Below are 144,179 nucleotides of genomic sequence, written 5' to 3'. Positions count from 1 at the left end.
CGAGCGTTCCGACTGGACATGTCTCCATCGCGACACCAATGGCATGATCACGCGTAGGAGAGAACGGAAACAAACGAATGCCTAAAACGTAGGCTCTGATTCGTTTCCACGTGTTAAGGGGCGGCAGGGTGGCGAAATGTGAACTACCTCACCTGGTATGCAGGAGGTCATGGGTTCAATGCCGACCCTGACACCTGCTGTATATTTCGAGTTTGCATGTCTCTCTCACCGTGTTCGCGTGGATTTTTCTCCGGGTCCTCCGGTTTTTCCTTCCGCATTTAGAATCAACTTGTGTTTAGATGTATTTAGCTGCTCTAAATTTCCACACGATGATAAGCCGCTTGGTTGAGCTATCATTTGTGATAGCCAGGTCGCTTATGAAAACAACAACTAGAAAGCTCAGTAGGCCTTGTCTGGTAAAAACAAAATAAAGTTTAATTCTAATCGGTTTAGTTTACATTGCTGAGAGCAATTACTGAACAAAAATCTCACAGCCCATGGAGAGAAACGTCAGACATTGTGCCAAACAATATGATCCATAAGTTAGATTCCATACGAGTTAGATTCCAAAAATGAGATGGGGATGTCATACTTCTAGGGTTGCCACCGCCTCTGGGTTTAACCCGAGTTTGACCTGGGCAGGCCAGGAACCGTCATCTGTGTTCAGCGTGGCAGTCGTTGTTTTGTGCAGAGATCTGGTACCGGTGTCGCTGTGTTGAACTTTATTCCAGTTTACTACACAATTTTGATTGAAAGACCTTGCCGAACTGAGACAAACATCCGCGTTTGGTCAACCGTGGAAAAAGGTGGCGATGACCGCAACACAACGCGGCAACGAGCACAAAAACCTACGCGGCGGTGGCCGCGGCAGTCTCGCGTTTACCTCGTTGCGTTGAGCGCCGTGTCGTCTGCGTCGCTGTCGGCAGGAGGAGCGGAGGACCCGTTCGGGGGCGTGCGCAAGATGGGCCTGCTGCTCAAGCGACGACGCATGAAGACGTGGAAGGAGTACTTCTGCGAGCTGACCGCGTCCGAGCTACGCCTCTACCTCCCGGACGGCCGAGCCGCCGACAACCCCGCGCCGCCGCCTTCGCCGGTCGACCCCGCCGCCCCCGCGGGAGAGGCGGCGCGACCTTTCGACGGCGCTCCGGGCGAGAGGTCCGGCCACGGAGCGGTGGCGGTGTCGCTGAACGACGGCTACGTCCTGCACAAGGCGTACTCGCTGCGGCTGTGCCAGAGCGTCGCCCTGCTGGGCCTGACCAAGCTGTCGGTGTACGCCGCGCCGGCCGACTGCCTCGAGCTGTGCTTCGCCGGACAAAAGCTCTTCTTCCAGGCGGGCTCCGCCGACGATGCCGAGGACTGGGTGGAGAGGCTGCGGGAGGTCCTGCACGAGATGGGGCACCGCGCCGTGGATGAGTGACGGCGGCGGCAGCTCTGGGTCTGTGCCCTGAGACGCTGCAGGCGAGCCTTTCGACGCTTCGGTCTGGCCTCATAGTGCACCTGGCCTGGCACACGCGCCATAGTGATGTCAATGCCGGTTCGTGGCAAATGGCGGTTGTTGTAGGTGGTGCTGGTGGTGATGTTGATGATGATGTTGGGTGGTGGTGTTTGTTGTTGTGATGGTGGTAATGGTGATGATGGTTGAGGTTGTGGTCATTGCGGTGGTGGTGGTGGTGTTTGTGACAGTGGTACATGCAAAACAAGCAGAACCCTCTTGGGACAAAAATAGACTCAGTGACGTTTCACTGGGTGCACATGCACATGCACGGCAGCCTTCTGCCAACCCACTGCTGGACGAGGGCCTCCTCACGTCGCGGCTTTTCGAAGGCAATAAGCGTAGACTTGGCAGCACAGAAGTTCACTACTTGACAACAATGGATTTTGCTGCACGGCCCATTGCTGCCCGCAACGGGGGCTACCTGTGGGATTGTATCCAACACACAGTTGCTGTTTGCGCCGGGTGTGCTCGTGGTGGTGCTGGTGGTGGTGGTCGTGGTGGTGGTTGTGGTCGTGGTGGTGGTGGTGGTGGTGGTGGTCGTGGTAGCTCATGCAAGGGTCGTCACGAGCATCGGACTTTGAACATGCAAGGATAGGAGGTGGCCAGGAGATGGCAGTGGAGCAAGTATGAAGATCACCTTCTACCTGTAACATAGACAAAGATCCCCCGAGTAGCCTTAACAGACTTGTTGGGGCAAGTGTCGTTAGCACCCACGAAGGCCGGCACGGCTCGCAAGGGGGTGGGTGGACAGCACCACACCCGGCCGCCTTTGTCTCCCTAGTGGCGATGGTTGCACAACTCACCAGGTACTCATTTGAGGCTGACTCGACCTAGGGGAGACCCAGGACCAGGTCAGATAATCGTCACTGGTGTTGGCCTTGAGCTGGAATAGAACTATGGTTGGCAGGTTTGTAGCGCAGCGTGCTAACCGCTATAACTACCGCTGCCCATCTGCTATCTACGGATACGCACACAGACACGTTGCTAAGAGTTATACTCAAGGTATACTGGAGGTTGGGGAAAAGGTTGTCAGACGCTACAGATTCCTCCCACTCATGAAAATATAAATCAAGGAAGTGGTCGAATTTCCCAAACGGGACACTCGTAAGAGGGCATCTTGAGACTCGGCGAAGCCTCACCTGGGTAAAGCCTCACCTGGGTAAATCAACGACTAGGGGACTCAAAGACGACGGTGATCATGATGTGGTTGGTTTCGTGTATGATCTCTTTATTTAGCATCCCTCCCAGCAGTGACATCACACAGTTGTTGTACGAGTGCCCACGTCATGATACAGGCAGCGCTCCGTTGAGAACTGTCACGACTCACTCTGCACCACCCTGTGTGGATGTCCGCGAGCGATTACGTCACGCGAATGGCACACCTTTCGTACGGCCTGCACGACAATCAAATCCACATTTTCAAACGTCAGATTTGGAATATTGCTAATTCAATAAAGAAACGCTACATTTATATTCGTGGTTCTATCGGTAACGTCACGTAGAAGGGAAACAATACAATAATACAAAATATAACAAATATTTTTTTATTACTTTTTTATTATTTTATTGTTTCCTTCTACGTGACTTTACCGAAAGAACCGAGAATATGAATCCCTGCAGTCACGAAAGCTTTAAATCAAAAAACTACATTTGTTCCAGTGTTATATTTTTTGGGGTGCAGTCATTCATTGATGGCCAAGGTGAGACCATCAACTCGAGACTCTTGAAGGCATCGGTGGCCTCGATTAAACGTGGCTGAAACCTGGATTCAAACCCAGACTCTCAGCGGTGCTGGCACAATGTTATCCCCGTGCGCCACCTTGCCACCCTAAATGGATGACCAATCTCACACATACACGCACAATCTTAGACACACACGTGCACGCATAGGGCACGTGTGTATGTAGATGTCCTTGTTCAAAGATGGGGTTTGTGCAAAAGCTTAGAAGAGTTAAAAGGTCAGATTGATAGGAATTTCCCAATTGTCTTAATTGCAAAACCCACCGACCAGAACTGTTTTATATCTCCCTCTCAACCTCGATACTTCCTGAAGGTCAGATGTCCCTTTCAAATAAACACGTTGTTACTTTTAAACAGCCTGGTAATTTGTGTGTATGCTCACTGAAGCAATAAATGTGACAAGTCACGTTCATTCCAAGTCCTTCTGCGTGTGCTGGTTATGCTCTTCTACTGGTACTATACATAGCTATGTGTATGTTTATCTAATCACTGCAGGACATCTCAGTGGGGCACCACGGTGGCTAGGAGATGTTAACTACATCGCCTGGTATACAGGAGGTCGTGGGTCCGATCCCGACCCTGACGCCTGTTGCTTATTTTGAGTTTGCGTGTTCTGTCCGTGGTCAGGTGGATTTGCCACGTGACAAGCCACTCCCTTTCGCTGTTATTTGTGGCCAGGTCGCTTCTGACAAAAGAGTTACATGGCTCAATCGACCTCACCTGGTGAAATAGAAATTGTAGTAGGGTACACTGAGCTGCTTTGGCAACCCTTGTCCCTTCCCCTCGCTACGACTTCCTTATCTTCCGTCTACAAATGCAGCCCACTAATGACGCTGCTCAACGCGGGATTAGCGAGGACCCGACTCCACCGTAATTGTGCCATTAATCCCGAGCAAAGAGGGCACTCGCCAAATGGCAGAGCCCTCAAATTAAACGATCGCTTGGCCAAACCCACGACCGCGAGCCCAGAGCCCCAACGCTCGCAGCCGTCACCATAGCTGGGTTGCAACCCTTGACGATGGGCGCCTTTAATTTTCAACTGTAGATGAAAAACCGGGACATGTTTTACAAATTAGCCGGGGTCTTGTTACCGAAACTGTCAAGGGTAATTATGAAGAAAAGTTCGGCTCAAATGCCCGCCAGAGCTCAGCAGCGGATTAATTCTTGCCGCCGAAGCACAAACGCCAGACAATTCGCGGGGCTGTCCGGCTCAGACCACTACAGGTGGGCAACCCAAATAACGTCGTGGGATTGGTTCGTATTTTATCTATTTCTCGAATGCCCCCCGTGAGATGGAACGCCTCTCATTTGCAAGGGGTTTCCTGGGTGCCGAGTGACCCATCCATGGCAAGCACGTGACGACACGCGTACACACTTTTGAAATCTGCATGATAATTGTCTACTCGACGGTCTCGTTTTAGTTAACATCGCTTCAAAATGACGGTGGTAAAGATTCCACCCTCCCCCAAAACCCTTCTCCACCTTCACCCATAATTCAATAACTTATCACGATAACTACGTCACGACTTTCGTCGAGAATTCCAACTCTTTGTTTAACTTTGCGGTGCATCGCGGCTGCACGGATCACACGAACTAATAACGCACAATATATACACACGTGTAGATACACGTATATTAACCGCACGCACGCATCGATGCATGTGTCGTGAGCGTATGCATCGAGTCTACTTCTTGCATGGTAACGCCCCTATCAGAAACAATCTTAAATTGTTCGTAAAAAACGTCTCGCTAGGCAATGCTAAGCACTCTTGTGCGTGGATGGTGCTGGGTTTGGCGAGGATACGCTATCATCAGATGGTAGCACAGCAACACTCAATATCGTCCGTGCGCCCCTCCCTTCATCAACCCACACGAACCAGCGCGGTGAAGAATGGTCAGAGGAACCTCGCGACCTGTACGAGCTTGGTGGGGAGAGGCTTTCAGATCGACTTCGGCGCACATTTAAATAATCTAGATTGAGAACTCAATTCTTTAAAACTGCTTTTTGTGCTTAGTTTGTTGTCTCCGATTGCCGCACCTCCGGTCAGCACGGTTGGCTACGTACGGTGCGAAAGAAGTTCAACTTATCTACCTCCAACAGTAGCCTGACAAAGGGGCGGTGTACGTGTGCGCACGCGTACATATTTCACACAGATTGGTTACAATTTTGGCAGACGGTGAATATGATGTTGATGGGGCCCACCGACATAAACGTCGACGCCAGAGGAAAGGCCAACGGTGATGTTTACAGCGACGCAACCGGTACTCGTTTAAGGCTGAGCTGACCCAGAGGAGGCTCAGTTAAAGTATCACACGCCACTGGTGTTAGCCGGGGTTCATAGCGCTTGGGTGCCAACTCGCTCGGCTTGCGCAGACAGACGCGCAATCCCACACATGTCGCAGCATGTTTGTAAAACATTCTCCCAGAGCCGTGTGTGTTAGGCATGTGTCTCGCGTGTGCGTATCCGTGGCAGGTCACCCTGCCCTGCCTCTCAGCTGATGAGGGGTCTCAACCCACAATTTGTATCCATTCCTTAAGGTCGTTAATCACGTAATTATTTTGGCATATGTAATCTGTATTGGGGTTTTTCCTGCAGTAAACAACGACTCTAATTAGAGTCGTGTTTTTTTTTCTGATGGCCTGGTTTGTGTGAGCGTGCATGTGTGAGAGCACGTGCTCGCTAACACCACTAGCACCAACAGTCGATTCAGGCTACAAAGATGATGTTTTTTTGTGCAAGTGGGCAGGGGTGGTGTCGCGTTTAGTGCACTGCGCTACGAACCCGGCGACCTGGGTTGGATTCCCGCTCACGGCCACCGGCACCGATGACGATTTTCTCGAACCGGTTCTGGGCCTCCCCTAGGTCGGCTCAGCCTCGAATGAGTACCTAGTGCGGATACGGAAGCATCGCCACTGGGGAGACAAAGGCGGTCGGACGTGGTGCTGTGTAGGTGAATGTGCGTGGGGGTAAATGTGTGTGGGGGAGCGAGAGTGTAGCGGTTAACACACCACACTTCAAAATCAGTGGCCCGAGTTCGATTCCCGCTCGCAGCCAACATCGGTAATGAATACCTAAACCGGTCCTGGGCCTCCCCTAGGTCGGCTCAGCCTCAAATGAGTACCTGGTGCAGTGCTTAAATATCAGCACTGGGGAAACAAAGGTGGCCCTGTGCGATGCTGGTCACCCACACCTCTGTGCACCGTGCCAACATTAATAGGTGCTCGGTAACAGCACTTGCCCCAAGTCTGTTAAGGCTATACGGGGGATCTTTGTCTTTGTACATGTGTGAGCATGCTTGTGTGTGTGTGCGAGCATGTGCATATATGCACGTGTCAGTGTGTGTGCGTGCATGTGCTTGTTTTGGCTTTTACAACGATGCCTTAGTAACCACACAGAGGTGCACACACTGCCCAGAGCACCGCTGATAGTGGAACTGAATTATAGACAAAGCACAGAGAGAGAGAGTCCATTGCCTGAGAAAAGCTTCAGCAAGAGCCAGGATTGCCAATCCATGTAAAGTACACACGGGAACAATTTTTTTTATTGATATTACAAAGCCGATCGTGAGTGGTGTCAGTAGTTGGCATTTGCTTTTCACCCCACTTTGTAGATTGTCTCGGCTTTTGCATGGAGTGTAGGATTTGCTTAGAGCCCTTTCTCAACCCATGGGGGCTGTTTGACCATACTTCAGCACGCAGGTCAATGCGGGTTGGTAAAGAGTGGGCTCAGGACCTGTAAATATATGTTTTTAATGTTGAACTTCTTTTGCACCGTACGTAGCCAACCGTACAGCCAATCGGTGGTGCGGTGCAAGGACAACCAAGCAAAAAAAAAGACGTAACTCGCCACTAACGTTAGCCGCGGCCGGGGATTAAACTCGAGGGTCTGGGTTAAAAGGGCAATGCGTTAACCATTGCGCCACCACTCGAAACCCCTTGGTATTTTAATCTTTGATTTGAAAGACTTTTGTTTGAGTCGCGTTGGTCGTGGTAGTTGTCTGAGCCTACCATGTACACAGCCCTGTTCAATATTGACTTCCGTTGCTGTGTAGTCGAGGTGCTGTGGTTTTTTTTACCCCCCCGCCCCCCAGAGATTCCATTGACTGTCCCAACTCGAGGCTGTGAATTGATGCAGCAATAATTACAATTCGAACATGTCTAGAGTTTGGTTTAACACATAGGCGGCTTTCTCGACCAATATCATCCGTAATGCAGCTTTTTGTTGGGTTAGATCGCGTAAATATATAAATGTGTCGTTAAACCCGCCACCACCCGACACAGCCAACTAGTAAGGGTTGTCACGTAAACAGAACATGCCAATGCGTTACTAGTACAGCATTAGTGTATAGTAGTGTAGTGTATAGTGTAGTGTACTAGTACAGCACGAACCGGTGTGTTGGAGAGCAAAGCCACAACATTCACAATCCGAGTACATTCACAACTTCTTGGTTATTTCGGTAAAGTCACGTAGAAGGGAAATAATAAAATAATACAATGTATACGTACTAAAATAAAATTATCACGACGTTTTGGTCACAACACAAGCAGCCGTTGTGTTGTGGCCGAAACGTCGGGAGAATTTTATTTTATAATGTTTTATTTTGATTATTTTATTATTTCCCTTCTACGTGACTTTACCGAAATAACCAAGACGATGAATCCCTGCAGTCACGAAAGCTTTAAATCGAAATTTACAAAGTCTTGAGTTTGCCGTCTTATTTGCGTTGTCTCTATATTCCGTGATCACCATCATACATTTCGATTTAAAGCTTTTTATTTTATTATGTTTTATTTTTATTATTTTATTATTTCCCTTCTACGTGACTTTACCGAAAGAACCAAGAACACAATCATACAGTCCTGTCACACGGTTTTGAAACTGAGGTGCCCAGAGAAAAGCCACGTCGGGCAGGGAGATAGCTATGTTTAAAGGTCCACACGGGCTGATGCACAGACACATCTGCTGTCCTACCATCTCCTGGCTGCCTCTCACAGCCCAGCAGGTTTGGGATGTTCAAGAATCTTCCTGTAATCAACCAACCCCGCACGAGCCCACGGATGTGCCTGTTTTAATAGCACGTGGGTATCATCAAATAGCAGCATCCGGTGAAGTCGTCATGCATGCTGTTGCGTTTCCCTCTGCTGTACCCTCCCTAAGCCATGGGGGCTATTTGACCATACTTCAGGTCAGTGCCGGTTGATGAAGCTTCCACGTCCATGACTGCACAAGCACGGGAGCACGCTACTCTTCTTCTTGGTTCTTTCGGTAAAGTCACGTAGAAGGGAAATAATAAAATAATAATACAAATTTTACATACTAAAATACAATTCTCACGACGTTTCGGCCACAATGCAAGCAGCCGTCCTCAAGTGAAGAACAGGTCTGTCGGAAAGACAGCGTCCGAATGAGCACCACCAATCTTGGCAGCGTATATTAAAGCTGGGTTGGAAGGGGAAGGGCGCCTTGACAAAGGAATTTGCATATCAAGAGAAATTTAGCATATTTATGGGAAATGCAGATATGGGATTAGAAGATGAATCCCTGCAGTCACGAAAGCTTTAAATCGAAATTTAACCGCCTGTTTTAATAGCACGTGGGTATCATCAAATACCAGCATCCGGTGAAGTCGTCATGCATGCTGCTGCGTTCCCTCTGCTGTACCCTCCCTAAGCCATGGGGGCTATTTGACCATACCTCACCGCGCTGGTAAGTGCCGGTTGATGAAGCTTCCACGTCCATGACTGCAGAAGCACGGGAGCACGGTACTCTGTAGGACAGGGCTCGGAAACCCGCGGATCCGGAACCATATGCCGTTCTTGAAGGACTCCTGCTTCGTGACGTGTTTATTAAGGGACCGCCACCGTCTCGTATTCACCACCACCACAGGTGCATTGTGGCTCTTGAAATATTGAGGGGTTTTTGTTACCGAATTCGAAATAAATGTCTCTTGTTGTTGTTGTTGGTTGCCGACCCGTGGTGCAGTACACAGGGCTGGAGATGGGAACATATTAATGGAGGGGCTCATAAATGACCCCCACCCTCACTCCCACGAGATCTGAGGAGGAGGAGTGGGAGGCGCTTCACTCCGTGTCTGTGGGTCTCTATGCGTGTCTGTGGGTCTCTATGCGTGTCTGTGGGTCTCTATGTCTGTCTGTGGGTCTCTATGTGTGTCTGTGGGTCTCTATGTGTGTTTGTGGGTCTCTATGCGTGTCTGTGGGTCTCTACGTGTGTCTGTGGGTCTCTATGTGTGTCTGTGGGTCTCTATGTGTGTCTGTGGGTCTCTATGTGTGTCTGTGGGTCTCTATGTGTGTCTGTGGGTCTGTATGTGTGTCTGTGGGTCTCTATGTGTGTCTGTGGGTCTCTATGTGTGTCTGTGGGTCTCTATGTGTGTCTGTGGGTCTCCATGCGTGTCTGTGGGTCTCTATGTGTCTGTGGGTCTCTATGTGTGTCTGTGGGTCTCTATGTGTGTCTGTGGGTCTCTATGCGTGTTTGTGGGTCTCTATGCGTGTCTGTGGGTCTCTATGCAAGTCGTCAAGTAAATAAAATAAAGATGCCACCTTGATCCCTTGCGGAAAGCAGTCGGGTTCCAACGTTCACTCCCAACCACGGCGTTCCTGCCCATTCCCGCGACTGAATTAGTACAACAACGACGACCTCCGCTGTGCTGCCCACGGACTGCCCCATTGCTGCCCACGGCTGTCCCGCCACGATGAGTTTGTGTGCGAGTGGCGCGGTCGCCCAGGGCTGCGAGATTACCAGGCTAGAAACCCGCTTAGCTTCCGAAATGTGACGAGATCGGGCGAACTCCGGGTGATTTGCTCACAGCCGAGGCGCCTATTTAAATGTCTCTTAAAACGCGCACGAGCTTGTAAGCACAGGCAAAATGTTCCAATCCCTCGTTCGCCTCTAACGATCCCATTCATCAAGGTAACTCGGCAGGGCTCAGAGCTAAATTGCCCCGTGGCGACCGGCCCTCTATCTATTGTGTTCGAGATAAGGGGGCGTAGAGGGTGGGTGGGGGGGTAGACGTATCTACATCACGGGGTAAAAGCCACGGCCGTGTCGGTGGAGATTGTGTGAGGGCAGACGTCGCAACTCCAAAGTCCTCAGAACCAGGTGCGGCCATTAGCGATAATTTGCGCGGATTGCAGTGGAGAGTAATTTGGCCATTAGCGCCGGCGGTCGCACCTGCGCGCCTCGGCTGCACCGCTGCCTCATTTACCGCTACCGCTGCCGCTGCTGCTGCATCGTTCTCTCTTTCTTCTTCAGCTCCACCACCCATCCCTTCCATCCCCCCCCAGCCGGTCAGCGGCGAAAGTGGCTGAACTCAACAAACAAACAAAATAATATATGCGAATGAGTCAAAACAAATTAATGTTGTGAGATGCATGCATCTCCTAAGTCTCGATTTCAAGCTGTCGTGACTGCAGGGATTCATCTTCTTGGTTCTTTCGGTAATAATAAAGTAATAAAATAAAAAAAAAAAAATTATTATGTTTTATTTTTATTATTTTATTATTTCCCTTCTACGTGACTTTACCGAAAGAACCAAGGAGATGAATCTCCTAACTCGTCACGTGGGGCATAAATCCCAAATTGGTCGGTGTCCTCATCCAAAAAACAAACAAACAAACAACCTCAGCCAGCCAGAGTCCGAATCCCACAACAGCCACAGTCACGACTCGTTCGACAACACAGTTGTGATTTTTAGCATTTAGCTGCTGCTGTTGTTGTTGTTGTTGCTAAACGTCGCATCTTCGTCACAACCACGACTCGTGCCCACTCACTCATCCCTGCCTGCTGCCACGCACGAGGAGTCCCCTTTGAAGCGGAACGTTTTGTTGACGTCGCTCCAAATATCGTGGGGTGACCCTTCTGAGCAATTCTGACCTCCCCCTCACCCCCACCCCCCCAACCAGGGTGGGCGTCACAAGCGACAAGCAGAGTGCAGACTGAAGGGCACTGGGACATCGTTGCCATCAGAAGAAGAATAAGCACATCCTATTCTTTGGTTATTTCGGTAAAGTCACGTAGATAGAAAATACAAAATAAATGTAAAATTAAATACAATAAAAAATGTAAGTAAAATTTTAAAGCAAAAAAAAGGCAAAAAACCCACGACGTTTCGATCGCAACACAAGCGGTCTTCATCAGGATTTTATTTTATTTTTTTATTTTATTTTAATTTCTATCTACGTGACTATGAATTTCAAAAATATGAATTCCTGCAGTCACGAAAGTTTGAAGTCAAAATTTAAGAAGCACATCACTTGCGGATCAGAAACATGGACATTGACGAAGAAAATGCAACAAAAGAGTCAAAGTGTGCCAAGAGGTGCATGCTCTCATACAGCGAGCGGTTCTTCTTAACCGGGAGTGCGAGATACCCTTTCTGAGGCTGCAGTAAAGGTGAAGAACCACTGCTCTATCACCATACAAGCAGCCACTGTGTGACCTATTTACTTGTGTTCTGGCAACTCCTCCGAGACCACTCCAATGAATGAGAGATTTTAGAAATGTGAAAGCCCGTGATAGGTCGTGTTCACGGTGTTGAAATTAAAACAACTTTTACCTTTGACCCAATATCATCTTGCTGCATACAGCTTTCTGCTCCGGGGTTGCTTATCCACTATACTATTTGCAATAACCCGGTGCATGGCATGTTTTTAAATCCTACAACAGATAGGCATAACCTGTCACGTTGAACCTTGGGGAGGCTTCCGGCGAATATTTCATTGAATCCAGGGTTTCATTTCGGCCAGTTCTGTCGTGTTCAGTGACCAGGAAGATATTTCGACACCCAGTTCACCGCATCCAGTATCGTCACGTGTAACCCACCGTGAGATATTCATCCCCCGAAAATTGTAGCAGTGCGGTAGTGACGTTGTGGGGGACTCCCACCTCTTCCGAGACATCTGGCCAGAGTGGAAGCGTAGGCCAAAGTCCCCCGGATGAGGGGCTCTCTGGAGCTCCCTCTTTTCTCACGCCAACAATAGCGACGCGATGAAGTGAGCGCAGGGTCTGCAGCCCCCTTTGCCCTCCAGCGCGAAAGGGTGGCGAGATGTTCGGCATCTCCGAGTGGCTCTCGATCGAGCGAGCGCAGTGGGGCAAAGCTCTTTCTGGAAACAACGCGCCCGCCACGGACTTCAGCCTCGCTGTAACCCCCCCACTCACCCACCCCCTTGCCCACCTCTGTGTGTGACCTATTTCGAGGACGCGTCCATGCAGCAGCAGCAGCATGTGCCACCCTCGTCCGCTCGCTCGCTCGCTCGCCCACGCACGCGCGTGCCGACATCCACGCCATCACAGTGCTGCTCCTTTAGATAACAAAGACAAAGATCCCCCGTATAGCCTTAACATACTGGAGGGGCAAGTGCTGTTAGCGAGCACCTATGAAGACCGGAACGGTACACGAGGGGGTGGGTGGCCAGCACCACGCCCGACCGCCGAGTCGCGATGTTTACACACCGCACCGGGTACTCATTTGAGGCTGAGTCTACCTAGGAGAGGCCAGATAATCGTCACTGGGTGTTGACCGTGAGCGGCAATCGAACCCGGGTCGCCGGGTCCATAGCGCAGCGCGCTAACCGCTACACCACCGCTCCCCACTTCAGACAACACACACTTAAACACGCGCAAACAATCCAACAAACACACACAAAGGTCTCCCCACTTTAGCACGACACGTGTTGTTGGCGAGCTCCTGCTAATGCCGGCAGGGCGGGTGAGGCCAATGCCGCGCACATGGCGGGGTAGATATGAGGTGCGCAGGCGGTGCAACTGCACCGTGGGCCGCAGACACCGGCGGGCTACGAAGAGGAAGGCGGTTGAACGGAGAGGTCACCAGTTGATTCCGTGCGTCAGGGAGCATGCAAGGGTGTCCACCTCTTCCGCTCTGTACTAAAACCGGAATTGTTTTCCAGTCAGCCTGCCACCATCACCACTGTGTCGTAAACTTTAATAAAGTCCAATACCACCAGAGCTCGGGGCAACGCGCTTCTTATCACCCGAACACAGATGGTAAATTCTCACACGGAGGCCCATAGACTCACACAGAGATCCACAGATTTACAAATAGACCCATGGGCCGGTGGTATCGCTATGGAGTGTGCAGGCAGCGCATCGGCACTAGGGCGCGTGAATTTGCCCTGTACCACTGCACCGGAGATTCGCTTTAGGTTAAGTTAACATAATTGCCCCCCCCCACCACCACCCCCCACCACCCCCACCACCCCCACCACCACCCACCCACCACCAGCCACCACCCACGACCACCACCACCCCCCACCAGGTGTTTTTCAGACAAAGATGGCCCGTATAGCCTGATTAGAAGTTTGGGCAAATGCTGTAAGCGAGCACCTACGAAGGCCGACACGGCACAGGAATGGGTTGGCTGGCCAGCACCACGCCCGGCCGCCTTTGTCTCCCCAGTGGCGATGTTTACACACCGCACCAGGTACTCATTTGAGGCTGAGTCGACCTAGGGGAGAGCCCAGGACCGATTTAGATAATCGTCACTGGTGTTGGCCGTGAGCGGGAATAGAACTATGGTTGGCAGGTTTGTAGCACAGCGTGCTAACCGCTATGACTACCGCTGCCCATCTGCTATCTACGGATACGCACACAGACACGTTGTTAAGAGTTATACTCAAGGTATACTGGAGGTTGGGGGAAAGGTTGTCATGCGCTACAGATTCCTCCCACTCATGAAAATATAACTCAAGGAAGTGGTCGAATTTCCCAAGCGGGACACTCGTAAGAGGGCATCTTGAGACTTGGCGAAGCCTCACCTGGGTAAATCAACGACTACGGGACTCAAAGACGACGGTGACCATGATGGGGTTTGGCTTCGTGGATGATCTTGAATTCGGGTCTCCGAGATCCCAGCTGCGGCGGAGCGCTGTTCCGTACGCTACCGCTTCCCCAAAGGCGCATTGGGACAGGGACACAATCAACAGTGATAACGCTGCAAGCATTGATAGTGGGGGGGGATTTTTTTTAATGTGCAGCTATGGAAAAATAAATAATTTACAGTATTAACATTCGCCTGATTGATGTGCAAGCAAAGCAGCAAGGGTGTGCGTTCATGGGGAACGGTGGCACAGTGATTAACGCACTGCACTGTGAGCTCGGCTAACCGACTTGGATTCCCGCTCACAGCCAACATCGGCGAGGCATATCTGAACCCGTCCTGTACCACCCATACATTTACTCAGCCTTAAATGGGTATCTGTTGCAGTGTGTAAAACATCAGCGTTGGGGAGACAAAGGCGGCCGGGCATGGTTCTGACCACCCTCACAAACACAGCACTTGCTCCGACAGCCAGTGCAGGCTATACGGGGGGGGGTCTTTGAATTTGTATTTGGTATGCCAAGCGACACAGTCGCTTTATACGTTCACTTGGAACGCGCCCGATCTCGTGAGAACTCAGATGCTGAGTGGTGTTTGTACGGGCGACCATCGCGCGCAGAACAGGTGTTATAGGCTACGGTTGTGGGCAGCAGAGGGGCAGTGCGGCAAAACCCCATTGGTGTAATGAACTTCTATGCGCCCACGTCTTCATCACCCCACACTGACCGGCGTGGTCTCTTCTTCTTCTTCTCCTTTCTTCGTGTGATTGATGATGTAGAATTGTAGATGCACAGAGCAACAACTGCAACTTCAAGCCAGATAATCGGTGTTGGCCGTGAGCGGGAATCGAACCCGGGTCGCCAGGTTCGGAGCGCAAGCGCGCCAACCGCTTCCCCGCTACTCGCAGCAACCACCAACAACTACCAACAACAACAACCACCACCAACTACCAACAACAACAACCACCACCAACTACCAACAACCACAACCAACTACCAATAACAACCACCACCAACTACCAACAACAACAACCACCACCAACTACCAACAACAGCAACCACCACCAACTACCAATAACAACAGCAACCACCACCAACTACCAACAACAACAACCACCACCAACTACCAACAACAACAACAACAACCACCACCAACTACCAACAACAACAACAGCAACCACCACCAACTACCAACAACAACAACAACGGTGGCCAAGTTGTCAATGTGCATTTCAAAAACACGACCGTGCACCCACGAGCACATGCGAGTCACAGTCTGAAGCCACGCACACACCCGGACAGACGCGCAGAAAATAAATAAACTACCGCGAGACTGAGAAGAACGCGGACTGCAAGGAGCTCAGGGCCAGTGGTTTGTTTGCACAAGAGATACCGTCCCGGCCTCTATTTGCCCACTGTGGGGGTGGATGTTGAACGTTGAACACGGGTTAGGGAGTGGGGGTCTGGGGCTGGTTTGGAGAGAGGGGTGGGGGACGCGGCGAGTGTTGAACATTGAACTCGTGAGCGGTTGGGGTGGCACATAGCAGTGCAGTGCGGGCTAAGCTCGCAGCTCACGTGAGCAGAGCCCCGGCTTGCTGCGTCTCTGACAAGGTCACGGGATCACCAGCCACCACCACCAGCTGCTGCTGCTGCTGCTATTGCTGGGGGTGGAGGCTGTACCCTGACAATTCACGTGACGGTCCCCAAAAACGTCAAAGTCCCGTGAGCAGGACACAACAGGTCTCTCTGTCGGACGTCCCAATACTGAAACATTTGCCAGTGACACGGCATATCACGTCGTCCACTGTGACCTCTCGATTTGGCTGCGGCTGCCGGTTGCCACGGTGGCCATGAGATGCCAACTACATCGCCTGGTGTACAGGAGTGCGTGGGTTCGATCCCGACCCTGACGCCTGCTGTGTATTTGGAATTTGCGTGTCTCTCTCCCCGTGGTCGCGTCGATTTTTCTCCGGGTCTTCAGGTTTTTCCCTCCACATGTAGAAACACGCGTCTAGAGCCTTTGGCCGCTAGACATTTCCACGTGATAAGCCAACTCGTTGAGCGGCGGTCATTTGTGGCCAGGTCACTTCTGAAAAAGAGCTACATAGCTCAGTGGGCCTTACCTGGCAAAATAAAAAATAAAAATTTGTCTAACATCAACCCAGTAAATGTTCACTAGGAAATTAAGCCCCTACGTATTTACTCGTACCCACGTGTGATTAGGAAACGTGGCTGGATTTTTAATAGGTAGTAGTAATATTTTCTTCCCATCACATTCACCCCGAATCAGATGTGCAAAGAATTTGAAAACAAAAAATGTAATTGTGCCACGTGGCATAACATTGTGCCACGTGGCATGGAAAACTCACACGCCACTCTCCTAGCACTCAGACGGTAAACACGCTTTCTCCCACTCACCGCCGAACTCAGTCGCTATCTCACTCGTCCACTCACTCTCTTACTCACTTTCTCATAATCTATCTTTCTCTCGCTGCTCACTCGCACTCACTTTCTCAATTCTCCTACTGCCTATGTTGCTCACTCACGAAACACTCAAACTCACCCACTCTCAGCTCACTCTTTCTCACTCGTTCACTCTCCCGCTCACTCTCCCGCCCACCGGCTCATTCAACTCCCATCAGAGTACAGAGTTCACGAGTTCTTGAGCCAATAGCGAACATGAACAGCGGGGGTGGAACCCAGGATAACAAACAAACAGCCGTACTCGATAGCAGGTCAAGAGTTGATTCTTTTTTCAATGTCGATGCCTCGACCCGCTCGTTCAAATTGAAGCTCGAGAACGATGGATCGATTGATTGGAAGAGCGCCCAACGACTGGGATTGAAAAACAATACAAGTTTGGACATGGGCCCTGATATTCAATTGAATGTGTCCTTACTTCTGTGAATTCTCCTCCGTTATGTCCAAGAATACATCATCGCAATCGTAAACATTGTCTTTATCATCGCGATCATCGTTGTTGTTTTCAGCATCATCATCACCATCGTTGTCATTATGACCAACATCTGCTTCATCGTAGTCGCATTCAGAATCAAAATAAGTATTTAGAGTGAAGGAATCTGATGAGCCCTGAAGCTCTTTTTCACCGAGGTCCAGTAGGGGCAGATCGGCGAGGTACAACAACAAACAATACAAACAAACACAATAGGAGTGCACAATAGAGAAAAGGTAAGCAAGTCACGAAAAATAAATACATTTTTAAAAACTTCGTAAAAGTACAAATTGCAATAGGAGATACATTCCTGCTGACTTTTAGACACCAACTGCAAGCTTGGGCAAGGCAGCAAAACAACAACAACAACAGTCCCAGACCGCACCAAGACAATACAATAACACATCACAATCGAACAATCGATACGCGGGCAAAACTATCGATACATTCACCAAAGCAAAAACAACGCTGCACCATGATACGTCTCGCATCAACGCATTAATCACACCTCCCTCCCCTCCAACCACCCACCCACCGCCTCCAAAAGAAATACAAAAAATCCTCAAGTAGCGAACAACGTTGCTAACGAGACGGCTAATGGCCTGGGGCTGCCGCTCGTCTCAACGGAAATCGATCAGCGACAACAAAAGGATGAAGAGAAGCGGGCGATGGATTCCGTGGCCGCATCGCCGAGAACCGACGGCACACACACAACATAAAATAATAAATCAGGTGAGGCTTCAGCCCGAGATGATTGAATTGGCTGCAGCCTGGCCCACGCCACTAACAACAGGGATCCACAGCCCGCTGTTGATATCGGTAAGTTTAACACGTATTAGAAGGCTTTCGCGGCCAATATCATCCATAATACACGGTCTTTTTGTGGGGGGTTAGATGGCGTAATTATGTGTGTCGTTAAACCCGCCACCACCCGACACAAACAATTAGTAAGAGTAAATGCTGTGGCTTTCTCTCCAACACACAACCGGTGTGCTGTACTAGTGACGAATTGGCACGTTCTGTTTACGTGACAACCCTTACTCGTTGGCTGTGTCGGGTGGTGGCGGGTTGAACGACACATTTATATATTTACGCAAGCCAACAGAGGTCGTCCCCACCCCCGCCGCAGGAATGAGAAATTTCCACCACTGGCTGATGGGCTTTAAAGAGGAGGAGGTTGTCCTGTGGAGATACTCATCCTGGCCATAGGAATGTCGAATTTCCACCACTGGCTCGAGGTCGTCGACAGGAGACCAATACAACATCATGGCTCGTTTGAGCAGGAAACGAGTTCGGCTTGATGCGGTAAACTTCGAACATGACCCATGATTCGTCGAAATTAGTGGAGCTGTCGAGGAGGAGTTCTCCACATGAACATACAGGTTAGACGTCTAGTATGCAGATTGTTATTATTGTTGTTGTTGAGTAGTGGCGCGATGTTCACTACCTCGCCTGGTATGCAGGAAGTCGTGGGTTCGAACCCGACCCTGGCGCCTGCTGCTGTATATTTGGAGTTTGCGTGTCACTCTCTCTCATCATCACGGTGGCTAGAAGATGTTAACTACCTCGCCTGGTATACAGGAGGTCGTGGGTTCGATCTCGACCCTGACGCCTGCTGCTGTATATTTGGAGTTTGCGTGTCTCTCTCTCATCATCATCATCACGGTGGCTAGGAGATGTTAACTACCTCGCCTGGTATACAGGAGGTCCTGGGTTCGATCTCGACCCTGACGCCTGCTGCTGTATATTTGGAATTTGCGTGTCTCTCTCTCATCATCATCAACACGGTGGCTAGGAGATGTTCACTACCTCGCCTGGTATGCAGGAGGTCGTGGGTTCAAACCCGACCCTAGCGCCTGCTGCTGTATATTTGGAGGTTGCGTGTTTCTCGCTCGGTGGTCGCCTAGATTCTTCTCCGGGTCCTTCGCTGTATCCCTCGACATTTATAAAAATGCGTTTAGAGTATTTGGCTGCTATACATCTCCACCCGACGACGAGCCACTTCGTTGAGTTATCACTTGTGGCCAGGTCGCTTCTAAAAAAAAGAGCTAAGTAGTTCAGTGGGCCTTACCTGGTAAAAATAAAAAATAAAATGATTTAGTTTAGTTATGAATTTTGATGTAAAGCTTTCGTGACTGTAGGGATTCATCTTCTTGGTTCTTTCGGTAAAGCCACGTAGAAGGGAAGTGATAAAATAATACAAATAAAACATAATAAAATAATTCTCACGACGTTTCGGCCACAACGCAAGCAGCCAACCTGAGAACGGCTGCTTGCATTGTGGCCCAAACGTCGTGAGAATAATTTTATTATGTTTTATTTGTATTATTTTATCACTTCCCTTCTACGTGGCTTTACCGAAAGAACCAAGAAGATTGTTATACATTGTTTTTCTCCGGACTGGCTTTCAAATTTTTGGCTCGAGACGATGGCCTCACTCGCAGCAGCAGCAACACCGAAGCGTTCGTGACGACGCCGCATTGCGACGTTCCGTGACCAAACGATAACAATCACAACAATAAACGACGACAATAACAACAACAATAACAGCGCCCGCCGAAGACGCAACGTCGCGGGTTTCGTGTCGGTCGCAGGTTCCCCGCACCCCACTGGGACCGCGGGCTCCGTGCGTGCGAGCTCCGTGCGAGCTCCGTGCGTGCGAGCTCCGTGCGTGCGTGCTCCGTGCGAGCTCCGTGCGAGCTCCGTGCGTGCGAGCTCCGTGCGTGCTCCGTGCGTGCGAGCTCCGTGCGTGCTCCGTGCGTGCGAGCTCCGTGCGAGCTCCGTGCGAGCTCCGTGCGAGCTCCGTGCGTGCGAGCTCCGTGCGTGCTCCGTGCGTGCGAGCTCCGTGCGTGCTCCGTGCGTGCGAGCTCCGTGCGAGCTCCGTGCGAGCTCCGTGCGTGCGAGCTCCGTGCGTGCTTCGTGCGAGCTCCGTGCGAGCTCCGTGCGAGCTCCGTGCGAGCTCCGTGCGTGCGAGCTCCGTGCGTGCTCCGTGCGTGCGAGCTCCGTGCGTGCTCCGTGCGTGCGAGCTCCGTGCGAGCTCCGTGCGAGCTCCGTGCGTGCGAGCTCCGTGCGTGCTCCGTGCGTGCGAGCTCCGTGCGAGCTCCGTGCGTGCGAGCTCCGTGCGTGCTCCGTGCGTGCGAGCTCCGTGCGAGCTCCGTGCGTGCGAGCTCCGTGCGAGCTCCGTGCGTGCGAGCTCCGTGCGAGTCGCCGTGACGCGACACGGGACGAACAAAGCGACCCCGGAACGCGGCGATGGGGAGCGATTAAAGTTGGCAGAGTCACGCCGCGACTCCGCTCTCAAACGCGGACAGCGCGGCGTTGAAAGTCGCGTTTTTCTTATCTACCCAGTCTGCTGTGCAGTAGCTAAACGTGAACAGTTCCTATGACCACTGTTTCATTGCTTTTATGGCTTTATTTTGGTGATTTTCGATAAGTTTTTTGGTTTGGCCATGTTTGTTTGTTGTAGTACAGAGTTAGACTGATGGCCTTAATCTAAGTTGTCTTGTGGTTGTTGTTGTTGTTTGACTTGCATCCCACTGGGATTTTTGCACATTATTGTGTACGGTGCTTTTTCTGCAATATTTTACTGTCTTTTCTTGGATTTTCTGTTTGCACTCAGTCACATATTCACTTTAAGATGTTTTTGTTCATGTTTTAGTTTTTTGTTTGTTGCGGTTGCACCCGATTCAAGAGCCGAATGGCTCACAGGGCTATACCTAATAAATGAACTTGAACTTGAATATACATTGTCGGTATCCTGCCCAAGTCTACTTACTTAAGATGTCTCTGACTTGCGTTTGTTCTCTGATCCATGTGTTCCTCTGGCTGTCTCTCAAGAGTCATTCCATGCGTGCGTCTGCTCCGTGCTTCTGCGCACACTTTTCAGCTCATATCTCCATCGCGATGCGCAGCCCTTTGTCAATCTGCTACAGGATAAAGGTCTCGGACACGCTGTGACGGCGGTGGGGGAATGTTGGACCGTACTTCACAGCGCAGCTTGGTGCAGCTTTGGCGAAGAGCGTTTCAGAAATCGTTTCAGAAATCTCTCGCCACTGATGTTTTGCCGTGGCCAGGAATCCAACATCAGGTCACCGACTCCAAAGTGCAGTGCGCTAACCACTGTGCCACCGCTCCAATCTACTGATTCAACATCTCAAATATTATTTTTTTTCGTTTTCTTATAGTAAGGTTTAAGTAAATATTGTTGATCAGCAGTGGGGTTTTTTTTCAATATTGTTTCAGAGCCTGTCTGTGGTATCACAATGTCATTTTATTTATGAGTACAGTTTTACAGGAAGGCCCCACTGAGTCCGAACAATCTTTTTCAGGAGGGCCGTGCTACATCGTGCTGATCATTTTGCTGCTATCAATGTGCGCGTGAAGCCACTTTCTTTGCCCTATCATTTGCGGCCAGGTCGTTTCTGAAAGGGAAGCTAATAGCTCAGTGGGCTTTACCGGGAAAAATGAAACATAGTTTAGTTTTATTGGTATATGTTTAGTGATATTATTACCTGTATTAAACTTTGCACTCCTATCGTGTTTTTGTACTGATTGTTGTAATGTACTGACCCGCCCCTACTGGACAGCTTTATAGTTCATCGGATTCCTCCAGTATAAATACAGATTCTAATTCTGACATCGTCATGTTGGGCGTTATTCTGGATAAGCGTTTGGCGTGAGGGAGAACGCCAGAGCACCCGGGGAAACCTAATGGGTGTTATGGGAGCAAAGCACTTAAAACTCCGTACTCATAGATTCAATAATCCTTAGCTGTACTGCCACCTATAACACCTGGTATTCCCAGGTAGTCTACCATCCAAGCACTAACCAGACTCAGATCCGGCTTAGCTTCCGAGATTCGATGATGGGAAAAAAATGCCACATTCAGGGAGGTTTGTACGAAGATATAAAATGTGTACAAAATATATACTGTTTTAGTTTTCTTTCAAAATGATTGGGGAAAAAAAACATTGTTAATATGTACGCTTGTAGACCCGCCTGGGTGTAGACATGATTCATGCAGTGGAAATGCATTATGATATTTACATGCCTCGTTGGCAGACGTCTGTAACGCGGTGTGAGATTGCGGTCATGAGTCTGCACAGGTGACAAATGCGTGCCCACCCAACTAGAGGAATAACGATCACAATCTAACAAGAAACTGAAACAGACCCGATCGGATAGAATACTGCAACACGATGGTGGGCGCTCGTAACATCAGATTGTGTCTTTCCAAGACCACAAGTGGCCCATGGCAAGGAGGCCAGACTAAATGTTCTTCCTGTGATAACAACATATTGAAATGCCAGTTTATTGGGGGAATATTTCAAGCCAGCTTATCCGTGGTACCGGCCAGAGCGACTGTGCAATGCAATGCCTGGGCGTGAGAGACGAGCTGTTTTAAAAACACAAGCCAATAGGAGCAGAAACGAGTAATGTGTTTGCGTCATTTTGACGCACCGTTTGTAACATGGTCAAACAACCCCTATGATCGGCACGACATGGGGGAGGCCTTCATCCAGCAGTGGATTGACAAATAAAAAAAAACGCGCTGTATTGAATGAAAACATGACGAGAGAGTCGAATGATATTTTTCTTAATTAATCTCACCACTGTAAATTGTTGTTCATTCGATTGTTAATTGTTTATGAAAAGGAATTGATTATGATTCAAGGGTCATCCGATGGGTTTCCGGGGTCGTACCGCGTGTTGATCGGCACGATTGTCCGACGTTTCCCTCCGCGTTCCTAAATCAGCGGGCAGCACGTGAAAAACGGTCTCACATGCATAATGAGTAGGGTCATTAGGAGACGATGCTTCCAAAAGAACAAACTAAACCACCGATCCTGATTGGGTCAATTTCACCAGGACCCATTCAGATAACGCATCTCCCTTTGCGAGAGTCACCAAGGTCAAGTAACAGCAGCAATTCAAAGCTAAATTACACACACACACACACAGCCATCAGATGTACAAGAGATACTCAGTCGCTAATCAGCCAGAGTGAGATCCATAACCACACCGCAATCATTCGCTTCGCAGTGGAAGCATGTGAGCCGCAAGAAAGACAGAACGCACGCGCGCACGCACACGCATTGTCGATGTCCGCAAGGAGACACGGGGCTGTGAAAACGCAGTGGAACGGAGGTGCCCGTCGCGTTACGAAAGCGATTGCCGCTGACAAGGACACGGCACGATGAACTGGATCCGGTGCGGTACAATATATATTTCGATCAATGTCGTTCATAATAACGTTGTCCGTTTTTTTTTGTTAGATCGCATGAGTATAAGCGTGTCGTGAAACCCGCCACCACCCGACACAGCCAATTAGTAAGGTTTGTCACGTAAACAGAACGTGGCAATTCGTTTAACTACCTCAGCCCATCCGTGTGTTGCAGAGTAAAAAGTAATATTTTAAAAAACACTTATTTTTAAACACGCTTTTATGAAATGTGCTAGTAATGGAAGAACTCCACGACTCCAGGAAGTGGCCCCGAAGCTTGCCATAACGTAAGGGGCCGTGGCCAATTACAGCCAACGTGAGTTGACCGTGAACAATTAGATCCAAGCCGAAACATAACATATACAAATAATGCTTAAAAATATATATTTTTATGATAGAATACAGTATTGTCATCAGTACGACATAAGTATACCAAGTTTGCAGTCGATACCACATTGGGAAGTGGGTTAAAATTGAGTTACAAGATTTGAGAATATAACAACAACAAACAGAGTGAGTTAAATGAAAGCGTGTAAAAGTCCAGAATTCTGGCATCATTTCCCGATGTTGCTGCATGCAATTACCAGCGAAACGTCGTGCCACTCACATTGTAAATGTGTTGTGGATGTACTCTCCAAAACACTAATTGTCACCTTTTGTTTACGTAACAAACCTTACTAATTGGTCGGGTGGTGAGGGGTTCACGACACATTTATATTTACGCGATCTAACCCAACAAAAACACCTTTATCATGAATATTTGTGTTTAAACATGCACCGTACGACAACACCAAATCGTCGCTATCACGATTATCATCCCCACTCATAAGTGTCTCGTGATGGCAGCGCTCTCGTCCCCATCGCGCGCGTCTCCCTTTCACCATCAGATCCTTCTCTCTCGTGACGTCCCGTGAGGCCCCGTCTCTGTCAAGCTCAGCGGGGCCACTCCTCGGTGCCGTCGCAGGTCACATCTGGCCCGAGCCGTCACCCAGCTCAGGTTCAAGTTCATTTATTCGGTGTAGCCCTGTGAGCCATTCGGCTCTTGACTCGGGTGCAACCGCAACAAAGAAAAAACAAACGCTTGAACAAAAAACATCTTAAAGTGAATATGTGACTAAGTGCAAACAGAAAATCCAAGAAAAGACAGCAAAATATTGCAGAAGAAACACCGTTACACCGCTACACGCCAGAGGAGCGGATGGCATCAGTTCGGGATGGGCACGTGGCGCCCTCGTCAGAGGTGGTCGCACTCAGAGAGGACACGGAGGCACGCGAGGATGATGTTGTGTGTGTGGGGGGGTAGTCATGGGGTCTGTGAAAGAGAGGTGCTTGAGAAGAGTATTGCATTAGCAGAGCAGGGTATTGATGGACTGCGTAAAACCACTTTGCAAGGGGACAGAAGCCACCTTTAGTGGTGAGACACGTGGTGTATTTGGGGCAGGAGTAGTGTATTTGTTGTTATTTTATGGGACGGAGAGTGGAGGCTAAGCGACTAGAAAATAAACAATCTGAAAAGATAGCGATATTGGGAATGTCCATGGAAGGACAGGGTGAGCGACGTGAAAGTGTGGAATGGGACATGGCGAGAAAGTGACGTAGATGTGACCAGGAGGAGGTTTGTGATGGGTGGAGGAGGGCAGGTGACTGAGACATGCACTGCAGTGGCACCCAGGTGCCATTCACCCGCACCTCCGATTAGCACGGTTGGCTACGTACGGTGCTAAAGAAGTTCAACACACATATATAGAGGGGTCGGCCATCAAGGGGAAGACGTAGAGCCAGGCGGATGGAGACCGTAAGAGCAGTCATTGAGGGTTAGGAGCCAATTTTTAAAAGAAGGGATCGAGCGTAAAGAATTAAGCGCAAGTGGGGCATGTTGGAATCACCAGCCCCGGTCATGATGACCTCCTGACCTTGACGTGTAGTTACTCTTACTATCACCATCAATCCTCCTGACAGGTTCTCGTGTGTATATATACACACACACACATAAAGTGCATGCTGCCCGGTAGCCAAATGCGTTTACGAACTGTGCAATACAAAATCTGGCAAATGTTAAAATAGCCCCCTGCTAATGGACTCGCTAAATGTGGCGCGTTTCAAGGCCACAGTCAAAACCATTTTGTTGTTCGTTCATCGATCTGTCAATCTGTTTGTCCATTCTTCTGTCTGTTCATCCATCCATCTTTCCGTCTGTCTGTCTGTTCGGTCGTCCGTCTAAGGTGCCACAGTGGCGAGATGTTAACAACCTCACCTGGTATACAGGAGGGCGCGGGTTCGATACCGACCCTGACACCTGTATATTTGGAGTTTGCGTGTTCTCCCCATGGTCGCGTGGATTTCTCTTCGGGCCCTCCGTTTGTCAACTTCACGTTTAGAAACAATATGCGTTTAGAGCATTTTGGCTGCTGTAAATGTCCACATGATAAGTCACTTTGTTGAGCAATCATTTGTGGCCAGGTCGCTTCTGAAAAAGAGTTTTTTTTGCTCAGTGGGCCTTACCTGATAAAATGAAAACAGTTCAATAGTTTAGTTAGATAACTGATAAAAGTGGAATTGTTCTCGATGATACACGGTGGGACTTGCACATTTAATCGTACGAAACCCTGTCCCTAAACCTGCGTAGGTCTTCGCAGCTGAGCTACACAGCTGCGCTCTCTGGCTGTGCCGCCACGCGTTGCGCCGCACTACGTCTGACGTTTCGCTCCACGCGCAGGCACCGTCCTCGTGGAACCTTTCGCTCCCGGCACGGTGGCGCGAAACGTCGGACTACGTGCCACACAACAACACGGTGGCAGGCACAATGAGCAAGCGCATCGGCGATAGCGACCGCCGTGTCCCTTGCACCGCTCCACGCTGGCGCTCGCTCGCTCGCCCTCTCGATCACCAACCCACAGCGACAACAACAACACCAACGCTCGCGGCGCGTCTCTCATCCCCCCGTCTCCCCCCGCCGCCCCCACCGTCTCTCCCCACTCCTGTGCCTGCGCTTCCTTCGCTTCTTTATGCTGCACTTCAGATCCATTTGTAACCACGGCAATGAGCCAGCGGAGAGAGAGAGCGAGAGCGAGCGACAGAAAGAAAAAAATAATGCAAGTTACAACTTTTTTTTCCTGCCATGGTTGTTTTTCAGATCTTTTATGCCCGAATTGTTATAATTGGGGCAGTTGCTTTCATGCTGCTATTGTTCGCCTGCAGTATCCACCGTCGATACGTTTAAAAACACACGACAACATCGCGAGAATTACGCGAATTATTTCAGCGGAGCAGTGCCAACTTATTTGACTTGATGATGATCTGCTGTACGAGCATGACAAAGATCTCCCGTATAGCCTTGAACAGGCTGTTGGGGAAAGTGCTGTTGGCGAGCACCTATGAAAGCCGTCACTGCGCACGAGGGGGTGGGTGTCCAGCACCATGCCCGGCCGCCTTTGTCTCCCTAAGTGCTGATGTTTACACAGCGCACCAAAGTAGGATATTCATTTCAGGTTTAATCGGCATGGGCATTACGCACACGCGCGCACACGCACACCCACCCACACAAGCACGCTATTAAACACAACGTGGCGGTCGTGCGAACCAAATTGTGGCATGCGTCATGCGAGTGAAAATGTGCTTTAATTCTCGCTCGACCCGCCAAGATTCACGTTGAGCCGTGCAGCGCGATGACACAACAACGCAATGGGTCGTGAGCAGTTCAACACGGTCACATCCGCTGCGGTTCGAGCAAACTGGTCTCTGCTGGGCGAGCAAACCCAGAGGGCTATGCGGGCGATTGAATATTCAAGAGGTGGGTGACTTGAGCGTTCGCAGGCGCGCTACGGGTATCGCAAGAACGAGAGTGACGATCCCTGCCCACAGTCTCGTGGCGTGTGATCGTGCGAGACGGTCGGTGGCGTTCCCGAGTAATCCTCGCCGATGATTTTGTTTTTGCTTGACACGTCGGCGTAGTTATAGAGTGCGCAGTCGGTGCAACTGCACAGGGGCCCCACACCCGCGGTGACCCATCCATGTACTAAGCGGGCTCCAACCGGCTTAGTGTTTAAGATGTGAACACGCAGACCAGGCACATGCAGGTTAAATTTGGTCATACACCACAATCTGTAGAGATAGACATTTGTTTTGCAGAGGGGGCATCCCAAGTGCCATATTTTCTTAAAACGTTTGTTTTTTGGTTCGCAGATAAATCAATGAATGTTAGAAACCATTCGAGAGGGCAGTGGATCCCCATAACCACGACACCCCACGCATCCCCACGCATCTCTCTCCACCACCAAAAACGTGTGACGAGTGAAATTGCCTATTCATTTGGACGTGCACATAACGGGGAAGCGTTGTGGTGCTTGCACGAGGCGATGGGTTTCTCTGGGCACTCCTCGCCACGCACATCAGTTACAGTGACAATTATCTGAACTCATGTGTGGGCTTTACCGATAGGCCGTGAGTCGTTACTGCATTTGGAGAATGTTCCTTTCACTAACGATGCTTCACCAGCCTGGAACAATATCGTTCTCTATTTTATTGTATTAGACAAGAGCCCGATAAAAGGCACGAACTTTATTAAGGAAGGGGGGGGGGGAGTGCAGAAACTCCACGTACGAACGAAGTCCGACATCGGTGCTCCTGGGTTCTGGGAAGGGGAGAAGATCGAGGCTCACTGCCCCACTCACGCAGTAGGCACCGCTAGCGACGGGGACGCAGGGATTCATGCGGGGAAGGGAAGAGGAACACAATTCAAGGGAAAAGTGTGTGGGGGTAGAGGGGATCGTTGTCTATTTTGGATTTCCGGCGGTCAGGGAGCTGAGCGGTAGAGCGAGCGGCTCGCGGTCGAGACGGTTGCGAGGATCAAATTCTGCTTGGGGGTTGACTCTGCTCATCATTTTGATTTAAAGCTTCCGTGACTGCAGGGATTCATATTATTCGTTCTTTCGGTAAAGTCACGTAGAAGGGAAATAATAAAATAATAATAATAAACATAATAAAAAAAGTATTATGTCTTCTTTTTATTATTTTATTATTTCCCTTCTACGTGACTTTACCGAAAAAACCAAGAATATCAGGAGGTCGATTAAAAATACGTATCGCTATGTGCGGTTATCCTTTTGATATACTCGCCCCTGACATAGGAATGTGGAATGTCCGCCGCTGGCCCAGGGCTGTAAAGCGAAGGATGACCACTGCATCATTGCTCGTATGACCAGGAGGGGGGTCGGGGTGGGGGGTCACGTCGCTTGGGCCAGCCACTCACCCAAACCCGTCCGACCGGCGCGTTCACCTTTGACCTGGAGCCCCGTCGATGGGAAACGCGCGCGCGGGGTGTGCACCCGTAACGAAGAACCTTGAGCCGTTTTAATGGGCACAATGCACATCGCGATCTTTAATCATCGCGAGCCGATGCCGTGCCACGATACTCCGTCTAATGGAATGCGCACGCATTGTGCGCCCGATGTTGACTCGCTTGCTGCTCCCTCCCATCTCTTTTCTCTCGCTCCCTCTCGCTCGCACCCTTTGACGAGTGATTTGTTTAGAACTTTAGAAGCAAAACGTTCGGGAGGGGGGGTCAGTGGGTGGGTGGGTGGGTGGGGGGGAGATTACGGGACCGGTGTGGCGGTCGGCGGTGGTGTCACGCCATCGCGTGAACGCGGCAGCCGTCGCTGATCGTAGAGATGTCCCCGGTCCGTAAAGTGTCAAATCTCGCGACGCACGCTTTGCTTGCCTCGCCCGCATTGCGGAGATATTAGACATTCGATACAAATTGGGTTTTGTTGTTGTTAAACATCGGAACAAATATATACACGAGGGTTTTTTGTGATGCTGCGATGCCAGTTGTGAAGAAGCACAAATAAACTAAACTGTTAAACATTTTTTTTATTTTACTAGGTAAGGCGCACTGAGCGAAAGAGCTCTTCTTTCAGAACCTGGCCACAAATGACAGCTCAACGAAGTGGCTCATCACGCAGACATTGATAGCAGTAGTCAAACACTCTAAATAACAAACTCGACACATTCGCCGATCACACTTCTCTGCAATGAAGTAGGGCTATTGCCCGTAACGTTGACCATGACATGCGATTATTTTTATTATATTATTTTATTATTATCATCTGTATTCTTTGCACAAAAAATATCAAGTCCTAGGACAATGTCGTAAAAAAAACTTCGATAAACGTGATAATCCACCTTTAATATCCACATTCTGCAGCTAGATATTAGCCGTTCTCCAATATATTGTTGGAAAACACCTTCCAACGTCGCCGTGGATATTAAAACACATTAATCGCTCACCGAAGTCGTTACCACGTCCAGTGACCAATGGTCTCTAGGAATACAGTAAAACCTTGGATTGTGAGAAACTTGGTCTGCGAGTGTTTTGCAAGACGAGCAAAATGTTTTAATAAATATAAATTTGAATAACGAGCGAGGTCTTGCAATACGAGTAGTACGTGTATACGCTCTGTCTGCCGAGCATCACGTGATCACAACTGATATACGAGTGCTTTGATATACGAGTGCTTTGGATTACAAACACGTTTCCGGAACGAATTATGCTCGCAATCCAAGGTTTTACTGTATCTGGAAGAACCTAAAATGCAAGAAGGCTGCGGAGCTCATGACGATAATGTTCAACTCTGGCTTTGCCCCATTGATACAAGTTGCAATTCCACTTTTTTGAAATGTATTTTAATTGCATCATGTGCCCACAAATGGCCACACGATGGACGTAACGCATTCGCTCGTTGCGTGCGAGGATCGCAACTCCTCTCGACGGGGTCTCTGCAAGTCGTCACGCTTTGTTTTCTTCTCTCGGGAAACTGTTCGTCTTGAAAAAAAGTTGACGATAATAGCCTTGGCTCTGTTGCTAGTTTACCTAACCTGCCACTGTAATATATATATACATGTCGGTGGTAATATTGTTGAACAGCTATAATATATTTAACTTTCTGGGTATTTATTCATCGTTATTTTACAGTTTTTTTCTAAATCCACTGCTGCAATAAACTCACAGTTGCGCCGTCGAGAGTATAACTGCTCGACTAAATAATCCATATAGAACCGTGGCCCATTCTATTGAATAAAACTTCATGTTATGTCAATACTTACAGTTTCTATAGACGTAAAGAGGAGACAAAGAAAGGGTGAAACCACTATTCGAACAAAAAATTGCGTAAAAAATTGCTGCGAATTACAGTCAAGCTTTCTCCTCCTCTATCATCACGACTGCTGCCTGAATCCCGTGCGAGTCTAATGTCACTGGGCGCAGTCAAGGTTTCTCCTCGTCTCTCTGCGTCTCTCCCTGTCTCTCTGTCTCTCCACATCTCTGCATGCCCCCCCACCCCCCATGTCTCCCTGTCTCTCTCTTTCCCAATTTTCTCCCCCCCTCCCCCACATCCTCCTCCCCCCATGTCTCCCTGTCTCTCCCCACCAACCCCTCCCCCCCCCCGTATCTCCCCCCCATTCCCTTCTCTCTGTGTCTCCCGTACCCCCATCTCTCCGTTGTTTGGTGCCCATCTCCGCTCCGTGAGCAGCCGCGAGACGGAGTCGAGGAGGCAATCAATCCGAGTTAGCACGGCACCGCGTAATGACCGCAATACACAATCCGCCGTGGCACGAACCATTACATCTTAATAACAACCGGGGACCATTACAGACCGGGTCGCGCCGGCCGCGGTGAATTAACCGCTTTCATCTCAACCCACCCTTCCACTTTTGTTGGGATCGGTGCGGCCAGCTTTTGGAGGGACCCCCCTTTGCACGCGAAAAAAATTGCCGGCGAATTTCGGCTGACGGCGGAGCGAGGGCCGCGTGGACTAAATTGCCCGCGCCTCATCATCGCGGAGAGGAAGGCGGCACTCGGGAGCTCACAGAACGGGCGCAGGGCGGCAGCCTCGGTGGAGCACAGCGACGGGGGGGGGGGGCGAATGGTTAAAGGGGGGGGGGGCTTCGCGTGCAAACAACCCCAACATTAATCCAATTTAAGTTGATCGACTAATGCAGACACATGGCAAGTGGCTCCTACAGGTATTATTTAGCGCTGCCCTCGTGCGAGCAAGACGAACCGCCGGTGTCTCCACGAGCCGAGATATGCCGCCCCCCCCCCCCCACACACACACCTCCGTATAATCCGGCGCAATTATCGCATCACGTTTATTGGGGGACCGTGACAGTGACCATCATTCAGCACCGTGCCGCGGCGCTCTCGACGGCGGCGGCGGCGGCGCTTCGGCGGTGGGGGTCCCGGCGTGAGTGGGGGCGGAATTTTAAATCGCGACGATGTGGAGGAGGAACTCGCGACATCGGCAAGCGGAGGATCTCGCCCCTGCTAACCTAATAATCCTGCAGCGGCAGCGGCGGCGGCGAGCCTATTCATAAAGGCGGTTTACTCTAAACGTCAGGGCGGGAGAAAATAAAACACTTCATTTGCCGGCAAACGCCGTAACATGGTTACTTTTCTGAGGTTGGAGGGGGGGTATAAAAATATCACATTTGCAGCGCTTGTGCTTAACCGTGAGATAAAATAAAATAAAAACAACGCGCTCGTGTGTTTGTAGACACCCTGGACGTTTGTTAACTTTACAGATTTGCGCCGTGTACTATTTGCTGAGTGGGAGTGTTGGAGCAAGGGGTAAATGCACTTCTGAGTCCGGTGGCCGAACGTTCGAATCCCATCCACGGCCAAAGCGAGTGGCTGAGTGACAGCGGTGGCAGGCGAGCGACTGATCCCCGTCAACCACGGGCCTACTGAGCACCGGGGTCACGTGCGCTCCGTGTTCCGTCTGGAGGTCATCCTCCTGAGACGATTTGTGCTCGCTGAGGAATTGTGGGGGTTTCTTTTTTTTGCAATGCACTATGTTCAATTCCTACTTCGATGCGGCTGTTGTTTTTGCCCTCGTCCCGATTTGCATTTGTTTGTGATGTCGTCATTTTTGGGGGAAACCAGGTCACTCTCGCACATGGGACTCATCCCGATCTCTGGCTGGAGGTCTCACCTGGTTAAACAAAGTAACCCTGAGCTTGACCTGAACGCCCAGCAATCCCCCCCCCCCCCGCTCCCCATGACCAACGCAGCATGGAGAGTGCCTTCATCCATCAGCGAAATGACATAAGGGCCGTACTTTACTACCATCCTTAACACGGACGCGGACATGTTTGAACTTTAAATAAGTATACAATGAAAGCAAAGCAAAACAATAGCCATCAGAAGCAGCGCAACGAGCATTAAATCGAAACCCCAAATGTACACAGCGGCGTTACTTGCGCTGTGATCGGCGCGCAGGCGGAGACCATGAAACCCGCTACGCTCGAGAACGCAGCCTAATCCCCTGGAGTCTAAACGCACCCCGCAGTACGAACGTGCCTCGCTCGTGCAGCCGAGTGGTGGCGGAGTGGTTGCGTCCAGCCGAGTGGTGGCGGAGTGGTTCGCGCAGAAGAGGTCAGCACGCTGCGTGACGAACCAGGCAGGCTGATGAACGAATTCGAAGTGTCTTCTTGGTTCTTTCGGTAAAGTCACGTAGAAGGGAAATAATACAATAATAAAATAATAATTCTCACGACGTTTCGGCCACAACGCAAGCAGCCATCCTCAGGTGACAGACCTGTTCTTCACCTGAGGACGGCTGCTTGCGTTGTGGCCGCAACGTCGTGAGAATTATTATTTTATTATGTTTTATTTTTACGTGACTTTACCGAAAGAACCAAGAATGTGAATCCCTGCAGTCACGAAAGCTTAAAATCGAAATTTAATCGCGAAGTGGTTGGACGTGGGAAGGAGACGTCCTTGTAAAAGTTGATGGCCGATGGTCGAGAACAATAGCGGAGTGGCAGCCAAAGGTCGCGAACGCGGAGGAGAGCACGTCCAGCGGGGAGATGGAGCGACGAGTTCCGCTCGCGTGCAACATGTGCCGGGCGGACAAGCACACCGCAGGCTCGACGGAGGTGGTGGTGCCTTGCGGAGGCCTTCATCCAGCAGTCGATTGACCACGGCTGATGACGAGTTATAAGAAGCGGTAGTGTTAGGTGGAGGGGGCGCCGGGGGGGGGGGGGGGACGCGGGCGGTGTCAGGAGCGGGTTTGCGGTGCAGAACCTGTCCCGGGATCATCAAACCCCTGTCCCGGATCAACCTCTTCATGCCGTGACTAATCCTGCCGTCGGCTCTCTCAGTCGCATTGCTTCTGTCAACAACACATGGGCGTTTGGCGCTTTGTGCCATTTGTTTGAACTTTATCGGGGAGCAAAGGTAGATACTGTATGTATATAAAGGAGGTTGCGTGTGCACATGCGGCCGATTCGCGGTACGAATTCCTGAATCGATGCATCCACACGGCCCGCTTGCAACGTGTGGCGAGCATTTAAACTAAACTTTGTATTTGTTATTTGACCAGGTAAGGCCCACAGAGCCATGCAGCTCTTTGTCAGAAGCGACCTGGCCACAAATGATAGCTCAACGAAGTGACTGGTCACGTGGACATTTTAACAGCCGATATTACTCTAAACGCGATGTTGATTCTAAATGTGGATGGGAAAACCAGGAGGACACAGAGAAAAATCCACGAGACCACGAGGAGAGAGAGACACGCAAACTCCAAATATACAGCAGGGGTCAGGGTCGGGATCGAACCCACGACCCTCCTGCACACCAGGCGAGGTAGTCAACATCGCACAATGGACAGAGTGACCGTCAGCCACAGGCTGTGTGGACGTGGGCCCTTACGTGCACACGTTTGGGATTTCTTTTTTTTAGCCGTGTTTGCTCGTCGACTTTTTTTACTGTCTCCTGGTCAACGGGTGACCCCAGGTGATGTGGCAGATTTTAAATAAAAGCCACGGCTCCCCGACCGAGGCTGCTGGTTACAGCTTGGTAGCAGCGGCCGTGTGTAAGCAAACAATCGCTTTACAAAGCGAGGTATACAGCTCACGGAGTCAACAACGAGTTGAGGCAAACTTTGCACAGCCCACGGGTACAAGACAAAGATTCACCGCGTAGCCTCGACAGACTTTCGGGGCAAGTGCTGTGATCGCAGTCGCGCCTATGAAAGGTCGGCACGGTCACACGAGAGGGTGGGTGGGTAAGTGGGTGGACAGCAACCACACCCGGCCGCCTTTGTCTTCGTCGTGATGATGTTTAATACACGCCGCACCAGGTACACACGCCAGGTACACACACACACGGAGACGCACGCTTTCAGCGAAAGATCATTTTCACCTCAATCAAGCGTCATACGATTTAATCCGGGACGAGGCGCTCACGAATGACCTCACAGCAAGGTTGTGTTTCTCACCTCCTGCCGAATTTAAACGTTTGCTTACGACCGCTTTGCCGACAGCGCCGTGGTGTCACGCTCAGCACGCTGGTCGTGACACCACGAGGTCGACGACTTGTATCCTGTCTCCGGCAAGCTTCTGAATCTCACCCCTCCTCCTCCTCCCAGCCCCCCCCCCGCCTCTGTCCGCCCAGCAGCGTACAGGCACGTCTCGCTTAACGCGCGTTCTCTTTACGAGAGTTCGCTATCATGAGTGGGGAGCGGTAGTGTAGCGGTTAGCGCGCTGCGCTAGGAACCCGGCGACCCGAGTTCGATTCCCGCTCACGGCAAAAACACCGGTGACGATTATCGGAACCGGTCCTGGGCCTCCCTTAGGTCGACTCAGCCTCAAATGAGTACCTGGTGCGATGTGTAAACATCGCCACTGGGGAGACAAAGGCGGTTGGGCGTGGTGCTGGCCACCCACCCCCTCGTGTGCTGTGCCGGACTTTATAGGTGCTCGCTAACAGCACTTGCCCCAACAGTCTGTTAAGGCTATACGGGGGATCTTTGTCTTTGGAGAGGCGGTGAGCGCGAGAGAGGGCTCTATTTAAAAGTTATGCAGTCATTTGTATTTCTCACGTTAAAAAAGTTATTCAAGAGTGGAACATTTTGGGGCTGAAACGACGTTCGTTTAACGTGGAGTGTTCGCTCACCAAGCAATTTTCGCCCGCACGTATCTCGCTCGTTAAGCGAGACATGCCTGGAAATGGGTTTCACCACGGTCAGTCAGTATAGATCGGTCGGCAGGTCGGCGTGTGGTGGTGAAGTACACCATCGGGGTGCTCCCACTTCTTCCAAGACGTCTGGCCAGCGTGGAAGAGTAGGCCAAATACCCTCTCTAGACCCCTCTCTTGTGGAGGCCCTTCTGCCTGCAGTGGCGTGAGCCGGGAATTTCAGGGCTGCGCCTTGACATTATTGATTTACTATTTGACTATTGCTGCTAACGACGTACTCTTATCTTACCTCGTGTAATACCCCAGCCTGCTCATCATCACGTCTTCATTCCTTGGTGCTGAACTGCACAGGCTGCCGTGCGGGGAACTTTGGCACATTCACAGGTGTTCAGTGTTCGACCAATATCATCGTGACGTTCACTCAGATGCTACAGAGAGCTCCCTCGCGCGTTAACCTCCTTGCATCGTTTAAAAACGTCAACGCATTCGCATCTGCATAATGAGCGGTGACTCTGTGCGCGTGTTTGTCCAGAGAACTCCACCTAGACAGCTCCGCTGCAATTTCAGGTGAAATTTGAAAGCTCGTGATATGTAGCTTATATGGTCAACATTCTTTGACCATAACAATTTGGCGAATTTGGTGAATTGGCCCGACTGTGCTTATCTTCACTTCCGTTTAATATAGCAGCAAAAACTCAGCACATTACACAATAGCCTACCTTCAAGAATATACACTGTAGTGGGTGACTTTGGGAAACGGCCATTCTTCATTGCACGTCCGAAAAATATGTTATCTGCATTTGATGCTCTGTGTAAAAGGGACGTTGACTGAAAAGGTCACTCACAATATTTGTGTTTTCTATCAAGGCCACAGTGCTGTCGGTGTTATTGTTGTTGTTTGTTGTGCACTACTGCCGACGCAGCAGCAGCGACGTCACCAAATAATTATTCACCATTTATAAGAGACTGGTGCATGAAACAAAAAACAGACGGCCGTGTTATTCAATACAGAACTGTCGCGTCTCAATGGGCTTCCCAACCAGTGCTTTAGACGCACTTAAAACCACAACAATGTGTTGTACTCCTAAGAATTGTCATCATGTTCACGGGAATGTCAGGTGGTTGTCTTCCTTACACCTCTGACCCCATTATAGTAATGCACCCGTTATGTGTGAGATTTTTTCAAAAAAGGTAAACAGATTCTCCACATTCCACAGAATTTCAAAAATGCCCTAATTGATGACCTCACGCGTCGCAAAAGGCATACCTCCTTCAAAGTGATGCATTCTGGGAATTTACCAGAGACTCAAAGGCGAAATAAATAATGAATGGCCGGTGGCTGGAGATCGTTTCTCATTCCGTTTGGGCAGCAGGGTGGCCGGGCAGCCGTGACGGTTATCCTGCTCCTTAAGCGGCAACAAAACGCTTTCGATTCCAAAAACCACCTCCCTTTTGCGGCAATGACACAGGGCATTCTCAAGACGCGCCGTCGGTGGCTGTGAACGGGGTGCTCAGCATAAGCTACCGTGGGCTCGCGTCGCAGCCAAAATGTGTCTCAGCTTTGAAGCTGTGGAGGTGGCCGGGTGGCTCACAGGGGCCGCAGCGCCGAGTCGGCATCGCCGAGATCCTGGGTTCGAATCCCAGCGTTCGATCTGCCGCATGTCACTAAACTGGGTTCTCAGGCGTCGCGAGGTAACTGGTGGTCTCAGCTCGGTCGTGAATCGACTGCCCGTAAAAGCGTCGTAAAATGGGGCTTTTCAACTTATTTGGCAGAATCTCCGGATCTGAGAATTACAATTATGGGTTTGACCGTCCTGGCTATCCGGGGAATCTTGTAGAGAATGGGTGAGCTATGAACCCGGCGACCCGAGTTCAATTCCCGCTCACAGCCAACACCAGTGACAATTATGTGAACAGATCCTGCGCCTCGCCTAGGTCGACTCAGCCTCTAATGAGTACTTGGTGCGGTGTGTAAATATCGCCACTCGGGAAACAAAGACGGCCCGGCATGATGCTGACCACATCACCCCCTCATGTGCCTTGCCGGACCTTATAGGTGCTCGCTAACAGCACTTGCGATCTTGTGGACCTTACCAGGTAAAATAAAAATATATGTTTAGTTTACCTTTGAAGAAAATAAAGAGTCCTGTGATAAATCCATTCAGCAGCGATTCTCTCTTACATACCGGGGGTGGGACACACTGCTTTGTCAGATTTCCCAATGGATGCTTCACCTCGTGGCATGCATGATGCCGATAGCATATGTGGAATAAATGATGGAGTAAACATACTACCCAGTAAAACATTCGTTTAAAAACACACACGGACACAGACACAACACTGATAATTATCACTCTTGTCCCCGTGAATTTGCGAGGTTCGTGGTCGGGTCAGAGGAGGATTGTTGACCCGAGCACCTTGCCGGGTCAATCATCGCCTGCATTCACGTCATCGGCATCGGCCGGGCGGTGTGTCGACAGCATTCGCCTCGATGAACTCATCAACCACCGCGCCAACAGGATGCGTGCAACGGTAGACACGGCACGCACACGCGACAGCACGAGGCTGGTTCGCAGGTCACGGTGGCAATGAAGTCGCCAGCGGCAAGATCGGGGATTTGAGAACGCGTGTGCCCCAAATGTACGTTCGTTACTCGCGCACGCCGCATGTATATTTAAGTACGGGCCACACAAGCATCGGGTACATGGCACATCCATAAACTAAACAGTGCACAACACAGTGTGTGAAGTTACTGCTTCATTGAACTTATAGCGTGCATCGGATGTTAATATGTAATATATATAGCTGTAATAATACCGTTGGGGCAAGTGCTGTTCGCGAGTTCCGATGAAGGCCAGCATGGCAACACGAGGGGGTGGATGGCCAGCACCACGCGCGACCGCCTTTGTCTCCCCAGTGTCGATGTTTAAATATCGCACCAAGTACTCATTTGGGGCTGAGTCGACCTAGGGGAGGCCCATGACCGGTTCCGATAGTCGTCACCGGTGTTGGCCGTGAGCGGAGATCGAACTTGGGTCGCCGGGTTCGCAGCGCACCACTTCCCTTCCCCTCGCCCATGTGCTCCGGTGCAGTTGCACACCGCCTGCACACCGCCTGCACACCGCCTGCACACCGCCTTCACACCGCCTCCACACCGCCTGCACACCACCTGCACACCGCCTGCACACCGCCTGCACACCGCCTGCACACCACCTGCACACCGCCTGCACCCCACCTGCACACCACCTGCACACCGCCACCACACCACCTGCACACCGCCTGCACACCACCTGCACACCGCCTGCACACCGCCTGCACACCACCTGCACACCGCCTGCACACCACCTGCACACCACTTGCACACCGCCTGCACACCACCTGCACACCGCCTGCACACCACCTGCACACCACCTGCACACCGCCTGCACACCACCTGCACACCACCTGCACACGTCACAGCTACGCCACCGACGGATGATGATGATGATGCTGCTGCTGATGATGAACGTTTTTGCCACCTTAGCATATTGTACATGTCATTCAAGGCCGTACTTATAATATATATTGGGGGGGACACATCCCCCCCAATATTCAAATATGCTCAAAATGCCCCCCCCCCACCCCAATATATTGCTATAAAAAAAATAATTGCTATGCTATGTAAATAAAAACAATTTGCTAAACCTTGACCACAATGTCTAGACTTGTCTTCATGTCAATCAATGCATACATTTATGTTTATATGATTGTGGTTATGGTTGTAATTTATTAATCCCTAATCTCTGCCACTACGTACAATGAAACAAGAAATGGTAAAAAAAAAAACAGAGCAATGTAATACAATACACTATTCGACATTATTGTAAAAAAAAAAAGTCCATCCCATGTGTTAGTAATTTTTTATATTTTAGACAGGAAATTCGTTTTCAAATTTAGATATTTTTCTGGGTTGGGACCCCCAGACCCCCTGGAAGATTTGGTCCCCCCCAATGTTAACTCCGTGGCTACGGCTTTGATGTCATTCCACTCTGCTGCAACATCGGTTTAGTGTTCTTGTTCTGCTTTGTCTGTCTAGGAAAGCCTCGCCGAGTCTCAAGACTCAATTTCAAGAGGTTTCTGCCAAATTCTCGTAGTAGGGGAGTGTCGTTGCTGCGTGTCAATCCCAAATGAAGTAAATTGTAGGGTTTTTTTTCAGAATTAGGATATTTGCCCAATACCAGTTATGGGTTTTTTTTTTGGCTATGGTATGGAAATGGAGATCCCCCGGAAATGGAGACCCCCCCCCCCCATGCAAACAAGAGGGAGAATACAAGAATAGGTTTTACCCTATCTGGCAATACAACCGTTGTGTTAAAACGTCTTAACACAACTGTTTAATTTCCAGAAAGGGTGAAACCTCTTCTTGTATTTTGATCCTGGCAAGGGAGATCTCATGGAGGGAATGAATATACAGCAGCAGTTCACCCGCAGTGGTTCAAGAATTCCCGACTGCCAATTGGTCACTGAATGTCGAGACCGTTCCAGAGTTTGCTTGTGTTGAATTATTGCTGCTGAAATGGCACACTCCCAGAATGCTGTGTGGCTGATGGGATGTCTAACAACAAAAAAAGAATTTCGTTTTGCGTTGCAGGGACAGATATGCGAAGGGGCCATATAATTGCCTGGTTATTTATCTTGTTGACATTCTCCACAATAATGCTCATGATTATTCTGCGTTACCTAATACTGTAGAGACATAAAGAGGAACACGCGCATTAGAGGACATACCCAGGTTGGAGAGACCAATCACGCAGACTGTGAAGAAATCGACGAGGTTACGTAACGACAGGTTAGCTAGAACCCACCCCACCACGTTCATCTCTTCCGCAACAAATTTTCAGAGGATTGCTGCCTCGCGTGCGACCAGCCAAGGAGGAGGATTTCAGCGAGGCGACGCGAAAGCTCACTCGTTGTTTTGGCTTTCTCGGTTTTCTGAGCGGAAAAAAAATACACACACACACTCATCGCCGTTCACCAGCACAACACAAGCAAAGTTTCAACAGTCCGCACGCGATGGGCTCAGTATTGATTACCTTCCCAATTGTGAATGTATCTTTGCAGTCGGAATCGTGAGTGCCTTTTCTGTTTTGAAGCAGAACTTAAATGGCTCAACGATGTTTGTGTCAAACCGGTTAGCAGCGAGTAATCATTGACTCTCCTTAAATGTTACCTTTGGGGTAATAATTAACGGAGTTTGCCATATAGGGGAATGTGATATATTGTCTTGGCAAAGAGTTCTATTTGTAATGTACGTGTGTTAAATAGCGTCCACACACACACAGTCGACTCTACGTTAAAATAAGAAAGTTGTTACTTTATAAATACGTTTCGTCCTAATGTTTCGCATTAAGTAATTGCCACACGCTGCTCACTGGGCACATTAATTAATGATTAGACAGGTGATTACCGCAAGAGCGGTTGAAATTATCCCAATTCCGCGTAGCTCAAATGACATTTTACTGCTTCGATGAGCTTCGCAATAAAAAATTAACCAACATAATTGTGCATTACATTACACCTTGTCATGTAGAAACATCTCACTTCGCGACGATTGCCACGTAAAAGAGATATACATTCTTTACGACACGTGCTTTTTTAAATCAAATAGGTGCACGTAAGAGTTGCATAAGAAGTGCAGTTCGTGTGTGTGTGGTGTGTGTGTGTGGTGTGTGTGTGTGTGGGGTGTGTGTGTGTGGAGTTAGTGTGTGTGGAGTCAGTGTGTGTGTGTGGAGTTAGTGTGTGTGGAGTTAGTGTGTGTTAGTGTGCATTTGTGTGTGGAATTAGTGTGTCTGTGTGTTGAGTTAGCGTGTGTGGAGTTAGTGTGTGTGTGGAGTTAGTGTGTGTGGAGTTAGTGTGTGTGTGGTGTGTGTTACTGTGTGTGTGTGGAGTTAGTGTGTGTGGAGTTAGTGTGTGTGGAGTTAGTGTGTGTTAGTGTGCATTTGTGTGTGGAATTAGCGTGTCTGTGTGTGTGTGGGGTTAGTGTGTGTGGGGTTAGTGTGTGTGGAGTTAGTGTGTGTGTGGAGTTAGTGTGTGTGTGGAGTTAGTGTATGTGGTGTGTGTGTGTGTGGTGTGTGTGTGTGGAGTTAGTGTGTGTGTGGAGTTAGTGTGTGTGTGGAGTTAGTGTGTGTGTGGAGTTAGTGTATGTGGTGTGTGTGTGTGTGGTGTGTGTGTGTGGAGTTAGTGTGTGTGGAGTTCGTGTGTGTGGCCTTCATAGGTGCTCGCGAGTAGGCACTTGCTCCTGCAGTCTGTGAAGACGATATAGGGGGTCTCTTCGTGTCTCCGTGAGGAGTGTGGGGGGAGGAGAAGAGTGGTGGCGCAGTGGTTAGACGCACTTCGCTACCAACCGTGGCGGCAGTGGCAAGTGGTATCTGAATGTGTGACGAACATTTCAACCGGTCCTGTGCCCCTCTTAGATTGACTCAACCTTAAATGAGCGGTAGGGAGACGAAGGGTAGTGTGTGTGTGTTGTCCTGGCCAGGTCCACCCCTACATGTAAACTATGTAATACTAAAACTATTATAAATTGTACCAAGTAGGCCCACTGAGCTATGTAGCTCTTTTTCAGAAGATACCTGGCTGCCACAAATAATAGCGCAACAAAATAGCGCATCATGTGGGCATTTATAGCAGCCAAATACTCTGAACGCATGTTTCGAAATACCGAAGGAAAAACCGGAGGACCTGGAGCGAAATCCACGCGACCACGGGGAGAACACGCAAGCTCCAAATATACAGCAGGCGTCAAATGTCGGTTATCGATCATCTACGACCTCCTGTATACTAAGCGAGGTAATTCACATCTCGTCAACAGCATAGAGAAGGGATAGCTCTCAAAAGGTACCCCCAGAATAATCCCATAATTCATACCCATGCCGTTATCTCCTGGCCATTCAAGCATTCATTGCTGTACTAGTGTCTTCTGGCCCCTCAACCCAAGGCCACAACACACACATGAAGAGAAAGCGCCCAAAGTTCTACCCGGGTTTCAATTCGCTCGGTGTGCTATTGCCGCTGTGTGATGGTTGGCACACTGGATTTGAAATCCAGAGGTCGCCCCGTTCATTTGACCTCCTGGCGTGGCAGTTAAAACAATGAGCAAGTTGATTAAACCCCCCACTAACTCTGTAACCCCAGCAGTGTAGATATGCGCCACAGTTAGTCGATCGGCAGGCAGGGAGCAGGTGGTTGAGTGTGGCTACTTTCACGTCTTCCAAGAAGTCAGGTCAGTGTGGTTAGAGCAGGTCAAAATCGTCTCGAGAGGGGCCCTCTAGCGCTTCCTTTCAGTGGAAGTCCTTCTGCTCGCAAGCGAAAATGAAAACGAGGCTGTGCACCATTACCATTGCTGTCAAGTTCAAGTTCATTTATTAGGTATAGCCCTGTGAGCCATTCGGCTCTTGAATCGGGTGCAACCGCAACAAACAAAAAACAAAAACATGACCAAAAAACATCGTATAGTGAATATGTGACTAAGTGCAAACAGAAAATCCAAGAAAAGACAGCAAAATATTGCAGAAAAAAATCACCGTACACCAACGCTGTGTGCAAAAATCCCAGTGGGATGCAGCCCAGAGGATTTGGGAGTTTTTCGTAAATCTCTACGTGATCCGTCAACCCCTCGCCTGCAAATGCTGGATCAAGTTACAGGCGTGCGTCACTAATGAATGAACCTTTGCCCCAAAGACTCGAATCACTCGACGATGAATTGTCACTTGTACGGCACGAACCCGCATCACGACTTGGAGGACAGGTGTGAGCGCCTTCAATTGAATCTTATTTTCAAAACAGAAAACCAAGCTATGGCCCTCTCTGCTTAGCCTAGCTGCTGATTTAATCTTTTTCCCCATTGTACCAGGAAACGGAGAGACACACATTAGGTGCTCAAATGCCCCAGCATCTCAAAAGCGCCTTAGATCACATCTTATCTCAATCATTCCAATGCCCAGGTGTAGTTTTCTTTACTAGCCTAAGGGACCCCCCCTGATGACAGCTGTCCCCGTGTCACTGCTTTACGTCATTCTCTCTCCACTTTCTTTATTCATTCTTCTGTCTCCCCCCCCCCCCCCCCCTCTGCTTTTGATGTCACTTCCAGATCACAACGACGGAATACTCCTTCACGTACCATCTCATTATATTCCGGTTGTGTCAATCCGGCGTATATCCTGACCTTTTTTTTCTGTTTGCGTTCTCGTTAAATATAAATAACATGTCAAAGATCCCCCACACATACACACAGACTATCTGCGTTCTGCAAACTCCTTGGAACTCGGTGGTGCCGATCACGCGCCACTTGCTCACTTCACGGCACCTGAGGTTTTCCCCTATTCGCTTTCGACTGAGCACGCAGCGGTGCGGCTTTGTCCCCGCGTGGAAACCAGAATCAATCGTCGTGACAACTGGAAGTAAACCACTGGAAGTAAACACCATCTGTGTGCACTGCACCGTTGCCTGCTTTTATGTTGTTGTTGTTGTTGACAAAAGAAATGAAAATGAATTTAAATTCCCCCCCCCCCACGACGCCCTCGCTGAAATATCGCGCGCCTATTGCTCCACATTTGGCGGTGGTTGTTGTTGTGTGTGTGAGTGCACGTGTTTGCGTGTGCGTGTTCACGTCTGTGTGCGTGTGTGTGCAGAGGTGGCCTCAGACGCGCGATCTCTGAGCGGGCCTCAGCGTCTTCTCCTCGCCAACGTCTTGCCGACGACGCCGAGAACCTCGCTCGCATGAATCCACCACGCACCGTGACATATCTTTCACACGGCACCCGGCCTTAGAGCGACATTGATACATTGATTCTAGATTTGAAGCTTTCGTGACTGCAATGATTCATATTCTTAGGTTTTTTCGGTAAAGTCACGTAGGTAAAAACATGAAAAAGTAAAATAAAATAAAAATAAAAATCACGACGTTTCGGAGGCAACACAAGCTTCCGTCTTCAGGTGGTACCGTCACAGCCACGACAGCTGTATCAAGTAAATGAGAGATTGCAGGAGTTACCACTGCGTTCATATAATGGTTGGAGAAGGTGGTGGGGAAAAAACCTAAGAATATTGATACATTGGTTCATCTTTATCCACGCCAGGGGACAAACGTTTGATATGCATTTGCCAAGCGTGTGCAGCGTACATAAATCAACTTGAAACGTTCAATTCTTATGAGTGGCCCAAAAAAAGGCAATCAACTCAGTGGCCACTTAAGAACCTGGTTTAGCGGAGGGCGGCTGAGATCTGAATTTTTACCCAGGATTCTAGCATCGCTGACTCAGTGTCTCTGGCAATTCCAACATGAACCCACTGTGCCACCGAGTTGCGCCAACTGTGCCATAGAGAAAGCTCAGGTGGCAAGATTATCCATTTTAGACCCACCTACTGGCAACAGTGACATCTTTATCAGGGATGACCACAGACAACAATGATGGTGTTGGTGATGACTGTGGTAATGTTGATTGTGTTGGTAAAATTGTGGTGATGACAATGATGCTAATGGTGGCAATGATGATAAGGATGGTTGGTATTAGTGACGATAATGGTGGTGGTGGTGGTGGTGATGGTGATGATAGTGGTGATAGTGGTGGTGTTGATAGTGGTGGTGGTGGTGGTGGTGTTGATAGTGGTGGTGGTGGTGATGATAGTGGTGGTGGTGATGATGGTAGTGGTGGTGGTAGTGATGATGGTCGTGTTGGTGATGGTTATGATCCCAACCTACCTGACTTTGTTTGCATGGCCGGAGTTGTCATGTGCCCATCATCCAGTTGAGGCCCTAGAGTTTGGGCTCGGCCAAATTAAGTGGAAATCCAAATTATATCGAGGTTAAAGACAAATGTGTCCTATTCGTAACAAGGTAGACACATTGGCTGACGAATTAGATAAAATAAAAGTATGCCCTTCATTTACCCACTACACTCAGGCTCAACATATCATTTTCTCCGGGCCCCTGCTTTCGAATGTTTGGCAAATTTCATCAATGAGTGTTTAGTACAAGGCAGGAATATGGAGAAACCAACCGTGCACACGGACAAAGGAGAACCCCACCGTCCACACGAAGGGATTGACACTTAGTACACCACACAGACAGATTCAAGAAATAATCCTTCCCTATGCTGTCATCTCCTGGCCACCTCACAGCCTGATGCTCCAACACGTGGTGTTCCCTAGCAGGACTCCCATTCAAATATTAACTTGTGGGGTTCATCGAGATCCGATGAGATGCAGCAGATTCAAGGTGATTTCATGACCTACAATTAAACGAACCGCTTCACCTGCTGTGTGAGCGTTTTGCCGTGGTACGTCAGTCAATTTTTATTGGCGAATGCTAACGAAACTTTGCGTGGTTTTGAGCAGCCTGCAAGTCCCTTAATGGATCGTGGAGCCAGAACTGCTCTGAAACTCTCGTTCGAAAATATTTTTCTACATTTGAAATACGGACCTGCTTACTCCAAGTGTAAATTACAAAGTGCACTGGACACTAACATTATGACCGTTTTGTCTCAGCGGTGGCGAGATGTTTTCTACCCAGCAAGGCATACAGGAGGTAGTGGGGTTCCATCCCAACCCTGATGCCTATATATTTGGAGTCTGCATGAATCTATCTCTACCCGTAATCACGTGGATTTTTCTCCGGGTCCTCTAGCTTTTCCCTCCACATTTAGAATTAACATGCATATAGAGTATTTGGCTGCTATAAATGTCCACGTGATAAGCCACTTCGTTGGCCATATCGCTTCTGGAAAATAGCTATATAACTCATTGGGCATTACCTAGTAAAAACAATCGTTTCGTTAAGTGTGTCTGTGTCGATGTTTTTGTGTGCATATCTTTTTCTCTGTGTCAGTGTCTCTGTATATGCCAGTATGCGAGTGCGGGTGTGTCTGTAAATACATCTCTACATGATAAACCACTTCATTGAGCTATCATTTGTGGCCAGGTCGCTTCTAGTAAAATGAAAAAAATAGTTCAATCGTTCAAACTTTAACAAGCATAGCCATTATATATATTTCAAAAAAAACTTTAGACTCGCCAACCTGTCTCCGGGCACTGCAGAGTGACAATGTAATCCCACGTGACACTTAAGCATTTAGGTGCATTACACATCTGCCAAGGCAAGCGTAGGCACTGAAAGATAGACACGGCAGATACGGACATCGAGACACGGAGGGAGCGAGATGCAGACAGATTATGGCCACGCAGTGAGAGACAGATTCAAACAAATCTCGCACGGTCACTGAAAGATGTGCTCTGAAGGGTAGAGATGCGTACGCGCAGATAGGCCGGAAGGTGACAGATAAATACTGACAGACCGATAGTCGCATATAGAGATCAATAACGTAGATTAACCCCATAAGCCGACCTCAATTCTCCCTGGCCGCAGCTAACAACCACGAGTGCCAGACGAGCGAGGGTAACGCTGAAGCCACCATCATCACCGAAGCTGCTTCATTCCGAGCTCTAATTTGGTCCTCTTTGGCTCTCGCTGCTGTTGCGCCACGCGTACATGATGAAAAGAAGCCACGGGCCAAGCTGCCCGGACCGGTTGGTGCCGTTTTTTTTACAGTAAACCCGCCGACTGCCACACAGCCGCATGAGCGCGCCGTGCATGGAGCCCGGTCTGGGACAGTAGCTGGTGGGGGGCCCTAGGTCCTCCTCCCCCCCCCCCCCCACACTTAAAAAAAGACCTCCGCGATTCAGGTCCTCAATCCTCCCACCGTAGCCGTGTGGCTGCCACCGTCGCACGCAAGATCAAATGCGACCTTTTTGTTGAATCGCCTCTATAGCCGGCGAACGGATTTTTTTTGGTGGGGGGGGGGGTCCTGCGAGTGGCCTGCGAGAGGAAAGAAACCCCTGGGATCTTTTGTTTTAAAAAACCAAAAACTTGATCGGGATTCTTGTTGGTTCTCGCTGAAACCGCCGGGGGGTGTGGCTCGGTTGTGGGCAGGTTCTGCTGTTTATCGCTTAATATGAATGAAGTGGCACTGCATGGATTCATCTTCTTGGTTATTTCGGTAAAGTCACGTAGAATGGAAATAAATTCAGACTCTGTCGTCTCGACAGACCTGTTCTTCACCTGAGGACGGCTGCTTGCGTTGTGGCAGAAACGTCGTGAGAGTTATTTTATTATGTTTTATTTTCATTATTTTATTATTTCCATTCTACGTGACTTTACCAAAAGAACCCAGAAGATGAAGTGATACTGCTTGATAATTACGTTTTTTTTGTCAGCGATGTACAGCAGAGCAAACAAGCTGTCGCGTACTTCACACGTGGGGAGGGAAACGTGGCGAGGACACGCTGTGGCTAGAAAATGTTAACTATCTCGCCTGGTACGCAGGAGGTCGTGGGTGAATTCGATCCCGACCCTGACGCCTGCTGGATATTTGGAGTTTGCACGCTCTTCCCGTGGTCGAGTATTTGGCTGCTATACATTTCCACATGATAAAGCCACTTAGTTGAGTTATAATTTGTGGCCAGGTCACTTCTGAAAAAGAGCTATGTAGCTTAGTGGGTCTTACTTGGTTAAATAAAAAGTTTAGTTCAGTTCAATAGTTTTGTTTAGAGTGGGAGACATTGATCGAGGCAGCGACTTCATTTGAGTTTGTGGGCCTCTCTACCCAGACTCCACAAACATCTAACGCATGGGAGGTTTCACCCATGGGACGCTGTGCCTATTGGCTCAAAGACAAACATGGAGTGAGGTATGGGCACGGAGAGAGAGAGAGAGATAGTACACAAGCACGCAAAGACAACGATCCCCCATTTATCCATGTAGAGCGGAAGGGGCAAAGGATGTTAGTGAACATTTATGAAGGCTGGCATGAGAAGATGTTGTGGACAACAGCAAACCAAGCCACCTTTGTCTCCCTAGACCTGAACCGGGTCAGGGGAGGTCCAGGATGTGTTAAGGGTGCTGCTTGCCAATGATGTTAAATGCAGATGGAAATTGAATCCCTGTGCCTGGGATTGGAGCATCCTGCCAAACCTCTGCACCAGCACTCCAAATCTATGTATGTTGAACTTTTTTCGCACGGTACGTAGCCAACTATGCTAATCGGAGGTGCGGGGAAGGACAAACTAAACACAACAATCACTTCTAAAGAAATTCGTTTTCAATCTAGATTTAAAAGTGCATAGTTCCAGTTGCTTCTTAATATCGGAAGAGCGTTCCAGACGGCCGCAGACGCGCATGAGACAGTGCTTGATGCAGTGACCGTCTTTAATACAGACACTCATCATACATAAATACAAATACACACAAACGCACGGCACACATGCATGCCCCCATAAACAAACACACACGGCTTAATTATCAGAAAACATTCACCTGGCACACCACACCCAGTATACATGCCTGTCCCATTCAGTGATAAATTAATCCCCGAACCAACAGCCGCGCAAACACACGGGGAATGACTGACAAGAGACGGTCTACGCAGAGAGCTCCAGATAGAATAACGTTTATAAAGTGAAACAGAAGGAAAAGAAGACAAACAAAAATATGAAAGAGAGTGCACACAAGGGGCCGGAGGAAAGCAATGCTGATAATAGGGCCCCCTGAGAGAACTGACCGGTGGATGAACAGTGGCATCAGTGGCAGCATCAGCAGTAGCAGCGGAGAGAGCACGGCCAAACGAGCGGCGAACAGAAGAGAAGGCCGCCACAACAAAGTGCTCAGTGGCGTGGCGCAGAGGTCGCGAGCACACGGGACGGGACACGTGGCATCTCAACGAGCCCTTTTAGCCTGCCACATTACACATTCTCCACCGCTGCCTTGTGGATGCATGCGGGTGTGTACGAGTGTGCGTGTGTGTTCGTGTGTGTGTGTATACGTGTGTGCACGTGTGTGTGTGCACGCGTGTGTGTGTGCACACGTGTGTGTGCACGTGTGTGTGTCTACGTGTGTGCACGTGTGTGCACGTGTGTGTGTGCACGTGTGTGTTCACGTGTGTGTGCACGTGTGTGTGTGTGTACGTGTGTGTGTGTGCACGTATGTGTGTATACGTGTGTATACGTGTGTGTATGTGTGTGTGTGCACGTGTGTGTGCACGTGTGTGTCTATGTGTGTATACGTGTGTGTGTATACGTGTGTGTGTGTATATACGTGTGTGTGTACGTGTGTGTGTGTACGTGTGTGTGTGTGCACGTGAGCGGTAGCGCGCTGTGCAACGAACCCGACGACCCAGTTCGATTCCCGCTCGCGGCCAAAACCGGTGACGATTATCTGAATCGGTCCTTGGCCTCCCCCCTAGGTCGACTCAGCCTCAAATGAGTAACTGAGTGACTGGTGCCGGTGTGTATAACACATCGCCACTCGGGAGACAAAGGCGGCCGGGCGTGGTGCTGGCCACCCACCTCCTCGTGTACCGTGCCGGCCTTCATAGGTGCTACTCGCTAACAGCACTTGCCCCAACAGTCTGTTTAGGCTATACGGGGGGTCTTCGTCTGTGTGTATACTCGAGTGGTGAATGTAGAATGTGGGAGCAGTGGCGACGTGGTTCGTGAACTGTGCCTGGAACTCGGCGACAGAGGTTCGATTTCGAGCCGCAGCTACCGTCAGGGGCGAGTGATATCCACCCCGATCCTGATATGTCCACAACCGGCACACCACATCCAGAATACCCGTGGCTGCTGCTATGCACGTGCCAACTACTTCAGCCTACCAGCGACGAAGGAATCAAATATTGCGACAGAAGTTTGGCCTGGATGACTAGCGAATGAAATTGAGTGGCCTAAAGTGTAAAACATGGCAATAAAGGAAACAGGCGACGCTGTACAAATGAGAGAATGCATCCTCGAATTGAATCACAAGCCGAGATCGTGACAATTCATCGAATCGTCACGTGGCTGGTCGCTCGTTCTCACTGCCGTGGAGACTTTACCACGGCAGAACAATCATTCACCAGTGGGCTGCTATGTGCAACACATTTGTATAAAAAAAAAACAAGCAGAACTAGCACTCTGAGAATATAGCTGATGGTGACATTTACACATTTAAGATCCCCAGAGTCTTCAGGAACTTTGTCCAGGAGAAACCGGCACTGGGCCTGTTTGACCATTTCCCCTCGAGTTTGACTCCACGTGCGAGGAATAACAGTGCCACCAGATGAGCGCAAATGCTCAAAGCTCCTCACAGACAGATTCAAGAATCATTCGCTGTGCTGTCGTCCCCTAGTCACCTCGCAATCCAAAGCCGACATCACTTGCTATTTCTAGGCAGCCCCCACGTGTGTGTTTATGTTGGACTTCTTTCGCACCGTACGTAGGCAACCGTGCTAATCGGAGGTGCTTGGCTCTAGCGAGCTCCAACACGTCCAGGGCGATTTGGCCACCGAAGACCGTGCACTTGAACTAACCCAGGCGCAAACTCCGCTCAGCTTCTCAAATCTGAACACACCAGGCACGGTCCGAGTGATTTGGTCAAATCGTAGCAATGTAACTTGTTCATAATACGCAGCATACTCTTTGTTTCTTTCGGTAAAGTCACGTAGGTATAAAATAAAATACGACGTTTCGGGCGCAACACAAGCGTCCGTCATCAGGTGTAACGTTACAAAACATTTATATAATAGCACACGCGTAGGCCATGTCCATTACGCGTAATATAACTATTTGCAATTTTCGTGCGTTTTGAAAATGTTCACGCGTTTTCCATCGAGGTGGGAGGCTTGCGAGGCTTCAATCTCCATGGCAACCGGTGGCAGGCCTCAGGTACCTATGGGTGCCATGGCAACGTCGAGTACCTGGCCTGGGTATTATGAAGAGGGGGGGGCGGATAGGGCAATCTTGCCCCTCCTGGCTCGGTTCAAATTATTAAAAGGATATGTTAATGTCCTCAATCAATGCGGTGCGAATTAATTTACGTCGATGGCGAGCGCTCCGCAGGTGTTTAAAGTTCACGCTTTGCATAAAACAAAAGGCGCGGTGATGGATTATGCGTGAGGGTTGCGTCATTTGTTGTTGGGCGCCTGGTGCCTACGCAACCGGTCAATAGGAGGCAAATATTGATACGTGCTCACGTGAAAATTACTGCGGCTCTATTTACGGATGGCGAGCCGCTCTTCCGCGAGCCGCTATGCTGTTGGGGGGGGGGGGGCACTGATCCCACAGCACCGACAACTCCTCTTCCTCTCGTCTGGCGGCTCGCGTTATCCTCGTTCTGTTTTTATTGTTGTGCGGCGTTTTTTTTTTTTGGGGGGGGGGGTGCTCTGCTCACAGCACAGGCCACAGAGAGCTGCTGCTCCCAATGAGCACAGATGTGGCGCTCGCCTCCTCTTGAAAGCCCCGAGACCAGTGGCGGATTTCTATAGGACGACCTCTGTTGACCTCTCTACAAAGGGGTACCTATTTTATCAACCCCAGAGAGATGATGGACTGAATAAACCCTCCCCTCCCCCCCCACCCCACCTTCCGATTGCGAGCCACTCACTCTGCCCTGCTGAGCCACTTGGCTGGTTTATACCAGTACAGGGTGATCCATTTCATTGATCATCATCATCAGCAGCAGCGTGAGCCATGTTCAGTCCACTGTTAGATGAAGGCCTCCCCGAGTCGCTGGCACCTCTCGTGCAATAACTCACCCGGTGGCTGGCACGCCAGCTGACTTCATGCTGACGCATACACGTCTAGAAACAACGGCGGTGACGTCACCACGACTATTGTGCCAGGCCATGTGCACCTTGAGGCCACGTGAAGTGTCAAACGCCCGCTGGCAGGAGGAGGTCACGGGGCAGACCCTGCAGGTGCCACGGGTCGACTGACTGAGATGACCGAGATGACCGAGATGACTGGCTGATGCACCCGACGCTCCGCTCGTTGTTGTGAGCGTCGCAACACCACACACACACGCACATGTGTGCTTCGACGAGGACGAGTGGGAAGCGGTTTCGTTAAGATGCGCGAACGCCCCTTTCCGAATGTGCGCTGAGTCGTAATCCGGACAGAGAGATTCGTGGTCAAGAGGTGCAGCCCTGGCATGCCGTTCGTTCTGGATCGTGGCATCGGGGGCCTCATCGCATCCACCACAGCCTGGGAGGGGTGGCGCTAATCTCACGCCACCTCGAAACAAACTGCGCCCTTTCAACGCAAATAATAAATTACCCCGCATCGCTTCAGGCGAACCGAATGACGGACACGCGCACGCACCCTCCCTGCTGCCAACGTCCAAATCGACAGAATTCCGCCGTGCCGGATCTAGCAAAGCAAGCGGGGTTAAGCCTGGTCCGTGCCCTGGATATAGGAGCCCACCAGGGTCCTTGCCAGGTGCTGAAGACGTGGAGCTGCGGTCCAGCGTGATTGCAAGTTTGTCTGTGTGCCCGTGTCTGGAGTTGATATGTGAGTAAAATCACTTTGCACATGACTAAATGACCCTGAATGTGCACAATGTGGTCGTATGTCTAAAGCTAAGCAGGGTTGAGACCAGTTGGATGGGAGACTGCCTGGGAATAAAAATATTATAGACATGAGTTGCATGGTGGCCAAGAGAGGGCGCTACACCAGTGGATTCTTGAATGCGTCTGTGCGGAACTTTCAGTGCAACCCCTTGTTCGTTTGTGTGGCTTTCCTGCAGGGTTATCGGGGTTCCTCCCACAAAGAGCCAAACACTCATTGATGGATACTCTTTGGTTCTTTCAGTAAAGTCACGTAGGTGAAAAATAAAATAAAAAATACAAATAAATAAAAGTAAATTAAATCACGACGTTTCGATTGCAACACAAGCAATCGTCATGTAATCGAAACGTCAGTGATTTAATTTACATTTATTATTTTATTTTTCATATTATTTTTTCACCAACGTGACTTTACCGAAAGAACCAAAGCGTATGGATCCTTGCAGTCCCGAAAACTTATAATCTAGAACTTATTTATGGAACTGAAAAACATCCAGACTCCAGGGAGGACGCTCGTGGCAAAGAATCCTGAGACTCACTGAGGCTTACCTCGGCATATTCTTGGCAAGTGGTATGAATCATATCATCCCCATCCCTTTATGATATTATGCGTAATAATACATGAACATTCCTAATACAAGCACAGGGGTAAGGTGAGCGGTGTTATTAGATTTATAGCATTGTGAGGAATGCTTTGTCCTATGGTTTTATTTTTCTCCATATTTGAACAAGGTAGGCGTGTTAGTATGAAGGCAGACAGAGGCAGTGGCGGAGTGACAGTCACCCAGACATTATCGCTGTCAGCCAGACATATTTACAACAGCAGAGACAGGAGCTGAAGTGCTCACAGTGAAGAGAGCAGACAGAATGAAACTTACAGCCAGAGACAGCACCCGGTTCAAACGATCAAAACATCCCCATTGGCGGTCCTGATCCAGTGTAGGAAATTCCACATTTCTTTGACGGGGACCATTCTGATAAAGGCTGCCGACCACTGCAGCCTCAATCACCAAAGGCTGCCGACCAGATGGGATGAGCTGTAACCTGGCCAGGAGTTGAACTCATCCTCGCATAACTGGGAGTTCTGCTGCTCTGTAAAAACAGTAACAAGACGAAATGAGTTCCTTAATTTAAGCAAGCCTCAATGAGTCTCGGGACTCTTTTCATAACAGCATCCTGCAGTGGGATGTTTGGCCAGTTCTACTATTGATGAGTTTGGCTTGGCGTGCGAGGAAACCAGAGTACTCGGGGAAAAGCCACCACACGCAAGAGGGAGTCACACCGCACAAGCAGATTTAAGAAGCCATCGCGGTATTGCCATACCTCTCAGCCCAAGCGTACCATGTGGCATTCTCAGTAATAACCGCAGACATCAGTCGCATTAAGGGCGGTTTGGGCCTAGGTCAAATAAATTTCACCAGATCCCAACTCTAGGCAGCAACAACAATAACAACAACCGCCATACTCGGTTACAGTGATGTCAAGGCAGTGCTTGTGCCAGGCTAGGTGTACCTCGAGGCCACTAAGTTGTCAGAGGCTGACTGTCAGGGGGTCCTGGGACATGTTCGGGTGTTTTACGCAGGGTTTCCAAAACTCCAGGACTTGTGACCAACCACCGCCACGCAACGTATTTCCGGCGTTTACCAATTTACTCTTCCCATTCAAATACAAATCAACGCGTTCCACGCTGCACGCGCCCGATTATTGTTAAACCTCGTCATCAACGCTGTCCGCGTCACTTGGAGCACGTGTACACGCGTCACTTGGAACACGTGTACACGCGCGCACGTCGACCACGTGTACATGGGCGCAAGCGCACAAGCGCACACCGATTTCAATATGACTTTGAATCGGCTCACTTAATGCAAAGGCTTTACGTGGAACGTGTTTAACAATCATCCGGCGCGTGCGGCGTTGCACGATATGATTTGCATTTGAATGGGAAGAGTAAATTGGTAAACGCGTGGTGGTGGTGGTGGTGGTGGTGGAGGGGTGGCAATGACTGTCGAGTCATCTGGTTAACTGACTCTATTTTGATTTAAAGCTTTCGTGACTGCAGGGATGCATCTTCTTGGTTCTTTCGGTAAAGTCACGTAGAAGGGAAAGAATAAAATAATAAAAATAAAACATAATAAAATAATAAAAATAAAACATAATAAAATAATTCTCACGAGGTTTCGGCCACAATGAGGACGGCTGCTTGCGTTGTGGCCGAAACGTCGTGAGAATTATTTTATAATGTTTTATTTTTATTATTTTATGATTTCCCTTCTACGTGACTTTACCGAAAGAACCAAGAAGATAACTGACTCTACTCAAGACACAAACACGGACAACGTTGTGTTCAAACGTGCAGGCTCAAGGCAGCGAGTGTCGGGGAAAGGCGTCGAATGACAGCCCCCGTGAGAGGCGAGGTCGGTAGGCATTCACAGGCAGGTGGGCAGGGCAAGTCTCCGCCACCATTCAGTGTCAGCGGGGCGTCATAAACCGATCATTCATAGAGCAGAACGGCGTCCTTTGCGCTCGTAAAACGTGAGCAAACACCGCGAACAATCGGCGAAGAATGGTGCTCACTGCGGGGTGCGACTGTGCTCATGCGCCACTCCCCGCGGCTTTTCTTGCCCTGTTTGCCACTCTTAGGCTCTCCTCAAATACCGTGTCAAGTAGCCGACGAGATACCGCGCAGCGTCTGTTTGGCCGTGAAAGTCTACATTTTAGGCATGGGAAAGGGGGGGAAAAATATTTTTTTTGGAGAAAAATATATATTGTATGTAGATTAAAATATCACTAGGATAACAAATTCATGCAGCAGTGGATTGAACAGGGCTGGTGATGATATAATAAGGGCCTGTACTCGCGGCAAAAGAGTCGAGTCAAGCGGCCAAATAATCGATTATTTACCTATTATGCAAAGCGTATGCAAATTAGAACTAAATTAATACATGTTAATTTAGACAATACTGTACAGATGAGACATTGCAAACTACAAACAAAACACGTAATGTGTTCTTGACTCGAAGAGCCACCCTGAAACGTGACAATTAATCTCGTTTTTTTTCTGCTTGTTGAGTCAACATGGACAGTTGTGCCCTGTGTAACACATGTGCTGTGAATCACACCCTGCAAGTGATGTAACCACAACATTGCTAAGTGGACATTAAAAGCGCGTTTATTTATACCTAACTATTCAATTAAGTCACCCACAACGCCAGTACAATTAACTTATAAAACACGAGATTATAAAAACTGTATTAGACCAGCATGAATGTGTTATTGGTTTTTGTTTTGTAATAAATGTCTTTATTGGGTTTTTTCTGTGAGTTTCCATTATGTTTCTCTCATTGATAGTCCTTTATTTGCTGGTATAGTCTTTCAAACTCTCCACGGCTGAACCTCGGTCTCCCTAGAAAAATATATTTCTCAATCAGCTCTTGGCCTGGTTTATAAATAAGGGCCTTTCCTGCGTATGTCAGGGTCAAGACACGTCGTAGAAATTGATACATTACAGACAGCCCTTTGTGAATTATCCACCGCTGGATGAAGGCCTGATCATGCTGTGTCAGTCATTTTGGGGTTGTTTGACCATACTTCACCACCCTGGTCAGTGCGGGCTGGTGAAGCTGGCGGAACCCAGGAGCGGTTATCCGTGGCCTGCATTCAACCCCAGGTCAATCGCTGGGTTCACAGCGTGGCGCAGGAGCCACCTAAAATATAGAAAGTATGATTTTTAATAATCCTGACATTGGACCGATGACCTTTTCAGTATCTCGATCTGAACCCATTTGACGAATTCTGGGCGTGCAATGCAGATGTTGATTTAAGCAAAAACCCCGTCGCCGACAGACGAAGCGAGACACACACACACACCTATAAAGCACGAGGAGAGTAGGGGACGTGGGCTCGCTCTGCAAACAGTAACATCTGTGTGTGCTCGCGATAGACATGAGACTACAGAGGCTGCACGCTATGGCACCGGCGCAGCCATGAAGGAGTCAATCTATCATCATTAGCAACTATGAACCATCCACTGCTGGATGAAAGCCTTCCCAAGCCACCCACCCCCTCCTCCCCCTCACGATGAAAAATATTTCATTTGGCCTCCTGCACCCAGCCGTAATGTGTTAAAGTGGCAACTGCAAGTCCTTTAGACGTTGTCCGTCCGCGTCCGTCGGCGTCTGTCCACTCGTTCCTACCTCCAGCCAGCCGGCAAAACTTTTTTTTTCAATAACATACAATGATAAGCACTGTAACTGAGACAGAAAACAACTCCAGATGTTGTATCTCACTGGGCTTTCTTCACGAAAGACTACCCTTTCATGTGCAGCCGGATACAGACGTAATTAAAGCCTTTCGATTTAAAGCTTTCGAAGAATAGTAATTAAAGCTGTTATGAAAAGAGGGGCTTGGTCAGGTCACCAATCACGAGGGATCGGAAGGAATCGACATCCAGGGGATCCGACTAATCCGAGAGGCCATGCACCAAGAGATGGAGCGATGAAATCAGTTCGTGTGCAGGAGCTAGGAGGAGTATTGCCATGCAAGTTCATGTGAGAATGCGGACGTCTAATCCAGCAGTGGATCGACCATGGCTGATGAAGATGATGAGTAAGATTTAATTATACAAAGATTCTGCACTTACTCGTAACCACTAGCATGCTTTGCCCACGACATATCAGCTTTAGCGTCACACTCCACGGGATGCGAATTACTCGATTCACTTACGACGGCCTATGGATGTGCGTGAGTGTTGAGCGGAGTGCAGTGGGGAGCGGCGGTGCTGCGATTAGCGCGCTGCGCTACGAACTCGGCGATCCGAATAGACATCGTCACTCGGAAGACAAAAGCGGTCGGGCGTGGTGCTGTCCATGCACCCACACGTGTGCCGTTCCGGCCTTCTTTATGTGCTCGCTAACAGCACTTGTCCCCAACAGCCTCGGGGCGGAATCTTTGACTTTGTTTGCCACGAAACTTCAAGCAGATATGTATGGCAGTCCAGGCTGACCCTGCTCTATTGAGTGAAACAAATCAACCTTCGGGCGATATCTTCTTTTTTGTGTTACAGAAACCCAATGACAACATGTTGTTTTTCAGATATTTCTAGTTGGGGCGAAGACTTCACTGTGGTGTGCCAATTACCAGCTCTTCACCACAAGCATTTGCAGCAATCGCTCATTCGAAGATGCAGCTTTAGAATGAAAACAGCTTATCCAGAAATACACACAGACTCACTCACATCGTCGTCGTCGTCATCATACAGGTTTGCGTTGCCGTAGAGAATTTCAGAGTTCGTGAGCAAACACATAGTTGCACAACCTGGAGAGAGAGAGGCAAAACACGCAGTCGGAATGCCTGTGAAAGGTCAAGGCGCAGCCCTGCAATTACTCGCTCACGCCCCTGCTGGTAGCGAGGGCCCATCCACTGGAGGAGGCTCGAGAGCGACTCTCCCATCCACGGACCTTCCACGCTGGCAAGTCGTCGTGGAAGAGGTGGAAGTACCCACTCTTTACCCCACCACACGCCACCTGCCCATTGGTTCACTGCTGTCTCTCCATTACACCGCTGCGTGGACAGATGCGGTGGTGGGTCGGGGGGGCGGGATATTTCAGATACGCCCCCCCCCCCACATTGTGTCAACTGCCGCGCCAGGAGATCGAACACATCGAACCGGCGGATTGCGAGTTCAGTGTCGCTTCACGGACACCGTCATTCCGCATTGCGTGCGTGTGCACACCTTCCACACGCATCGCTCGCACGTCAAGCAGACACAAGCACCGCCACCACCTTGAGGAGTGTGGTTCAGTCATGGTTGTCACCATATCTCACAGAGGAGAGAGACGGCGACGAGGAAGCGAGGGCGCGTTATGCGACGAGACTGGCCAGTTGAAAGAAGCAGCAATTATCAAACAAGACGATGAGGCATTCGTCCAGCAGTGGATTGATCATGGCTGATGGCCGATCCATAACCTCACCTCCTCCTTTGACGTCCACTCATCTCCCAATTGGGGTGGTTGGGAAATCTCAGTCTGGTGATGGCTGCAATCTTCTGGCTGCAGTCGATACGAGTCTGAAAACATGCCCAAGCTGCTTGTCGTGAGTAAAGTAGTACCCATTTTATCGACTCTAAAGATATGATGCTGATGATGATCTGAGTTGACCTCCGACCGGGTTTTGAACTCGCAACCTTCCAATTGCGAGGAGAGTTGCTCTAACAGCACTGTCCAACACACCACACACACAGACACACACAAACACACACACAAATACAGACGCACACACACAAACACACACACACACACAGACACACACAGACACACACACAAACACACACAGACACACACAAACACACACAGACACACACAAACGCACACAGACACACACAGACACACACACACAGATACACACAAACACACACAGACACACACAGACACACACAGACACACACAAACACACACAGACAAAGATAAATATCCACACAGACACACACACAGACACACACACAGACACACACACACAGACACACACAAACACACACAGACAAACACACACACACAGACACACACAGACACACACAGACACACAAACAAATAAACATGGCACATACGTACACAGGCGGGGTTTGCTTCTTGGACGCGTTTTATAGGACCCCATAAGAAATCCCAAAGATAATCCCATGGGAGTCCTAAAGGAATCCTTTAGGATAGAGGGGGTGGGTACCTGAATTTAAAATTCTACACGAAAAACATATTTGCAATTCTATCAGGCTGTATATCTCTGTATATATTCTACAGGATAAAGAATCCGAGATGTTGGTTCATGTATTCGATATTTCTCTATTAGATTACCACCACGCTTTGTTTGCTGGCCTACCCGACTTTAAATTAGGTCGGTTCCATTTGGTACAACGTGTTGCAGCCAGAGTGAGCACTCACTCACTCGCTAACTCATTCACCCTCTCTCTAACTCACTCTCTCGTCAACTCACTCACTCGCTAACTCAATCACTCTCTCTCTCTAACTCACTGTCTCGCTAACTCTCTCACTCGCTAACTCACTCTCTCGCTAACTATCTTGCTAACTCACTCACTCGCTAACTCAATCACTCTCTCTCTCTCTAACGCACTCACTCACTCACTCGCTAACTCACTCACTCTCTAACTCACTCACTCACTAACTCACTCTCTAACTCTCTCTCTCTCGCTAACTCACTCTCTCGCTAACTCACTCTCTCGCTAACTCACTCTCTCGCTAACTCACTCTCTCGTCAACTCACTCACTCTCTCTAACTCACTCTCTAACTCACTCTCTCTCTAACTCACTCACTCTCTCTCTAACTCACTCTCTAACTCACTCTCTCGCTAACTCACTCTCTCGCTCACTCGCCGGTGCTGGGCCGGCCCGACCAGGTTCCTAGTGGTCGTGGAAACGAGGCAGCAGAGCTCACATCCTGGGAACTGGCAATGTCGTAAAAATGTTTCCTTAAAAAAAACACATTTGTGCTGCAGTGACCCCTTCATTGTAGTCATGCGAATTTTAATTCCTCGTCCCCCCCCCCCCCCCCGCGTGTCCTGTATGCGCATTTTTCCAGTCGAGAATGCGACCTGCTGGGCTCTGACCCGAGTCACACATCCCCTGAGATACAAGCGGTTTCCCCACTTTATTTGTACTGCCATCTCTATCTCCCTAGCACACACACACACACGCGCGCGCACTCTCACTTACATAAACGCTCTCTCATTCTCACTTACCGCCGATGCTTTGTTTCACACACAAAGACAAATATTTTACCCTACAGACTTAACAGACTTTTGGAACAAGCGCTCTTAGCGAGTAGCACCTATGAAGGCGGGAACGGTACTCGAGGTAGTGGGTGGACAGCACCACGCGCGGCCGCCTTTGTCTCCCTAGTGGCGATGTTGACTACACACCGCACCAGGTACTCATTTGAGGCTGAGTCAACCTAGGGGTGTTGACCGTGAGCGGGAATCGAACCCGGGTCGCCATTCTCTAAAGTAGACATAATTTCATCATCGTCATCATATAACTCGATCACAAACGCACACACTCACACACACTCTCACTCTCTAATACATCAACAAAGGCTTTCACAAATTCTCGCACAGTCCATCACACGCTCGCTTTCACTCTCACACTTGCACCCCAGCACACACACTGATGATTTTCACACGCACACTTCCTTAGACACAACGCCAGTCACGATTCACCATTTATATGTGACATCACCGCAGCTCTCGTGTCAGGCCATGCGCACTTCAAGCCACGTGACGTGTCAGAGGGCTTGCTGGGAAGGTCACAGGACAAACACAAAGATCCCCGATTTAAAGCTTTCGTGACTGCAGGGATTCATCTTCTTGGTTCTTTCGGTAAAGTCACTTAGAATGGAAATAATAAAATAATAAAAAATACATTAATAAAAATAAAACATAATAATATAATATAATAATATATTATGTTTCATTTTTATTACTTTATTATTTCCATTCTACGTGACTTTACCGAAAGAACCAAGAAGACAAAGATCCCCATAGAGCCTACAGAGGCTTTTGGGGCAAGTGCTTTGAGCGAGCACCTATGAAGGCCAGTAGCGACGCATGGGTGATTGGTGTGCCCCGCCCCCCCCCTCCAACACACTCGGCCACATATTTCGCCACATCACGGATGTGTACGCAAGGTATCAGATTACTCGTTTAGGGCTTAGTCGACCTAGGGACTCGTTCAGATATCCGTCACCGATGCCGGCTGTGACCGTCAAGCAAACCGAGGTCTCTGGGTTCATAACGCTCAAAGTGCGCTCGACGCTGCACTACCGCACCCCGAACAGGACACACGCACTCACAAACCTTCCCTTCTCCCCGCCTTTCTACGCCCTCTCTCCTGCACCAAAAACAACATGAAGCAAAGTCCAAGTCAAACACGACGGGCTCCGGGGTAGAGCAGCAGGCATGGCCAGGTGGCTTCTGCAAAGGTGCCACCAGCCCCGTGCCTGCTCACCCACACGTCAGCCGGCCGCACGCCAAAGAGCCTCTGGAACTTTTTCACGTTCTTTTATATCTTTTTTTACACTACATTCGTGAAACTTTAAGATCATTTGGTTATAATGGCCGTATTTGTATCTTTAATATTTGACATCGTGCTTATTCATACATTCGTAACTGTCTGCTGCCCGAGTCGCCCTTGAAAGGGAGTTGCGTAGCCCGATGGGAAATTTACTCGGATAAGAAACTTTTGATTATGATTCGGGCATATTTAAACACCTCTGAAAGTATATTCTTGGTTCTTTCGGTAAAGTCACGTAGAAGGGAAATAATAAAATAATATAAATATTAAACAACAAAAAATTCTCACGACGTTCCGACTGCAACACAAGAAACCATCATCAGGTGTGAAATCCACAGCAAGAAAATTTGATGTCTGTATAACGTAATTTTTTCAAATTTTCTTGCTATGGATTTCACACCTGATGATGATTGCTTGTGTTGCAGTCGAAACGTCGTGAGAATTTTTATTGTTTTATATTTATATTATTTTATTATTTCCCTTCTACGTGACTTTACCGAAAGAACCAAGAATATGAATCCCTGCCGTCACGAAAGCTTTAAATCAGCCTCTGAAAGTCTCAAACTTTTCACCACACAAACGTGCGCAGTGGATGCTGCCGTGGTGTTAAAGTTTTATACGTAAATAAAATGTTTTGTTGTATAGTTTAGCAACGCTCAGCAGCACCCTGGACTTGACTTCCTCACAAAGCAGCATTTGCTGAATTGATCCCAGAGGGGATGATTGGCCGAGTAAACGCCCGAACCAGGATTTGAACTCGTAACCTTCCTAATCGAGTCGCTCGCTCCCCCGCTGGACTACGCGGCCGGTAGGACCTTTCACCTCGTTAAACGCAGCCAGAGAGAGAGAGAGAAAGATAACAACATTTACATCCACGTGGCAACTGGAAAGCGCACAAATTCGTAAGCTAACGTCGGGCGCACAGGATACATCGCGCACACATCAGCTCTGGGGGACGTGCGCATTCATCCGTCTTCTGAAATACAACCCTCAGCTGCTGCTGCTGCTGCTGCTGCTGCAGCGCTGTTGATTTATGAGCGCGTTTATTTGGACGTGGGGTTGACATAAAGGTGTCTCTTGCGCGCGTAAAGCCGTGCGCGTGTCCGCGTGGCACACGTGACTAAAGTATCATGCGGGCAGGGGCACCGGGAGGCAATTCACCGCCTATGAGGGGCATTCACGTGGATCTTCCGAGTCTGCGCACGAGTTCAACCTCGTATGGAACACGTCTTAACTCGGCAGAAACGAAAGTCGTTAAGACGAATGCAATTGATCATAACATGGGCAACAGAGGAGAAAAAACAAATATAATTGCTATTATTGTTATTACGTATTTAAACTCGACTATGTGGATGGACTGATCCTTGTCACAGGAATGTAGAATTAGCACCACTGGCTCAGGACTTGCAATGAGGGAGATGGATAATTATCTAAGCTAAGCGCTTGTCTGGTTGGAGAGCAGGACTGCCGGTCATAAGGTTACGAGGCCAAATCCTATCCAGGGTCAAACAATTTTTATTATGCACCATAAACAGGGGTCAATAAACAGAACTCGGCAAATCGATGAGGAAATGAATGAGAAACTAAACGGAGATAACAACAACACGCGTAGAGATGCAGCGATGAAGTCAGCTCATGTGCAGGTGCTCGGGTGGATAGTTTTTTCGCAGGACCATGAGAAATTGCACAGACCAGATTGAGCATGGCCGTTAACGAATGATAGAGTGGAATGACCCTTAAGATTAAGTTAAGTTTCACGTGGATTTCGTCTCATTCACAAGAGGGAGGTGGGTGCCCAACATGGCAGAGAAACCAATGGAAGCGATGAAGTTAGAACGACCAAGGAGATATGAAAGCCAAGATAGAAGCGACTGTAAACAGTGCACAAACGCTGCATTACGTCAAATATATTCCCAGTTCCAACGCATTACTTAAAAAAAAACATTCGCAGTCAAGTTCAATTACAGAAACATCTAATTCCATTCAGGATGATTCGTGCAAAAGCGTGTAAACAGACCAGGACATATATATATATATGTGTCACTCTACCTTGCCACTAGACCTGTGGACAATTATAATTTACAGCTTGCTAGAGTAACACGGAACCTACACGGAAGCACGTGGAATGCTTTATGGTGAATGTATTTTCGTCGAGAAGGGGGTGCGGTGCTGGAGGGCGCCGCGGTGGCTAGGAGATGTTAACTACCTCGCCTGGTATACAGGAGGTCGTGGGTTCGATCCCGACCCTGACGCCTGCTGCTGCTGCTGTATATTTGGAGTTTGCGTGTCTCTCTCATCATCATCATCATCACGGTGGCGAGGAGATGTTAACTACCTCGCCTGGTGTACATATGGTCGTGGGTTCGATCCCGACCCTGACGCCTGCTGCTGTATATTTGAAGTGTGCGTGTCTCTCTCTCCCCATGGTCGCGTGCATATTTTTTTCTCCGCGTTCTCAGGATTCTCTCCCCCCTCCACGTTTGGAATCAACGTCACGCGTTTATGGTGTTTGGCCGCCGTACATTTCCGCGTTCGAAGCCACTTTTCTTTGAGCTATCGCGCGTGGCCAGGTCGCTTCTGGGAGGAAGAAAAAGAAACAGAGCGAAGATAGCTCAGTGGACCTTACCCGGTCAAATTAAAACGAGTTCACAGTTTAGTCAGCAAGTCGCTGTAGTAGCGCGCTCCTGTAGCAGGCAGCTCGTGCCTGCGCCGAGAGCACTCACGAAAGGTTAATCCATAACATCCCCCGTACAATCCAAGTCGCACGCCTCGCAAATCTTTATTTTCATAGCCCGATGCCGCACCGAGATTACAGCAGCAAGAAGCAGAAGCAACAGCAGCAGCAGCAGCAGCGGTGGCGGGTCTCTACCGTGAACTCTTTTGGGTGAAAGCACGTGTTCCTTTTGTGGTGCCGGGTGTTGGTTACCCCCCCACCCCACACCCCAAACACAACCACTGCTCACCGTGTGCCCCCACCCCCCACTGCCCCCCTCCCTCCCTCTCTCCTGTACCCCATGGTGACTCCGGCCGCGATACAGAGAGATCACATGCCCACGCCCCCCAGTCAAGGCATGCGTCTCGCGTTGTGCATTCGTGTGCTTTGTGCCCACGGCGCTGACTTGTCTCGCACGCGTTCTACAAAACTCTCCTACCTGCACGGTGTCCATGCCGCCGCCCCCCAGACCTCGCACCCCCACGATGGTTCGGCCCAGCCCAGAATATTTATTTCGACCCGAGGAGGAATCCGATGAGCTATGAAGCTCTTTTTCACAGGGAGTATTACTTTTACACTCGTCGTGGGTTTAAACTCAATATTTGTGTTCATTGTAAATGACATTACTCGTTACTGACATTCTGCAGAGCGGTGGCGCAGTGGCTAGCGTGCTGCTCTGTGAACCCGGTTCCTGAGTTCGATTCCTGGCCACTCCTCACCCTGCACCAACCCGTAGTGACCAGCGTGGTGAAGTATAGTCAAATACCGCCATGACCGACACGACTTGGGGTCGTCTTCATCGTGGATTGAGAGAGGGCCAGGCGTGGGTTTTGATTTAATGCTGTATTCCCCGGATGGGATTTCTAAGAGCAATAGTTGTCGCTGCACATGATAATCTGGTGGCTGTGTGTGTGATTTATACAACTTCATTGACACCAGCAAAGGTTTTGGGTGCAACTTACATTCCGCAGCATCTTAAAGGCCAGAGAACACAGTGAGATGAATGTAATCTCATAAGAAAACCATCGGTAAAGTCACGTATGTAGACATAAAATAAAATAAATTTCATAAAATAAAATCAATTGTATTTCTACATACGTGACTTTACCGAAAGAACCCATGAGTATAGTAATTCCTGAAGTCATGAAAGCTTCAATTCTAGATTTAAACCATTGGTATAACAATTAAAAAAAACAAATTTAAGCCACCGACTGCTCATCGCCGACCAAAAATACAAGTCTCGACGATTCGGCTTTTGTTGGCACTACCTGGGCACTTAGCGCAAAAATGTTGCGTAGGTGGGACGCGGTGACGACAAAACGAGAAGAAGTCGGCACTTGCCAGTAGCCACGAGGCCACACGCAAAAGTTTGTGCTTTCAAAATCCGGCCACTTGAGCGAATGCCCTGCACAAACAGGAGCATTCTCGCATCACCCAAACGAGTTTGTTCAACCCCCCTCCGCTTTTGACCGACGACGAGTAACAAACGCTTCGCGTGAGTTACCAAGCGCCCGCCAAGCAGCAGCGAGCACGGCCACTGCCAACATCATCGCCCACGACCAAACAGCATCGCCACCAGCAATTGCCACCGTTGTCAGTACCACGACTTCCACCACCACCACCACAACTACCATCACCACGACTACCACCAGCACTGACACCACCCCCACGACTACCACCACCACCACCACGACTACCACCAGCACTGACACCACCACCACAACGACCACCACCACTGTCACCACCACCGTCAGTACCACGACTACCACCACCACCACAACTACCATCACCACGACTACCACCACCACGACTAGCACCAGCACTGACACCACCACCGTCAGTACCACTACTACCACCACCACAACTACCATCACCCCCACCACCACGACTACCATCACCTACACCACCACGACTACCACCACCACCACGACTATCACCACCACCACGACTACATCATCACCACCACCACGACTACCACCAGCACTGACACCACCACCACGACTACCACCACCACCACGACTATCACCACCACCACGACTACCATCATCACCACCACCACGACTACCACCAGCACTGACACCACCACCACGACTACCATCACCACCACGACTATCACCACCACCACGACTATCATCATCACCACCACGACTAACACCAGCACCACCACCACGACTACCACCACCACCACGACTACCATCACCACCACCACGACTACCATCACCACCACCACGACTACCACCAGCACTGACACCACCACCGTCACCGCAAGCCTCGTGTCCACCACTACAATTACTAAGCGCCATCACCGTGACGACCATCGCCGTCATCACCACCATCATCATCATCAATACGACAACCATCAGCACCACTACCACTAAAATGATTCGCACCACCACCATCATCATCAGCAGCATCAAAGACAAAGATCCCCCGGTATAGCCTGTAACAGGCTGCAGGAGCAAGTGCTGTTCGCGAGCGCCTATGAAGGCCAGAACAGCACACGAGGGGGTGGGTGGCCAACAACACGCCCGGCCGCCTTTGTCTCCCTCGTAGCGAGGTTTACGCACCGCACCAGGTACACCCGCCATCATCGGCATCACCACCACTATACCACCATCACTTCCGCCACCACCACGACCGCCACCACGACTATATGAGGCGCCTACCGGGACTCCCCATCTATAAACATCAGCGGAAACGCCAACGGCTCTTTGAGCCCAAACTACGACACCCGAAAGAAATAGCAAAAATGCACCGCGCTTCGAGATGACAACGAAAAGAGACGAGAATAACCCAACACCCCACACACACACACATATAAATAGAGGGCACACACAGTGAATACCCGTGCATGCGTGTGTGAGGAGCGGTGGGAGAGTGGTTAGGGCACCGTACTACAAACTCGGCCGCCCAAGTTAAATTCCTGCTCACCGCCAACGCCAGTGACGATTATCCGAAGCGGTCCTGGGCATCCCCTAGTTTGACTCAGCCTCAACTGAGTACCTGGTGCGGTGTGTAGTGAACATCGCCACGGGGGGGAGACAAAGGCGGCCAGGTGGGCCTGGTGCTGGCCGCACACCCCCTGGTGTGCCGTGCCGGCCTTCATAGGTGCTCGCGAACAGCACTTGCATTAACAGTCTGTTGAGGCTATACGGGGGGTCTTTGTTTTGTATTTCTGTGTGTATATAGTGCTACGTCATGTAGTGGTTAGGGAACTGCGCTACGAACCGGGCGACCGCAGTTCGATTCCCGTTCACGACCAATGGCTGGCGAATATTTGAACTGATACTGGGCCTCCTCTAGGTCAAATCAGGATTAAATGAGTACCTGATGTAGTGCCTAAAACATCAACGTTGGAGAGACAAAGGTGGCCGGACATGGTGCTGGCCACCCACCACCTAATGTCCTGCGCTGACCTTAATAGGTGCTCACTAACAGAACTTTGCTATATATTTTGTGCCACTTGGTGTCACAGTGCGGCAGAGCGGTTAGGCACTGCACTACAAACCCAGCGACCTGAATTTGATTTACAGTGGCTTGTGATAACTCAGCCTTGAATGAGTGCTTGATGCTGTGGGTAAACTACAGCACTGGGGAGACAAAGGCGGCCGTGCTGGGCATGGTTCTAGCCACACAACCTCCTTACACATGACCCATTACAACCTCTGGTGCTCACTAAACGCCTTTGGCCCTGACACTTTCAGAATATACCACAGTGACAATTACTGACCCGGGAAAGCCACAGCGAGTGCCAACACTAATTTCACGCAGTGTCCTGCATTGGGCTGTTTCACCGATTCCACCGATGAGCGACTGGCTTCACGTGGGATTAATCTGGGAGCCCACCACACGAACCCACGAAGAGATGTTTGCCACCCAGCCCTGCCACCTCCTGGCCGCACTCCCGCAGCCCCCCCACTCCTAAAACACCTGGCAAAATCCTGGCTTAGGTCACCCATCCAAGCACTCCGCCGGGCTCAACTTCCACTTCGCTTGTGAGATTTGTGCGATTCGTCCCTTGGCCGCACGCGGGCGGGCGGGGGGAGAGCATCATCGCGTTCGCGTTGTGACGCTTCTTAGCTCGCGGGCTAAATCTGAGGTTGGGCGGCTTCCCGCACATTTCGAGGCACGACAGACAGCTGCTTACAGGCCCGCTCCACGCGACACGGCAGATGATGACGGAGTGGGATTTTTTTCGCTTGGGGTCGACTACGGGGTCAGGGGTTGTGGCCCACGGGTCGCGTCCGCACTGCTCCTCGCGTGAGGTGGCTCAAGGTTCGATTCCCCACCCGGTCACTCCCCGGTCAGCGGCGCGCGTCAGACGGGTGATGTCCACTGCTGGATGAAGGCCTCGCTTGAGGGCAGAGACATTATTTCGGCACCACATTGCGAACAAAAATCTGCTTTGTGGCTCTGCCGTTATCGTTGAATCGCGGAAGGGAAACGCTGTAATAACGTGACCGTATCTTCTTGGTTCTTTCGGTAAAGTCACGTAGAATGGAAATAATAAAATAATAAAAATAACACATGATACAATAATTCTCACGACGTTTCGGCCACAACGCAAGCAGCCGTCCTCAGGTGGAGAGCAGGTTTGTCGAGTAGACAGACTCTGTCGTGAGAATTATTTTATTATGTTTTATTTTTATTATTTTATTATTTACATTCTACGTGACTTTTCCGAAAGAACCAAGAAGATGAATCCCTGCAGTCACGAAAGCTTTAAATCGAAATTTAACGTGACCGTAACTCACCAAATACCCCGCTCAATATTTCACATCAAACGGCTCAGATGCTCCGCAACTGCCCGTGGCCACTCCACCGCTGGATGAAGGCCGTGCACTCAGTGTCAGGGGTTGTGGGGGTGGTTTGCCGATGTGTCGCCACATGGGTCAGTGTGGACTGGGGGGGAAGTGGTGGGGGGGGGGGGGCAGGGATCCAGAACCAGTTTAGATATCGATCGCCAGCGATGTTAGTTGTGGCCGGGAACTGGACTCGGGTCACAGGGTTCACAGCGCAGTGCGCTAACCACTGCGCCACCGCTCTGCTCCCCCCTGACAAAATAACACGTTATCAACCTGGCCACATCTGAAAAATGCACAAAAGAGCTCGGGGCAGGCACTAAATGCAAAGTGGGGGACTTTATCCCGCATTAGCTCGCGATAAAGTGTCACCTTTTCGTGCCACATTACGCAGAGGTCACGAAAGAAGAAGTTGTGTAGACACAAAACAGACAAAGAGCCACCCCCCCCCCCCCGTACAGCCTTCACAGACGTTTGGAGAAAGTGCTGTTAGCGAGCACCTTTAAAAGCCGGCATGACACACGAGGGTTCGCCGGTGGCCAGCACCATGCCCGGCCTAGTGGGGATGTTCTCACGCCGCACCGCGTAACTCATTTGAGGCCGAGTCGAGCTCGGGAGAGGCCCAGGCCAGCTCGTGACACCGCTTGCCGAGACGAGAAACACAAAAAGAGACAGACGGTCGAGAGGAGACGTCGCGGCACGCACCGTGACGACGGCGAGCAGTGCGGACGAGGGCAGACGAAGAGAAGAGATGGAGACCGGCAGTACAAGCCGGAGAGACAGAGCACATTGAAGACAGGACAAGAGGAGACACAAAGATGGGCGGGCGGGGGAGGAATTCCTGCATCGAACCGTCACTCCGAATCGTGACAATTCATCGAATCTGGTTGAGGTAGTAGCGGTGGGGAGGGGAGAGAGGGGGAGGGGGGCAATTCCCGGTTGTTGTCACAGTAAAGCTGCGCGGTCAGACGACCAACGCGGCGTTGGTCGCGGCTGACTCCGTGAGACTCTTCACGACGCGGACGCAGCGGAAAAGTTCGCGCACTCGCCTACGAGAAGTCACCGCGTTTCGTTGGAGGATATTCCTCATGGTGAGGGCGGGGGGGGGTAGACAGGGTGGTTCAGATTGTCTCCTGACCCACCCCCCCCCCCCAATTCTTTAAAATATAATATTCATCTATAGTAAGGTTTAATTTCGATGTAAAGCTTTCGTGACTGCAGGGATTCATATTCTTGGTTCTGTCGGTAAAGTCACGTAGAATGGAAATAATCAAATAATAAAAATAAAACATAATAAAATATAATGTTTTATTTTTATTATTTTATTATAAAACATAATAAAATATAATGTTTTATTTTTATTATTTTATTATTTCCATTCTATGTGACTTTACCGAAAGAACCAAGTAAGGTTTATTTAAAACAGAAATTAATATTCAAAGCGAGGGAGGGGGCGGGGGGGGGATGCTTGGGGTCAATAAATTGTGGGGGGGTGGGAGGGGCAGTCACAAGACATCTGGACCACTCTCTCGACAGCGGTGCTAGAAAACGCGCGTGGGAAACGGTCGACGCACAGCGCCGCTGCGGACGTCTCGAGAACGCCGATCGAGGTGGTCGTGCGCCCCAGCCCGAGGTTACTGGAGGCGCGACGCACGCACACTCACTCGCAGCAGCAGCACGCAGGGACAGGAATAACATTCTCTTTGTGCGAGTGTTTTCTTTGGCCTCGTTCCTCTTGTTTTTCCGCGAAGGAATCTCCGAGCAGTCGTTTAAAAGGATCTTTATAATAAATAATGAATGTTGCGTTCAGCCCTTTTGTCGGTCCACTGCTGGACGAAGACCTGCTCTCTCTCTCTCTCTCTGTCGCCTTGTTTGTTATTATATGGGTTGTTTGACCATACTTCACCACGCTGGTCAGCGCGCGTTGGCGAAGAGGACCGGTGTACCTGGTCATCGTCCCCCCCCCCCCCCCCCCCCAGTACCCATGTTTCCACACCGCACCAGATACTCATTTAAGGTTGAGTCGACCTATGGGAAGACCAGTCGCCACTGATGTGAGCTATGGCTGGGAATTGAACTCAGGTGGCCGGGTTCATGGTGCACAACGTGAACCGCTATGCCACTGCTATAGAGAAAATCCATATTTACTAGGAGATCACACCGACAATTTTTACTGATTTTACAGATTATTATGTTTTAATACCATTATTATTATTGTTTTACACAGAATGCCCCACACTGTCTCATGGCTGTTGTTCATGAGGGTCCTGCCACGTTTTCAGACTCGTGGTGATGACTGTTTGTGAAGATGACAGTCGAGTAGCTTAACGGTCACGGTTGAGATCTTGGTGGCTAATGACGCGCTCAGAAAAAATGAAAATTATTGAAATGACGAATGAGTCTTAAAATGATGCATGGCAAATATGAACGATGTCGATAATGAAGATTGTTAGGGTTGATGATGATGATTTTTATTGAAATAAGTCATGATTATGGAGATGATTAAAACAAGTATGAATGGAATGACTCATGGTTATAAACTGAGAAGGATTGACAATAACTCATTACGATTAGTGACACAACTGGTGATTATTTAAAAGCAGATAACTAAACTAAAGCTAAACAATGTTAAGTTTTACCCGGTAAGGGCCACCGAGCCATAAATGATCGCTCAGCAAAGTGGCTTATCATGTCAAAATGTATAGCAGCCAAATACTCTAAAGTCGCGATGTTGATTCTAATTATGGAGGAAAACCTGGAAGACCCCGAGAAAAATCCACGCGACCACGTAGAGAGAGACACGCAAACTCCAAAAATAATATCGAACCCACGACCTCCTGTATACCAGGCGAGGTAGTTAACATCTCATAGCCATCGTGGCAGATTATTACATGATTCTCGAGATGGCTTGTAACTTAAATTAGTCATCGTTGTGATAACGACGACGAACAACGATGACAATTAAATTACAAACCAGTTGTGATAACGATTATCACCGTGATAACGACGATGATTCAGGACTCGCATAGCTCATCAATGATTAACACAAGCGAGGTGCAAGTCCACGGGAGAGAGTCGTAGCCGGGGTGTGCGTATGTCTGTGTGTGTATGTCTGTGTGTTGGACTTCTTTCGCACCGTACGAAGCCAACCGTGCTAGTCGGAGGTGCCGGGATGAGCCGTGCTCAGTCAGGCGCAGTATTAAGTCGCGTCCCAATAATTAATCCGGTAACACCGCGAGCCCGGCCGTAAAGTGGGTCCCCGCCGCTCATTGTGCAAATCCATAAATTATGCACGCGCGTGTGTGCGCGTGTGTATCACAATACACAAAAACAGACAAAGACAAAGATCCCCCCCACCCCAGTATAGCCTGAACAGACTGTGGGGGCAAGTGCTGCTACCCAGCACCTACGAGAGCCAAGACGGCACACGAGGGGGTGAGTGGCCAATACCAAACCCGGACGCCTTTGTCTCCAAAGTGGCGATGTTTACGCAACACACCATGTACTGTTGAGGCTGAGACGACCTAGGGGAGGCCCAAGACCGGTTCATATAATCGTCATTGTTTATTCGTCGTGAGCCGGAATTGAACTCGAGTCACCGGGTAGTGCACTAAGCACTAGGCCGTCACAATACACCACACACACACACGCGCGCACGTATGAATAATTACTTAAAGTGATCGTTCGAGCCCGGAAAGGAGACACAACATCTGCTGTGACCCAGCACTTTTGATGGGAGGTTTGGTGGATCGCGACAACGCACGATACATCTTCTATACGCCCGCCCCCTCCGATCTGGACCCCTTCGACTGGACTGCACAGTGACCGCGATGACACCGAGTGAATTTAATCCATCCGTGCGGAGACGGAGAGTGGTTATTCCTTCTACTTGTAATGCGCGCGATGGGTTTTCTCCGGCTGCTGCGGGGTTTTGTCGTGAACTGAATTGGACCAAACGTCCGAATCCACAACCCGCTTGAGAAAGAGTCGTGAGACTCAGCGAAGCTTTCTTGGCACAATCCTCACATTATTTCGACATCAAGGAATTGACATAAACATACATCCTAACCTCTATAAAATGTGAAATTTTGATTAATCCCAGTCAGACTACACATTGTATATGGAACAGCAAAACGTGTCAGTGGATACGTGCGTGCAGATTAGGTGTGTAATTATAGATGTATCAATTATTGCTCAATGCATGCTTATAATCATGAATACTAGAATCAATTATTTACAATTTGTGTACGTTATTATATTGCAGAATCATGAGAGATGGTGGCCGCTTGGGAAGGCCTTAATCCAGCAGTGGATTGATCATGGCTGATGATGATGTAACTTATATGGCCAATTGTATCCTGTTCAGGATAGAGGAGTGAATAAAATCGTAAAGTCAGATTTTATTTGTTTAAACCAGACAAAAGGAGAAAAATACAATAGTCAAATCTTGAATGTAATCGTGAGCCTAAATCATGGCAAATCACAAGATTGCTCGTCGGCGAATAGTCCCGTTGCCTTGTGAACAATATTAAATAATAAAAGCAACACACGTGTGAAGCAATGTTGCAATGTTCCACACACTGTCACCATGCTGAACACCCAAGTGCAATGCCTTTTCCGTGATGCATCACATTGCACCAGTGTGCAAATTTCATATCGGAGCCTGGCCTGTGCCTCCTGTAGGTTTACTCAGCAAAAAAATGAGCACCGGGTGAGGCCTTGTCAATATTGTTGCGAGGAAGACAAAGGCGATCTGGTTCTACTTGCGTATCGCTGCTCCGTCACCACGCACTCTGACACGTGTGCCTCAACAGATGCTCGCTAAACAGCGTGACCACCATCAGTCTTCGCCGCTGAGCGTGCGGTCACATCTAAAAGCAGGCCACGCATAGCGCACGGAAATAATCATCATCTACGTCTGCAGATTTTAATAGAACCAAAACGTTGCATTGCATGGGCTATAACACTCTAAATGTACAGCCACGGCTTTACGCTGCGCTTACCGTGGATGTGAACAAGATCGAGATGCGATGAATGCCTGGAGCTGCTGATACCACCAGATCTAAACAGAATATTTCGGACGTAGAAACTGCTGCACACATGTTGACCTTAGCTATATTTCAATGCATTAACGAGGCGTACAGGGCATGTCTAATTTAATTTGACAAGCCAAACATAGGGTGCCGCCAGATTTAGCTTGTGGGCAAATTGGGGCTCCTGACAGACAGAGAGAGAGAGAGAGACTGACACAGTGGCACGAAGATCGATTCACAGCCACACCGAGAAAACGACGCGGACGCACGGGCGGACACAGGACGCACGCTGACACGCAGTGACACACACGCACATTGACACGTGGACACGCACACACAGAGGCGGACAGTCGCACAGACATGTAGATACATATACGTAGATACAATGTCACATGGATAGGCACACATTGACCAACCTACAAATAGACACACAAACACTGACTAAACACACACACACACACTGGCCAAAAGCACTGACACACTCACAGACAGACACAGACTCGCAGACACTCACAGGCACAATGATACACTGAAAATCATACTGACACACACACACACATTAACCCATACATACTAACACATTGACACACATTGACACACAAAAACACATAGACAGCCTCACAGACACATTGACACACGCACACAGACAGACACACACTCGCAACACACAAACACACACAGTAGCACACGAACATCATGACACACACTGGCCCAGGTACACATATACACAATGACAAACAAGACAAAGATCCCCCGTATAGCCCGAACAGACTGCTGGGGCAAGTGCTGTTAGCGAGCACCTACGAACGCCGGCACGGCACCACGCGTGGCCGCCTTTGTCTCCCCAGTGACGATGTTTACTACGCACCTCACCAGGTACTCATTTGAGGCCGAGTTGATCTAGGCGAGTCCCAGGACCGGTTAAGATAATTGTCACTGGTGTTGTCCGTGATCGGGAATCGAACTCGGGTGGCCGAGATCGCAGCGCGCTAACCGCTGCTCCACCGCTCCCCCACACACGCATACTAAAAAAACACTCGAACATATGAACACACGAACGCACACGCCGACTAACACACCCACCACCGTACGGCCTACACAGACTGTTGGGGCAAGTGCTGTTCACTCAGACAGACATTCAGACACAATGACAAACACACTGACACATACATACATACACACATACACACTCACGCATACACACACACGCACTCCAGGGACGCCTATGCTGAAATGCTGAATGGCCGGCTCACGTTCAGAGCCTCGGGGGCTACAACTCTCCTGCCGCCTGCCTCGCTTTACACGTAACGCTAAACAAGAGACAAATAAATAAATAAGCAACGCCACAATAATAATTATTTTATTCATATCATCATCATCGCCACCACTGTAAGAGAGATACACAGGCACCGGGCAACACGCGCGCGTTCACGCTGACACACGCGATAAGGCAAAGACCCCCCGTGTAACCTCAACAGACTGCTGGGGCAAGTGCTGTTGACGAGTAGCACCTACGAAGGCCGGCACCACGCCCCGCCACCTTTGTCTCCCCCCTCATACTGATGTTTACCCACCGCAAATACGCGCACACAGGCAGTAACGCTGATGCACAGCTAAAACACACACACACAACACGCCAAAATACACAAGAATACTAATGTATATACACACACGGTTATACTCAAACACACAAATATACACCGTATAACACACACGTGCACACACACTCGCAAAGACACACACTCGCGAACACAGACACACACACACGTAGATACACAGACTCACAGACACAGACAGACACACACACAGAGATCCCACATAGAACCTTGTCACACTTTTAGGACAAGTGATTTTAGCGAGCACCTATGACGGCCGGCACAAAAACACACACACACAAAGATCCCCCGTATAGCCTGCACACACTTGTGGAGCAAGTGCTTTTATCGGGCACCTATGAAAGCCGGCACGGCACGCGATGGGGTGGAGTGGCCAACACTACCCCCGGCCGCCTTTGTCTCCCCAGTGGCGATGTTTACACACCGCGCCAGGTACTCATTTGAAGCTGAGTCGACCTAGGAGAGAACCCAGGACCGGTTCAGATGAGTGTCATTGATGTTGGCCGTGAGCGGGAATCGAACTCGGACCGCCGTGGTTTGTATCGCCCCTGCGCTAACCGCTGCGCCACCGCTCCCTACACAGACACGCACACAACTGACACACACACACGCACGGAGACACGCAAAGCGGGCGTTACCGCACACACCCACACACACAAACACACCCACACACACACCCACACACCCGCAAACACACCCACACACCCACACACACGCGCGCCCGTCCCTCCTCGCATCGCAAGCCCACCCCCCTCCCACCCCCACAATCGCACCGGGGGCTCTCGCTCTCTCTCTGTCCAAAGGTGCTCGGAGAGGGACGGACCCTGGATTGCGTTGTCAGTGACAGCCTCTCTCTCTCTTGCTCTCTCTCTCTCTTCGCTCTCCCGTGTGCTCTGTGTGGAGTCTCCGCAGAGCCCGGCTCGCACCGCCCGGCGACGAGAAGTCGGAGGCACGGCGAGACGTCGCCTCGCGGGACGATTCGCCGACTCGCTTGCAAGACGCACGCGGCACGGCGTATTTACCGGCGCAACTTGTTCCTTAGAGTTGAAGCTGCTGCGGCTGCTGTTGTAGTAGTAGTACGCATTTGACCGAACGACGATGAGTGTCGTCTAACGCGAAGATGATGCTGGACACACCTGCGCTGGGAAATCAACGAAGCGTGGACTGGAGCAGCCGAGGCGGCATGGCCACCGACTGCCGGGAAGTGACTTATCGAGTGTGACTCCTTCGACACACCTGGGCGACACAGGTGTGGTGGCCGTGTCACTCCTGCGGTAGAAGCAGCAGCAGCAGCCAGGTACAGGTGAGGCACGCGGGGATACACGTACCGCACCCGATACACGTACCGAGCACCTGATGGCAAGGTGAGCGCATCAGGACCGGTCTCCCGCCCGTACGTGGACCATCGACGTAGCGAAGGGACAGGAAGACACGCGCAGGCACGACTCAAGTCTGCTACTGGCCCACCGCCGCCGTCACTGTCATCGACGACAGAAGCAGCGGCACGAACGCCCAGGGCTTTAACAACAACAGCAGCAGCAGCGACAACAAACTCGGTGGAGTCGCTGACCGATTGTCGGCTGGCATCGCGCACACGCGAGAGCGCACCCCGTGTCACCACCACCACCATCATCACCGCCGCCACCACCATCCCGGGCTCTTAGTCACTCACACCAGAGCCACCATCACCACCGCCGCCACCACCGTCATCATCCCAAACTCACACCCGCTCACACCTGTGCCTACATCACCACCACCGCTACCACCACCATCATTACCGTCACAATAGGCTCCTAGTCACCCGCGCCTGTGCCATCATCATCGTCATCCTCGTGATCTCGACCAACCCAACTCAAATCAAGATTCAACTCTGCGAGGCCGCCGCCACGATGGCGCATGGCTCGCTTCGCGGCGCGCCGCGGTGGCTCTGCGTGGCCGTGGTGGCCGCGTGCTGCCTGGCCAGGTGGCCCCTCCGAGCCTCGTGCAAGGAGCTGGTGTGCCAGGAGATCTCCGTGCCCATGTGCAAGGGCATCGGCTACAACCAGACGTACATGCCCAACGCGTTTAACCACGACTCGCAGGACGAGGCCGGCCTCGAGGTGCACCAGTTCTGGCCGCTCGTGGAAATCCACTGCTCGCCCGACCTGCTCTTCTTCCTGTGCAGCATGTACACTCCGATCTGCCTGCACGACTACAGGAAGCCGCTGCCGCCTTGTCGCGCGGTGTGCGACAGGGCCAAGGCCGGCTGCGCGCCGCTCATGCGCCAGTACGGATTCGCGTGGCCCGACCGCATGAACTGCGACCGCCTGCCCGCGCAAGGCGACTCCTCCAACCTGTGCATGGACGACAACCGCACCGAGCAAGGCGCCGGCGGCTCGAGCACCACCACCACCACCACCAGGAGGCCGCTGGCGGTGAAGCCGACGCCGCAGCCCAGGGGCGCCAAGACGATCCGCGGGGAGCAGCGCTGCGACCGCGGCTGCTCCTGCAAGGCTCCGATGGTGCCCATCACGAGCGAGCGACACCCGCTGCACAACAAGGCTCGCGTCGGCATGGTGGTGCCCAACTGCGCCATGCCGTGCCACAGCCCCTACTTCAGCGCCGAGGAGATGACATTCGCATCGCTGTGGATCGGCCTCTGGTCGGTGGCGTGCTTCTTCGCGAGTCTCACCACGGTGCTTACCTTCATGATCGACGTGAGCCGCTTCCAGTACCCGGAGCGGCCCATCGTGCTCATCTCGTCGTGCTACCTCTTCGTGTCGCTGGGCTACATCGTGCGTCTCGTGGCGGGACACGACGGCGTGGCGTGCAGCCGCGAGCCCGAGCGGCGCCACGTGCTCTACGAGACCACGGGGCCCGCGCTCTGCACCACTGTCTTCCTGCTCACGTACTTCTTCAGCATGGCCAGCTCCATCTGGTGGGTCATCCTCTCCTTCACGTGGTTCCTGGCTGCCGGCCTCAAGTGGGGCAGCGAGGCCATCGCCTCCTACTCGCAGTACTTCCACATGGCTGCCTGGCTTCTGCCCAGCGTCAAGTCCATCGCCATCCTCGCCATGAGCTCCGTGGACGGAGACCCCGTGGCCGGCATCTGCTCGGTGGGCAACCAGAGCTTGGACACGCTCCGTGGATTCGTGCTCGCCCCGATGGTGGTCTACCTCCTCATCGGCGTCATGTTCATCATGGCCGGATTCGTGTCGCTGTTCCGCATCAGGAGCGTCATCAAGCAGGGTGGCAAGAAGACGGACAAGCTGGACAAGTTGATGCTGCGCATCGGCGTGGTCACAGTGCTCTACACGCTGCCGGCCGCCGTGCTGGTGGGCTGCTACTTCTACGAGCAGCACCACCGCGAGGCGTGGGAGAGGGCCCACAACTGCGACTGCGTGCCCGAGGCGCAGCGAGAGCGGCCCGCCTTCGCCGTCTTCATGCTCAAGTACTTCATGTGCCTGGTGGCAGGCATCACGTCGGGCGTGTGGATCTGGTCGGCCAAGACGCTCGACTCGTGGAAGCGGCTCTGCTCTCGCTGCTGCTCGCGAGGCAGGAGCAAGCGAGGTGGCGGCGGTGGTACCGCTGGGGCTGTCGGTGGTGGTGGTGCCGCTGCCGCAGCAGCAGCCACCACCACCACCACTTCCACGGTCACCGCCGCCTCGTCCGGTGGTGGCCCCGCGGCGTTACGCGGCGTCACCACCACGCACGTGCCGCAAAGCCAACCGCTCATGCATCACCACCATCACCACCATCACCAGCAGCAACAGCAGCAGCAACAACAAGCAACAACAGCAGCAACAACAGCAGCAACAACAGCAGCATCTCCACTACCCACTGCAGATGCAGGGAAGTGGACAGCAGACCCTGATGTCTAGCGCGCACCTGCACCATCAACATCACCACCACCAGCAGCAGCATCAGCAGCATCAGCAGCAGCAGCTGCATCAGCAGCAGCATTCGTCAGCAACAAGCTCTGCCGCCAGTTCGGTGCGGCACGCGTTGTTCCCGGAGCGGGGAGTGAGTGGAAGGACTGCGATGGGGCACGTGGGGATGCCCCATCCTCTACAGGTGCGTCTGGCACACGTGTGACCCGTCTACCTGGGACTGTCTGGGTTCAAACCGGGATACGAGTCTACCTGGAATTCCAGTCTACCTGGGTCTGTCCGAGATGCGAGTCTACCTGGGTTAATCTGTACAATACGTTTACTTGAGACTTTGATCGACCTTGGGCATACCCGTAGCACGAGTCTACACGCAACTGCATTCTACCTGGAACCAGTGTATTTGTAATTCTCCGAGATACGAGTCTGCGTGGAATTCAGTGGACCTGGGGAATACGGTCTACCTGGACGGCGATTCTACGTGTGTCTACCTGGGGACTCAAATAGACGTGGAAGACGAGTCTTCCTGGAGACAACCTGGGCGATATCTGTCCACCGCAGTAAGTGGTCGTCAGTACACGAGTCCAAGACGTTGGATGATGCACGCAAAAGCAGTGCGAGCCGAGGGGAGCGGGTAGGCAGAGAGTGGAGTGGTGGTGGTGGTGGTGGCTAACTGAATGTAGTGCTACACCATGAACGGACCATGACAATGACTAACCCCACAGCGGGGCCACTGCGTGACAGCGAGAGAACCCCCCCCCCCCCCTAACTCTACGGATACTTTGTCCGGGCTTACACAGGAGGCTAAGCACGTGTGTGTACATATAATTATTATACAGAACCGTGGCCCTACGAGCGCCCTTGTATAAGCTATATATATTATATATATATAAAGATGTAAAGTTTATCGCGCGTGAGATGACGTTCTCTAATTAATATATTGGTAATGTAAATACGAGGCTGCGTGTTGATAACGCGACGTGCACTACTCAAGACTGCGGCGTTCATCTGCCCCTGTCATCGAGGCTAAAGCAGAAGAGGGGTTTTGAAATGAGGATGATCTTCTCAGCAGCTGGGCATACACAATTACAAACTGTGTCCGTTTTGTTTTTACAATTGTTAAAAGATCATTAAGATATCGTTGACGCATTTATGGCAGTCGGACACATAATGCTTACGCAGCCCGTGCACTCTTTGACTTTAGTGGTCTTGTGAAATGAGCCATGTTCCTGTGTTGTGTCGCCTGATATTAAACTATCGTCGTCGTCATCATCATAAATGAACACGCGAGCTACGTTGCATACAATTTTGATGACGACGATTGATGTACATTGTGTTAAATTCATGACCATCATCATCATCATCGCCCCCACGACTGTGACGATCGTTTATTTTGTAATGCATCATCGTTAAGTCGTTGCTGCTTGATTGGAAACGTCTCGTCGCCAGCATCGTCTCTGACACGCGACATTCGTTGCACGCAAAGTCGACGGTGACGGGGGGAGATGATCCTGGTCGCGTTCGGCGCCACGATAATACGACGAACTTAATGACGATGAGTTGTCATTCATAATGGCCACGATTATCTTTAATTCGACAAATGATCACCTGCATTGCGGCGTTGTGATGATGATAAAGCCAGTAATGCGTAACATAAATCCTCATTGCCATCAATTCGACACGCGCTTTATGCTGCATACAAGTTAAATTATGATGATGATGCTGATAACGATGAAGAATTCAACACGAATTAATAAATAAGTATGTTAGTGACTGCATCAAGTGCCACTGTGGAACTAATTATACAGGTAGTCTATGAACTGGATTCGTTCCTTCTTTACATAAAGCACTTTGAGTCGTTGACTTATGACACCGCGAGTTTCTCATCCGTTTACGCACGCACACAACGCACTTGGGCTCGCGCCGTCAGCGAGCACCTATTAAGGGCCGGGTCACGGCGCACGGGGGGAGGGGTGGGGGGGTGGGGGGTGGTAAGGCAGTCGCGCTACTCACGGCCGCCTTCATCTCTCCCCGGTGCCGATGTGCTGATTGCTGTACACACGGCGCCATGAACACTCCCCGACTAAAACCGCTTCGAGCTTCGTTCACGATCATCGCTCGTCACTGCACGAGCTTCGGTCCCCGCGGCCGCCAGCAATCGATCTCAGGTGCGTCCGGGGCTCGTAGCGGCCAGTGCGCCAACCGCCGTGCCACCGCTCGCCGCGCGTAAACAAAGCGCGCAGTTTGGGTTAATTGCAGGCCGGGTTACTTGACGCAGGGCCGAAACGACCCGTTACAGTCGGAGTTTTACAAGCGCTCGGTGGTGAGCGGGGACCGCCGCGTACATTTTTACAACTTCAGCCGTAAATTGTCTCGCTACTGGGGACGCGGTAGCGTGGCTGCGACACCTCTAGAGGCGTGCCCGTGTGTGTGATGCCTCTCTCTCTCTGTATACGGGCCCCCTTTTAAAACGTACGGCTTTGGTATATGGCTCTATGGCGTATTATTGCTTGCCTGGGAAATACCGACAGCTTAGTGAGCATGGCTTGCTGATGAGTCCCGGTCAAAGGGAACTGCGTCACTCTCTCGCTCCCGTGCGTTGGACTCAACATCGGAGTTTCGGGTTTGTTTTTCGGAATCTTTCGGCCGACAGAGTCCGCTCCACAGACACAATTTGAAAATAACTCTGAGTGCATTTTTATTAGTTTAGCAGTCTCCAGTCTCACGGCCCTCCGGAGCGTAAACCGGAAAGTGTCGTAACGCGCGTCAATCCCTTAAACCGGTTTCAATGTCTGTGAGTCTCAACAATCGGTGGGGGAGGGGGGGGTCTGACTAGATAAACGCTTCCCAATGGATTCCCCGGTGTTACTGATAAAAGCCACCCACTGACAACACGGGTCGTATTCATATCCGTACATTAAACATATGCACAGCAAGTTGATTAAATACCCGTTTTGTTCGGCGACAGCGCGTTATGTGGAGTAAGGCATCGAATCAGGGATGAGTGGAAGACGGGGTCAGGATATTTGCAGTCGCTCAGGGGCAACTGAAATGCGTGCCGTGAGAATGTGAGTGTACAGCCCTTTAACAATCCACTGCTGGACGAAGACCTCCCCGTGTTGTGTCGGCTGAGCGGGTTGCTTTACCATACTTCACCACGCTGGTCAGCTCGGGTTGGTGACGAGGAGGAGGAGGAGGGGGGTGAGTGGTTCAGATGTAACTCGCCACCGTTCAAAGCCGTGGCTAGGAATCTAACTCGGGTGGCCTGAATCACAGTGCAGCGCGCTAACGACTGCGCCACCACTCCATCGAAAAGAGTAATCCTGCTGTCATAAGTTACAACATTAATCGTAAGAATGGTCGTTAGTGAGCCAGGGAAGCTTCACTGAATCTCAAGACTCGTTTTCAAGAAGGTCCTGCAATTTGACTAATTCCGTGTTGAGTGAGGATGCTCGTGGGAGGACCGCTTAGTATCCCGAGGAAACCCACACGCACGAGGGGACACCACCCAATATCCACAGGTCCTTTGATCCATAATAGGTTTTTTTTTGGGTGTGATCGTATAAATATAAATGTGTCGCTAAACCCGCCACCACCCGACACAGCCGATATTAGTAATTTAACACGTAGGCTTTCGCGACCAATATTATTCATAATATAGGTTTTGGGTCAGATCGCGTTATTTTTAAATGTGTCGTAATCCTCCACCACCCGACACGGCCAAACAGTAAAAAATGTGTCACGTTTTTAAAAAGGACAAAATAATTCACTTCTTTAGCCCACCGGTGTGTTGAAGAGAGAATCAACATATAATTTGAGTAGTACGGCGTTTCGCTGATAATTACAATCAGCTTCATCGGGCAAGAATGGTGAAGCTCTCTTGTTGCTTCCGGTCTTAAACAGAGCAGCAGCAGCAGGGTAAGGTTGTCACGTCAACAGAACGTGCCAATTCGTCACTAGTACAGCACACCGGTGTGTTGGAGAGCCAAGCCACAACATTTACAATCTGAGTACACAATATGTGGCCTTGCTCTCCAACACACCGGTGTGCAGTACTAGAAACGAATTGCCATGTTCTGTTTACGTAACAAACCTTACTAATTGGCTGTGGCGGGTTGAACGACGCATGCATATTTACGCGAACCCCAAAAAAAGCTATATTATGGATGATATTGGTCACGGAAACCTATGTGTTAAACTGAGGTCCTTTGATGTCGATTTGATGCACTCGGCATTAATGATAAGTTGTCACCATTGTCGATCTACTGCTGGATGGAGCGACCATCCACTCGCTCATTCATTGGAATTGGCCTCTCTTCCCAATTGTAGCCACAATCTCCTCTAAAAAGTGAGATTATTTCCTCTAAAAAGGCCATTACTATGCATAATAATATTATCATTTCTACAGCCTCGTAGCTTTGCTCATTAAGATAATATTTTCTTCTTAGCGACTCTAAAATAACCACTTATTTTTTATTTTTACGTAGCTTGTTATTACCATTGTTGCGCAAACACTTCAGCATAGACTGTTTTAATTTAATTTGACACCATGGTTGTTATTTATAAGCTGTGTGCAAGCGCAAAAGCCTCCAGATTATTGATAATTGCAGTTATAAAAAATACTGTATGACAATAACCACTTACAGCACTTTGTAACTCCACTGCTGGAAGAGGAACTCCTTATGGTTTTCAGGCCACGGGCTATATTTATTACCAGACTTCACCACGCTGCTCACAGCGGATTGGTGAAGGCGGGGGGGGGGCAGTGGTTTGCTTGTACTGCGCTCAACGCCTGCTGACCGTCTTTATAAACACTGTCCAGGCTCACTCCTGCTGAGCTTTGCGATATTCCGACGCGGCGAGATGCTTCGCGTGCAGATGCTGGCGCTGCGGTGCCCGGCCGCAGCCACAGACACACCTGGAATGCGGGGAGATGTTTTTTTTTTTAAAGCACAAATTTACAGACAACTTCATCCGGTTGGAATGTCTATAGCGTTGCGTGTGTGTTTGTGTGTGTGTGCGTAGTTCGATTGCCGCTTACGGCCAACACCAGTGACGATTATCTAAACCGGTCCTGGGCCTTCCCTAGGTCGACTCAGCCTCAAATGAGTACCTGGTGTGTAAACATCGCCACTGGGGAGATAAAGTCGGACGGGCGTGATGTTGGCCACCCACCCCCTCGTGTGCCGTGCCGGCCTTCATGGGTGCTACTCACTAACAGCACTTGCACCAACAGTCTGTGAAGGCTATACGGGGGAGCTTTGTCTTTGAGTAGGTCTGTATGTGCGAGCCTGTGTGTGTGTCTGTGTGCGTGAGAGTGTCTGTCCTGGTTGTTTAATACCCGGGCCAAGTTTTGACACCTAAACTGTCACCTATAATAAAGAAAATAATTGCAGCTGTATTGAAGGCCTCCTCCCTATTTTGTGTCGGTTATGGGAGTTGTTTGACCATACTTCACCACGCTGGTAAGTGCGGGTTGCTGATGGGGCCGAGGTGGCAAGGAAGATCACTCGCCACTGATGTTAGCCGTGGCCGGGATACGAACTGGACATTGCTGGATGATAGTGATCATCATCATCACCACCATAACCGATAAAGACATCATGACGATAAGAATTATCATGTCTGAATCATCAGTCATCATGCTAAATTATTGGTTATCACGATGATAACCATCAGTACTGCTGTATCATCAATATTTGTGAAGGGTCGTGATGATAATGACCATTACTGAATCATCACAATGATCGTCGGAGGATCATCGTCAGTTCTGAATAGGTATACTGTTCTTATCATTACGGAAGAATCGTGATAAATATAATGATCGTCATTGATAGATAATCATGATCCTAATCGTACTCATCAGCTTGACATCTGTCCGTACGTTCTGGATACTGAACATTGTCTTCACCTGATAACATCGTCCCACGCATCACCCTGTGTGTGTTGCTGTGTGTGTGTCACTGTGTGTGTGTGTGTCACTGTGTGTGTGTCACTGTGTGTGTGTCACTCTGTGTGTGTCACTGTGTGTGTTGCTGTATGTTCTGTGCGTCAATGTGTGTGTCACTGTGAGCCCCTCCAGTCACTGTGTATGTCACTGTGTGTGTCACTGTGTGTGTCACTGTGAACCCCTCGTCTCACTGTGTGTATCATTGTGTGTGTCACTGTGTGTCTCACTGTGTGTGTCACTGTGTGTGTCTCACTGTGTGTGTCACTGTGTGTGTCTCACTGTGTGTGTCACTGTGTGTGTGTCACTGTGTGTGTGTCACTGTGTGTTTGTCACTGTGTGTGTGTCACTGTGTGTGTCACTATGAACCCCTCGTCTCACTGTGTGTCACTGTGTGTGTGTCACTGTGTGTGTCTGTGTATGTGTGTCACTGTGTGTGTCACTGTGTGTGCCTCACTGTGTGTGTCACTGTGTGTGTATCACTGTGTGTGTCACTGTGTGTGTCTGTGTATGTGTGTCACTGTGTGTGTCACTGTGTGTGTGTGTCTTGTCGGGCGGGGGACTCGAGACAGATCGCCGGAAACACATTGTTCATTGTGTGACCCCGCGTCGCGTAATTCCAGAGAAGCCGATCCCAAACAATGCTCTTGGCGCTTAAAAACAGGAAGGGAGTGGAGTCGAGGCTGTCCAGAGGTGTAGGTGCGTGTGTCTGTGCGTGTGTCACTGTGTGAGTGTCTGTGCGTGTGTCACTGTGTGTCACTGTGTGTTTGTGTCACTGTGTGTGTGTCACTGTGTGTGTCACTGTGTGTGTCTGTGCGTGTGTCTGTGCGTGTGTCACTGTGCGTGTGTCACTGTGCGTGTGTCACTGTGTGAGTGTCTTTGCGTGTGTGTGTCACTGTGTGTGTGTCACTGTGTGAGTGTCTGTGCGTGTCACTGTGCGTGTGTCACTGTGTGAGTGTCTGTGCGTGCGTCACTGTGTGTCACTGTGTGTCACTGTGTGTGTCACTGTGTGAGTGTCTGTGCGTGTGTCACTGTGCGTGTGTCACTGTGTGAGTGTCTGTGCGTGTGTTACTGTGCGTGTGTCACTGTGTGAGTGTCCGAGCGTGTATGTCGGTGTGTGTGTCTCTGTGTGTGATGTGTGAGAGAACATCATTGCGTGATTATGTTATCTGTGGTGGCGCAGTGGTTTGCACACTGCGCTCTCAACCTGTAACAGTGGCGAATATCTGAATTGGTCCTGGGCCTCCCCAAGGTCGACTCAGCCTTAAATTAGTACCTGGTGCGGTGAGTGAACATCGCCACAAGGGAGACAAAAGCGGTCAGGCGTGGTGATACCCACCCACCCACCCCCTCGTTTGCCGTGCAGGCCCTTCATAGGTGCTCGCTAACAGCGGGGGAACTTTGTAGAATGTATGAGTGCGTGTGTGAATCTCATCATGTGTGTATCAGTGTGCATCATTGTGTGTCAGTCACGTGTCGATGTGTCAGCGTCTGTGTGTCTGTCATTCTATCCCTGTATGTGCCATTGTGTGTCAATGCGTCACTCTTGAAAACGAGGCAATCCTAGTCTCGTGAGCTCTCACCTGCTTACATAAATAAACTTGAACTTGTGTGAACGTGTGGCACAGAATCTGTGCGTGTCTGTCAGTGTCACGGTGGCGAGATGTTAACTCCCTCGACTGCTGGTATACAGGAGGTCGTGGGTTTGCATGTTTTCCTCTCTCCGTGGGTATTTCTCCGTGTCCTCTGGTTTTTTCCTTCAACATTTAGAGACAACGCGCGTTTCAAGTATTTGGCTGCTATAAATGTCCACGTGGTAAGCCACTTCGTTGGCCATATCGCTTCTGGAAAAGAGCTATATCACTCAGTGGGCATTACCTAGTACAAACAATTGCTTCGTTCAGTGTGTCTGTGTCTTTGTGTGCCTGTCTCTGTGTCAGTGTCTCTGTATGTGCCAGTATGCGGGTGTGTGTGTGTTTCTGCAAGTGTGGTCGTGTGAGTGCGTTTGTTTCAGTGTCTCCGTGTGTGTCTCCGCGTGACTCTGCGCCTGACTCCGTACACGGAGATATTTGTCTTGTATGAGTGTTGTGTGCGTGTATGCATGTGCCCACGTCGGTGTGTGTGTGTTTGTGTACGCACACGTGTGTGTGTGTTTGTACTGTGTGGTCGCGTGTATGCGCGTCTGTGTTGTGTGCTTGTGGGGAGCGGTGGCGTAGCGGTTAGCGCTACGCTGCGCTGCGAACCCGGCCACCCGAGTTCGATTCCCACTCACGGTCACCACCGGCGACAATTATCTGAACCGGTCCTACACCCTCCCTTAGGTCGACTCAGCCTCAAATGAGTACCTGGTGCGGTGTGTAAACATCGCTACTGGGGAAACAAAGGCGGTCGGGCGTAGTGGTGGCCACCCACCCCCTCGTGTGCGTGCCGGCCTTCATATGTGCTCGCTAACAGCACTTGCCCAAGGCTATCCGGGGGATCTTTGTCATTGTATTTTTTTGTACTTGTGGGGAGCGGTGGCGTAGTGATTCGCGCATTGATGCAGTTGCTGGTGTCGTCTGCGATAGCCCTTAACGCGGAGGGCTTTAACCGAGTCTCAAGACACTTGCTGCAGGCGGCTCCTGCTTCGTCGATGTGGCCAACCCTCTGTTACGGTCACATTTGCCAAGCTCCTCTTAGGGGCCATCCATTGAGTCCGTACGCATGGAGAGGGGAGGGGGGGGGTCTACCCAAATACACGTAGGCTTTGGCGACCAATATTATTCATAATTAACGTTGGCGAATTGCCCGATGATGCTGGATGCAATTACCAGCGAAACGTCGTACTCAAATTGTAAATGTGGTGGTTTCACGCTTCAACACACCGGTGGGCTAAAGCAGTGAACTATTTGTCTTTTGTCAACGTGACACTTTTTTACTGATTGGCCGTGTGGGGTGGTGGAGGGTTACGACACATTTATAAATAAACCCAAAAACGTTGATTATGAATTACCCAAATATGTTCGCTTGCGTATGGGGGGGGGGGGTCTACTGACAATGTTCGCATAGGAAACGGGGGGGGGGGTGAAGCCTCGATAATAATTTGTCTACATCGGCCTTCAAATGAGTTAGTCCGGCGGTGGACTATCTGTTTGCTTAACCGCGTTAAGATTATTAATCCTTGATCGTTTCTGCGTGGATTAATAATCGGCGGTTCTATAGGATTCGGCGGGGGGGGGTGTAAATAGTCCGCGTGCGTATAGGAGGGGGGGAGGGCTCAAGTTTTGACAGATTGCTGCATGGATGGCTCCTTAGGGGGGGCTCATGCGTGTCCCGCGCGCTTGTGGGCAACGATGTGGGGCGTAGCGAGCGATGTTGATGTGCAGGACCACAACGCCGCAAGAGGTTAACACGTTAACACGAAAAATGGGTTAACCACGGGGAGAATCGAGCCAGGTTCAGACACGATATCTCTCCCGGCGACGTCTGGCATCGAGGACAAACAAATATAACGCTCTTGTGTGCTGTATACACACAAACATTAAACACACTAACACGCACACACAATAACACGCACACACACTAACACGCACAAACATGAACAGGTACACACACGTGAACAGGGACACACGTGAACAGGGACACACGTGAACAGGGACACACGTGAACAGGGACACACACGCTAGCACATCATGTTCTCACCGGACATGTTGTCTCGTTTGTAAAGAGAGATGTTTTTCTTGTTTCTGATATTGCCCGGCCTGTAATGAGATATTACTACATTGTCACGGATTACAAACGTACACATTTAGATGTAATGTCAATTTAAAGCTGTGGCCAAGGCCGTATCGTGTCATCGGGACTAGTTCATTGGGTTAAATATTTCAAAATAATCTATCGGTTTGTTTAAACATTGTGCGAATGTTTGTTGAATATTTTTTCGTTTTAAAAAATGCGCGTTTGTTTTGGTAACCCCACGTGGTTTCCAAAACTATAGCAAATTACTTTAAATGCACACGCACTGTATCACCACACTTATACACATGGCATTAATTGTTCCTAAATTTCGCAATAACAATTAAAACTCAACACATTATTCAATAACACTGTGGCTTTAAAGCGATAATAATCATCTATTTATTTAATATGTGACCTATCAGGCATTAACACGTCGTTCCGGGCCCTTTTTCAGGTGCCACAAATAAGGACCATTGCCTGAAACGTCGCCTCCTATTATTTTGCGTATTTTGAGGCCACACAGACAGCGTTGTTATTGCGAATGTGTTGAGGTTGCGTGTGTTATTAGTGGTCGTACACCACTGTCCACGCAGCAACAGCATCACAAAATTATTTGTTACATTACGAATGGCGTTCAGAACCAATTTACCGCTTAAATGGAAGTTCTATTCCGACGACAACGTGACACAGTATTAATACTGATACAGAGAAATACACATGGAGATATATATATCTAGTTCGGACACACGGCAAATAACGAAAATTATAAATGAATAAAAATCTGAAAACTGCGCAAAGGAGCATGGGGGAGAGACGCACGCTTGGAATTACATTGAGAGCTATAAAGTGGAACACGTGGATTGGAGAGCACACGCGGTGTAATGGCAGAGTTCACCTGTTTAAAAAAAAGGTAAGTCGAGATCGAGAAGGACACGTGGCTGACGGTCACGAGCAATCACGGAGTGGCAGCCACGGAATGGATGGAACGGCATCCGAGAAGACGTGTGGCAGGGGGATGGAGCCACTAAATATGTTATTGTGCAGGTACCAGGTGGATCATGAACATCGCAGGGTTGTGAGAGATGGCGGCGGATTGGAGAGGCCTTCATTCAGCAGTGAATTGAGCATCGCTGATGATGATATAGTACGTAAAATGTAAATATGGAAAAGTCTTACGAACACATGAAACTCGCTTAAAAACGATATTGTACACAAGCACATTCCTGCGGAGGGAGCTGGTAGGAACGTTGGGTTGCTCGGTCAATGGCCAGGGTCAACGGTGGCGTGGTGTATTCCGCAAATATGCTCGACTGTGAGGGCGGGCACAAGCGTGAGTAGGTTAAACGTTGAGTTTTATAAGGGCACCACGGGGTGACCAGCCCTCCCCACTCACATCTACCTACTTACCTACCAACCCACATACCTTCACATCTACCTACTTACCTAGCAATCCACATACCTTCATATCTACCCACTTACCTACCAACCCACATACCATCACATCTACCTACTTACCTACCAACCCACATACCTTCACATCTACCTACTTACCTACCAACCCACATACCTTCACATCTACCTACTTACCTACCAACCCACATACCTTCACATCTACCTACTTACCTACCAACCCACATACCTTCACATCTACCTACTTACCTACCAACCCACATACCTTCATATCTGCCTACTTACCTACCAACCCACATACCTTCATATCTACCTACTTACCTACCAACCCACATACCTTCACATCTACCTACTTATCTACCAACCCACATACCATCACATCTACCTACTTACCTACCAACCCACATACCTTCATATCTGCCTACTTACCTACCAACCCACATACCTTCATATCTACCTACTTACCTACCAACCCACATACCTTCACATCTACCTACTTACCTACCAACCCACATACCTTCACATCTACCTACTTATCTACCAACCCACATACCATCACATCTACCTACTTACCTACCAACCCACATACCATCATATCTACCTACTTACCTACCAACCCACATACCTTCATAACTACCTACTTACCTACCAATCCACATACCTTTATATCTACCTACTTACCTACCAACCCACATACCTTCACATCTACCTACTTACCTACCAACCCACATACCTTCACATCTACCTACTTACCTACCAACCCACATACCTTCATATCTACCTACTTACCTACCAACCCACATACCATCACATCTACCTACTTGCCTACCAACCCACATACCTTCATATCTACCTACTTACCTACCAACCCACATACCTTTACATCTACCTACTTACCTACCAACCCACATACCTTTACATCGACCTACTTACCTACCAACCCACATACCTTCACAGCTACCTACTTGCCTACCAACCCACATACCTTCATATCTACCTACTTACCTACCAACCAACATACCTTCATATCTACCTACTTACCTACCAACCCACATACCTTCATATCTACCTACTTACCCACCAACCCACATACCTTCATATCTACCTACTTACCTACCAACCCACATACCTTCATATCTACCTACTTACCTACCAACCCACATACCTTCATATCTACCTACTTACCTACCAACCCACATACCTTCACATCTACCTACTTACCTACCAACCCACATACCTTTACATCTACCTACTTGCCTACCAACCCACATACCTTCACATCTACCTACTTACCTACCAACCCACATACCATCACATCTACCTACTTACCTACCAACCCACATACCTTCACATCTACCTACTTGCCTACCAACCCACATACCTTCATATCTACCTACTTACCTACCAACCCACATACCTTCACATCTACCTACTTACCTACCAACCCACATAACTTCACATCTACCTACTTACCTACCAACCCACATACCTTCATATCTACCTACTTACCTACCAACCCACATACCTTCACATCTACCTACTTACCTACCAACCCACATAACTTCACATCTACCTACTTACCTACCAACCCACATACCTTCACATCTACCTACTTATCTACCAATCCACCTACCCGCCAATGTACCTACTGACCTACAAACCCACCTGCCGCAATATCTACCTGCTTATTTATATACCAACCCATCTATATATTGACAGGGATATGGAACCACCCATGTATCCACCTAATTACCTACTTACCCACTCACTTTTCGACTTAGATATCAATTCATTTATATAATTTCTACCCACTTCCCCACCCACCTATCTAACCGACTATATACCTACCCACCTTTCTACCACTTGCTTACCTACTACACTCATCAATCAACCTATTGACTGACCTACTCAAGATTTGCCAAGCTGCCTAACATTTTAATTACCCACAATATCCACAATCCTACTGACCTACCCACCCACCCGGCTAGCTACCTACTTACCCACCAACCCACATATTTACATTCCCACCTACTTACCGACCTACCTATCCACCCACCTAATTATGTTCTTACTCACCAACACACATATTTCCCTATCTACCCACCCACTTACGTAGATACCCACCCACATAATTACCATCCTATCTACCCACCTAACCACTGTCCCGCCCACCTAGCTATTTCGCAACCCATCAACTTACGTTAGTACGCATACCTATACGCTGCCGTGATGTGGGCTATGGCATAACCATTCAGGACGAATTTGCGCACTCTCTCGTATTCACTATGAGCTAAAGAAACAGAGAGGATCAGGCTCGCGCGAATGCACCCACGTCCCTTCCATTGTCTCTGCAAGACACACTCGGCATTGGACATTGTCCTGGGACAATTTAACGAGACTCTTCTCACACCAAAAAAGACCACAATCGCCTCCAAGTCACCGGAATGATGCACACGTACGTAGTAGACACGCACGCCCCGGAACACACACACACACACGTGTATGTGTTTGTTTTGGCAAAGAGACAGAACAGATCAAGCAGCTGGCGTTGCTAATCACGAGGGAATGAAGAGTCAGTCGGACCTTCACACGTGTATGTGCGTACGCACGTGCGACCTCCATTGAGTCACGTTCTAGAGGCCGCCACGTGTTTCTCGCGAGCACGCAATGAGTCACAAGCAGGAGACCTAATCTCAGCCGGGTTTAAGATGCTTTTCCGCACCCGGAACACCACCGCATCTCGCTATGGCTGTGGCTACTCGGCACGTGAAACTTACCCAAGTTATACCAATGAGCGAGAGAATATTCGGTGAGAAATTGAGCCCTGGTCTCGCGTGTGTGGGTTGGTGCTGGAGAGCCTGGGTTTCCAAAAATCACAGCTCCTCCAGATGTCATTAGAGTTGACGACTTTCCACGTTTACCAATATGCTCCGATCCAATATTAATTTGAGTCTGTTACATGCTGCGTGCTTGAAAATACATTGAGAGGCAGCAATAGGAACATATGGATTAGAGAACATACGCATGTCATTGACATACCCATGTCGATGACATTGTTGAAATTGATAAGAAACGTGGTCATGGGCAGACCACGTCGCGTAAAGAAGCGATGGTTGATGACCGATGGTCAGGAATAATAACGGAGTCTTAGCCAAGGAATGCAACGTATCCGGGAACACATCCATCGAGGAGATGGAGCGATGAAATCAGTCAATGCGCAGATGCTGGGTGGATTATTACATCACAGGATCGTGATGGGTAGTGGCGGCGATTTGGAGAGGCCTTCATCCAGCAGTGGATGTAGCTGGTGATGCTGTTGATCACGCGTTGCGCGCGCCCGATGATTGCTAAACACGCGCCGGCGAACGCGTAGAGAGCGATTCTTAATTTGAATGAGGCTACGTCACGCTACGCACAACACCTGCGTCTGCACGGGGAAGGCTTTAACAGAACAATTGGCCAGGACCGTGACTTCCTATGTTAAATCCAGAGCACACGAGGACACCACGCACATCATTATTGTGAGGCATACTTAGCATTATCCCTGCCAATGCCAACGTATTGTTTTCGCGCAGACGCAGCAATAACAATCCGGAATGTGTTGTTGCTTTATATATAAATAGAGAACATGCACTTGCGTTTATTAAATACACAAAGAGTGTGTGTGTCTTTTTCACTTGGTGGACAGGTGGATGAATGTCCTCTTTGACCGATAAACTATGAGGCTCACAGTCTCCACGGATCATCTCTCATTTATTAAAGGTCACCGTCCTCTGTTAAGAAAAGTGGGCTCAGGCAGGGCACGTCATGGAGAGGAGAGATGATTGCCCATCGTCGGGACCAACGCCGGAGTGGCAGCCAAAGGAGGAAACGGGTCAGAGAGGGAATGTCCCGTGGAGACGGAGTGATGAAATCAGCCAGGTGGATTATTGCATCGCAATAGCGTGTGGTGGTGACGGCTTGGGGAAACCGTCATCCAGCAGTGGATAAACCATGGCTGATGTTTTATATTCTGACCATAACTAGGCATGAGTTGCAATATTTGTACACTCATTTTACTGGTGAGAATCCATAAATACTTATTTTAAAAATGTGTCTAAACAGACATCTTCATTTCAACCAGGTGGGATTCCAGTGGGATTCGTTGCAACGTTTTAATCATCATAAGCTCATCTCCAATTCCAAAGTCACCGGCCTCCTTCTGCTAGATCTGGTAGTTGTACGATCTGGCTTTAGGTCTTCCCATTGGTTTCCAACTTCTGAGGTGTCTGTAATCAGTCCAATGCCTGTCTCACCCTCATCCTGCACAAGCGTCTCACTCATTAACGCCTCTTCTTACTACTGATGTCTAAAGCACCTTTCTTGCCACGTTACATTCTGAACTCTTAAATGTACGTACGCTTCCCCTCCACGAAACTGTTTGCAAAGTCTTAACACTACAGGTGAGCAGGTGAAAAGCCTCCTCATTGGCGGGTTTTGACCACAATTGTTGGATTGACACTAAACTGAAATAACTAAGCTATTTACATTTTACCAGGTGAGGCCCACTGAGCTATAAATAGCTTTTTCAGAAGCAACCTGGCCTAAAATGATAGCCCAACTTAGTGACTTATCAATTGGAAATCTATATCAGCCAAATACCCTAAATGTGGAGAGGAAAACCGGATGACCCGGAGAAATATACACGGGAGAAACACGCAAACTCTAAATATAGAGCAGCAGGCGTCAGGGTCGGGATCGAACGCCACGACCTCCTGTATACCATGCGAGGTAGTTAACATCTCACAGCCACTGTGATGATGATGAGAGAGAGAGACACTCAAACTCCAAATAAACAGCAGGGATCAGGGTCCGGATCGAACCCACGACCTCCTGGAAGATGTTGCTGTTTTTTCCTGGATTTTTCTGTTTGCGCATAGTCACTTTAAGATGTTTTCTTGTTCATGTTTTTTGTTTTGTGTTTGTTTGCGGTTGCACCCGATTCAAGAGCCGAATGGCTCACGGGACTATACCAAATAAATGAAACTGAAAACTGCATACCAGGCGAGGTACATGCGGATACCCAGGACCGGGTCAAACACCACCCGCCACTGACGTGAGCCGTGGCAGGTAATCGAACCGATGCCCCCGTGAAAGGAGAGAGAAGCGGGCAGCTCTATAAAGACAGCCATCACTCTCATCATTTACCCACCAGCTCCATTCAACACCTACAGCCACGTGTCATTATAACGCCTCATTATCATAATTTATTCACGTAAATCGTCCAATCAACGACCGCCTAGGGACATGCAAAGGGCCGGCGGGGGGGGGGGCAGGGCGGGGCTTGTCGCGACGAGCCAATGAGATGGCGGCTCACGAACTCGCGGTTGCATTTCCCACCGCGTTTAGGCGAGGCGAGCGCAGTCATTGGCTCGCGCCGCGTATCCGTACTGGGGTTTTTATTTTAGCATAAAAGCGTGCGCGTCCGCTTTTGCACGGTGGGTGAAGTCTGTTCAGCGTTTTGATGGAACGGGGCGACGCGACGTTGTGATAGGGGAACACAGAAGTCTCATTGCGAGAAGAAACACACAACCATCCCACCCCCCCCACCGTCGTTTTAATTCAACCGGAGCTTCCGGGCTGACTGTACGGCCTTACTGTAGTACAGTACGCCGTGGTTACTGTACCTTACTGTACGTACAGTGCGTAAGGCACAGAAGCCCCAGTCCTCTTGACCAGTGGAGGGAATTCCACATTCGCATGGCGGGTGCTGGTTTATTTCGCGCGTGTGACGAGCACGAGATTTCACAAAGTGGTACCTCGTTTTATCAACCCTGTGTTGTGGGTCCGTGGCTGATGCCGGGTGGACCGCTCGACCACCAAGGGGCACAATATGTGACGGCTGGGGCTTGTGTCGACTTAGCAATGTTCCTTAAGCGTCTCGTTTTGTGTGAGTGGGAATATTTAGATTCGATAGACTGTACAGTAGACAATTGGTTGAAATAACCGAAGCAGCCTCGAGTTCGATAAATTAATCGAAATGGTAAAAAAAAAAATCCTGAATCAAACCGCGGTTTAGAATCGTGACTATTCGTAAGATTTGCAAGGGGAAAGCGAATGAATAAATAATGATTCCCTACCCTAGCAAGTATTAACCCCTACCCTAGGCATGTAACAATTCACCCATTCATACTCTTAGGTTTTTTTAAATCCTTTATATTTAGTTTGCTTGCTTGCTTGCTTACGACCGTGCAAACCTTTCGGTCGTTTTTTAACCCACTTCCCGTGATCCAATCGAGCTGACATTTTGCACACAGACTCGTTGTGCGAGACAATGTTCGTGAAAAATTTTTTCCAAAATTTTACACTGTTTAGGGAAAACAAATTAAATATTTAATTACCAATTGCTTAATACTGGCAGACAATCATCTGACCCATAGGTGGCAGCCATCTCAAGCCAGAGGACGAGAGGACTCTAGCCGCCACGCATATAAAGGATTTAGAGTGAAAAACTTTGTTTTACGGGTTATACTTATTCTAAGGTGCGACCGTAAAGAGAGAGTAAATCTAGCTGTGATGGTCCCACCTGATGACGGAGACTTCGTGTTGCCTCCGAAACGTCGTGACTTATTATTTTATTTCTATTATTATTTTAATTTTTTTACCTACGTGACTTTACCGAAAAACCTATGAGTATTAATCCTTGCAGTCACGAAAGCTTCAAATCTAGAATTAATTCACCCATTCCACGATAGGCGATTTGATCCTTATGGCAGGCACCCCGGGCTACCAAATAATACTAAATCTGGCGAGGAAATTAAAGATTTTATTTCTGGGACACTTTTTTTTCGGGGAGTGGAGGGTGGCGGGGTAGAGTTGAATCATTACACCCCCTGAGGGTAGCGATTTTGTTCGGGTGTACTGTGGGATGCCGTGTTGTAAGAGCGTCGCTAAATGCCCTTTAAAAGATGAGCGAGGCACGCTGCCTGTTTGCCATCAACTGTGCGTGATTTGAAACGGATAAAAATTTACCCGTAAAAACAGTTTTTCACTATAAATCCTTTATATGCGTGGCGGCTAGAGTCCACTCGTCCTCTGGCTTGAGATGGCTGCCACCTATGGGTCAGATGATTGTCTGCCACCATTAAGCAATTAGTAATTAAATATATATTTTTTAAATTCCTTAAACAGTGTAACATTTTGGAAAAAACTTTTAACGAAAATTAATTGTCACGCACAACGAGTCTGTGTGCAAAATGTCAGCTCGATTGGATCACGGGAAGTGGGTTAAAAAACGACCGAAAGATTTGCACGGTCGTAAGCGCGCAAGCAAGCAAGTGAACTTAATATAAAGGATTTCAAAAAGGAGCTTTTGCTCTGTCCAATGCATTTCAAAGTTGTAGCGCCATATGATGAGACGAAGAAGACATTTGGAAGTCTTTATTTTATGCAAGATGTCTCAAACTCGTGGTCCAACTCTCCGTTGCACCATGCGATGAGTTTTCCCCATGAAAGTCAAACGAGATGTTTAAGCTTTCCATACTGGAATATAGCCAAAGTAAGTGAAAATCAAATTAATGTGTTTTGTGTATTGGTGTGTGTGCAGCCATGACAGATCAGCCAAATGAAATGTAACATTTTACCTGCAATCTTTAATGCATAGTCATCGGTGACTGGGCTTAGACCATCAAATTCACTTGAGAACCCAGTTAAATTACAAGTGGCTGTAACCGAGATTAAAACCCCATATCCCACTGGTTCTGCCTTAGCTCCCTGGCTGATGAAGCACCCATCATTTCACAGTTGTACAGGAGACTTTCAACTTTGAATAGTGCATCGTGTACAGCTCGTCGAGATGAGTCGATTGCCGACCATCAACAGACTAAAGATGACCCCGAGATACCGCCATAAGGTTCATCTGTTCAAATCTAGCGCACGCTTTTCATTCGATTTGTATTCAATAGAATCCGCTTGGCATTGTGAGGCATGTGGTATCGGATATTCCTGTGGTAGCTACACCGTTGCCTTGAATCTAACGCCGCGTATTGTATACGAGTCGAAGAGCTCAACGCATGCCTTGTGACCAATAATCGATTTTATTTTATAAACCCATTATTCGATAGATGTCCACAACATCCACAAGTCATTAGTGGAAATTGCAAAATATGTTGTAGGGCTGAGTACATCCAAAGAACAAATACTATTGAATTCTCATGAAGTGGTACTGATTTTATCAACCGCAGGCTGATGGGCAGAGCTGAACCTTTTCTGGTATTTGAATTTGCAGACCTTGAGGTTAAGCCTGGAACGCTATGGCCACAATTACTCTCAGGCTGATCATTAACAGTGAAATGTGTGCATTGGTCAACGACTGCATTGCAAGCTCTCAAACGAATACAATGTTACGTAATAAAGTGGAAATACCTATATTTAATGAGGGCAACATCCATCGGCTATCACGACCATTGGCAACACATAAACCCTCTCACCATGGCGTATTTCTGTGCGAGCCCCCATTTGTCCAGTTTCTCCGTCTCGGTTGGGTGTTGAACTAATAAAACAACAAAACGCCTTTTGGCTTAAACAATTTAAAAAAACCCAGTTCCAGATATACATTTTTTAAAAATTATCCAGACATGGCGCCTTGGCCACTCGCCCCACCACTATTATAATTTAGGTATCAGCATGTTTTGACAACGATGACATTGGCCAAACCCCTCGTCCTAATTGGACTCTGCAAGATTGTTTTAAAGGGGAGGAAAAAAAGAGTAATCCCCTTGAATAGGACGGCTCAGCTAAGCAATGCATTGACATGTTTTACATCTATAAGTATACCCCCACGAAAAACTCTGGACGAAAAAACATGTTCTGGCTAGAATTTATATGGTAAAACCTGTTTTTGTTTAGACACGTAGAATCTGTCATTGTCGGTGTACTTATGCAAAGCTGGGTCTCCAATTAAAAATAGTGAATGGTATCAATGGGCTTTTACCTGGTTATAAAGGTTTACTACCTCGTTACTTGGGTGTACTGCATTCAGTGAGTACAACATCTGAATGGGAAATCCCATAAATAATATCAACTATTCCGATGTTTAAATCAAAGAAGGTTGGATTCAACTGAATTAAAAACCATAACTCGGCTTCACTTAAAAAAAAAAAACCCCTACCAACGTTAGTTATCAGAATATGTATTTTTGCTGGAGGAATCCGACGAGATAAAATGCAGTTTTTCTTCCACAGACGTCCAGTAGTTAGCCCATTCTGGGCATCATGAGTCTGCCCGTCGCACGCAATCGTTGCCACCACCACTGCCAAACTCACCGCCTGATGATGCCGGTTGTAACGTCGTACTCGGACTGTAAATGTTGTGGATTTGCTCTCCAACACACCGCCGTGTGCTGCACTCGTAACGAATTGGCACGTTCTGTTTATGTGACAAACCTTACTGAGTTGGCTGTGTCGGTTGGTTGGCCGGTTTAACGCCACATTCATATTTATGCGATCTAAACAAACAAAAAACAACATGGATAATGTCGTTGTTTGGCAAACTGCGCGCGCCCTCGGTTTTGCAAGCCGCCGCTTGTCTGGGAGGGGCACGGAAACCGGTTTAGCGCAGAGAGGCGCGCAGCCCACCTCGAGGCGCATTCGCACTCGGGCTGCGATGATCGTGGATTTTTTGTAACGAGACCGGTAGTGGTAGGTGATGGTGGGTGGTGGGTGGTGGTGAGGGGGGGTGCTGGTGGTGAAGGGGGGTGGTGGTGGTGAGGGGGGGGTGGTGGTGGTGAGGGGGGGGTGGTGGTGGTGAGGGGGGGGGTGGTGGTGGTGAGGGGGGGGTGGTGGTGGTGGTGAGGGGGGGGGTGGTGGTGGTGGTGAGGGGGGGGGGGTGGTGGTGGTGAGGGGGGGGGGTGGTGGTGGTGAGGGGGGGGTGGTGGTGAGGGGGGGGGGTGGTGGGTGGTGGTGAGGGGGGGGGGGTGGTGGTGGTGAGGGGGGGGGGTGGTGGTGGTGAGGGGGGGGGGTGGTGGTGGTGAGGGGGGGGGGTGGTGGTGGTGAGGGGGGGGGGTGGTGGTGGTGAGGGGGGGGGGTGGTGGTGGTGAGGGGGGGGTGGTGGTGGTGAGGGGGGGGGGTGGTGGTGGTGAGGGGGGGTGGTGGTGGTGAGGGGGGGTGGGGTGGTGGTGGTGAGGGGGGGGGTGGTGGTGGTGAGGGGGGGGGGGTGGTGGTGGTGAGGGGGGGGGGTGGTGGTGGTGAGGGGGGGGGGTGGTGGTGGTGAGGGGGGGGGGGTGGTGGTGGTGAGGGGGGGGGGGTGGTGGTGGTGAGGGGGGGGTGGTGGTGGTGGTGAGGGGGGGGGGTGATGTGGTGAGGGGGGGGGGTGGTGGTGGTGAGGGGGGGGGGTGGTGGTGGTGAGGGGTGGTGGTGGAGGGGGGGGGGTGGTGGTGGTGAGGGGGGGGGGGTGGTGGTGGTGAGGGGGGGGGGTGGTGGTGGTGGTGAGGGGGGGGGGTGGTGGTGGTGAGGGGGGGGTGGGTGGTGGTGGTGAGGGGGGGTGGTGGTGGTGTGAGGGGTGGTGGTGGGGTGGTGGGGTGGTGGGGTGGTGGGGGTGGTGGGTGGTGGTGGGGGGTGGTGGGTGGTGGTGGGGGGTGGTGGTGGTGGGGGGGTGGTGGGGGTGGTGGTGGTGGGGGGTGGTGGGGGGTGGTGGTGGTGGGGGGTGGTGGGGGGTGGTGGTGGTGGGGGGTGGTGGTGGGGGGGTGGTGGGGGGTGGTGGTGGGGGGTGGTGGTGGGGGGTGGTGGTGGGGGGTGGTGGGGGGTGGTGGTGGGGGGTGGTGGTGGTGGGGGGTGGTGGGGGGTGGTGGTGGTGGGGGGTGGTGGTGGTGGTGGGGGGTGGTGGTGGTGGTGGTGGTGGGGGGTGGTGGTGGTGGTGGGGGGGGTGGTGGTGGTGGTGGTGGGGGGTGGTGGTGGTGGTGGGGGGGTGGTGGTGGTGGTGGGGGGTGGTGGTGGTGGTGGGGGGGTGGTGGTGGTGGGGGGTGGTGGTGGTGGGGGGGGGTGGTGGTGGTGGTGGGGGTTGTGGTGGTGGTGGAGTGGTGGGGAGGGGGAGTGGTGGGTGGTGGGTGGTGGTGGTGGGTGGTGGGGGGGGTGGTGGTGGGGGGGTGGTGGTGGTGGGGGGGGGTGGTGGTGGTGGGGGGGGAGTGGTGGTGGTGGGGGGGAGTGGTGGTGGTGGGGGGGGGTGGTGGTGGTGGGGGGGGGGTGGTGGTGGTGGGGGGGGGTGGTGGTGGTGGGGGGGTGGTGGTGGTGGGGGGGTGGTGGTGGTGGGGGGGGGTGGTGGTGGGGGGGGGGTGGTGGTGGGGGGGGGGTGGTGGTGGGGGGGGGTGGTGGTGGTGGGGGGGGTGGTGGTGGTGGGGGGGGTGGTGGTGGGGGGGGTGGTGGGTGGTGGTGGTGGATGGATGGTGGTGGGTGGATGGATGGTGGTGGGTGGATGGGTGGTGTTGGGTGGTGGATGGGTGGTGTTGGGTGGTGGATGGTGGTGTTGGGTGGGTGGTTGTGGTGGTTGTGGTGGGTGGTTGTGGTGGGTGGTTGTGGGTGGCTCTGCTAACCCGGAGCCTACGGATGAGGTTCGGTCGCCGCGACCTGCAGCCCAGAGTTAAGTTGTGAGCAGCAACACACCATGATGATGATGTACAATCGACAATTGGATTTCCTCTGCATCTAAATACATCTGCATTGTGTTTCATACGCGCACACTTCGCACCATTAAAGCAGAGTTTATTTTGCCATAATATAGGTTAGTTTGGGTTAGATCGCGTAAATATACACAAATCTGGTTGTCTGCCTGATAATGCTAGTTGTAATTACTGCCGAAACGTCCAGATTGTAAATATTGTGGATTTGCGAAAGCCTCCGTGTTAAACAGAGTTAATTTGCTCGCCTCTGCGAGGACCGGGCAATGTAATAATCAGTATCACAGTCATTAGATGTATTCGTGCACAGTTCACAAATCAGTAAACGTCTGCTGCAGAGATGGAGCAATGAAATCGGCTTGTGTGCAGGGTGCCAGGTGTATTGTAATATTGCGCGGGACCTTGTGAAAAAATGACGGCTTGCACACATGCATTCATCCAGCAGTGGATTTATCGCTGATAATGATGAATTAACGACAGGTCCCAACGTACGTCCGAAATATACCGAATGATCCATTTATAGATGTCCCACTGACACATCAGTGACCTCGGCTTATATATTATCGATTTATGCAAGCAAATCGTAGTGGCTATGCTGGGCAAAGTGTACCAGGAGAGTTTAAAGACGTGTACTAAGTGTATAAAGAATGTTAGAAGACTTATTTAAGCTTGGAATGAGAATGCCGCTTTCTCTATGAATTCTGTAATTTTATTGCGGTAGCTATAAATGGATCACCCTGCATTCACGTGTACGCTTTGAAGCAGTAATCCGGTTACAAAGAATCAAAACCACTGAAAGTTGCAATTTAAGTCCGAACAATTCAAAAGTCTTAACAGTGACAGAGTGATTCATGTAGTGGCTTAACAGCAAATTATTTAGTTTTTTCGCGTCCTATCTTGTAAATGCAGACTCTTCTTTTTCGCCAAAACTGGTGAAGCCATGGTGGCCATTTTCAGCGGCGAGACCCAAAACAACCCGTTCCATTCACAAGTTTAATTAAACCATTGCTGATTGGACATCCTCTGACCATCATGCTGTTACATAACTGGTTTGGTGGTGTTGGTGGGGAGGAAACACTCCCATTGTTTGGGAATCGCTCATTCCTTGCGTCTCTACTTAATCAAGGAGATTGTTTCCATTTCCTGCAGGTGGAGGAGCCCTTGCCAGTGTGAACGTCTTGTCAACTTGCAGCGGTCCCAAACCTTTTTGGCACCAGGGACCGGTTTCGTGAAAGACAATTTTTTTCACGGACCGGGGGGCGGGGAGTTCATCATTGGGTCTGTCTCCCTTTTCAAAGAAGCTCTCCAGCCACGTTTGTTTTTTACTCATTCTGGCTAGGTGTTAGCAGCTTGTGGGCTGACCAACACTGTGACTGAGACAAGTGCGCAGTGCGGGAAAGCGGCGCGGATGTAAATGGTCAATAATAAAACAATGGGGGTGAGCCCATGGGTGGAAAAAAAACTGATTTTCAGCGGCAGGCATCGGGTTTTTTCTTTAATACAATTAAACCCGATTTCGGGGAATTACAACCTGGTTTAATGAATACGAAACTCTGATCCAAGGCCTAGGCTGCTTCCTCGTCGGTGCTGCTATCGTACTCGGGGGGGCCGTCGGGCACGGGGTAGTCGTAGAATGCGGCGGGCAGGTTGGTCTTGATGAACACGAGCTTCTCCTCCACAATCGTGGGCGCCAGTGAGTTCCTTAGCTTGGAATGGATGAAGCCCATTGTTGAGAAGTTGGCGAAGTTGCGGTTCTGCAATTAGAACCAATTAAACCGGATTTATCCCAATCTCAGATGATCGGGTTTAATATAAAAAGACAATTAAACCCGATTGTAAAAAACCCGACTGTACCTCCCTTGGGCGGGCCACGCGCGGATTCACCACTCTCACCTGCTGTGCGGCCCGGTACCTGTAATGTAAAGGATGTGGAAACAGCCGCAGTCGTGGGTTGGTTTAGTTATCATTCATCAACTCTGGAGCTTTCCAAACACGAGATATTTGACATTCTTTACGTGATAATGCATCACACCTGACTTGTGTGCCACACACACACACACCTGTAATACAGCCACCAGGAGGTAGGACCAATGGTGCACACATGATCTATCTGGGGGACGTCACTGTGCCTCGGGGTTTGTGGATGTCTCTTGCGGTCTCTACTGCTCGGGTCTGGAGGTAGTAACAGCGTATAGGCTCCAAACCGACTTTTTTTGTTGCAATGTACTGTATTGACTAAACATCCTACTAGAGAATTCTGTTGAAAACAGTCTTAGGGAATGTATTAATCCATTCGCTTTGGTTCTTTCGGTAAAGTCACGTAGGTATAACATAAAATAATGTATGGATTCCTGCAGTCACGAAAGCTTCAAATCGAGATTGAATGTACTAATCGTTGTTTTGGCATTTGTCTCTGCTGTCACCAGCCCTGAAGTGGCAGCGCCGTCTTGTAAAAGGCTCGCTTGGCTCCGTGTAGCTGCTCTTTGCGGGACGATGGCGTTGGTGGTGTACGAGGACGCAATTCCCCCGGTCCTTCGCCGTTTCCACGAGCCGTCGATGGCGCTGAGATTCGCGGGACGAGACGTCTCCCTGCGGCAGGACTGGGGCAGGCTTGGCGTGGCTGCCGTGGTCTGGGACTGCCGTGAGTGGTGGCCCCCATTCCCCCAAAGCAAGTTCTCGTTTTTTTAATTGTTGTATTTCCTTCCTGCCAATATGCAATCGGTGGTGGTGTTTGCTGTCCGTATGTCACTACAGGCTGTGGTTCTGGCCACGTACCTTGAGCTCGGCGCGGTGGAGGTGAAGGGAAAACGTGTCCTGGAGCTGGGTGCTGGAACGGGGCTGGTGGGAATTGTAGCGGCGCTTCTCGGTAGGGCTCAGGTGCCCGTGGCTCTCAATTAGCACCATGACCACCGCCAACAACCCATCCACAGCGGCTTTCTATTGGAGCTCTCATGTTGGTGCCATTAAAATTCTGATTAATGATGTCCCCCTTGCAAACAAGACCGATTGGATCAATAAGCTCTTGCGTTCCAGAGAATAATGAAGGTGATGCATATTATGAAGTGTTTTTTATAAATGATGGCATGAGGCTTTGTGTGATGGAATAAAACCCACAGCAACCTCTTGGTCTGCCATAGATACCAATGAGCACGATTGTCCCTTGTAAAGCAGTCACGTGTGGTGCACAGTGGCTTTAAGTCCCTTAGCCTAGACCACACACTCATAAAAGCTTTGTTTGCCGACGACAAGCATGACCGGCTATAACAATATTGTTACATTAGTGCTCGTACTTATATATGGGTTGGTTTTCTCTGGACAGTCCGGCTGTTCTCCCACTCAAAACATTTTTAAAAAGCTAACCAAACTTTCTAAGCAGGACCCTGTTATCATTTTTTGTACAGTCATTGATGACCTGACTTAGACCATCAACACTCACACCTGAGAACCAGTTAAATCATCGGTTGTGTAGCTAAAACCCAGATTTTCATTCCTGTACTTAGGTGCTGACACAGCAGTCTGACCCCATCCAGTGGTACAGAAATTGGGATTTCTGCAACTGAAACAGCTGTCAGTGTACAGCTCTCCGATGTTTTTGGGGCTGTGTCGCGCGTTGCCCGTTGTGAAGACCGGCCCAACATGGGAGAGCTCTACAACACCACGGCAAAAAAAAAGCCTACGCCGTACTTTTCAGTTGTTTCATCTTCATGCTCCCTTGCCGCCTCCACCGACCAAGGAGCATCGTCGGTGAGCATCACGGACCGTGCGCCCGTGCTGGGCTTCATCCAGGAGAACGTGGACGCCAACCTGGGCGCGGGCGAGCGGAGTCGCGTGGCCGTGCGGGAGCTCTCGTGGGGCGAGGGCCTCGGCGCCTGGGCCCCGGGCGAGCACGAGCTCGTGCTGGGTGCCGACATTGTGTACGTGCGGGACACCTTCCCGGCACTGCTCGCGACGCTGCGCCACCTTTGTCCCCACGGTGAGGCGGAGAGCGCACAATGGGCACACGTGCACCTGTGTGGGTGTGCACGCACCAGGGTCACAAACGGGTACCCGTACCCGGCCGGGTACGGGTAGGGTAGGGTACGGGTATCAGGTACCTGATTGCGACCTCTGGGATGAAGCCATGTTGCAGGCGTGGGTGGGTTGATTCTAGGAACTTAAATTGTGAGAAGAGACAAGACGTTGGGAAATGAGTGACAAACAGTTACTCACCAGTGACTCACGGCCTACCCGTACCCGTACCCGGCCGCACCAGGGTCGCAAACGGATACCCATACTCGGCCGGGTACGGGTAGCCGGGTATCGGGTAGGGTACGGGTATCGGGTACCCGGTTGCGACCTCTGGCATGCGCGCATGACCCACAACCTCTGCAAGCCCCGCCCTTTCAGATCAATGTATTCGTGTCCTTGATGTTTGTGCCATTCTTGTGATAGCACAATGCTATCACATCGGCGCAATGTTTCACTCACGATTATAGTCCATGGTAGTTGCTATGTGGCTGTACCCAATAAGGCAACTTGTCATTTTCTAATTTGGTAAATTTGGTAAATTTGGACAATGACACCGGCCCGCATGGCCTACTCCTTTTTGAATAACCGCAGGAACCTTTAACGTCCACTGTGAAGCAGACGGTGGGTAGGTTTTCTGTCGTTGAAACCAGAATATGAACCAAGGCAGCCACTGGGCTCAAACACGCTCCCGATTGGCCATTCCACCATTAGCTTGTTGCCACAGGACTACGATCACAACAGGAGCACCGCTTTATCCATACTGAGGATACACAGACTAAACATCCTGCTAAGTGTTCATCACATGCTAATTTGGAGTTTTTCTCATGGCTGGAATGCTGAAATGTGAAAAACAATCTATTTTTCTTCGCGCTGTTATTCGTGTACAGGCTGCGACCATTAAATGCTTTTACTTGACAATATAGTTCAAGCATAGGTGGCTAAAACACAGATTTTAACCCAGTATATCAGCAGTGCTGGTTCAGCGCTCTGTACGAACTCTGCCACCTCTGCTGCGTTGCTTATTTTTAGCGTCAACGTTGGGCATGCACGCACATCAGCGGTGCTAAAGGTCACACACCGTTCAGCAGTCGTAAAACGCAAGCACAACAGTAGCGGAAAGCGTCGTTGCGCCTGCGACTCGTCTCGATTGCACCCATGCCCCCCCCCCCCCCCAGGCACGGAGACGCTGGTGCTTCTGGCGTGCCGGATCCGGTACCAGCGGGACGAGGACTTCCTGGAGATGCTGGCAGGCTCCTTTGTGGTGGAGCGCGTGCACCACTGCAGCGAGCGCGACATCCACATTCTGCGCGCGAGCAGGCGGCCTTCTCCCTCCGGAGAGCTGTGAGCGTCCGTCTGCCTAAGATGCCAAGCAAGGCAGCCCCACGTACAGACGGTCACAAGGAGTCTCAAAAGACACTCATTCTGGAGGAGTCCTGCGTTGTTGATCGTCATCAGCCACGATCAAAACTCGATTAAGGTCTTGCCCAAGCCACCACAATCTCTCACGATCCTTTGATGCAAAAATCCACCGAACACCTGCACAAGAGCCGATTTCATCGCCCCGTCACCGCGGTGGACAATAATATAACAAAAATGAATCAATCATGTTGACATCACCTTCACACCTGTGTCAATGCTGTATCCCGGTCAATAGTGTACTTCCTGCCCGGTGGGTTCCCTCCCGTAGCTGCCACTCCATTGTTCGTATCGACCACCGACCATTATCCCTTCGAGAGACGTGTCCCTGCCCAAGCCCACTTACATTTAATACGTCAATATGATGTGTTAGCCGTTATTGTTAAAGGAGTAATTTGCACATCAGAGGGAAAGCAATGGGCTGGTTGCTTAAACATCTCGTGAGTTTCCCCCGCACCCCCCCCCCCCCCCCGATCATGTAGCGATTTAAATGGCAGTGGAAAAATACACTTGTGTATACAGGGTGTTTGAAAAGGATTGAACCCGATTTGAAATCGCTACATCTTTGCAACCACAAACCGCCCATGAATGAAACTCTTACCACTTGAAAGGGCGGGGCATAGTTTCAAATGATTACAGTTTGATGTCTCTCCCAGCGCACAAACAGCCTCTAGCCTCAGTCATTCGCAAGACACACTGCCGCATCGTTGGATAGGTCGCACGGGACCCCAAGACTTGGCGCTACACTCTTGGCCCCCAAGATCCCCAGACATCACACCCTGCGACTTTTTCTTGTGGGGATACGTCAAAGACCGCGTTGTTGTGCCACCATTAGCGACTAATCTGGATGACCTAAAAAACAGAATCACGGCAGCGGTGACTTCAGTAGAAGAAGACACTTGGAGAGGCGTTTGGGACGAATTCAACGATCGTCTCGATGTTGTCCGTACAGCAGGTGGAGGGCACACAGAGCATTTATAAAATGGTTAGTAAAACTTGATAACTCATTAAATCGTTTGTAACTTTTTGTATAATTGTAACATGTTGCCATCGTGAAATATACTGCTTTGAAACTGGGTCCATGTTTTTGCAACACCCTGGACTATTCAACCTGCCTCACGACACCTGGAGAAGAAAAATAAAAAAACACGATAACGCTCAAAATGGAAAATAGATGTAATGAACATGTTTGTACGGATCTCTATTGGTCGCGTTGTCGGGGGTTTCTTGCTGTGGAAGAGGCTCAATTCTATCATTCGTGTTGAATCTCAAATAAAAGTGGTTTAAGCATTGGAATGAGACTTGGCCCAACAGCATTTTGGAGTGAGGGAAAAAGTTCGTGGGCGCTTTTGCTGGATTGGTGTGGAATTTGTTTCTGGACTTTAGACTCAACACCGAGCCACGTTGAGGAAGGGTTCATGTGCAACACCCAAGTTAGCTGTGCAAACGTTCCGCGTGTAATTCCCGCTTACGTGGTGCATTAAAGCCATTGTTAATAATCAACCCGATGACATGTTAAGACAACACTGCTGGATAAACTTTTTTTTTTATAGAAACAAGCTTTAGAAAATGCGGCACGTAAAATCAATCTTGCACAAGCAAATCTTAGTTCATGTAGGGCTCGTTTGCATTCGCCAATATTTAACTTGTGAAAAAATAATCACAAGACGTTTTCATAAATCACATGTCCAACTCCCATGTAACGCGGTTGGCACAAACGCCGTTTGCATCGTGCGCTGGGCATCTCCGTGTTCATCTTGCCGCGGCGCGTTATTGCCACCAGCCGGTCGCCCGAGGGGAAACGGCGCTCGGACCGTGCGAGTGAAGTTGCAATTCAACCCGTGGTGGCTTCGGCGCTATTTTGAAATCCATTTCCCAAGGAGACCATAAACAGGGGGTTTTGTTTACAGAAAGCGGGCCCCCGCAGAACCCCCCTTTTTAGCACGGTGGTGGATTCCACTTGCGAAATGTTTGCCTTCCTGTCCCACGGCCCTCTCGGGATCCCCCCGTTCAACGCACGGCAGCGGCGCGTTTGTTTGTAAGCGATACCGCAGATGGCGGCGCTGTGCGATAAAGGCAGCGTTTACCTGGTGCGAGAAAACTGCACGTCCAGGGGATGGGGTGACGGGGGGGGGGAGTCAATCTTAACAGACGGCGACTTCAACACACCTGCGCACACACACACACCCCGCCCCATGCTCCTGCCGGGTGAACGCGGCTACCCACACGCGGTGGTTTCGTAAGACCACACTGCCCCGCAGTGGCTTAATCACTGAACACCCAACAGCAGTAATTCCAACACGGCCGTGTATCCGGCCCCACTGCAGCCTGTGTTTTTTACACGTTTGCAAAAGTTCCGTTCAAATGCAGTCCTTGCCGAAGACATTTGTACATGACGGTCACCATGAACTTGCGCCATGGTGACAGGGTGAGGACTTGAGTTTCAAAAAGGCAGAGCCCGATTCGTGTGTGGCTGAAAAAATGTCAAATTGGCACAAATTGTGGCTTTTTGCCACCAAACATTTGCACAAAAATTCCCTGCCTGCAAACACAAACATTAGGTCTCCTAAACTTCAAGTGTTTTTAAAATATCAGTAACGGAACCACTTTATTACTTCCGATGCCCTTTGGCCTTACCAATGTTATAACAGCCAGTAATGCGCCGGAGTGATGTGGCTTAGCGGTAGAGCGAGTGGCTCGCAATTGGAAAGTTGCGAGTTCAAATTGTGGTCCCTACGGGGTCGATGAAATTCATACCATTTTGTGGGGAAGTCAACATTGATTGCCCTATAGATACCCCCCCCCCCGCCAAGGACTGTAAAGAGTGCGTCACGTGAGCAGGGCGTCATGTGAGCAGGGCAGCACTAAACTTTTTTATATTTATGGAATTAGTGGCGACTGCATTGCAGGAACATATGCATTAATTCAGTTTCGATTTAAAGCTTTCGTGACTGCAGGGATTCATCTTCTTGGTTCTTTCGGTAAAGTCACGTAGAAGGGAAATAATAAAAATAAACATAATAACATACAATTCTCACGACGTTTCGGCCACAACACAAGCAGCCGTCCTCAGGTGAAGAAACAGCTGTCGGAAAGACAGCGCTCCAATGAACACTGCGAAGCTTGGCAGCGTATTTAATGCTCCTCTCACCCAGCTTAAATACGCTGCCAAGCTTAGCAGTGTTCATTGGAGCGCTGTCTTCCCGATAGACCTGTTCTTCACCTGATGACGGCTGCTTGCGTTGTGGCCGAAACGTCGTGAGAATTATTTTATTATGTTTTATTTGTATTATTTTATTATTATCCTTCTACGTGACTTTACCGAAAGAACCAAGAAGATGAATCCCTGCAGTCACGAAAGCTTTAAATAGAAATTGTATTTTATTATTTCCCTTCTACGTGACTTTACCGAAAGAACCAAGATTAATTCAGTTGCTTAAAACTTAATTACAGAAACGCACTTCAACAATTGTAACGATGCAATTCCATACAGGTGGGAGCACAACTCTCCTGTTTAAATGCATTTTAATCACATCATGCTGCTTGCGGGGGGGTACAAAAACTAGTACATTGGCCGAACCAAAAAATCTAGCACTAAGGCACAAGCGATTTTCTTAAAATCCTAAATTATTAAAAGCACCAGCCTGTAATTCTCTTTTTTTGTATATATTTTTTTATACGTACATTTTTATGTATAAAATCTGAAAATTGTAACATGTGTTTGAATGTTTTCATTTTAAGCGAAAATTATTTCGTCAATACTGTACTGTGGAGCTAACTTAAAGGACTTACAAAGTGTTCACACATTTAGTAAGTAATGAGGTGGCAACAATGAATAAATTATCCTTCGCTAAACTACGAGACGGCCATCGATGATCACATCTGAAAAGGCAAAAAAACGTGCAGACCGAGTGAAGTGGAGATCCCCTAAGCCACCACGGGCTGCTATTGACTTAATGTTAATAAAGCATTGAACGGAAACTTAACTTCCCTGTATTTAGTAATCAATTCTCTAAATCGTTCCCCATTGGGCATCGTTCATTTGGGACAGTATAGTTTGATACTAAAAGTCGGTGGTACACACACTTGACCAATTGGGAGAGCTTCCCCTCGACTTATAACTAATGGTATATGCACCCTTGGCTAATAATTGACTTAATCAAGTAATTTTTTATCTGCACCGTTACACCAACGATGTTTATTGGTAAGTGTTGGTAACATAAACACTACGTGTGCATTAATTCAAGCATAAATACCGAAATGCACTCAATTGGTAGCAGTGTTCGTCGTTTAATAAAAGGCTTGGAGATATAAAAATTAATGATACATTGGAATGAATCACCGATTCCTTCCAAATGAGTAAAATGACTCCACCTCACACACTCAATTCTCCACCACACCCCAGAGAGCACTAGTGTGTGAATCGGTATTTTTCACTCGTGTTTTATAAGCGAAATAATTCAGGAAATTGATTTCTAAACATGGGAAAATTAATATCACCTCCCCATCGTTCATTTATCTTTGTTGCATCACAGAGCTACTACAAGTACTAACATCTGGGCCTAGCACGACAACGCTTGTTTAAACTCCCTCGCAAACACCTGTGCCGTCCGTGACATTGGCAGGTGGCCCACCAGGGTGAAAATAAAAAAGCCACCCAATATTAACAATTAGGATTGATATTCAAATGCAATTTAAATCATATTACAATTCAATGATAATTCAAACAATATAGGTACAGCCCGAGCGACAAAATCTCCATCTAAACCAAAAGCATACGGGGAAAAAATAAAGTATGAATTAGTAATGGCAGCGCGACTTGCAACGTCATTCGTGATGAAATCGGCAACAGGTCCACACGTGAAACCAATACGTTTCATTCGAAGTAATATTACTCGACTGAGAAATGGTAAAAATAACACCTGATTAAATGAGCGCGAGCTAAAGGGGCGAAAAGGTCTGCACTCCCAAAGTGGCGTGCAGAGCTCGAATGATAGAGCCCCTTGCTGGGTTCACAGCCACGCATTTAGCGACCTAAAATTGCTGTTGCTGGGTGCCGAGGGCTTGCAAAGGACCTGCTCAAATCATCACTGGGGCCTCCACTTTGCCAATTATTGGTAACCCCCAACCCCTCCCATTCCCACTTGCAAGTCTCCCAACCACTCCCACACTTCGACGTTTGATACTAAACTAGTTTAGGCATGCGTGGTTCTGAGCAATGTCCTATATTCCCGTTCTTTAAATCCCCAAGTCCCTAACCCTAAAAAAGACCCCTAAACATTCTGCTTAAACACCAAACTTGAGATATGACCTTTATCTCGAAGCACCTCTGCTGCTAAATTCTGCCAGCCCTCAGAAGGGGTGAGGTGCGGGGGGTGTGAATCTACATTTGAAGCCCAACCCAGCATCCCAGGACACGCACGTCCATTACGGTTATATATACGCGCCATGTGCACATGGATGGGGTTTCCCCCTCCCCCCGCCATGTTTCCTTGCCGACAAAAGCAGTGAAAGTTGTGCAGGAGCGGTTCCAAAGGGTACATGTGTAATGCGTTGGGGCAGGCCGTGCGACTTCCATCCGTAAAAAAGCTTGAGGATGAGAAGCCGGGGAGACGCAACGTGGAGGTGGTGCCGAGACACGGCGTGCATCAGCCTTGCCTGGGACGTACACACAGTGTTCGGTACGAGCACCTTCAACCCCGGCCCGTCCCTCTCTCTCGGCGTCTCCGTCTTCCCACACCCCAAGTTCGCCAGGCGACTTCACGGTTGGATCAACCGCCCCCCCCCCACCCACCCCACCTCGTCGTCGATCCGTGGACGCTGGGTTACACGCGGGAGCTCGGCAAACGCTCCACGACCACGTGCGGCAAAGTCGCCACACCGCCACACCTCCCCCGACCCCCCCCACCCCAAACCACTTCCTTTAGATTTGGCCTCTCAGCAAGTGACAGGTTAAGAGTAAAATTTTTCGGAGACAAAATGCAAAAATGAAATAAAACGACGACGAGAACGCAGTGTAAAAAGGTAAACGTTGGCGCGGCCTGCACTCGGTCGGTCCGCGGCTGAGCACAGGCGGCGCCCCCCGTTGCTGCATGCTGCTGATGCTGCTGCTGCTGCTGCTAGTCGGTCTTGTGGCAGTACAGGTCCTTGAGGGCCTTGAGCTCCTCGATCAGGGTCTTGTTCTGGTTCTCCAGGACGGCCAGCCGGTTCTCCAGGCACTTCACGTACTCCTTTTTTTTCCGCCGGCACTCCCTCGCTGCCTCCCTGCGGTGCCACATGGCAAAGGCAGAGGGGGGGGGGGGCGGGCGCTTGAGTTAACTAAATCGGCACCGGCACACGCATATACGACCAACGAACAAATTGCCTGCAATGCGCCCGGTCTCGTCAGATTAGCAAGCTAAGCAGGCTACAAGCCTGGATATTTCTTGGATGGAAAAACACAAAGCACTAACCAGGTGGCCGTAGACCACTGCAGGTCTACGTTGTGGGCAGCAATAGGCAAATGGAGCAGAATTCATTGCCGTACTGTACGTCTATGCTCCCACATCTACATCAGTGGAGAGTGATAGCTGAACCGGTCCTGAACCCGCCCCCCCCTTCACCAACCCGCACTGCCCAGCATGGATAAATGTAGTCCAAAAGCCCCCCATGACCACGTGACGTGGGGAGACCTCATCCACCAGTGGATTGAAAAGACAGCTGTTGATGTGTACACATACAACTGCAACCGCCGTTTGCCACCGATCGTCACGTCTCCACGGTGCTTGTGCCAGGTTAGGTGCACTTTGAGATGATGTACAATGGCGAAGGCTCGCTGGCAGGTCATGGGTCAGAACCATGTGCTCAGGGTTAAAACTGGGGTACTTGACAGACACAGCACATGCACTCCCCCTGTGTGCTAACTGTTGGTACATACACAACTGTCAGTTGCTAATATCGAATGAATCAATGCTGTTGCAGTAAAGATTCTACAGGCTAGTATCTTAAGTCTGCCACCCACCTAAAACTACAAAAAACTTTTTCGGCAGGGCAAGTGGATCATTCTGCGGTTCACCAACCCCTGCCTTTCAAGCACTATTGCAGGCACACACCACCATGTATAGCACATCAATAACTTTATTCAAAAGTACATCTCATTACCTACAAACTCACCGCTCCATCTAATTATTAAAATAATCATCTGCCTACTCAACTAAATACATATTTACTTACCTACATACAATTACTATTTAAAATGTTAGCATCTAAACATGAAAACATTTAATAATTTACAGAAGATAGAGGGTGTAACAAAAATGACAGGAAAACCAATGTTTAATTCTCATAGTTTGGTGAAATAAAGTTCAGAACCAAATGTAACGTTGAGTGTTTTTTTATTCCATGCAGTCATTGGCAACCAAGCCAAGACCATCAACCCACAACACTTGGGGACTTGGTTTAATCCACAGATGGTCAAAACCGGGATTCGCACCCAAATGTTCAGCGGTGCCCGCTCAGTGCTCGGACTTCTGAGCCACCCAGCCATCGACTGGCACACTCCTCTACCCACCCACCCACCACACAATCCTGTGCTACACCCAGCCACATACTCGGAACACCCATTTACCCACCCACCCACCCACCACTGCAACCCCCTGCTGTCCTGTGCCACACACCTGTTCTTCATGAGCCGGATCTCTCTCTTGCGTGTCACCGGCTCCTCGTGAATTGATGGCGAGCTCGCTGGCGACGCTACCACCATGTTCTGTTGCAGGTTCCCAGCTTTCAGCGAAGCGCCAAAGCCAATAGAGTCAGGTCGTGGTCACCATCACCACAACCGGCGAGGGGTCAGGGTGGGGGAGGGGGGGTGGATAGAGAGGAGAGGGTGTGAGAGCAGAGGGATGGGTTTTTGTGGGCATTGAGAAGTTAGCCGGCAAGTCACGTTTCCACAACCATTGACATGACATTTGCTACTTTTAACACTTTCCAACCAATGTTCAAAGTGTTTATCCATTATCTATGTTCGTCGGTCTGTAATGGGGGAGGAGGGGTTTGCACGAAAACTCAAACAAAAATAAAAGGTAGTGTGTTAAAGATTCATTTGGAGATACTTGTTTACAAATTTAGAAAACATGTCGTGTACATGCAAGTGTTGGCCGGTACTTTGATTCCCTTATGATGATCCTGAACCAGTGGTGGAAACTGTAGTTTTACTGAGGAATTTGGCCATCCACTGGACACTCATTTTATCAACCCTCAAGGCACGATAGGCCAACCTGACTCACAACCAGGGATTTGAACCCATACCCTTCTAATAGGGAGTTGAACAGTTTGTAACAGAGCCATCTGGCTGCTTAAATTAGAGCTGTACAAACAATTCCTCTCAACGAACAAAAAAATCAACTGGTTACAATGACCTTACTTAACCTGGAAATCATTATCAAGCATCATTGGTGGAATGTTTGGCCAATTCCACAACCGAGTGCTCAGCATGTGGAAGCCAACGGACCACCAGGAGAACACTCGCGCATATGACAGTGTGACACGCAAAGCTCTGCGACAATCAAAGCTCTGCATTTCTATTCCTGGTTCTTTCGGTAAAGTGACGTAGAAGGGAAATACTAATATAATACAAATAAAAATAATATAATAAAATTCCACCAATGATGCTTGCTTTGTGAGAATTTTATATTGTTTTATTTTTATTATTTCCCTTCTACGTGACTTTACCGAAAGAACCAAGAATATGAATCCCTGCAGTCATCGAAAGCTTTAAATCGAAACTCTGCATTGCTATCTCCTGGCCATCACACACCAAGCCTACACAACACCTCGTATTCGGAGGCAGTCTTTCATTCAAGGCTTAACTCTACTTAGCTATCGAGAATTAGGGTTGAATTGATTACAGGGGAAAAAAAACTACAACTCATCTAGCTTTTAGATTTGTTTGCAGGTTGCACCGCGAGTTGTTCGGCAAGATGCCCGACGTTTCGCGCCACGTGCTTGACGCTTTTGGCAGTACGCGAAGCGAACGTCGCACATCATCCAAAGTAGCGCGTGGTAGAACCAAAACACACATGGCAGCACCAATGCAAACACCTACATATACAGTAGAACTTATTTAGGCACACAAATGTCAGCGAAGGACCGCGTCACTGTACCTTGCACCACAAATTGTCCTCCCTGCAGCAGCACAGGCTGTCCGTCGGACGTCTGCGCATACTGAAGGATGGTGGCCGGCCCGGATGCGCCCCCCGTCCCGGACGATGGGATGGCGAAGGCCTGCAGGCCTTGCAACGCTTCGGCACCCCCCGCTGTGGTGAGGTGAAAGGTACCGCCTTGGCCGATGGTAACTGTGATCGAGGATAAGGACGGACAGGGCGATCGGATTTAGATGTGCAAACCTAACGATTCATACCCCCAACACGCCCCCCTTCAACCCCCCACAGAGTCGATAATTGACCACGATTTGAGCTTTAAGTCGTTTTACTGTGTTCATAAGAGAGCTTACAGGGAGAAGGAAGATGCATTCTGATGATCCGTGATATTGGTAAGAATGCAATCATAATTAAAACATTTTTCGTCTCATTGATATTGGTTTTAGGGTATTCCATCTAGTTGTACAGTTTCGTTCGTAGGAGTTTTTTTTAATTAATCTAATATAAATTAGCGTATCATTTGCATGCCCTTTGGGGATGTTTTTCTTAACATATTTATATAAAGTAAATTAATTTATGCTTCATTTCAGCGCTATTCACTTGTGTGTTTATGTCGATAATTTTTTTTGAAGGAGCGGAAGGTGCAGCGATTACAACACCTCGCAAATAATATGGAGAGCGGAGTTCAATATTCTCCGCGGTGGTTAACATATCTGACTTGGTCCTGGGCCTCCCCAAGGCCTCACGAGCTTTCAATTATCAACTGGTGGTGCGTGAAAACACCAGCGCTGGGAAAACAACGGCAGCCACACCACCACCTCGTGCGCCATGCCGGGCCTTGCTCGGTGCATGCATACGGCACTTGCCCGAACTGTCTGTTAAAGGCTACAGTGGCGGGTGTTTGTGCAAGTGCGAGTCGTACTGTACTGGCCCCCGGAGGTTTGGAAGATGGAGGAGATTTGGGTTCCACCAGCCGAGTTGGCCTGGGTCTCCCCCTCCCCCTCCTCCTCGCTCTTTTCCTCCAGTGTGGAAGCCACGTTTGTTGCGTCGGCTGAAATCTCGTTGAAAATTTTCCTGTGGAAGACGGTGGTGGGGGAGAAATGGCTCCACGTAAAACTTAATCGTTTGGTCAAGTAGCGTTTTATATATATCGTTGAATCCCACAAACCGCGGAGGCGGAACATTGAAATCGGCTCGTGCAGATACCAAGTGGTTTGTTACATCGCTCGCAGGTCAAAGACAGTGATGGCAGGGGGAAGCCTTCATTTAGCAGGGGATTGAGCATGGCTGAAGATGGATCGTGTCAAATTTGTTTTAGAAAACAGGAGCGAGTTCCAAATGTTTAGTGCGGGTTTTACCGCTATTAAAGATCATCGTCACTGTGCGGGCATCTCGATACCGCCAGGGTGCAAAGTCAAGCCAAGTGGTTTCCCACTACACATTGTGCGAAATTCATCGTCTGTACTCTTTGGTTCTTTCGGTAAAGTCACGTAGGTAGAAATAAAACAAAATAAAATCACGACGTTTCGATCGCAACACAAGCAATCTTCATCAGGTGGAACAACCACAGCAAGAAAATGCTGAAGTCTGCTTACAATCCTGAGCCTAAGACCTAATCAAGAACTCCAAACTGCATTTCAACCGGATCACAGTTGCCTTATGAACAATAGTAACTGGACCTACGGTCAATTATATAAGTAAAATTACAGCAGCGTCTTTTGCCGAAATCATAAATTCCATTAAAAAATTCTTACAATATATTCCCACTGATGCGAACATGATTGTAAATGACCCTGGCCCTGCTGGGAACTGGAATCTGCCAGCCCATGGTCAGTTTGACACACACCTGAACGAGGGGCGTCGCGCGAGCAACTCCTTGCGCTTGCGCAACTCCAATGCGTTCTGCGCGCCCTCCTTGGAGTTGTCGGTCTCTGTTGCGACTGCCACCTAATAGCACCGTCAAATAACGAAACAAATCAATTCCAAACCAGATTTAATGGTCAAGCAGTAAAAAATAAAATCAGCAACAGCTGCCGCCATCCACCACTAGGGGATTGTGACGCCACCATGGCGTTTGAGCCAAGACAGGGCAGATCAAGATTTTAGGAGTTAACTGAAATAACTGGCAGATGTGCCACCTGTGCTCAATAATAACAAATAAAGACAAAGATCTCTCGTTTTGCACAAACTTTTGGGGCAGGTGCTGTTAGCGAGCAGCTATGATGGCCGGCACGCCATACGAGAGGGTGGGTGGCCAGCACCATGCCCAGCCGCCTTTGTTCCCCCCAGTGATGATGGTTACACAGCGCAGCAAATACGTAAGGCTGAGCCGTCCTAGGGGAGGCCCAGGACCAGTTCAGATATTGGTCACCGATGTTGTCCATAAGCGGAAATCAAACTCGGGTCACCGATTTCATAGCGTAGTGTGCGAACCACTATACCACCACTCGATAAATACACACGCGTACAAAGAATCCCACTTTAGTATAGCCTAAAAAACTGCAATGAGTGTTAGCGATCAACTATTAAGGCCAACACAAGTCGTGCTGGGGCGTTGGCAGCACCATGCTTCGTTGGACTCGTTTCCCCATTGCTGATGTTTACAGAATGAACCAGGTGCTCATTTAAAGCAGAGTTGACACGAGGGGATGCCTTCATTCTGCTCAGTAGATTGATTCGTGGTTGATGATAAATTATTAGAGCTAGGCTATACAATTAATTAAATTAATCTATGACTCCACTGTTATTGGTTCTATATCTGCGGTAAATTGGTGTCGTTATCGGCATCATCAGCCACGTCACGCTGCGCGTGGTTTGAAGGGTGTTTCAGGAGGCAAGTTGTCAGGGTGGCTGTCATTTTTAAAGAGGCCAAACCAAAGTAATCCATTACAATTTTCATCCCAGCTTGAACGACGGCAATTGGCCACCGTGTCGCACCACCGGCAACATCCCGTGTGAATCGTACCTGCACCGTTTGCATCTGCGGGGGCTGAATGACGGACGGCTGCGCGTTCTGGATCACCGTTGGTACCTGCACCTCCTGACCTCCGGGCAGGTGGACGACCGTCACCTCAGGACCCGACACAGCCTGGCGGCAGAGGACAAGGGACGTGAGAATTAAAGATCGGGAGAATGCGGGACAGTCAGATGGGGAAGGAGCTGGGGGGAGAAGGTTGCCCGCGTATGTGATAATAGAAACAGCTTTTTAGTTACCCAGGATATCCTCACTGAGTATCAAGACTTTTTTCAGTGGGGTCCTGTGCTTGGGATGTCTGCACAATTGTTTGAGAATTTCTGTGTGTGGGAGAAAAGAAGAGCCTGGAGAAAACCCACGCAACGGAATGTAACACTCAAATACAGCAACACTCAAAACACAACAACCTACTTACTCTACGGCCATCTACTGGCTACCTCGGTGCCCTGCAGGTTGGGGATGCCTAAACGTGACAACATCTACCAACCCCACCCACCTCCAAGGCATTGGATCACAAGCGTCCGCTACCACCATTCCTGGATCAAACCCCTTGTGGTAAACATCGCTCGTGTTTAACATTCTCACGTCTCGGGCCAATTTGCCTGAACGGTGTTTATTCTTCACTCTTATTTCTGTCACAGGAAGGTCGAGGCGCGACAAAATATTCCACGATAATGAAGTATATACACACACCATCATTGTTCTACGATCTTTTGTCAATAATCCACTTGTGGATGATGACCTACAAGCCCCGGCGGTCATGGGGGATTGTACGACTACACTTCACCACGTTGGCCAGTGCAGGTTAATGAAGGCGGTGCCTCACACGAGGTCATACATCATGCACTAGGTTGTTGGGTTCACAGCGCGATGTGCAAACCACCGTGGCACCATTCCCCCCCCCTCCATCACCAACAAACCATAACCACTGTAGTCATAATACCATAGCAGCACCAACATTAATGAGGCATCTTGTACATTAAGGCATCAGTAAAGGGCGCACGTCTGGCGCTAAACGTACAAAGGCAACTTGGTCTGTGCAAACTGGGTGCCCGCAGAGCTCGCATGGAAGAACTCAATGCGCATCGCCACCAGTGATACTGATCTGCTTGGGACGGTGGTGCAAATTTAAACACGCTTCTCGGAAAGTCGATGACGGAACACTCACTCAATGTGCGACGAACAAACTTGTTATTTATGGCGTTCGTTTGTTCAAATAGCATTACAACTGTGCTGCCATCAGAACTCCCAACGTGCAGTGCGCGCCAAGCCTGTATCCGAGATCGCCCTCGGAAGGTAACGTAACTATTTTTTGACGTCACTTCAAGTCACTTCATTCACACTCATGGTAACCCTTTTTATATGCCCTCCACAAGGTTATCAAGTGAAACCAACGTGTTTTAATCACGTGTGCTGCAACAGACCACAAGTTATACGATGGTTGTTATGCAGTTGTTGGTGACGAGGCTGACATCATCAACTCTCTACAACGGAGGACTCCTGGTTTAATCGTCACGTGTGGGCAAGAGCATCATTTGAGACAGATCGACGACCTGGAACATTGAATCTGCAGCCGGTAGACCACATCCTCTCGCTATAGTCAACAGCCAACTACCCACTCCTGCCTACAGTCTACCAACACAGAATATGGATCCAAACCTAGCACCTCAATAATGCTGGCTCATGAAACTTCCGTTATTCTACGCTCAAAAATCAAAGGTGGCTCCTGATTGAACAAGCATCGAGGGAGAACTCATCCTTCACAGGCTGTCATGCCGGTTGATGGAAATTCCACATTACCATGGTGAAAGCCACCTAACACAATATTTATCCAAAGTCTATTCCTGAACTTGTGACATGATCCGTTTATAACATCACTCACAATACTAGCTCTTCACATGTGCCGCTGATGGCGTAGGAGGTAATGCAATGTCATTTGTTTATCCGGGAAAGCCTCGCCAGAGGCTCAAAACTCCTTTTCGGAATGATCCTGCATTGTGACGTTTGACCAATTATTTGTCAACAAGTGTTTTGCAAGCAGGAGAAAATTGGAGAACCCAGAGAAAACCCACCAAATATACGAGGAGGTAATACTGAAAAGGTGCGCACAGATGAACAGAACATCCATTTGCTATACTGGCAACTATTGTGGCCACCTTGCAGCCCAAAAAGTTGAGGTTCTACGCATACAATCTAAATTGGTTTTGATAACATCAAATGTGACCACAACTCAAGATGCCGTAAAGAAAGTCAGCATATTTGTCTTGCAGGTTGTCAGTCAGTGTGATCATCCACCAGCCCCTGCCTCCGAAGCATTGCGTTAGGCATGCGCCACCAATCCCAGCTTAGTAACATACCTGTGACTTCACTTCCTGTGTAGGTTCTGCTGCCTCCATCATCCACCTACCACGCACACAGAACACATGGCAGTCACACCTGTGCTCTGTGCTGAGAGTATAGAATGAGAAAGATATAAAATGTAATATAAAGAAATGAGAACACAACAATGAGAACGGAAAAAATCTTTCTCATTCTATAATCTCACTCGTCACCATTCCAGTCTAGAATTCCCATTCCCTACTGTATCTACATCACGCAGGATGCACACACCAGTCACACCTGTGCCTGGTGGAGGACAAGGCTCGGTCGTTATGGGATAGGTACTCAGGTGGGACGTCAACAGCAAGCGGAGATCTTCTCAAGCGCTGGACAGCTCAGTGGTCACATCACTCAACCGTAAGCCAGTTTAACAAATGAACTAACAGTCCAGTTGTCACCACAGTCAAACACTTCTGTGCTGGATTACGAACACATGCAGTCTGCTAGCTATCAAGTCTGTTGCACGTTTGTGTATATGACCCAAAAAAACATCATACCTGTTTAGTGTAGTCTATTGTGCAGCAGTATGTTGACCCAATCCCCAAAAAGTAAACAACTGTTCCTATAAACAACCATGGTAGCTGGGTTCTGCAAGCTCTGCATTGAAATAGATATTTCTGAATGGTATATCTCCTAGATAAAATCAAGGACATTCATCCGAATAGATAGGAAAGCCACGTTAGAAACTAACACAATGGCCACATTGTGTTAAAATTCAGCCCCATCCCCACAGCTAATCTGTGCAGCAGCAGCAGCACTGCCACTATTTTGAACACACCATTAAATTAAAACAGTACAATACAGAAATAAAAACATGACAATCAAATCAATGTCAAAGCATAATCAAAACACCATTAGGGACAAACAAGGTTGATGAACTGCATCAGCGTGACAAGTGCCGAAACCAGACCCACACGCACCAACAAGGGCGTAAGGCAAATACGTAACGACAGCGTCACGATCCTGACTCACCCAGAGTCCAACACCGAATGCCATTCGTGCGGTTTTACACGCGGGCGTCCGGTACCATTTATGATGCACACACGAGAATGCACACGCCGCCGTCACCGCCGTGCCGTTCGGGGCAAAGCGGCTAGAAGAAGGCCCTTGACGGAGGCATGGGCACAAACACACGCACGCGTGCGTACGTCACGTGGGCTGAACCCAGCACACACTGCTCGCGGCTGACGTCAGCGGTGTGAGTCACATGGGCATCATTGGGCTTAAAAATAGTTTTCTTTCAAGAGGGCTACGAATGCGCACGGGGGGGCGGGTGGAGAGAGGGCTGCCTGGATGGCTGGGTGTGAGCGAGTACATACGGGAGGAGGGGAAGTGTGTGCAAGTGAGATGGAGGGGGGTAAATCTTGCCCGACGGCTCCCCCCAATACACTGTACGATGCATGGCAAAGGTTGTTCACATTAGAGACCACCATTATGACACCTGGCCAGTGGGCAGTTATCTCCGTGTCTCCCACACACGGCGAATAGCTATGACCCATGTAAGAATGCACAAGCGTGTGCGCGTCTATTCTGTAGGGATAGACTAGTTCTCATAAGAATGTGGAATTTCCAGAAAGCACAAAGAACGCGGAAATGGGAAACCCCAAAAATGTTTTTACGCGTATTTTCTCAAGACACGCATATAACAACATTTAGTCAATTTACAAAAAGAACAATCCATAAATGTGCCTTCATACAATTATGAATCCTGCACACACTTGTGCATATATATACCAGATTACAGCACGGAATTTTTATCTTTAAAATACCAAAACAAAAATCTGTATTATAGTACAATAGAAGTGTTGCCGGTGAGGTGAAGGGCGAACATTAAAAACGATCGTTCAAACTCAAAACTCCGGAAAAGTTTAATATCATAATAGGTTTTTTCTACTATTATCTGGCAACAAAACAGGTGCTAAGATGTTAAAACACCAAAAGTTTAATATCGAATTAATCACTTCATCTAAGACTGCCATCAACAGCTTATGAAAAGAATAATAATGATCTGCCTATTTTCAATCTACTACTGGATGAAGGCCTCCCCGCTCTGTGATGGACGTGGGTTTTTAGTACCATACTCAACCACACATGGTCAGTGCAGGTTGACAAAGGGGAGGTCCCTGTACCAGTTCAAATACCACTTGCTGTTGATGTTTTGCCATGGACGGGAATGAAACTGTCACTGGTTTCATGGTGCAATTCACGTGCCACTGCTCCACTCCAACAGAACCTCCTTGGACTGAACAAGAGACCATGTTGGAACAATATGGCTCAATGTCCTCACATACTTATCTTCATTAAATCTGTATGAATCTAATCACCAATTACATGACAGTTGAGTTACTATATATGCAATGAGGTGAAGAAACATCCTGTCCTGTACTCAAATTCAGTTAGCAAAGCTTCAATCGTCCCATCAGGGTACGACCTGGAAAGCGACATCCCTGAACTAGTTTTCAAGTCAGTTCAAGTAAAATCGAGGACTTCAATACAGACAATAAAACCGCACACACCACTGGCTAACCACTTGGTTACATAAGCATGGGAATCAAGATCATTACAGCTGGGCGTGGTGCACACACGCCTTGTGATCCAGCGGTTTTGGAGGCAAGGAATTGTGGATCACGTGGATTTTGAACACTTCCAAAACCTACAGCTGCAGTGACCACGAGATAGTAGTACAGGAAGTGGGTTCAAGATCCCATCTCTGGAGAGCTTGAAATATTATCCCAGGGTTTTCTCCAGATACTCCAGATTACTGCCACACACAAAACACTTGTTAAATAGGAATTGCTCAAACCCCCAAATGCAAGAAGTTCATGGAAAAGTATTCGGATTAAAAGCTTTCCTGTAAAAAAGATAATTATCATTATTATGAGGATATTAAATCATGAGAAATGCAAACACCGCACACAAACAGATGGTAATAGGGCTTGCAGAGGGTTAAGTGATGGGCGATAGAGGTTAATGCAACAAAATACATCATTGTACTATTGATACTTTTCATGCTCCCACATGCATGGTCTCCCACCTTCACCGACCAGCATAGTGAAAGTCAGAGCCTTGCCTTCATGGCCCACACGGTGTGGCAAGGCCCTCATCCAACATTGCAACGACACAAAGGTTGCCCATTCACCAATGTCAATTTTTCATTCCAAGCCAGTGGTCAAAAGTTATACCATAAATACTACAACAACCACTTCCGCCTTCCCAATACGTATTTTCAACTTATCAACCTCAAACATATCAGGAGTAATGGGGATGATCACATTCACAAAACACACACCCTTAAAATGTAAATTGCCAAACATCCCAATGCACTACCCTCCTTAAAATATATCATTGACTCCGTGAGGTCTTATCAGGTAAATAATATAGGAGTATGATTGAGATTGACCAGGATATTAACTTTTGATCTTACGAGAGGGCAAATACTGCTTTGCCAACTTTTCTCTCATGGACATTCAATAATTGATTAATACAACGGCATGTATGACAAGTAAAATCCCCTGTGATTTATACATTTTGTAAACAATTAACTATAAAATAAGTCTAGCCATCTCAATCATGATCTGTCTAGGCTCCAGAATACTTGAATATTGTAATTCACAGTTAGCACTGCCCAAAACTTCAAGGGTGGAGAGGTGGTGCATTGGCAAGCACAACACGCTATGAACCCGGAAACCGAGCTTTGATTTCCCGGTCAAGGCTACCGTCAGTGGCGAGTGATCTCGAACGTGGGCCTCTTTAACCCTTCACCAAACTACAATGACCAGCATGGTTAAGTATGGGCAAACAAGCCCCGTGACCGACATGACATGGAGAGGCCTTCACCAAGTAGTGGCTTAACAAGGGCAGGATGTCAAGTTAATGAGTACGAATAACAATAGCCCCACACACCTGCATCACAGTGCAGAAAAACAAAGAAACCGGACACGAGATAAATATATGGCTGGTACGTAAACACAAACACACATAGTGTACTATCTGGCCAAACAAATAACAAGTTACGTATACAAGTAGCGTTTTCTACGTGGGTCTAGCCGTGTACACTGCTTGGTACGCTGCGAGCACTAAGCCGTACGTGGAAGATCTGAATGACAACTGGGTCAAACCACAAGGAACGGGGAACGTGGTTCACTGAGCAGTGACCACTCAGCACAAGAACACGTGCCAAGCCAGCGAGCAACCACGTGTCAACTTCACCAATTTTGTTTATGTAGCACCTCATGGCCGAGCAAACGTCCAGTTCTGTCCGATACACTCTCCGCGTCGAATCTCTTCAGTCTGGCATAATGTTGGCGGGTGGGGTGGGCGGCTAAAACAAATCACAAACATATGTAAATTCGGTCATAATTGGTTTACTTGGCAACATGTTTACAGTCACACGGGTACTGGGTCACTGGCCCTCGATGAGAGAGGAGCAGCGTAAAGATCGACTTTATTGCAAGAGCGCTTAAACTGCAACCCGGAAAATCCGCCCACGGGACATTCGCCGACTAACTGTATATACAACGAGATAGATTTGCATACAAAACTGCAAGTTGCGACTTGACCACGAGATGGCAGTACAATGGATTCTTGAATATATCTGTGCAGAACTTTTAAGCGTTGCCCCTTCGGATGCATGGGATTCTCTCCGTGGGCCCTGCATGCCAAAACACGTATCGATGAAATTGGCCAAACATCGCAATGAAGCACCTTCCTCAATGGAATCTTTAGGGCTAAGGCGTTCCAGAACAAATCACAATATTCATCAACACAACAATGTGTTAATATCGGTGGACCTACGAATCATAACTTTGTGTTAAATATGACGAACTATGTATAAAGTGACCTATTGCCTTAGCCTTCTCGACAAGTTGAAACACATCCCATTGTGCAAATTGATAAAATAAAAAAAAATGCCAAGGCCTCTTATCGGTGGCTGATACAAGCAATGCATTGCAAACATTCATGCGCGTTTGTATGCGAGCTAGTAACGATATAAATATAAAAACGAGGCATGCAGATAATGACATGTGCGACTGGTGATATCTACACTTTGACGGAAACACAGTTTTCGAAAACATCGTAAGTATGAGTCTAATATCAGCGTGCACGCTAGTGTTGCCCTATGTGTATTGGGGGTAACCTTTATCATTAACTTATGTTTGAAATTCAGCATAAGCTTTAGCAGTGTGTACATGTGTGTACGCATTGTAATGTTTGTGTGCTAAGCTCTATCCCAGTGTGTTTTGTTCAAAGTTGAGTTGCTTTTGTGTCCTGATGCATTTAGTTTGACGACTCGATTGTACCCATTCATTATATCGTGAGCACCGATGTGTATATAATAGGATGTATCAGTTTGTAAGAATCATCACCCATGTCTGTATGTGTAGAGTATGTATCAGTGTGTATGACGATGTGCTGTTTTAACATGTCTAATGGTAGGTGCTACTGTGTATATTAGTACTGTCCTCCTGTGTACTATGTGTACAGTAGTATACACTAAGCACTAGTCTGTTTGAATTCCCTCACTGTCCAAGCACCAGTGTGACAGAATGACGATATACTCATGTACATATCTTGTACAATACCACTATGCACCACTATACTTTGTTTAAGTATTACAAGACTTTATATACATACGCGTATACAGGTATTAGGTGCCTCTGGCAACCCAATGTATTTACTACTATAATGAGCCAACAATGTTTGTGTGTAAGGCGCGTGACGTCACTCCATGGCGACCAGCCCCCCTCATTAACATTCATGAACGGGTCACGTCACTCCGCAGAGCACCCCCCCCCCCCCCCCTCATTAATAATCAAAAGCACGTGGGCTCCTCCACATGGACCCCCCCATTAATATTCATGAGCATGTGACGTCACTCCACATCCAACAGCCCCCCTCATTAATAATCATGAACTGGTGACGTCACTCCACATCCAACAGCCCCCCTCATTAATAATCATGAGCAGATGACCATATTCTTTGGGTCTTTCGGTAAAGTCACGGATCATCAAGACGTCCACCAACTGGGCCCCCCTCCCTCATTAATATTCATGAGCAGGTGATGTCCATATTTTGGGTCTTTCGGTAAAGTCACGGATCATCAAGACGTCCACCAACTGGGCCCCCCTCCCTCATTAATATTCATGAGCGGGTGACGTCACTCCACATGGGGGCGAGACGCCTCCTCCCCCCTCCTCGGCGTCAACTCACAACCCTCACGTCACGTGGTCTCCGTAACGCTGTTGAGACATCGAAGTAAAAAGGACGTCATGATGAACAAGGGATTATAACCTTTAAAGTAAATAAGTTTGTGTCACCGCGGCCTTACTTATTGCACACGAATAGATGCAATGAATAGCACGCCGCGGTCTGATTTTCGCTTGAATGTTTCAGATTTACTGCAATATAGGTTTGTAATTTATTATTTAACAACGTGCAATCTTTTCTATTTCTCACGTGACAGTTGTTTTTTGTTTAGATTTTTTTAAGACGCTTCATTGCTGATCGGTAGTTTATTTTGTTTTGCGTTCGTGATTTTGATAACCCAGCTCAAGTCTTGCAAAATCCCACTCGACTCTTCGAGTTCTGAGCTGGCTAGACAAAATAATATATGGGCGTGCAGATGAGGCCCCTTCCTAACCTAGCTCTGAATTAACTTGGACATAAACATACACAACTGCTACTGCACTACCATTCTCTACTCGTGTCTAGTTGCATCAGTGCTGGCAATTCAACAAGGATGTTTGGCAGGGTTGTTATCTGTGGGGATACGGAGTCCCACTAACAATTTTGACAATGTTCTGGTAGTTGATTTTGATGCCATTGAAAATGACGACTTTTTTGCACACACGTGGCGTAGAAACAACGAAGTTATCAGCCACGTTCGTCGAGACTTTAAAATGTGAGTTTTTGTTAAATACAATTCTACATAAATGCATGGAAATTTATTATAAAAGTTGCATTGTTAAGGGGTATTATGTTCAACTTGTTTCGCACCTTACGCAGCCAACTGTGAAAGTTCAACATTCATACCCCCTTTCTTGAAAATGTAACTTTTATCATGAATTTCCGAGCATTTGTTTTAGTTTAATGTATGGAGCGAGCGACGACCGTGTGGCTGCATTACCATAACGGCGCGGCTGCGTTACCGTAACAACGGCGCGGCTCCATCACCGTAACAACGGCGCGGCTGCGTTACCATAACAACGGTGCCGCTTTGCAATTGGGAGCAGCGCTTCCCAGCAGTGGCAGAGGAGGCAAACGAGACGATCGCCGTTGTATTTAAATCGCCAAGTCTGCGTAATTAAAGCGCACAATATCGCTTAACAGACTCAAGGGTGATTGTTTATGGTGGCGTGCATTTATTACGTTATATCCAGCAATGTCTTGCGTGATGCATTTTTAAAGTAGGACAGTTTAAAAAAAATTAAGGCGGCAACGCACGCAGCCTTTCTTGCAGTAGCGTTCAGGGTAGTTGCTACTTTTTTCCCAAGGAACTAATCGGTATTTCTTGCAAAAACATGTTGAGTATTCATATTCTTGGGTTTTTTCGGTAAAGTCACGTAGGTAAAAAAATAAAATTTATAAAAGTTAAATAATAATAAAATAACAAAATAGAAATCACGACGTTTCGGAGGCAACACAAGCTTCATGTTGAGTAGCTTGTAGTTTTATCTTGCTACCTTTTCAAAGAAGCTTCCCAACAGTCAAAACGCATGAACACTTAGCCAAAGTAATTTGAAGTATGGCTAGCCACTGGAGCCACACACTTTTAAAATCTAGATTTCAAAATAATTTTCTTTAGAATTGCTTTAAGTGTTTAGTTTGTTGTCCTTCCCCCGCACCTCCGATGAGCACGACTGGCTAAATCCGGTGCGAAATAAGTTCCAACATACACACAACCTTAGCAACACATTGTATTTATATTACACACATGCCAGAAAGTAGAAAAGGTTAAGTCCTGCTAGGGGCAGTACCCACAAAGAGAGAAATTTATGCACACAAAAACACACGTTCTGAGAACGTTTTGGGTTCGACTTGCAGACTCAATACTTGGCAATGCCGATCGCCTGATCCCAACCTGGAACTTTACACGACTTGGCACCCCCTCCACCTCCCACTGCACTTTCGTCTCATTCCCACCAACACGCATCACAATCGGTTTCCTGTGACGCCATCGCATGGGACTGCGAGCGTAGAAAGTCTTCAAAATGTTGGGAGATTACAACTATAAGTATTGTTTTATTATACCGGGTAAGGCCCATCAGAGGATCCCACAAACCTGGCCCCACTGGGCAATGGTGTGGTACACACAGATCTTGCCTGTTAAAATACAATATTCGTAGAATCTTGCTGTAATCAACTAGAATCGGTGTTTTCGTTGGACTTGACACGTGGTCCTACAGACACCAATAACAATTCGCCCACATCCTTTCTGAGCAAGCGATATTGAATTGTAGTTAACTGCAGAACTCCAATCGTCACATATCACCTGCCCATAAAAACTACTTAGGTATCATTAATCTGTGTGTAATGGGGGGGGGGGGGCAGTAGAGTAAATAGGTCCCAGGTTGGGACCCGTAACCTTCATGTAATTCCTGTATCGATAGTATTTATACTAGAGTTTAAACTCCAATGGCCATCTATGACTATATACCATGGAATATTGTGAACTATATTACTACGTGTCTTGGGATTAAATACTGCAGTTCTAACTATAGTTGGCCGTATATGTATTATGCATATATTACTCTATGTACGGTACTGTTATACTGCCTAATAAGCATTAGTATTATTCTAGATTTGAAGTATTATTAGTGTACTTAACCCTCCTATTGATGAAATCGTGTTGCCCACATGTACTGTATGCTGTATATGACATGGAAGTTTATTACTAAGAGCATGTATTAGTAGTGTATTATCGTTGAATATGCCTGTGTAGTTGCAATATTGCACGTTTTCATATCCTTTGGTACTTTCGGTAAAGTCACGGAGATAGGTTCAAAGAAAATAACAAAAAAACTTTACCTTAAGACTAAAATAATATTAATTATTGCAGTGATCAAAGCTTTAAGTCAAGATTGCACGTTTCAGTGATGTTCAAGTGTATTACTAGGTGCTATTGTGTACGCATTAACATCAGTGTGTACTCGTGTTATAGAACTCGAGTTGCACACAACGCAATTTGTACACCACGTGGTTTATAGTAATTTGTGTATAAACATTATGTATTGTAATACATGTAACATGTTGGACTGCATATTGCTAATGGCCCATATATACTGTTCATGTTTTATAGTAACGTGTACGGCTTGTAATGGGACGATGTTTCGTGTAATAATGTACATTGCCAAGTACTATTGTGCATGTAAAAGCGTTATTATGTAAAACACTTATTTGTGCTACAAGTCCTGTCGCCATTATATGTATCTACATATATTGTATATTATGACTACATACTATGCCATATTGTGTACGTATTATCGTTCACTGATACATACAACACTTGCTATTATGAGACTTCATATAGGCACGTGGAGTACGATGTACGGCTCCATACAACGTACTCTCGTATATTACAATACCATGCCCTACTGTGTATAATTAGTATGTACCACACACTACTCGTATCCTACAAACCCATTAATTGTACTATGTTAGGACTACGTAACGTACTCTTAGTATGTAGGCTGTGATACAACAGCACTGTGTATTAGTATTTACCATACGTACTATCGTGTACTAGCCACTGCGATAGTACCACAGGCCCCCACGTGTACACTGTAGTATGACTATGTACAACGTGTAGTAGTAGTACTATTGCGCTATGTACGAGTACTCTTCGTACTACACAACTACCACATCTGCCTGCACGGAGCACACGGCCTCCGTCGCTACTACCGCCGCCGCCGCCGCTTCTTCTCGTGTAGGTCGTGGATGTTGTCCATCTATTGTTGTTCTATTCTAACCGCCAACACGCAAAGCGACGCGTTCGCTCGCACAAAGACACCGAGATATAAACACACGCAAACACAACAAGAGAGAGAGACACCGCAACTCCCGCCAAAAAAATCCCCGAGCACCCCACGCGGAGTCACGAGCGACGTAACCAACTCACCTCGTCACGGACTACGACACGACGCGCGCGGCGGCGGGACACACGCCTCTCCCGTCCGCATCACGGACGCACAGCGGCAGCGTAGGGGGGTGGGTGGGTTGGTGGGGTGGGGGGTGGTGTGGAAATAGCGCCGGCAGAGGGCGCGGAGGGATATAAAGCGCCCAAGCGTGTGGCCTCGTAGCGGTCCGCGCTCAATGGCGGCTTCCCATTGGTCCGCGCTCAATGGCGGCTTCCCATTGGCTCGTGCGCTTTTGCAAAGTGCACCCCAGTTTTTTTGAACTTTATTTATTTATTTGTGTTTCGCCCCGAGCGCACTTTGAAAAAGTGCGACTGTTAGAAATGCAGTCGACGTTGTTACGTATAACGAAGTACTTATACCGAATATAATATTACAGTTGTACCAATAATTTAATTACGACTTTATAATAAAACGTATATTAAAGTCGGCTGTGCTTTAGGTACCGTTGTAACAAAGTAACGGCACACTTTCATATCGGGTACACACAAACAGGATACACGTCTTATTTTAAAAGGTGTCGTTAAAACGCGAAACGCTTCCCAAATAATTAAATCTTATTCCTTAGCGGCGGTGACTCAACGCGGTTTGAGAACGCGCCCGGACGCGGGGTGACGTAATGGCCACCACGTTCGATGACGTCACCGTGACGTCACCACGGGTTACCGCTTCACAACATTGAGACGCCTTTACGAACAATACCAATTCATAGAAAGGGGCTAATACGAGCGCAGCAGCGCAGCGTTGTTGATTTAGAGTCGAAATTTGTCAACAATCTCCCCTCGGCACAAAACATCGCGGCGGTGAGTGTCTCGCGATATCGCTCGGGATTTTTTCGTTTGCCTGCGGCCTCGGTCTTGCCTAGAGCCGCTGCCGGGGGAGGCGAGGGTGACCGTGGGTTCAGGGTCAGGCGAGGCAGGCTCTGTTCCGCGACGTTCGAGTAGGCCTGGTTTCTTAAGATTAAAACTGCGGCCTGTGAAACATTGTAACCACGTCGTTTTGTGCGGATAATACCTTTCTAAAAATGGTCTCTGAGCCTCGGACATGAAGACTGCATTGCAATGACCCTAAAGGTGGCTTAGTGTGGCATAGCCGAGGCGATGAACACCTGAACCCCCATTATGCTAAAAGTCTGCCTCTTGCAACCTCTTGCAACTTGCCCCGAGCAGCAATAAACACAGAACATTCACAATCCCACTAGTACCTTAGCCTGGGCCCCGTGAGCTAAAGTCGTGCATTGCGTCGGAACCAAGTCGTTCCCTTGCCTTCCTAAGTTGTAAAGATCACAACCCTTACCTTTTAAGTAGCCGCCGGCGAGTTCTTGATATCTCTGTTGATCTTCATAAGTTGCAATCAGCAATGCATTCTGCACGGACGAGATATAGCAACGACCTCCTTTCCCCACGGACACCGAGAGCAGCAAGCGTGTTGTTGTTATTGTTGTTGATCTCCCCGTCTCTCTCTCTCTCCCCTTGTTCAGCAGTGGCCGCTGCTCGAGGCCATGGGCAAGAGTTGCAAGGTGGTGGTGTGCGGATTGTCCTCGGTGGGAAAGACGGCGATCTTAGAGCAGCTGTTGTACGGTAACCACAAAGTCGGTGAGAACTACAAAGACGAAGATTGCCCGACACACACCCGTGTAGCCTTAACATGCGTGTTGGGGTAGAGTGCTGTTAGCGAGTAGCGCCTATGAAGGCCGCCACCACGCCCGGCTGCCTTTGTCTCCCCAGTAGCGATGTTTACACACCGCACTGGGTACTCATTTGAGGCTGAGTCGACCTAAGGGAGGCCCCGGACCGGTTCTGATAATCGTCACTGGTGGTGTTGGCCGTGAGCGCAAATCGAACTCGGGTCGCCGGATTCGTAGCGCAGCGTAACGTCTGTATCTTCTACAAAACAGGTTTCTGTTGGTTGGCAAGGGGGTTAAATCGCGTAAGTACAGGGTGCTTCAAAACAATGTTAACACTTCCGATAATTTGCAACAATACCGCAGGAAACGTGGCCTCCGGGCTCTGGAGAACCACCTGCAGAAGATTCCAGGCACGTGCTGATAATGATGAAGCTATTAACATTACATTTGTTTTCATGTTACAGCGTATTATCCGTTCTTTTTCCATTAAAAACGATAGTCCCATATGAGTGTTAACATTTTTTTGAGGCACCCTGTATAGAAATGTGTCGTTAAACCCACCACCACCCAACACAGCCAATTAGTAAGGTTTGTCTGGATGAGGCTCGTAATTACTGGCGAAACGTCGTTCTCAGATTGTAAATGTTGCGGCTTTGCTCTCTAACACACCGGTGTGCTGTACTAATAACGAATTGGCACGTTCTGTTTACGTGACAAACCTTGCTAATTGGCTGTGACGGGTGGTGGCGGATTTAACGACACACATATTTACGCGATCTAACCCAAAAAAAATCTGTATTTTGGATGTTGGTTGCGAAAGCCTACGTGTAAAACTGACACTTGTATCTGTTATCTGAAATGGGCGTCTCAAACTGCACACGCGACGCAACACATATGAGCCTGAGGTCTCCCAGACATCCTTTAAGTTTTCACAGACTTATTCCATCATTAGGTGTACGGGGTGGCATTTCCACAATTTTATCTGCAACAAATTATTCTCATCTTTGAAACGGTGTATCTGCTGTATACGTTGCCTTTCTGCCAACATGAATCAACTCCCAACACGAATCGGTTTATCTTTCTAAGCGAGTAACAAACATCCCAGTGCTGAGCGGTTCCAGAGCAGTGTTCTTCACTCATTTTCAGAGGGTGGCCACTTTCGCCGATACGACATCGTCTGTGTGAGGGCCGCCACACATTTGAAACCATTGGGGTTTGACAGCACGATGATGATAATGCAGCGGTGTTGTCACTCTTTGTTTATTGTTGGGGGCCGCACTAAAGGCCACCAGGGGCCGCCAGTGGCCCGCGGGCCTTGCAATGAACAACACTGCTCTGGAGTGTCTTTTGGCCTACTCTTCCACACTTGGAAGACGTAGGAGCACACACCACCGCACGTCGACTGTAGTATGCTCTTCGTTCATGTTATGCGTAGGCTTTTGGGACCAATAGGGTTGGTAAACAGTTTATTTTGCCGAGATTGGGTAGATATGGCAATGTTTATAAATTTGCGACAATAAAATAAAGTTGTTACGTGAGCGACACGCATGTAAATTGTTAATTAGCAAAACCGGAATGTTGAACGGCAAGCAACATGTTTAACTATTTTTATATACAATGTCATCGGGCGTTAACAAGAGCTCAGATCTCACATTATTCATTGTCGCACATCCCGTATTGCTAACCCGGTACACGAAGTATGGCAGAAATTATTCACATGAACTAATCGGCTCACGGAATATCATACCTCTCAACCCATTGCCAGTGCCTACCTTATTACAAACCAATTCAGACCTTTTTGGTAACCCCGTGGCCTTAGAAATCTCAACGTTTATCCTCACAAAGTCCCATCACATGGGCGAAACACAGAAAAAAAACTATTTCCCGTATTGAAACGGCTGTACGCCATATGGACATGAAAACTCAATTTCCCTGTACAAGAATATGTGGTATACCGTACGGGTTGGCGGCTAGAGAATATTATTGTAAGAATGCCGTGAGGGAAACGGGGTTCGGCCAAACAAAGCGGCCGTCGGATGCTGCAGGCTCGGAGACCAACGAGACCCAGGAGGACATCTACGTGGCGTCGATGGAGACGGAGCGCGGCGTGCGCGAGCAGGTCCGCCTGTACGACACGCGCGGCCTGCGCGAAGGCGGCGTGGAGCTGCCACGTCACCTTCTCGCGCTGGGCGACGGCTTCGTGCTCGTGTACAGCATCGACTCGCGCGAGTCCTACCGCCGCGTCGAGAACCTCAAGAAGGAAATCGACAAGGCCCGCGACAAGAAAGAGGTAGTCGGTGGTGGTGGTGCCAGCCATGGGGGGGGGGCGGTCAGTCTGTACTCCAGTCATGCCTTCTAGGTATCAAAAAGCTCCTTCTAACCATGAGGAACCAGATTTATAATGTGATGTTTTCGAATGTTAACTTTGTATAATGAAGAAAAGTCTTGATAACTCATGTGGGGCAAATGGAGTCTTCGTGGGGCACTTAAACTGCGAACATTTCACGGGATTTGCTGGTATCACTGTGGCACCAAATGTGCAACTCATGTTATCAAGTTGTCTCAAGAGATATCAACTTGGTAGCATTAATAGCTTTACATAAAACACATAACCTTGCTCTGTTATGAACAGTGAATAGTTACAGAACAGTGAATAGTTACAGAACAGTGAATAGTTACAGCCAATCAGAAAATCTAATCTCTTTATACTATAGTAGAAAAGTTTTTTGGTTGGTTCCTGCCTGGATTCCTGCCTGGATTCCTGCCTGGTGCCGGGCCAAGTGCGCATGTGGAAGTGACGTCACATCGCACATCTGTGCAAAGATGTCACACCGCATTCCACGGTGTTGAACCGGGTTCGTGTGGCGTGTTGAAGTCATGCCTCTCCGCCCACCCGCTCTCTACCCCGGCCATGTATGACGCGCAAATGCGATAGAGGAGAGAGACGAGAGGAGGGAGAGGGGAGGGAGGGAGACAACGAGAGGCATGGAGAGGGGCAGAGAGACAGTGAAAGGGCATGAGATGGGAGGACGGATTAGGGAGAGGCAAGAGCCATTGAGATGAAAGAGGTGAGAATAAGGAGAGCTAGGGTGAGGGAAACGGATGAGATAGAGTGGAGGAGAGGAATATATACAGGGAGCAAGAGGTAGAAGAAGGGACAGAGGAAACAGAAACGGATAGAAACAGAGAAAAGTGAGAAATCGAGATAAATTAGCACATACAGTGCAGAGATGGCAAGAGAATGTTGGAGATAGACAGGGCACGATATTCGTTAAAAAGTTTAGTTGGCTGACTGAAAGGGACAAGTCAAATCCAAGGGACTTGCGGGTTGTTCGTTATACGGAAAATTGTCCCTGAGTTGGCACGCTTCCCTTGGCAGGTAACCATCCTGGTGCTGGGAAACAAGAGTGACCTGGCGGATTACCGGCAAGTAGAGGCAGAGGCAGCCCAGCTTTGGGCCAAGAACGAGAAGGTGCGTGGATACACAATCCATGATGCCAGCACAGCGCAATCTCCGTGACTCAGGACAAATTAATCTGGAGACAGCCCTTCGGCAATAGCTCCGTTTAAATTGTAATTGACTGCCGTCGTCATGATTTGTAATTACTGCTGTGTTTGACACCCATGCACTCGACTTGCAATGTGTAGGTGCGGCTGTGGGAGGTTACGGTGACAGACCGACGGACGTTGCTGGAGCCTTTCGTGTACCTGGCCAGCAAGATGACCCAGCCACAGAGCAAGTCCACCTTCCCTCTGAGCCGCAAGAGCAAGGCAGGGTCCTCTTTCGAGAGCTGAGCTTTGGGGGAAGCATTCTTACTGTTCCTGAAGCAGCAGTAGCGATAAGGAAAATAAAACACACTTGCTGTTCAAGAGTCCCAAAGCCACAATTCCTGGTTGCCACAGCATTGGTCTTCCTGGTCTACCAGTGTGGTTGCTGGGTTTTTCATTACATTCCTCAAAAGCCTTTTCGCCTCCTAGCATGCAAACAAAAGTCAAATGGGACTCTCCGTTTGTGCACTGTAACATATACCACTAACCTCGAGATATATTTATTTTATTACAGAAACTTTTAGTTGACAAGTTTTTGCAACATTGTGAGAGCCTTGTAAAACATCTATCGGGAACATCTAATAGCTGATCAGGATTTGAATAGCAACACATTTGGCATAATTCTCATGTGGCGCACAGTGGAATCTTTTTCACGCTGCTTTGTCAATTTAAGTCGGTGGCTGCTTATAAAAGCTTTGGTGGTATTGCTTAAAATTAATTTGAGGGTAAACTTATTGTTGTTTCATAAGCTTCTTTTTCCAATTGTGTAGTAATAATAATTTTGATTTATAAAGTGCCCTTCGAGAATGTATCTCAGAGTTCCACAAATGTAAAGGGGGGTGGAATAAATACGTAATCGGGGAGAGAAAGCCTAAAGGGACAAGATGGAAAATTATAGAAGGCTTTAAATAGATGAGTTTTCAGTCAGGACTTAAGTGTCTCCATTGACTCCAAGTTCCTAATCTCCAAGAGCAGGTAATTCAGCACCTGGGTGCCATACAAATAAAAGCCCCATCACCCCAGGTCCAAAGCCTGGAGCATAGTGCATCGAGTAGGACACGATTGGTAGACCTCAGAGATGACGGTGATGTGTGGTTGAAACCTAACTGTTAGATTGGTGTGGAGCAAGCCCGTTTAAAGCCTTTTACAAAAGTATGAGAATCTTATAATCAACGCGGGTTTGAACTGGGAGCCAATGCAAGAGACATGCGCACAAGTCTGAGACATGATCCCGAATAGGGGTACGAGCGAGCACCTTGGCGAATGCACGTTGGATGCATGTACATTACGTACATACATTTCCTCTATTGCAAGGACACTGAACGTTAAAACGACCATCCTTTAGATAAAACAGACCATAGGTGTCAGCACTTGCTTGGGGAATGGACGGTCTATTGAGTACACAGATACTTCCTTGCATTGACGTGTATGCATGCCAATGAGTCATGGGGGAGGGGGGGGAACAAACATTGTGAACCGATCCTATTTGATCATGCTCGGCAATATGACACATCTTCCGTCTTGAGTTGCATGCATAGATCCGTAATGTAGCTTGCAGTGGCGAACCATCGCCAGTTGCCATTCGCAACCCTTGTTGCAAGAGACCGCTCGCTGTCCCTTTACAAAGTGTTATTTTCGATTTATGACCCCTTAGGACTAAAGTCATGACCACCGCTGCCTGCGCGCATGGCCCATAAATTGACACCCCAAAGAGGTGCCAATGAGTGCTGCCACAGCACTGCAGGATGTTACAGAAACTTTGTAAACTATAACGGACCCTTAAAACGGGCCAGAGGGCTGCAAGCCTAAAACAAATGACTGCAACATTCACTGCTTACTCATTTCGAGCAAGAATGATATCTTGATGCACCCTTGTCTACACGTAGATTTTTTTTTCATTCATGGAAAACAAGTTCTAAATGTAGGCAAATGCTTTTGACTGGGACAAGGATAAATCAATTTACATATTTAAAAAAACGATAACTGAATTTCCAAGCATTATTATCCAGCACAGCAAACTCTGCTCGACCACATCTGGTCAAATGTAAACAGGGAGTCCCAGAGCAAACGATAATATTAAGTAGCAGATGTTTCCCTTGCAGGAGAGAAATGTTTAAATTAGTTTTTAATCTTTGCAACTCAAGTACTCCCATTTATTTAACATAATGAAATTCTCTGTTGAAACTAGTTGGAGGATGCTCGGATAAATGGCATCCTAGCCCTTGGCTAGTTGCAGAATCGTGACAGAGTGGACTTGGCTTGCCATATCCTTCCAATCTGTGTTCAAGCGCAGTGGACTTGGCAGAAAAGCCAAGGTCTCGAACCTAATTTTCAGGAAAGATCTTGAGCGCACCATTGGTTTGTAGTGCACGCCGTGACCACGCAGTCGGGGCAGGAAAGCGTGTGCTAAGATGATGATAGAGCAGGACTCCCATGTTTATCCCAGCTGCTTCGATGACGATTTTAAGATTATTTTTGCGCCACAAGCCTCCATGAATTCTGAAATAATTTGCATGCATTTTCCTGTAAAAGGCTATCTTAACTGATGCATATTGTGATCGATATTGTTTGTGGTGTGTGTGCACTCACAGTTGGTAAAGTTTATTGTTGATAAATTATACATGTTTGGTAGCTGAGTAGCCAAGTTGTCTACACTCGTTATTGAGTTGACAGTCACATTCCTGCAGCTGCCCAGTAATTTCTGCAGGCGAATTACCAAAGTATGTTGTCTGCTGCGAAGCTTAAATTAAAGAGCCTGTTACATCCCATGAGTAAGCTATTGTCAAAAACACTTATCCCCCCCCCCCCCCCCAAATTCTAATGAAGTTCTGTTACTCGGGTCTCGGATTAGGTCATCTGTGAAGTCACCTCCCCACCGATTTGATGTTCTTGTAGCAATTCGAGGTCACGATTCAATACAAGAATCTGTCTCATTTTTACCACCTAGTTTGTAATTTTATTTCTTTACTGTTTTGTTCGCTTCATCAGCCTACATTTTTCAGCGTAGAATTTTAGCACATTAAATAATTAATTCTTGCATGCACGATTATATGCATGTATCATAAAGGCTAAGAATCGATTTAATTGATGCATCATTGCCTATTTAATATGAAATGGAATGTACCTTTCGCGAAATATGGATGTGTATTTAAGCGGAAGGAAATGGCACCACTACAACATTCCATGAGTCACTTATTATATATTATATTCAGACTCAGAATATTTATACTGGAGGAATCCGATGAGCTATGAAGCTCTTTTCACATGTCCAGTAGGAGCAGGTCAGACCGTTACAACAACAAACAATACAAAACACGATAGGAGTGAAAAGTATTGGACAGGTAAACAAGTCACTTAAAATATATATACAAATAAAACTTAACAATTTGTATCTTACCAGGCACAGCCTACTGAGATATTAGCTAATTTTTCAGAAGCGATCTGGCCACAAATGATAGCTCAACTAAATGGCTTATCATGTGGAAATGTATTGCAGCAATTTTCATCTAATCTAAATGCAACGCAGAATATTTATGCCTTTTTCATTTCTGCCGAACACTGGGTTTCAGTTACTAAAAAAAAAATCTGTCTTGGTATAATGTTTGGCCTTGTTGTGGTAACAAATCTGTATGCCGGCTCTGAGACTACTACTGTACACAGTTGATGACTGTTAACCTGCTCGTTATGTATTGTTGAGCACGTGTCGGCAACTGTTGTTTGTTTCTGAAAGACCGTGATGTGTTGTACTTGCGCGGTTCCTTAGCTTGTATAGATCGCATTCTCAACAATCCTCGTTATGGTATTACCTAGCAGTAGAAGTTTTTAAAGATGTTTTTTAATAGTGCATGAAGTTTGTGTGGATGTTTTATTTTAAGTATTTTGTCAAAGTGTCCTGGGTTTCCCTCCTGTAAATAAAGTGTTGATGGGTCTTAACCATTGTGCGCGAGGTGTGTTGTGTTGATGTCGCACCCAACACTTACTGGGAAGGGAAAAGCCTTTGGGGGTTTATCATCAGCATTGAATCTAAATTCAATTCATGGACATGCCACTGCGCTTGATTATATGTTGCCAGCTGTGTCCACCGGCTTTGTGCCTATTTTCGTACATGTTATGTTGCTGTTATTTTTGCCGTGGAAAATACATTTTAAAAAGGCCAACCAAAAATATATATTTTAAAAAAGTGAAAATACTTTTGGGCATGGTCCTGAAAAAGCATCTGAAAACCCACTGGCAGTTTCATGGATAAACAAAGGACATAATTACATTAATACGCAACACGAAGCAAGCACACGCGCTATTGCAGTCGTTTTCTCGTTCTGGGAGCTGGGACATGGTTGCATGGAGGCTATGTAGGAGAAGCTAGAAGCTTGCCCTGTACCCTTCTCGGCGTCTCGTTTCAGCAGCGGACTGTGGCTATTTTCGAGCGTCAGCTGATGTCAGGGACCACCCTGTGCTTTGCGCCTGAAATAGTTAATCCACTGTCTCCATAATAACGCGTTCACCCAAGCCTCGCGATGCCTCATTATATATGTATCTCAGGGTGCCGCGAAATTCTTGAATCGTTTTGAGTCGGTGGTGCAAGCACAGACGTGCTTCCAGAAAAGAAATCAGGAATGAGTGAATTGTGTTTCGTGCATTACTCTGGCCATAATTATTCAACACAGCAGCAATTCAATAACATTGCACGGTAAAAACTCAACGCATCCATCGCCTTGGGTGAAGGCGCTCTATATAAATATAGATTACCATCAAATGAGAATACACGGCCCTAAAATAGGAAAACAAAACGTACGGAAACGTCATGTTTTAGAACAGGTGGCGCCCAATCGGAAGTTTGCGAGTTTAAATCCTGGAACGGGGATTGTCGCCCCATCATCCCCCCGGGCTCAATCAAATGAGTCACTTTGTCAAGGAAGTGGAGCAATGGATAGACCCAGTTCTGCCACAGGAACAGTGACTTTCCAGCACTGGCTCACGGCGGTAAACGGGATTATGAGCACCACCTGAGTGCTCAGAGCAGAACGTCGCTGGACTTGTTGGGCAATGACCCTTCTTTACACGAGAGACGGCAGAGAGATTGAATAATAGTTGGTGACTAGACGATACAACGTGGGGCTCTGATATAAATTTAGTTTGAAGGATGTTTCCAGATGAACAGCCTTAAAATTGGCATATGAACAGTTAACCATAAGTCGATATTTAGAAATAAACATTATTAAAAAGTTTAAGAAAATTTAAGTAAAAACTATTTACTGAGTCATGATTCAATGCTAGAATTGTTAATGAGTTTTTCTAAAATTAACATTGCAGGAAACGGTAGTGGCCATGTGAACCAATCGCATACAACAAATCTTAGTGCAGCTTTTTTGTCATTCCACAGCACGATAAGTGCCTCCCTTACAACTCCACGCCATCTGGGTTGTAGGGGGGTTACATGAACATACGTCATGCTAGTTGGTGTGGATTGGTGGAGGCCGGTCGCATAGACTATCGAGCAGAGTATGGTACAACAATTGAATGCTGCGCTGCCCTCTGCTGACAAGCCCTGCAGTACCCGACAATGCTTGTTTTTTACATGGTGGTGACCCAACCAAGCACGAAACTGGCTCAACACTGCTTACCATTGCTCAGATCTGATGAGATCGGGCAATTCCGGGTGATTCGGTTTAGGCATACAACACGTGCAAATTAAAATCAATATGTAAATTATTTCTGGTGTGATTTCACACGTGTTTTCGTGAACTTAAGAATTGATATAAGTTGATTAACCGATGGGATCGTTACTCACGTATTACTGTAACTACACAAGTCTCTCTGGTGAGAAAACAATGTGTGCTGGTCAGCCAATAGAGACGGGCATAAATGATCCACATGTACATGGCAAAGATCAGTCCGTGATGCAACCACTTTTGACCCTTCCAATTTTACCGACCGAGAAAGAGACTGTGGGCCGAATCAACCCAAGACTGAAATTTGAACTCGCTACTTTCCGTTCTCCGCCCCTGGCGAGACAGATTTAGCCGCGCCTGTGTCTGTCCTACACGACGGCGCAGTCCAATTAACATCTCCACCGCATTAAGACCGTCGCGAATTACTTGCGCCGCTCAAGGAGCCTTGCCGGTGCCAAGAATTGGGGAGCGACTCCCGCGTCGCGTTCAGAGGAAGTGGCTTGGGGCATCTCGAGAGAGAGAGGAGATCGCAAACGACGGATCGGAAGGTGCGGGATAAAGGAGAGGAACGTGAGACGGGGAGGGAAACACGATTGGATATCCAGCTGATGGAGGAGGAGGGCGGCTCGCCACGACGTGTTTGTTTGGTGAGGGTTTAGGAAAACAAAGTCAGTTGGTTTGAGTAATCCCCCCCCCCCCTCTCCTCCTCCTCCTCCACGACTCTTCAATTATAATCCAAGAGCGCTCTTCGTGTGTTGTGTCACGAGGTGAATAACTTTCCATGCGGAACTCTTGCAGCAAGCAGTGATATCA

General features: G+C 48.8%; 5 protein-coding genes and 1 long non-coding RNA gene across 14 annotated transcripts in view; 4 read left to right on the top strand and 2 right to left on the bottom strand.

The window, feature by feature from the left end:
- Positions 1-3,586, top strand: part of LOC133349848 (pleckstrin homology domain-containing family M member 1-like) — a 20,187-nt gene extending 16,601 nt beyond the window's left edge. The window contains exon 6 of the mRNA XM_061563653.1: positions 927-3,586. Within this exon, the coding sequence (XP_061419637.1) occupies positions 927-1,417 (491 nt within the window). The 3' untranslated portion in view covers positions 1,418-3,586. The remainder of the gene's footprint in view (positions 1-926) is intronic.
- A 60,107-nt stretch (positions 3,587-63,693) lies between these two features.
- On the bottom strand, positions 63,694-100,325 carry LOC133349660 (uncharacterized). The gene is made up of 3 exons (XR_009755973.1): positions 100,130-100,325; positions 89,382-89,440; positions 63,694-64,300 (listed from the first exon to the last, which is right to left on the bottom strand). It is a non-coding gene; the product is annotated as an uncharacterized LOC133349660 (long non-coding RNA).
- LOC133349658 (frizzled-5-like) lies at positions 76,696-81,718 on the top strand. Its single transcript, XM_061563283.1, is given in 2 exon segments — positions 76,696-79,654; positions 79,656-81,718. Coding segments are annotated over 2 exon segments (2,184 nt in total). The 5' UTR covers positions 76,696-77,776; the 3' UTR covers positions 79,962-81,718.
- A 3,436-nt stretch (positions 100,326-103,761) lies between the features above and the next one.
- METTL21A (methyltransferase 21A, HSPA lysine) lies at positions 103,762-109,153 on the top strand. Its single transcript, XM_061563285.1, has 5 exons — positions 103,762-104,652; positions 104,901-105,114; positions 105,229-105,340; positions 106,208-106,447; positions 107,658-109,153. The coding sequence occupies exons 1-5, from the start codon at positions 104,576-104,578 to the stop codon at positions 107,825-107,827; spliced, it is 813 nt and encodes a 270-aa protein (XP_061419269.1). The 5' UTR covers positions 103,762-104,575; the 3' UTR covers positions 107,828-109,153.
- Positions 109,154-111,406: 2,253 nt separating this feature from the next.
- On the bottom strand, positions 111,407-134,045 carry LOC133349655 (cyclic AMP-responsive element-binding protein 1-like). Of its 8 annotated transcripts, XM_061563278.1 has the most exons (9): positions 132,506-132,570; positions 122,367-122,412; positions 120,249-120,329; positions 120,001-120,123; positions 118,882-118,982; positions 117,958-118,109; positions 117,039-117,230; positions 115,554-115,659; positions 111,407-114,162 (listed from the first exon to the last, which is right to left on the bottom strand). In XM_061563278.1, exons 4-9 carry the CDS (start codon positions 120,013-120,015, stop codon positions 114,018-114,020), a joined length of 711 nt encoding a protein of 236 aa, XP_061419262.1. In that variant the 5' UTR covers positions 120,016-120,123; positions 120,249-120,329; positions 122,367-122,412; positions 132,506-132,570; the 3' UTR covers positions 111,407-114,017. The 8 variants fall into 8 exon arrangements, with proteins under 8 accessions (XP_061419262.1, XP_061419260.1, XP_061419258.1 ...); XM_061563276.1 differs by lacking the exons at positions 120,249-120,329; positions 132,506-132,570 and adding an exon at positions 133,818-134,045; XM_061563274.1 differs by lacking the exon at positions 120,249-120,329 and having other exon boundaries at positions 132,506-132,622.
- LOC133349657 (NF-kappa-B inhibitor-interacting Ras-like protein 2) lies at positions 132,839-141,630 on the top strand. 2 transcript variants are annotated; one of them, XM_061563282.1, is made up of 5 exons: positions 132,839-133,324; positions 134,002-134,116; positions 136,194-136,438; positions 137,528-137,620; positions 137,797-141,630. In XM_061563282.1, exons 2-5 carry the CDS (start codon positions 134,023-134,025, stop codon positions 137,941-137,943), a joined length of 579 nt encoding a protein of 192 aa, XP_061419266.1. In that variant the 5' UTR covers positions 132,839-133,324; positions 134,002-134,022; the 3' UTR covers positions 137,944-141,630. The 2 variants fall into 2 exon arrangements, with proteins under 2 accessions (XP_061419266.1, XP_061419265.1); XM_061563281.1 differs by having other exon boundaries at positions 132,840-133,324; positions 134,005-134,116.
- The last annotated feature ends 2,549 nt before the right edge of the window (positions 141,631-144,179 follow it).

The sequence above is a fragment of the Lethenteron reissneri genome, chromosome 31 (genome assembly GCF_015708825.2).
Source record: "Lethenteron reissneri isolate LAM-NWPU_2019-01 chromosome 31, ASM1570882v1, whole genome shotgun sequence".
Classification (NCBI taxonomy): domain Eukaryota; kingdom Metazoa; phylum Chordata; class Hyperoartia; order Petromyzontiformes; family Petromyzontidae; genus Lethenteron; species Lethenteron reissneri.
Note: the sequence above shows the minus strand (reverse complement) of the source record. Positions and strands in the feature narration are given on the sequence as shown.

Coding starts and splice junctions, on each gene's coding strand:
- METTL21A (XM_061563285.1), top strand. CDS start 104,576: ATGATCTATCTGGGGGACGTCACTGTGCCTCGGGGTTTGTGGATGTCT. Junction 104,653..104,900: donor TCTACTGCTCGGGTCTGGAG/GTAGTAACAGCG, acceptor TGCTGTCACCAG/CCCTGAAGTGGCAGCGCCGT. Junction 105,115..105,228: donor CTGCCGTGGTCTGGGACTGC/CGTGAGTGGTGG, acceptor ATGTCACTACAG/GCTGTGGTTCTGGCCACGTA.
- LOC133349655 (XM_061563273.1), bottom strand. Junction 115,660..117,038: donor AGGACAATTTGTGGTGCAAG/GTACAGTGACGC, acceptor CTTCGCTGAAAG/CTGGGAACCTGCAACAGAAC. Junction 114,163..115,553: donor ATCCGGCTCATGAAGAACAG/GTGTGTGGCACA, acceptor GTGGCACCGCAG/GGAGGCAGCGAGGGAGTGCC.
- LOC133349657 (XM_061563282.1), top strand. CDS start 134,023: ATGGGCAAGAGTTGCAAGGTGGTGGTGTGCGGATTGTCCTCGGTGGGA. Junction 136,439..137,527: donor AGGCCCGCGACAAGAAAGAG/GTAGTCGGTGGT, acceptor TTCCCTTGGCAG/GTAACCATCCTGGTGCTGGG. Junction 137,621..137,796: donor TTTGGGCCAAGAACGAGAAG/GTGCGTGGATAC, acceptor TGCAATGTGTAG/GTGCGGCTGTGGGAGGTTAC.